Source organism: Dermacentor albipictus, chromosome 7 (genome assembly GCF_038994185.2).
Source record: "Dermacentor albipictus isolate Rhodes 1998 colony chromosome 7, USDA_Dalb.pri_finalv2, whole genome shotgun sequence".
In the NCBI taxonomy this organism is placed as follows: domain Eukaryota; kingdom Metazoa; phylum Arthropoda; class Arachnida; order Ixodida; family Ixodidae; genus Dermacentor; species Dermacentor albipictus.
In genome coordinates this window covers 60908949-61012285 of record NC_091827.1, presented here as the reverse complement: position 1 = coordinate 61012285, position 103337 = coordinate 60908949, and the positions used below count along the sequence as shown (strand labels likewise).

Sequence of the window (103337 nt, the reverse complement as noted above, 5' to 3'; positions counted from 1 at the left end):
AACTACGTTGTATAAATAACCAGTTTTGCTGATACGTTTTTTTTTTAAAGTTCGCGTACGTGAGTATACAAATCCGATGTTTCGAATAATTATTCAAACGTTTTCGACTGATTGGGTTAACACTTCGGGTCAATGCCCAGCCCCAGTTTGGAAAAAAAAAAAAGAAGAGCGACTGATGCACTATAATGAGATATTATGAAGGATAGCCAATAATCGATGAGTCATGCGCAGATACACACTCATAATGATTTACCGCCTGTATATTTGACCTATACTAGAGTTTGGCTGTGTGTTATTCTCCGGCGCCTCTGCTTACAAGCGACGTCCACTAGTTTTGGTAGGACGGGAAGCGCTTCGCTTATGTCTGGGGCTACCGAAGTTTGTAGCAAACGCTGTGCTCTGCAAGGAATCACGATTACTTTCCCTTGAAATGAGGTTTAAAATACTCACCGTTCGAACATTCAGAAGGCTCTATGAATCCCCACTGAGGAGGTCCCAGTCAATCTTTATCAATCAACGAGCCCAATTTTTTGGAGTCAGCAACAGAACGCAACAACAGCAACAGAACGAAACACAGAAAAGCAACAGAACGAAACACACTGTGCGTTTGAGCTGAGCTCAGAATCTATTCTTTTTCTGCGAAGTCACTAGCCGAGCACACGGAAGCGGGATTCGTCACTGTCATCGCAGGAACCATAATAGTGCGAGGAAAACATGGGTGTTGCTGCCTTGACAATATGATGCTACTATTTTGTTTAAAAAACTTAACTTCGTGCACCACTTTAGGTGTCACCCGAAGCGCAGTTCGAGAGCTTTAAACATATCCTGAAACAGCGAAAGGCCAAGTCACAGGAGATTGACGTGCATGGTTGAAGCGTCGAGTCCAGATCAAAAGAGAGAAAAGTTATATGGGATAGTGATGTGTAGGGTTAAACCGTTTTGTCCAGAAGGCAGGGGAGTTAATTACGACATGTTTGAAACAGCATTTGGCTGTTTCGCCAAATCGCAGGGAGACGCCTTCGTCCTGCAGTGGACATAAATAGGATGATGATGATGGCTATCCCAGACTTTGCGTTTAGGCTCCTACATCGGACGAGACCTTTTAATTTCTCACTTGCATACCTTCGGATCCACAGGTGCATGCCACGGTCAAAATTCCTGAAAAGAATGAGTGAAAACGAAAGTGGCGAATGTCTAGTTATAGCTGTGCGCATCAAACCAACAATAGTGCTGTGTCGCAGCGCTTACGCATGTGTTCCTAGCACAGCGGTTTGATGATCTGTTATTAAAAATTCTAAAGGACTTTTGTTTTTACCCTTTAGAAACAAGCAAGCTAACTTGTAAAAGAGTACACAACGAAATTAAGACGAATACAAGCGACGAAGGTAGCGTAAACTGCTATTGCCTGTAGATAAATAGGACCCTCGATCTGGTAGCAGTTTTCCTAGGCAATTGAAGCGTTGTTTGGCAAATTATTCTCTATACTGAATGCACCAGTATGCTAAACACATGAGCTCGACGCATGTAGCATATATCTTATATTTCAAAACATCAAGCACGCGTACCTATAGGTATCCAAGGCCGGTCAGGAGGCGCTAAAGCTGTTTGAACGTTCGGCTAATACGCCGATGCCGTCTGGTAGGGAGGCCACGAAAACGGCATGCGCCTTCAAGCAAGGACCGCTTGCATGTAGGCTCCCTCAACAGGTCATGTCATTGATGTGTAAATAATCTCCAGGCGCGACCATGCCGTCGTCACCGCCGTGCTGTCCTGGTATCGACAGCGCATGCGCGTCCCGCGCGTTGAGGGCTACTAGGCCTCAAGAGACGCTTCACCGCGTCCGTACTTGCAGGCAACTTTCTGTGGCTATGAAGGGAAAGCTCCCGAGGCGGAGATTCTGCACACGTGTTACCGCGCCAAGTAGTCCGACAGCGCTTGGCAGTGTTTTTGGTTACACGGAACGCACGCTGAATCGATGCTGTGCAACGGTTTCACGCTTGCCCAGGCGCGGAAGGTACAAGCTGCAAAATAAGCAAACTTTTACGTTCAGTGGTGTGTTTCGTCTTATTTAACTGATGCTCATAAGGTGTGTATGTTTTCTCTTCCCCAGCTTAAACCAACGTGGATGAAAACGCGGGACTCTTTTCAGAAGCGCCCTCACTTGTGCGCGCTTTGCCTCCGTATCTTTCCCTTCATAGCCACGGTATAAGTTGTCCACGTGCATAGGAGCAGTGAAGTGAAGTACTGCATCATGATATTAACGAGCGCCGAGAGTGAGCGCTTCGGTAGCCTCAGCGCTGCGTAAGCGCCAAAGCGGTGTAGCCTGGTGTAGTCGGTGTAGGCCTTCTGCTGAGGTGACGACGAAGTTTCCGCGCATGGTTTGTCTTTCGTGTCCGATTAGCATGGTGACGCCTCGTCGCCTACGGAGCGGAACATCAACATGCATCGGCAGTGCTTACACGCCGCCTACTGCTTCGCTTGCTATGGCACCGACTAAAAAAACTGCTCTGCTAAGGAGCGTACAAAGGCAACGACGTCGAAGGGCGAATCCAAAGCCACCTAGAAATATGGCTTTGGCGAATCTCGCTTTGGTCCGGGGAGGGACAGACCAGCGTGAAGCAGAACGCCTTTGCGCGTTCACGGCGGACGCTGCGAAACTCGCATTCCTGAAGCTGAGCGCCTCGCAACCCAATTGGCTGCGCAAGACACTACGGAGCAGCACCAGAATGCTCGTACCTTCGCCGAAGCGACTAGGCAGCAGGACGCAGTTCGCCAACAGGACGCCACGCGCTAATCGAACCTGCAACAAGGTCGCCGAACTACAAATCGTGCGCCTTTCGCTGCAACGGACCGTGAGTTCACGAAGCACACATGCAACAGTTGCTGTGGAGACACGTTTCACTTTCGTGTTCTAACGATTCCTATGAAAGAGCGATCAACCATTGACATTGAAGTTGCTTCATTTGTAGCGTTCCGCTGCTCTGGTTGACGCATATAGGTTTAGCTTGTCCACAACACGCAGTAGTAATTATGGAATTGAAAGCATCGGATCGAAAAGGTGCGTAGCAGCTCTGGTGGTGCACCATCTTGTGACACTTACATTGACCAGGGTAAACAGGGGCAACGCGGGAGATGGAAATTAAATACGACGAGGAAAACGAGAACAAGGTGAAAGCGGGAGCCAATGTTTCGTGTCCACTTGCCGAAACGTTGGCTCTCGCTTTCACCTTGTTCTCGTTTTGCTCATCGCCTTACATTAACCAGAGCACACCAAACCGCAACGACCATGTTCTACCTTTGTGATGGCGCAAAGGCGTCGGCAGCAACATTAATTGGTGAATGCTCCTCTTATTTTTTGAAATAACGTTTATTATAGGCGCTGTAATTGAAAACGTCCCATGGGGGGGCTATTGGCGCTGTCACTGCCGTAGACATCTCTGGTGTTCCGATATTCCGTGAACTATAGGGCAGACTAACCGTCTATTAGAGAGTTCGTATAAGCATAACTCTTCACGGAATTCTGCGTTACCGGAGACGTAAACGTGAACAGCCACGCTGGTGGTGCCATCTTGTGGCACACAGTTTATCAGCTTAATCGGAAACCTCACAAATTACGGCACAAAGGAGACAGGAACTTAGAGGGCGCTGTTTATTCGGCTGCTTCAGTCACCCCACAAAGAAGGAACCGAGCTGGTCCCGAAACATCGGCAACTTCTTAACCCTGGCTGGAGCAGTTTTCGCTTCCAAATCTATCGTTGTATCATTGAAGCAAGCGAGCACATTCTTCTTAGCTGCTTTTCTAAAACGTTTGACGTAATCGTCAAAATACAGTGTTTAACATTTCTTCGACGTGAATACTCACTCGTGGAAAAGCTAAAAAGGAAAACAAAAAAGAAACAGCGCTGAAGATGTCGCTACCAGAGTTACTGCTTTCCACCTCTTGTGTAACGCGGCATTCCATGAAGGACAGTGCGTACTCTGCCAAGCTAGAGCTCTCAGCCGTCTGGTACGTATTACCTAAAGTGAAAGGTAACGGAGAAGGTATTGTGCGCAGTCCGCCCGATGGTCCAACGAGCCGACGCTCCGCTTACCTCCAAAAGTGCGAGCACCGGTGCATAATGGCTATGCACGGAGAGCGTGGCGGGATCTCGAAGCCTTCGGCGTTGGCGACGGCGCCGGAGAAGCTGTAGGTAAACTGGTAACGCGCGTAGAAGACGAACAACAAGGACAGGGCGTAGCCCACCAGGCTGGGGAGGTCCATCTTCTCGCCCATCCAGGGCCACTCGGACATGGCCGAACTGCGAACCGAGAACATGAAAATGAAGAATGCCGAGATAATCGCATATTACGTGTTCTGAAGTACTTAATTAGCCGCATACTTACTCCTGAGTTCACGAAGTACACAACGCCTGCGGTCTAAAGGATGCTCCATGTCCGCCACCATGGTCTTGAGTGGCGCTAGTTAACTCTCCCAAGCAGGGAGCTTATACATGCAAGCGCTATCCTGAGGCGGTGTCAGTGCCAAAATTTGGACCCTTATTTACCGCCAAATCTGGTGAGCAGCCATTTTGGTCCCGAATCTCGCTAGTAGTTGCGGCGCATTCCTGCTTTTGTCTTGTCACGCTGTGATTTGCCCATGTTGGTACGCGATCTGTTAAATTTCTTTAGTTTTATACCAATGCGTACATGAAACCTACATGCACATCTTTATTACGCTAGTTGCCTTTTCTTTTTATTTTCACATATCAAACTTCTTTTCCGTTGCATGTCGTGTGACACCTATACAGCAACAAGTTATAAGGCACGCTGACGTGCTCGTGATAGCATTATTTCACGCCAAGGATATGAAGTGGGGTGCTACAACGTAAAACTATTCCAAACTTTTCTCTTACAATTCTGCAATCGGCCCTCCGCGATTGGTAAAAACTTTTTTGGGGCCACCCCCACTTCACCTGCCTGTGACGCGACGTCACGAAAACCACGATAGCTTCCCATCTGATATGACGCGCATCCACTGTTTATGCATGATTCAACTGAACGAATGAAAAATAGATATTTCTGATGCGACGCCTTTTCGTTATTAGCCCTCGACTATTGGTCGAAAGTTTTGGGGCTGAACCCACTTCACTTGCCTGTCACGCGATGTCAAAAAGCCGCGAAAACTCACCTCGTAAAAGTGACGCGTACGCGTTAAAAGTGCATTAATATGCCGAACAAAACTGAATTTTCTTCTGAATAGCCGTAGGCTGCCCCGTTCCGAAAGGAATAAAAGATGGCTGCCGCCGATCGCTGAGGCACTGGCTACTTGCACCTGCCGGAGAGCATAGGTTTATTTGCGCATAATAAAACTTCTTTCGTGGTCGAGTAACCTTTTCAAGCAGTTTCGGAACGTTTACGACCGCTTTATGCCAACTCTGCTTATGTCCGTTTTAATGTCATTCTTAAGCTTCCGTTGCATGCCGCCGCGATTTTCGACCGGCTACCCCAAGCTAAGTAAGGGAAAGTGGACCAATCGCAGACGCCGGCACCACCCTCTTCATCTGGTTATCGATATTCAGTGCAGTGGCTCGGCCCCATCGAAACCCTTGCCACTTGAGCGTGCTACTCGCCTCTTGTCAGCCAATTAGACGAGACAGGCCGCTCAGTGTAGGCAATGTTATTCGTTTTTCAAGCAAACAAAAGTGATCTCTTATGAACAAGGAGAGCATTTTATTGGTCTGTTCAGACAACTCTGCGGGTGACCGCCCGATGCTTGCGTCGGCGGTTACGGAAATCAGACGTCATTATATTGGAACAAAAACATATTGGAATAGTTTTACGTTATAGGGCCCCTGCGTTAAGCATTCTCGGTGCCTTTCACTTGTAACTAATATATAAAGGGTGTTTTTCGAAGCGTGCTGTGATAAAGATTGTGCTTACTAGCCTGCTTAACTAAAATGTAGACGTGCCATGTACTGCGCTCAGACGCGCTCTATGTCTCTGCAGCTGAGGCCAACGTTTATTTTAAAAAAATCAATTCGTTTCACGTCACTAAGGGTTGCGGGAAACGTGGTCTGTCGGCTGGTCTCTTGCCATTTTGTCTCACGCATCGTATCATTTGTCGGAAAGTTTAGCCCGCCAGTTTAGCTGGTGGCGGCAAGTATACCTTTACAAAGGCTGTCACCACTATGAAACAGCGCTTGCATGTAAGCTTCCTACTCCCACGGCTTCATCGATGGTGCATATACACTAGCACACACACACACCTCAGAAAGTGGAGGACAGCCTTCATGCATAGTAGCACAATGGCAGCGCATTGCACGCGTAATGCCGGTGATGTGGGTTTCGCTCCCTCTTGAGGCAAATTGTCCATTCGTCCCCTCTCGTATGTGGTTAACCACTGATTTTTTAATGCACGTTGCGTTGTTTTCTGTTTCTTGCTCCTTTTTTCGCTTTGCCATCTCTGTATTTGCTGGTCTCCGCGCATGGCTGCGATAGCCCTTGGGGTCTGAAGCATGTTGAAATAAATACATAAATGAATGAATAAATAAATAAATAAATAAATAAATAAATAAATAAATAAATAAATAAATAAATAAATAAATATGTTGCGGTGGTTTGGCAATCCCATGGCAATAGCGCGGGCCAGGCTTTGTGCGCGCATGTACCCCCAAGGGCAAAGGAAACGAAAAAATGAAAGGAAATAATTAAAAAATATATGGTTGGCATCGGCGCCATTGTGGCCGCCATCTTGGGGTACTAGCGCACTGAGAAGCTGTGCAAACAAAACGGGCGCGTCTTGCAGCGAACGCCAAATTTATAATAGCCATGATACCACGGAAAATTGTCCGACGATTACAATGCTCCCTAATGCGAAATTTTAGCGCAGCTGTATACATGTTTTCTTTTCGCGATATATTGAAGCAAAGAATTCAATAGCGAAACCACCGCACCGACTGGCAGTGGGCCAGCGCCGTCAGCGCCTTCGTAGAGTATGACAACACTGGCATGATAAGCGGCATCGGATGATGCGCTGATGTCATTGCGGCTTTCCTGGTAGGGTCGGCGACCAAGGTGAGAAGCTGCGTTCGTGCCGTCAAGTGAAACTATGTACGCCACTCTACAGTGGTTGCCATATCTGGGCAAACCATACGTGACCGGGGGAGCCATGGTCGCGTGGGGCCATGGTCCGGCATTTCTCATAGGCTATGAGAAATGCCGGAGCATGGAGTAGGGCAGCACGTTACCTTGTATCGCCTTGTTTTCCATGACGTGCACCCAAAGCCCGGCAGAAGTGTATTCTTCGCACTGCACTTCTATTGGAATGTGGAACTAGCGCGACGAAGAATCGAATTTGTGACCTCGTCAGTTGGCACCGAGTGTCATGGCCACATAGCCAGCACTGTTGATAAATGCGAAGTGTGGATACACATTGACGCCCGCTCACAACAACTGTTGATTTGCGTGCGGTTGCTGTCTCTAGATCATCATTCCAATCACTTTTTCGTGGCCAGTACCATAGAGCAGATGTTGGGTTATGTACGCCCCAGTGATGTTCCTAGTTAGCCATCTGTAAAGGATGGACGCGATTTTGCGTAAGGTGCACACAATTTTAATTATGCTTGCTCAGACAAGACCAGTTCAGGATTCATCTTGAGCTGGTCTCACCTAATGAGCACACTTAAAAATTTACACATTCAGTCGGGAGTGACAGACATGAAATGTGCCTGGAATGGAAACAAATGTTCCTTTGATCGATTTTCAACGAGCGGCCCCTGATAACGGCGTACTGTCGTCAGCAATATGAGCGGGAACGCCGGCATTGTTAAAAAAAAACTATTACTTATCATGCAGAAATTTGAATAGGACATTTTAACGTGCCGCAGGTAGCTCTTCCTCCCGTTGTGCGGCACTGGGTGATCTTGTGCTCAGAATTCGTGTTGAACCACTACAGCCTTTGAAAGCAACTTTTTGTTCGCTTTCTTATTACTCGAGGGGCTACACCCGTGAGAAAAGGTACGCCGACCTGAAGGTTGTCTATATATATAAATTTATTCCTAGTTCAGCCGGCCAAATTGACATTCATAAGTGCAGTGGAACGTTCGTAATGTCAGATACTAGCACTGCAGTCCTCAATTTCAATTTACATTCAAAGGTAGAGAAGAAAATTGGCTTTACCCCGGAATCCGTGTTCTGCATACTTTTGCTGAGGTGAGAGCATTGCGAACTCCAGCACAATGCAAAAGGCAACTGAAGAGTGATGTTCTCGGAAACCCTGACTTCACCAGGACAGAAAAATACATTCAGTGAACAGACCGATGCGAATGCCAGGTTAGGCACTTCTGAATATTGGAGTTAAATATTACTCCTGAGGTAGAATCTGAAGTTAGCCATACTATAGTACCAATATGCCCTGCAGTCCCAAAACGCGACAATAACATCATCTGAAACATATGGCGTGTTATGTAAAACCCTGTACGTTCTTATATGTCACATGGGATTATTGAATGTTGGTTCTGTTCAGTAGGGCACATTCTGGCTTTAAAGCCTACTGTGAGCATTATTTTACCCCTTCATCTTCTGCATCTGTATCATGACGCTGGCCATGTATGATCAACATGGCCAGCGTCATCGACTTCAGCGCATGACATGCGAATAAACCGTTGAGGCTTAACAGCTGTCTCGCAAGTAGTGGAGGCTGCTTTCTATATCTTGGTCCTCTTCGCCTTCGAGTTTCCCTGGGGGTTCGTTCAGGCCACCGCTTGCTCCGCCTTTCCGCCAGGATGCCCCCAAGAAGATCCTCCAGGAGCCTCCGGCGTCGCCGTCTCTGCCCCACCAGCCGTTCCTTCATGGACCGTCAGCACGCGGCAGCGCGATCCCACCATGTTAACTGGCCTTCGTAGTGACGACGTTGATGACTGGCTGGACAAAAAAACAAAAACAAAACAAATTTCGTGTTTTGAGAACAAAATGACGTCACTTCTGTTTTTAACGGATATGACATCACATTCTTTTTTCCCCGCCGGAAGTGTTCCCTAATCCTAAAGATGGCGCTAAGCCCCATGAACCGCCGATGAACAGCCATGTTTTGAACGTATGGGCTGCTATGGAAGCTTCGCTACCAGCTATATTACCTTGTACAACGCATCTAAGCAGCGTTTCCTTCTGTTTGGCAGTTTTTTTCACACGGATTCCGCGGGCCGGATGCGGTCTTCTATGGAGGCTGATGTAGCTCGCTATAGGTCTCAACGCTGCCGTGACTTGAATCTGGCCAGACGAGCAGGCCCATCAAGATAAACCGGACAGCTGCACTCTGTGCTCGATGGTTGGATGACCGCTATCGGCTGTCGACGACGTCATCACTTCCCACGAACTTTCGTCGGTGTTTGCTGGGCGTCTCTTTGACCCAGTCGCATTCGGCAGTAGCGGCAGCGTGGTCAACTTCACGTACAGCGCATCTAAGCAGCGCTTCTTCTGTTTCGTAGGTTGGTGCTTTCAAATTTGTTTCACTTACTACTGTTGCTGCCCCCGCGCGCCACTGTTTCCGCCCGCTTACTCAAAACGGCTGACGAATCTGACAACTGTCTTGCCTGTCACCAAAAAATTGCTACTGCTGCCTTGTCGGTGGTCTGCTCTGGATGTGGTTTTACTTAATACATTGGTAGCTATTCAGGCCTGAATGCTAGGACTTTCAACGCCAGAAAAACTGTTGGCAGTTTGATGCAGTGGGTGCGTTGAACTTGTAAGGCTGATCGGTATTTCCGCGAGCCCGTTATTGACGAAGGAGCCCCTTCAGGTGAACATAGTTACTTGGTTAGCGAAATGAAATCTATGAATGCAAAGTTATCTGCGAAAAGGCCTCTGGCAGAGAAAGCTGATTTCTTTAAAAGAGCTTAGCATTGGGCTAGTTGGACAGGCTTGATTCCTTTGTCCGGTTAAAAGACTTAGTAGTTGATTTAAAGGCATCACTGGAACACATGTTCATTCAATGTGACGAAGTAAATAATCATCTGGCCAACCAACCTAGTGAAATAACTGAGATTAAGGCATAGTTAAGTAAGGTTGAAAATTCCACTGCTGAAAACATTATCATTGACTGGCAAAACCAGCTGAATGACATTGAACAGTATGGACGGAGGCACGACCTTGAAATACGAATTCTTTTGCACATTGAGAATGAGGGCCAGTCGGACAAGGTAAATGAACTCATGAGGCCTTTTGGTTTGCCGCCTTTGATGGAACAGGCAACAGGGGGAACACACAGAATGCAGGCGAAAGGTGATTATTACCTGTCGTGCTGATATGGTATGTCTCACGCAAAGCGAAAGAAATCTCAGAAAAAAAACAAAGCTGATCCTACAGAGTAATGCTATGTTCACATTACGGTCGTAACGCGCGTAACAGCTCTTTTGGCGTATCGAACGTAACGGCTGTAAAAAAATGTTACGGCAGTTAAGCCGGCACCTTTGTTCACATTTACTGCTGCTTAAATTACGGCTTTTACAACACGCCAATCAAATTTGGAGCTGCAGAATCGACGTCACCAGCGGTCCAATATGGCTCCTGCCAACATGCGAGCGCTGGCCGAGATCGAAGAAATTCACGCTCAAAACAAACTTATAGTCATGTATTCAATCGTCCAAAGACTACGAAGGCGACGCAGAAGGGTTTGGGTGCGGCAAGTATTTCTCCACAGGGCCGTGGACGGCGATTTTCACAACCTTTTCGCCAAGCTCCGAGTTGGTGACGCTGCGATGTTTCATAACATCATGCGCATGTCGCCCCAGCAGTTCCGCTTCCTTGAAAACCTAATGAGACCACTCATCGAAGTTCGGAGCACGTATCTGCGGCCATCGATTTCCTCGGCGGATAAACCAGATGAACTGAAAACAGTCTCGCAAGGCGCACTGCAAAAATTTTCACGAACACAGCCAATCGTGCGCAGGGAATGGCGGAATGGCACTTCCCGCGCCCGGAGCTGTCTGCAGACGGGAGGACGGAAGTGTCGTCACCGGTTGTTGAAAGCCGAAAGCTTATCGGTCATTGGCTGTGTCACAACGGTCGTAACATAACAGTCGTAAATGTTGCCGACCCTTTAACACTCTCACCCACGATTTTTGCGAGAATTGCGCACGTTGGTACCTTTACGTTCGCAGTCTGAACTAGACGCATACGCTTGTTGCGCTTCCGCTTACGTATGTTACGAAAAATCGGCGCCTTACAAACGTAGTCTGAACACAGCATAAATAGCATATTCCTTTATACGATATCCTCACACCAAGAAATTAGCGTCTGCTGTGGTTGGCAGGTTTTAGGGCAGGAGAAACCGGGCATTGGTTTGCTTGTCAGAATGGAGGAAAAGTGTGCAGAACACGTGGTGAGCGGGACCTGCGTATTTAAAGTGAGGACATTTAGGCAAGATGACTGCTTCTAGTAACAATCAGCAGCCGTGCAGGGCTTCCAGTAGTCGCTCGTGAAGAGCTAGTGCATATGGCCATGCCAACTCAAATCGATCGCTGGTGAGTTGATATTTTTCCAAGAAGATTGTTACAGTGCTGAATTCTTTTGCTTACATATTGTAAAACTAATACAACCGGCGCATAAAATGACCTCGGTATTCTGTCCTAATACTAAAAGCCTAAGGTAAAAGAGTCATTACATTATTGTTCATCTACTTTCCCTTGGAATAACATATGATGTACTTGCGTTCATAGAAACTTGGTTTCGCGAGGCTCAGGGTGTAATTCAGTTTGACGGGTATTCTGATGTCACTTTTTAGAAAGCGTAGAGGTGACGGCATTTCTCTACTTTCATCGCAAAATTTTGTCTTGGAGCGGTATTCTGTTAATGAAAATTATGAAGTGTTATCTGTTGAATGATCTACTTTTATGTATATCTTAGTGTACCTACCACCTTCGGGGATGTGAACAATTTTGCATGATATATTGAACAAAAAAGCAACAAAATCCCAACAAAGAAGGGCGTATGACAGGGAGATACGATCGCTTCAATGCTATTCACAGCGTGCTTACAGGAGGTATTCAGAGAGCTGGATTAGGAAGAATTGGGGATAAGAGTTAATTGAGAATACCTTAGTAACTTGCGATTCGCTGATGATATTCGCTGCTTAGTAACTCAGGGGACCAATTGCAATGCGTGCTCACTGACCTGGACAGGCAAAGCAGAAGGGTAGGTGTAAAAGTTAATCTGCAGTAAACTAAAGTAATGTTTAACAGTCAAGGAAGAGAACAGCAGTGTAGGATAGGTAACGAGGCACTGGAAGTGGTAAGGGAATACATGTACTTAGGGCAGATAGTGACCGCGGATCCGGACCATGAGAATGAAATAATCAGAAGAATCTATGCCATGTTACCGACCGCAGCTTGAAGTGAGCTGTCAGTCAATAGCAGCCGTCTAAGGGAATGAGGAATTAAAGCATCCTGAAGAGAGTGAGGACAGGGCCGTGTGTTGAAAAGAGAGCGCTTGAGAGAAATGTGACTTCGTGATCCTCGCGCGAGCTTGACGGAGCGAGTACGACCGCAAAACTTGGCTGAGATGTTAGCAGCAGCGTATGCTACCGGCGCGATATGTTATTTCACCAAGCCCGAGGGGGGGGGGGGGGGGGTTCAGGGCTTCTTTAATGTTCGCTGTTAATCGCGGCGGGCATGTTGCTTCGCCTTGTAGCTGAGTCATGACAGTTTGCTCGTTACGACGAGAGTGTCGCTGCCGCTCTGCTTCGACGTGCTTGGAACGACGCAGTAAGTGTCGGCTGATTGGCGTGTGCAACGCGCATTGTGCTTTCTCGCATTTCTGTAGTTGTAGCAAGTTGCAAGGAGCAGAGCGTTTTAGCCCAGGCGTTTGATTAGGTAGCCCATTTGTAAAAAAAATATAATAAATAAAAAATGCGGACCGCAATGTGAAGCATCTGGACTCCACGACTAGGGTTGACAAGAGTAGCGCAGCAGTGGTTTGAATCGCTTTGGCAGTCTGTCGTTTTTTAACATCGGTGCAACACGAGGACTTTCGATTGCGATCAAGCCCGATGCGAATTAATATTTTCAGCCACCACCAAGAATGGTAGCTATTGCAGGGCCCAACAATGCAGATCGAGCTGGTTGAGCGCACTCGGCATTACGGTACAGATGACAACCTATGATGGGGATCTACTTGATCCTCGTCATGCAAAATTGTGGGAGAAAGTGCCCTTGTAGAAGCGCCAAATCTGGATTGGACTCGACAGCGCTCCAACGTAGTTGTCTAACAGGGGTATAAATTGATCTCAGGTTTCGCCACTTCGAGGACGTCACCGCCATTGTGCCGAAGGACGCGATGGTAAAATCGTCTCTTTCGGTACTTGTAAGTTTCTTCACGCTTTTTTAAAATTCTTTGGCGAATCATTCGCCTCTTCTTTCGTTTTGTTTTTAACATGCAGTGACATCGCGCACCTCGCAGTGCCTGCGTGACGCTGCCGCTCCTGCCGACGCTAAGCGTGGCACTCAGCGGAGGCTACGAGTCCCATTGTCCCTATACCTTCATTAACGGACCACATTCATATGTGAGAGCCCTCTCGACTGGCTGTGCGACATGGATAAATATTTTGCAACAGAAAACGTTACGTAAAATTCGCACGTGAATGCGGACAAGCGCGTCTTTGTTGATTCTGCCAACAACAGCAGTGGTGCGCGCTTGTCTCATCTCTTTTTTGCACTGCCTACTCGCAAACATGTAGAACTACTCCGGTGTTGTGCCACTGAACGGCAGGCTTGTGCGAATAAACGCCCGGGAGAGACAATGTCAGCCGCTCGTACTCATGGAGGAAGGAAGATACTGGGAGAGATCGTCGCGTGACAATTTCGAAGCCTAGTCATAAAAAATTTAGAGGAATGGGATGATGGGAAATAGGCCATCCCGTGATAGACAAGCGGTAGCTTTAGTCGCCTCGCTTTGATTGCGTCTGGTGCGGGGTTTTTATAATATGCACTCGTAGTCGGTGTGGCAAATGAACGCCGAGGTTGAGTGAAGGAATTCAGGTGCGTGAAGCAGTCGAGTCTGTATTATGTCAGTCAGGTAAAGCACCAACCACCACGCGGCTCGCCGCTTAAGCAAGCAGCAGACAGACGCCAATGCAGCAGTGAACGAAGGTGTCAACATCATGCCAAACAACCCCCGACGAGTACGTAAAAGACGAAGGGTCGCGTTTCGGAGCGTTTTCAGGGAAACGAGGAAATCTTTCGCCCTGCAAACTCGTGAGGACAACCAAGCCGCCCTTTTGACGGCGATTCGTCGCGTTTGGGACCATATTCTGGAAAACAATATGATGACTTTCGCCCCTGCAAATATGCGAAGGCGCTCAAGCGAGCGTGTAGGGTCCGCAGCGACTGCTTTACCGTGCGAAAAAAATTCGTCCCATCTTGTGCTTGACGATGGACTGCCGAGCCGCGGACCCCGACCATGTATGAGGCGTGCCCGCTCACTGTTACGGCAGATGGTTCCAGTCGACAATGTCGCTCTGCTCAATACCTTCTGCCTCTCAAAAGACCGGCGATAACTCAATAGGCACGTCTGAACAGTGTAAGGACGTCGCACCAAATAATCTTAAAAAATAGTGCACATAAATCTCAAGAAAAGGCGACGGCTTCGGCGTTTAGAGGGCAGGGCAATGCTATTTCTGTCACAACGAAAGACGCACAGCCAGTGGCGTAGCTAGGTCGTCTGGCACCCGGGGCCCATAGGTCTTCTGGCACCCCCACCCCCACCCCTCAGGGTGAAGTGGAGGAAGTCCAGGATAGCAATGATTTCCGGGTGTCTTCAGACGTATATGACACCCCCCCCCCCTCTGGCCCCTTGCACCCGGGGCCCAAGCCCCTCTCCCCCCCCTCCCATGTTGCTACACCACTGCGCAGAGCGGACCCTTTTACTCAGCAAGCACTTGGCAAATAACTATCCCGCGCAAGATCTCGCGTCATCCTATATAGGTGCTAGAGAGAGGAACAAAAAATTAGCAATACGCACCGGAATCTCAGCTACACAACAGCTGATTTGACGAAACAATAGACCACGCTCGGGCCGGCATACTCTGGACGGGTTTCGAGGCGAGATCGTCGACTAACGGCGGTGGTAAGCGCAAGTAATGCTTTGAAAATTATGTCGCCATGTGTCTGGCTCCTCAGCCTTTCGCCCCGTTTCAAGCCAACGCATTTAAAGCGAAGAACGACGCGCGCGGTAGCGGAAACCCACGCCTTGTACTTCCTATGTGCCTCCGTGCCTCTGACGGCAGGCGCCACTCAGCCACTAATCGTTACCGCATACCAAACAAACACGAATGGTCCGGCAACAATGTGGGTCTATTCCTACCCGAAAAGCATCGCGCACAAGGCCCCGGCGAGCGGGAGGGGCGGGGCGTCAGAGGAGGTTGGCTTGCCGAGGCTAGCGCAATCACGTGACGCTCCCTCCTACTGTTTTTTCTTCCTCCATGCCCCTACCCCTGTACGCAACACGGGCACGTGACCACGCTGCCTGGCGACATTTGCACTTGATCCAGTGAGCGGCGCTGCTTAGTTGCGTCCGTAGCGCCGCCTAACCAAGGTTAGCAGGTCTATAACGGTTATCATGAGATCGAAAAGAAAAATGCCCTCCCTTTTGCTAACTACCCGCAGCAGACGGAACAACTTGTTCATGGCTATAATTTGCTCCTCGATCTTCAAGGGCCATGACGTCCGTAGCTGTCGCCCTACAGTTGCACGACTGCATTTGCACGATGTGAACTCGAGACGCTGAGCCGCGCTCTCTGCAGGGAAACAGGAACAGCACCTCTTTCACTTGTGTAACTTGTCGCCCTGAATAGGTGCGTCCACCGCGCGCGGCACTCTGGATGACTAGTTTAAAGATTGCAAACAAATCGGAGAGACCTGCTGCCGATTCTTACCTGTGCAATCCAGTTTTAGAGCGCAGCTCTTTGGCGTCCGTTCCTGGGTTTCGCGTCGTCGTCGGCGTTGTCGTCGGCCTCGTAACCAGCTCCGCCCCCCTTTCATCCCCCCAGCGCTAGCAGCGACCGACTGATACCGCTGGATGCCGCTGACGCCGCTAGAGAGTCAAGATAACGTGACTGCATAGAACACCGTCGCCGCCATGCAGAAAGAGGAGGAAAGGGTCCCCCCCTGTTCTTGTGTGGCGGATAGGGTGCTCTTCAGTTGCCGACGCGCCGGTTATTTCACGTAGGCCCCGGCACGTCGACGAATACGTGACCACCTTCCCACGGCTAGACCTGGTTCTTAGCGCTGCGGAAGCGAGGGTATCATATTGTTTGTGTCGGCATCGGCGGCGTTGTCCCTGAAACCCACTCCGCAGCTGGGGTTGACTCACTATCTGCGTCAGCGGCATCAGTCAGTCGCTGCTATCTCTTCCCTCCTCCCTTTATCGTGTTGTCCGCTTGCTGCGCGCGCTTCTGCCCCCATCGTTTGCCGCTGGGTGTACACGCCGCCCCCCTCCCCCCTCTTCCTGCGAGTCTCCGGTTGTCAAAGCGCCGGCTCGAACTTAATTCCTTTCTTCGCTCCTCCTCCAATGCAACCCCTGTGCGGTGGCAATCAGAGAGCCAGATCGGTGGCGGCGGATCTGTATATGTGCACCGCCCGAGCCGAAATTGCCGCTGCCGTTCGCCCTGTGCGGTGGCAATCAGAGAGCCAGATCGGTGGCGGCGGATCTGTATATGTGCACCGCCCGAGCCGAAATCGCCGCTGCCGTTCGCCACTGCGAAATTATCTGCCAGTTCTTTCTGAGCCATGAGCGAGACGACCGATGGAAGTCCTCCGTCTGCTGCTGCTGCTGCTGCTGCTGCTGCTAAACGAGCTGCCAGAGCAGAGGCCCAGCGCCGTCGCCATCAGAATCCAGAGGTGCGTGCCGCCGAAGCAGAAGCTTACCGTCGCCGCCGTCGAGATGATCCAGGAGTACGCGTCGCCGAAGCAGAGGGTCCCGTTCCTCTCGCTCGTAACGCGTCCCACGGCTGTGACAACCTCGCGAGGCACTTGTATAGATCTCGTCTTTGAGAATCAAGCATTGGTGTACCAAGTCGAACATATATCAGTCTATTTCTCCGACCACAAAGCTTCCTTCATGACTGTCAAGAACTGTTAGTGGAGTCTTTGTTAAAGGAATACGTGTGAAAAATAAAAAAAAATTCTGTGATAGCGCATACATGTGTTGCTCGATTTCTTTGCCTCAATCTATCGAAAAGGTGAAACAGCTTATTTGCTGCGCTCAAATTTCGCATTAGGAAGTAACGTAATCGTCGGTAATTTTTTTGTATGTGGGACCATTCCTTCATGTCATTAATCTTCTCATGAGCCGAAACCGCCGTGCGCATTTCTAGCGTCGCATCTGGAACGTCTCCCATAGGTTATAGTTTATTCTAAAGCGCTTCTCACAGCTCTACCGAGCCTACGTGTCAGACACGAGGAAAACTCTTTCACCAAGTGCGTCAGAAAATGAAGGCGGACAACTATGAATAGGAGAAGAAAATAAGATGTTGACATTTCACTTTCTTAACACAGGTGAAGCTCAAGCGTATGGTTGATATAGCGCACATGACGCTATCGGCCCTCGGTTCGCCTTCACGCCTACCTTTTCCGCATCGCAGATCGCATTCAAGACAGGATTCGCGCGGCCGCGTCATACGCAGCAGCCGCTGGAGTAGAACGCGTCGTTGTAAACATTCGCTTACTATCTAAATTGCCTAGTACGCTGTCAGCGCGCACAGGCTAACAAGAACACTTCACACTCGATGACCGCGGACTCTCGCTGACAAAAACACTGATGTGAGCAATCGTGGCAGCAGCAGTCAGCGAAATGACCTTCGTCGTTTCCACGCAATCTGCGCGGTGAGAACAGAGCGCACTCAAACCTACGCGCCGTCGGCCCACACCTAGACTGTGACGCCAAAGCAGATGTTTTTCAAGATAAAGCGCGCGCAAACGGGCGCACCGAAGTACAATAGAGACGTTTAGCTTGTACGCTATTCCGGTAAACGGGAGTGGTTTGGGCGGATTACCGGATGGTCGGGGCGTAAACGTGAGCGGTGAAGCCGCCTGGTGTTGTAGAGCTCAACCAGACAAACGCATAGCTAAAACTGCAGTAACTCACCATATCCTGCTTCGCCACTCGTGCAAATTTTTGGCAGTGGCGTAATTGTGAACACGATTACGCCACTGTCGAATATTTACGCCAGCAGCTAAACAGAATACAGTAATTAGCTCTGTGGTTGTGTGGTTGAGCTTTGCGCCACCAGCTGGCGCCACCGATCAGGCCGCTCACCTTTACGCCCCCGCTAAACCGGAAAACCGCCCGCGCTTTCCCGGATACCGGACGCGCTAAAAGTCCCTATTAGAGACCTTTAGCGTGTCCGGTATCCGAACAAGCGCGGGCGGTTTTCCGGTTTAGCGGGGGCGTCAAGGTGAGCGGCCCGATCGGTGGCGCCAGCTGGTGGCGCAAAGCTCAACCACACAAACATAAAGCTAATTAAGCTGCTGGTGTAAATTTTCGACAGCGGCGTAATCATGTTCACAATTACGCCGCTGCCAATGATTTGCACCAGCAGCGAAGCAGAATATAGTGGGTTACTGCAGTTTTAGCTCTGTGTTTGTCTGGTTGAACTCTACGCCACCAGGCGGCTGAACCACTCTGGCCGCTCACGTTTACGCCCCCGCCAATCCGGCAACACGCCCAAACCGCCCCCGTCTGCCGGAATAGCGGGCAGGCTATACGTCTCTATTACCACGAGACGAGCCCTCTACGCATGCACCACAAAGAAAACCTGTGGCAACTGCCAAATGGTGAACCCAGCGCCCTTTCGCGAGGCTTCGCCTCGTTGCTCCATCCTCACTTCGCTCCAGCTCCAGCTCTCTGCATAAGACAACTCAGTAGTGCTGCACTCTGAAACCCTGAATTCACCAGGACAGAAAGATATCTGCAGTAAACAGGCCCAACTGAAGGCCAGCTTATACAGTTCTGACGTAAATAGTACTTCTGTGCGAAAATCCCAAGTTAACCATATTAAAGTACAAACATCTCCCATAACCCTCGTACGCAGTTCTGAATGTTAGAGGTAGATATTGTCACGTGGTCGTGGCGTCAAAGAACACAGTAGCAATACTGTGAAAGGCCAAACTAGCTTTTATTGGGCGAACCTGTGCCCACAAAACAGGCTACACTTAAAGCACAACGAGAGCGGCGAACACAGTCGGCGATCGTCGAAAATCTGATCAAGGGGTCAAGCACGTCGGCTTTTATGCATCAATCGTCGAATGTTCCAGACTAATCGCTGGGACACGCGTGCCTTCCACAAAGCTCTACATTATTCGCGTCGCGCACATATGCAATCAGATTACACAAGTTTCGGTCACAGATAGTGGATGCAACCATCGTTAACATTCCACAAACTTCCCACACATGCAAGCGCGTCCTGCGCTGTGCGATAACATTTGTTAGGCGGTGAAACGCGTGGCCATTAAAGACAAGTAGACGTGTCAATATTACTCCTGTGCGAAAATCCCAAGCTAAAAAAAATTTAAATTATGGGGTTTTACGTGCCAAAACCACTTTCTGATTATGAGGCACGCCGTAGTGGGGGACTCCGGAAATTTCGACCACCGGGGTTCTTTAACGTGCACCTAAATCTAAGTACACGGGTGTTTTCGCATTTCGCCCCCACCTAAATGCGGCCGCCGTGGCCGGGATTCGATCCCGCGACCTCGTGCTCAGCAGACTAACACCATAGCCACTGAGCAACTAAGGGGGGTTCCCAAGTTAACCATATTAAAGTACAAACACGCCCCGTAACCCTCGTACGCGGTACTCTCATATGAAACATCAGGGGTGCTATGTGAACAGCCGAATGTTCTTATATGTCATATGGGATTATTGGATATTAGCTCTGTTCACTGTGGTAGGTTCTCGCTTTAAAGCCTACATTTATGCCATTACGGCGACTGTCTGAAAACCTTGACTTTCGCTGCGGCACGCTGTGCATACTTAAGCTGCGCTTTCCCCACAAAGGTCAAGTGTTTTCGCAGGTCCGCTTACCGCGAAGTCAACGGCAGCAGTTGGCACAAGTGCAGTGTGGAAATCAATGACGAAAGCAAACTGTGCAAAAGCAGACGTTTCCTTCTAAGCCGTTCGCGATTTCGTTTCCAGGATGCGACCTATGAAACTTCGTGCCAGATGAAAAAGACAGCAAGCGGTGCTCCTTCACAGCACACGATCTCGCCGGCATGTTGAAGATCGCGTGCTTATGGCGTATTCGCAGTCAGCGCATCGCGACAGATGTTTCGTGCGACCTTTGTGCGTCTTGCGTTTCCTAGTAGCTGTTGTGATGGCGATAGCTCTCCTATTCGTCGGGCGCCTCCATTGCTACAGTCGTGCCAGAGGCGAATGCGCATCAAATGCGGCATCAACATTGCTCCCCCCGTCTGTTATGAGGGTGTTGTCGACAGTAATGCGTGTAAATTTTTATGTGAAGAAAAGAGCTTACGCAGTAGAGCAGCATTGTGTCTGCACATATACCGTCTCCGTTAATTCATTCCGCCAACAGCGAAGGTTTTGCGGCAAGTAGACGGCTACAGGCTACTACCGTGAAGCGCCTCAGCGTCGAGCATTAATTCCAACCAGCAGTTTGAACAGATGATCATATAGGCTTATGAAAATTTGCGGTAAAACGAACAGGTCATGCATTAAAGATATATATGCCAGTTCATGTCAGTATAGGTCAGTTCTCACACCCTTCGAAATTACTAGAGGTCTGGCTTGCCAGAGCCCGAAATCTACCCAAGACTTTGAAAATGCTTCGCTTTATCAGGTGCCATTCATTTGGCTATACCCAAGTTTATTAATTCTGCTTCTTATACTTCAGTGCTACACTCTGTGCTCTGTTCGATGCACGTTGCTTTATGCTGAGCCACCTCGGCAATGTGCAATGTACCTATGCCTGTTCAATACCAACCACGCCACGACACGCTAAATATTTTAGAACCATGATGGGTGTATAGGGAGTGCTTGGTGGGTTATCTAATGATTAACACCCTCATCTTCAAGGGTAAGATTGAATCGTTTATTGAGACAGGTGATGTTTTCGTTTTTTTAGCACTTCATGCGACATGTAAAGATGACGATTGCTGCCACAGGTGGCACGAAAACTGCATGCAATAAACTTTAACAGCTATTGCTGCAAATATTCGTACCAGACCTTTCGGTGTGCAACATGTGACCATAATTTGTACATTGTTTACAACTACTGTTGCCCTCATTGCAGGCGTAATTAGGGCTCTTTGTCTTGTACAATAAAATATCTTATAGACTTCAGAGTAAGGGTGTTAGCCATGGGTAAATTAGAACTGTTAAAGGGGTAAATATTTGTATGGTGTACATTTTGCTGGGCGTCGCAGCACGATAACCATCGTAAAATTCCCATGTATTGCTTCGGCGAGAAAAAATGAATCGACGCAGTTTTGTAACGTGGTGCGGTTAAGAAGTTCACAAAGAAACTAGATTTTTCTTGGAAATGGCCGATGCTTCCCAGTCCGCCACGTCCATGGATACATGGCAGAGGCTGTACATAACCACCAAGATGGGGACCAGAGGGAAAGGAAAGCCTGAAAGCAGACACAGAAAGCAATCATGTTAGAATAATGCCAATTTGCACACATTAAAAAAATAAAAACTCAGTGCCCTTCCTCGGCTCTGACATACGTTGAGCAGAACGACATCCTCCCAACAACTTGATCGGCTTTGATCACGGCTTGTCAACTTAGGATGCTCTACTACTGATGAAACACCAACTTATACAGCTCAGCCCAACGCACACGAAAGCTCGTTTGGGATTGGATGTGGAAAAAGCTTTAGATCGTGTAAAGCATACGGCAATACTTGACGTTCTTTCGGAGATGGGGTTATCTAAGAGACTTTTTAACATGATTAAGGACTTTCTTAGAAACAGAACTGCACAACTCATGCTGGGAGAGCTTAACTCAGAAGCTAAGAATTTGGGAAATAGGGGCATTCCAGAAGGGGCTGTGCTCTCGCCCATGCTATTCAATTTAGCAATGTTGAAGGTTGCAAGAAATTTGGAGGAAATTGAGGGTACACATTATGTGGTATGTGCCGACGACATAACCGTATGGAGTTCCTAGGGACCAGACAGAGGCCAGATTACAGGAAAGTTTATATGTTGCAGAGAACACTCTGAAATACATAGGGTCGAAATGCTTGTCAGCCAAATCAGAACTCTTGGTCATTAAACATCGCAGGAAAGGTCGTATATCAAGAGGTTACATTCCAGAAGATGAGCCAAGAGAGTGCTTTTACACTCATGAAGGATCCGCAATCAGTCTAAAAAAAAAAACATTCTTGGGTATTATATAGAAGGAAACAATGCTAACTTTAGAACAATAAAACATGTCTCGGATAAAACAGATGAAGTCATTAGGTTACTATGGAGAAATACCAACAGACAGAGAGGCTTAGGAGAAGAAAGTGCTTTGAGGCTAATACACGCCTTTGCCCTCTGTCACTTCAGTCATGTGACTGGATTATTCAAATGATAGCAGACAGAACTTAACAAACTTCATGTGATGCTCAGGGAGCTTGTAAAAGTAGCCCTAGGGATACCGAGTAACATTTAAACCGACAAACTCATGACTCTGGGGGTGTACAATTCAATGGAAGAAATTGCGGAGGCCCACTAGCTAGCGCTACAGGAAAGATTCACAAAAGCACGAGCTGGCAGGAACATATTACAGACAATAGGCGCAGAATTGAATAGATCAAGGAGCCCAAAAGAGGCTGAAGTACAATTATAGACTGGCGTTAGGAATAAGATCAGAAGCAACCTTCTCCCCAGAAAGATGCATCCAGAGTATAATATCAGACGGAGAAAGGCAAGAGATAAAGCACTCTTGCATGAAATAGAGCAGCAGAACCAACTGGAAGTAAGTTGATGCTGCCTGGCTAAAAGGTCAAGAAGCATATACGGACATTTTATCAAATTCTCAAGGGAAGGTGCAAGACGCTATCACTATTTTTACCAAGGACCCCATGGCAGCTGAACAAGCGGCAATTGCTCTAGCTGTCAGGAGTAATAAGTGGGCCTACATTTACAGTGATTCAAAAGCTGATATTACGGGTTTATATAAAGGCTGCGTAGCCTGAGTTGCAGCTAAACTTTTGGAGAGGATCGGGCTTATGAGAATTGATATCCGATGGTTTCCTGTGCATATGGGGAATCTGGACGAGACTCTGGTAAACCTCAACGAGGTTGCTCATGACTTGGCACGAAGGCTTGCTAACTGTGACAGTCACAACCGAGCCGGTCACCATCAACCCAGGGAATATAGAGATCATTTAATAACTTAGAATGACATTACCAAACATTATTATCTAAGACGCAGGCAATGCTTATTGCCAGATTCAAAACTGAACAGTGCTCAGGCAGTCTCCCTGCGCTTATGCGAACATGTACATATCCTACGCCCTACGACATTAATAAAATATATCCATAGAGGAACATTAAGATGGGCTGCAACGATAGTAATGGCATCGTTGGAATCAGACTTATGCTGGCGGGCTGTCCCGCGACATTTCCCAACGTCGTTGAAGAATGGACACAGTCGGAAAAGGGATTCAAAGCTCACTGTTTCAAGACCAACTAAGATCCGTACAGAGGGCCCATGATGTCGCTGAAAGGCTTAGCTTGACAATGCCAACGTGGGGGCGGCCTACTTTGGTTTAAATAGTCGAGCCTCCGGACTCCATTTCAATAAACGTTCTCACGCACACGTACGCACACGCGTGCATGCACACGGGCAGTGTTGATACATTAGCGTCGCCTGCATTTCACACACCGGCGTCTTACGCTGCTTATTGTCTTGATCACAATTCTTGCATCCGACCAGAGCACAGTCTCCCCCGGTAAATCTTCACATTGTGAAAAATGTTGTTTGATCTCGCCCGACCGCATACAGCGTTTAGCAGACACCGCTGGATACGCATTCGCGGCAGAGCAATGGTACATTCGTTTTCGCTCCCTAGGCCAGGGATGTCCAAAACGCCTGGAATGCCGGTGGCGCCGCTTGATTTCAGTTGCACAAACTGGCTGCTGCAAACCGTTTATAAACCGGTGGCCATTACATCGGTAATATACAGGTTAGCAATGCAGGCGAATAAATTAAAACTGCAAGCATCGACAGAGAATAATGGCATGTTGGGAGAACTTCAGAATGGTTTCGGAATCAGTAGGCGTCTGGATAACTTACTTATTCTTGCTCCGTGTATTGAAATGTCCAGAGAAGAAAGGAAACGGTTGTATGTGGCCTTCTTAGGCATAACCGCAGCGTACGACAACGTAGACCGCAACATTTTGCAGGATGTTCTTGAAGGAGAAGGATTAGGCAATGACTGTAAACAGCTTTTGAGGGAGATGTACCTATATATAGAGTTTACGTTGAATTTGAAACGACGAGGAGCGAGGAGAAAGTTGATATCAACAAGGGACTGAGACAGGTGTGCCCTTTATCCCCACTGCTGCTTATTATGTACATGGCAAGGACAGTATTAGTGAAGCAATATCGAGTTTAATCTCTCATACAATCAGGCAGGCACAATAGTAGAGCAGCAGCTTCCAAGTTTGTTTTATGTAGACAACATCGTGTAGCTAGCTAAGAAGCAAAGTCATATGCAACGTTTGGCTCATATCTGTGGACAGGAAGGTGAGAATTTAGGATTGAACTGCAGCGTTATGAAATCAGGTTTTTTGTTATTCAATGGAAACAGTGAACAGACCGTGTATATAGAGGGCCAGGAAATACTTCAGGTGAAAAAATACAAATACCTTGCTATATGGATATACGAAGGCAATAGATATGCGGAAGCACAGGAAAGAACAATAACAGTGAAGGGGAAGAGAAATGCCGCCATAATGAAACACAGAGTGCTATGGGGATACACTGCGAGGTGCTCCGGGTGATGTGGAAAGGCGAAATGGTTTCGGGACTGACATTTAGAAATGCAGTTGTTCGCTTGGAGTCACGGTACAGTAAGGACTCCGTGACAACCAAAGACCAGTGGACGCCACACGTTGGTCGCTCACCGGAATACGACAATTGAAGCTGTGCTGGACTGGACAGGCTTTGAAGTGAGGGAAGCTCAGAGTAAAATTGATAATGGAGAACGACTGAGGAATATGGAAGAAAGTAAATGGTTTGCAAGAGTGATCCAATATTCGTGCAGGAAGAACATTGATTCACACTGTAGGAAAAGAACTAGGAACCTTACCAGAAAATAGGCGACCTACCGGTCGCCTATTTTCTGGCACGCGCGTTATCAGCATAGAACAGTTTACACCCTTTGGAGTGCCCCTTCTGATAACGCGCGTGCCGTTCGTCACTGGAAAGTTCCGGGCTTGCAGCGATAAAGAAAGGAAACACATCAAGGCAGATGACGATTATTTTTGTGTGGCAGAAGGGGCAAGCCAAAGGGTGTAAACTGTTCTTAGAGTGAGGAACCCGTACGGGTCCCGAAACGTCTCTGTGCGTTTTTTCACCTTGACTTGGTCAGTGGCCGTAATTTCTACATCAGTCGTGGCGTAGGCTGCCTATACAAAATGTAAACACTGAGACCGTCTTCCGGAAACTCTCACGTCTCTTGCTTCTGCTTATCTCTAACATTGTCGGAAGTTGGTTCAGAAGCAAGAAAGAAACACGCGTCTTCGCAGCGCAATGATATGAAGTACACAGCCTCTATTGTAGATAGAAAGGTACGGCGAGAAGCGGGGAAAAAATCTGCCTCCATTCCGCCCTGTCAAAATTGACGTACAGCGAAGCTGGCGGGTACGTTAGACAACTGCTACCACCCCTACTGATGTTAGACGACGTTACACAAGCAGCACCACCACAAGCGACGTATGTAAATGTGCGGAAATGCAGTATACGTCCTCATTCGTGTAGGACCTCCGTCTAGCGCAAGTACTTTACGGAACTAATTGAATTTCTGAACGTAAAATGCGTGAGAAAATTTGTGAAGTAGGACTTACACGCAACCGATAGGCATTATAGCATCTGATAGTAATTCGAATATGAGAGAAAACATAACTCGGGTACGCGGAAACTCAAACATCAACCCCTCTTTGAGCTGCCGTTTTTTGGATGAGCACGCCACGAAAAATCCAACTAGAGGTTGACCGCTTTGCTGCAAAACCAAACGCGTTTCGGGAAAGCTAATGAAAAGGAAGGCGGTGAGATGAAGAGGCTGTTTTAGGGCCAGCAAGAGAGCAGAGTCTAGCTAAGCGCGATGTATTGCGGCCAAACTGTTGGGCCTACCTGATTACGTTGCTGCCGACCGCGAGCGCTCGTTACAAAGACGGGCGAAGGCCAACGGCCGCTATAGCAGATTGCACCTGTGTTCCATGATTAAGCAATAGAAGTGCACAATGCGGGCACTGAACTGTTAACACAGTATGCCAATGCGATAATCACTGCCCCCATTCCCCTGGTGCTTCTAATGTGGTGTGGCCGTGCGGCACAGTGGAATACATTTTGTGTTCTTATGCTTCTTTTAGTGGCGAGGGATTGTTTGATTAACTGATTGAGGAGGTTTAGCTGGGGCCACGAGAGGCACCGTAACGGAGGACTCCGGAATGATTTGTACCGCATGGGTTTCTTTAACGTGCTCCTAAATCTAAGTATGCGAGCTCCTTTGGCATTTCACCCGACGAAACTGCGGCAATCTTGAATCGAACCCGCTATCTCGTGCTCAGAAGCATAACGCCATAGTCCCTGCAGGAGCCACGTGGTGGGTGGCGACTAGAGTGATGCGCCGCACGGAATGGTGGAGTAGCTCGTAACATGGTAACAGGCTTACCGGTTAAGATCCTTCTGCAGATGACGAGGCATGTGTCCAGCTCTGCCAAGTGGAAGAGGCAGGCGCAAATGGTGAGCAGGAAGTGCGGGGATCCCAGCAAGGCCCTGGCCACTCGCATCCGCTCAGCCGAATCTAGGTAGCGGCCCTGGGACAGCAAACAAAGTAACAGCCGATCACTCGGGCTTAAAGTTAATTTCAGATGACCCCATCATTTGCCCATGCCATTCCGTATCAACGAAACCACGTTGACAGGCGTTTAGCGGTTTAGGTAATGCGTCGGATGGCAGTCGCGAGGTGCATATACGGCTTCGAAACTGAAACGTCCCTAAAGTCTTTCGCAGCCAAGTCTCACTTCTGTAGCAGTGACGGGCACTGCGGAGGTGAGCTTAAATCCGAAAAAAGAATAGCGAGGAACTTGTGTAAGAACCCTTGGAAATTTCATCTACTTTCCGACGAGTGACGCTACCTCCCAATGATGATGGCGGTTTATAGGCATCTCCTTAGAAACTCGGCAGCGACAAGCATTCACCTAGCCTGCTTGAGCTAATGAAGTAATTTAAGTAATCTACATATATTTATCAGTATAGCAGTACATCTGTCTCCTCAATTTTTTTATGTTCCTTAAAACACGTATATTTACCTTGTATAGCTACCCATGCGGATGCCGCCATACTAATTTCTTCGCTGCTTTGTTTCCACCAAAACTCGAAACGTCTGTTGCTTATCCCCATTGTTGACCTCGGTCAATGGCTTCATCCACTTTGAATTCCAGGTCTTCTGGAAGGTGGACATTTCCTACGGGTTTCGGTAAGTGAATGTCTTCGCATTCGACTAATATGTGCTGATTTTCTACGGTTATAACCTGCAGCACACTAATACTTCAACCTGCTGCGGATATTTGCTCCAGTATGTCTTTTTCCTTGGGAAGCCAGCTCGGGCCTCAAGTAGCAAGGCAATGGCCTTTGTGCTATCGTACAGATGTACAGCAGGCGTCGGTCATTGTCGTTATAAAGGGGTCGTCGTACGCTCGTCATCATCTCATTGTCATCATGCCGTCTTCGTCTTGCCACTTTCTTAGTACAGTCGCCCTATTCTTTAACTGGTGTGCGGGAGCGGCGACTTTTCCGGGCGTCAGCGCCGTATGACGCGGCAAGTCTGGAAACAGCCTAGTAGACGATAGGCCCAGCTGAGCGCGCTTTGTCCGCATGCGCTTAGCCTCAGACTGTTTCCAGCCTCGCCCCGTCAAACGGCGCTGACACACGGAAAAGTCGCCGCTCCCGCACACCAGTTAAAGATTTGGGCGACTGTACCTAGACGTGATTCCATCTTCATCGTTCCACTGTAGTCATGTTGTCATTTCAATCGTGATTATGCCTCCGTTCATCGCCATCACGTCGTAGTCCTGAAGTCGTCATCATGCACTCGGTGTCATATCGTGATTGTGACGCTATCGTGGTCTTTCCATCGTCATCTTCATTCCAGCTTCGTAATCCGATTGGCTTCATACCGTCGCCGGAAAAGCGAAATAACGTATAAGAGAAAGGGAGTCAATGAGAGCGGCGCGAATCGCTATAGCGCAGGAGGCAAGTACCATGCATCAGTACACAATGCATCGATATCACCAAAAGAAAAAAATGGCTGTGGCTTAGCTAAGGTTAAGCCCAGGATGCGAAGCATACTAGCCTTTATTTTAGTTGTTGAACCATGTTTAGCCTGGTGAACTGCTGTTGCTTGGCCATATTTGGTTCGGCTAGACGAAGAAACAACTCATGCGTTACTCTGCTTCGCCTTCAAGAGTGGAACGCGACAGCGTTCCCGTCGACCCGCCAAGGGGTGTAAGACAATGGGCTACGGCGCAGCGACTACGCGCCCCGCATTGGACGCGGTGAGCGTCGAGCAACGCAGCGTTCGGTGCGGCAACGAAATGTGCGCCTGAGCAAGCGACGCACACCTGAGCCTTAGAAACAGCTCGTTTCTAAGGCAACACCGCATTCACTAGAGGCGCTTTTGTACCGCTTTGAAGCATCGTACTCGTGGCTCAGTGGTAGCGTCTCCATCTCACACTCCGGAGACCCTGGTTCGATTCCCACCCAGCCCATCTTGCAAGAGTTGAGCCAAAGCCACCTAGAAACAAGCGCAGCTGCTTATATACCGCCGCGACGCCGCGAGCGACGGCGCGAGTTGGAGCCCCGTTTCTCCTCTGTCGTGACGTCACGGTGTCACGTGGTATGGCATGGGGTCAAAGGTCACTGAAGGCGACACCGCCGCGCCTGAGGAGCTGGGTTGAGCTCTCGTAATATGCTTCGCATAAATGGTCTGGTATCTGAACAAAGGGACTGAGCGATCGTTGCGAAAGGGATGCCAGTACCGGCTAAACTCAAGTTTGTCAGGAACCACTTTTCGACAGATGTGGCTTGCCTGTGTGACGTCACTCATGCTCCTTTTATGAGTCTGAGATAAGACTAGGTCTGTGAAATTCAGGGCTCATGGAACTTGCACGAGCTACAATATTAAGTTCAATACGTGGACCTTTCCATCGGATGGAGAGATAACAATCTTTCTTGACTGTTGCGGGTGAGTAGGAAGTCACGTGGTAGATCTTCTGCAGCGCTTTTGGAGATGGATAAACACGGGGGCAACGCGGCAGCCACGCTTGTTGACAGCAAACCGAACGGCGTCATGACGACACCCGAAGACTTCTCGTTGAAAGTATCTATACATACTTATCGCTTTTGAAATAAACGTTCGTTGCATGTTGAGCCATTCGTGCGTATTATTACCTAGCTATCGCTGCGTTGTCGTGCGCGAGGTGCGTAGCTACAGTAGAGCAAGATCGCGACATAATTTACGCCTTTCAATCTTTCGAGAAGCTCTACGACCGCTCGCGTGAGTTGTTGGAACGCAGCGTGCGCAGGTGCAGTACCTCGAACTTCTTGACGGGCGTCCACTTCCTCAATTCGATGGTGATCACTTCGAGCGCGATGCCGAGCGCACTGAGCGCGCACCAGACGGCGTTGTGCGAGTACAGGTTGTGCCAGGTGCAGGTGAAGGTGAAGGCCACCGCCGTGCTCAGCACCAGCCGGACCGCTGTGCGTTTGCCACCTAAGACCGGCTCGTAGATGTACCTGTGGTTACAAAATAGATAGATAGATAAATTGATAGATAGAGAAATAGATAGATAGATAAATAGATAGATAGATAAACAGATAGATAGATAGATAGATAGATAGATAGATAGATAGATAGATAGATAGATAGATAGATAAATAAATAAATAAATAAATAAATAAATAAATAAATACTTCGTAGTTTCACTTACTAGGACCTCGATCTTCTTATGAGGTATTCCGTACCATCCGTAGCCAGGCATTACCGATTAATTTCACTAACTCGGACTCTTTAACGTGCCCGTAAATGTAAGCAAACAAGTGTTTTCGCATTACGTCCTCACGGAAATGCAGCCGCTGCGGCCGGTATAGAACCGGAGACATCAAGCTCCGCACACCGCGCAACGTCATAGCTACAGAACCCATCGCTTCATGCGAATTGCGTCTTCAGATGGCACAGCACTCCGCATATCTGAGCCGATCCCGAAAATAGCGCAATGCCGGGCCGCCCTACGGCGGAAGTGAAGCAGGCGTTAAGCACTCCGCATATGTGAGCCGATCCCAAAAATAGCGCAATGCCGGGCCGCCCTACGGCGGAAGTAAAGCAGGCGTTAAACACTCCCCATGCGTGAGCCGATTCTAACGATAGTAGAATACCGGGCCGACCGACGTCGGGAGGGCAGCAGGAGCTAAGCACTCCCTATACGTGGGCCGATCCCAACGGTAGTAGAATACCAGGCCCACCCACGGCGGAGGTGAAGCAAGCGGTAAACACTCCCCATACGTGAGCCGATCCCAAAGATAGTGCAATGCCGGGCCGACACGCGGCGGAGGTGCAATTCGCCATTCAAGAGACCCAGATACACAGATTCGCTGGTCATCCTCCTTCGCAGAGTGGAAGGGCACTGAGTTTTTTTGGTGATATCAGCAACCCAAGTAAATGGGAATGCAGAACTTCGCTCTCATATGGGAGCCATAAAGGTGCAAGGATGGCATGAGGGTTGCCGCACTGACTGTAGAAGACTAATTTTTCTTTCGAATCTTATGTGACGGGTGCCACTGTTGCTTGTCCTAGCTAAATCGTTACACTGCTCCGTCTTATAATCTTATCCTTGCTGAGCACTCTCTGCGTCCAATTGGTGGTCTGCTTTAGCGATCCCTGCCTTCGGTATTTGAACTTCGAACAAACATTGAAACGATACAAATGACTTATAGCGATGAAGAGCACGTGTATATGCAGTTAGATATGCAGTTAAAATGTTCATCCGACATATCAGATGTACTGTGTTTCCAAGGTCCGCCAGAGGGGAGCGACGGAGAACTCCAGCAGCTTCAGCTATTCTTACGAAATTTGGTGGTGGGACGACCTTAGAACGACGGCAATGGTAACGATGAGACAGCGTGATGGCATCGTCTGGAACACCTGGATGGTGTTCGTGTCCTTCGTTACTGTTACAGTGCTCTTTTGGCTATGCTAGCTAGGTTGTCTGTCGGAACTACAACATCAAACATACCTTCGGATAAACAGGTGCATGCCACGGTCGAAGTACCTGAAAAGAGTAATGCACGAAATTAAGTACGGTGACCTTCTTGTCAAGGATAAACTCCATCAAACACGCAAAAGCGTTGCGATCAGTCTCCTGGGACCAGCCGTCGGGGTTAGTCGTGGCCCTTCCATGTAAATTCCTAGGCAGTTTTGTTTAGTAAAACATTTGTTTTGTTTAGTTCCTACATTAAATATTACTGTTTGAAAGCTTTCGGTTATGCCAGAATGGCCACCGGGCCGACAAAATTCGGTGATTCACAGATCACAATACCAAAGGCCCTACTTGGACAAACATGCGAATCTGTATTTGCAAGATTGTTTGCTCGCAAGCGCAAGACTAAACAGAAAAATATCTACGCTCTTGAGGTGCGAAAAGTGTGGCTGCTGCCCAACATTGTCATTCGGTAAGGTAAAACAGCACCACCTGGAGACAACTCTCTGCGGCAGCGCAAGCCCCAGGTGTGACGCGCAAAGCGCACTCTTTACTGTTCACTTGCATGCGGTCAGTCCGCGAATGCGAACTGTAGTCGCCGTATTCGAAAAAAAAAAAACGCACCAGTTTTAGAACGATTGCTTTCTTGCTCTTGCGCGAGATTTTACAGTCAGTTGTTTTATCGCGACGGCAAATATACGAACGCTCAAGGCGAATTCACGACCCGCCTCCCTTCCATCGCCGTTGTCGTGCTACCCCGCTATCAACTGAGCATTAGTCGGTTCGCGCGTTAAACGTTAAAGGGACTCCGGGGACGCGCTCTGGGTTTGGTGGCAAAAACGACGAAGCGAAGTGGACGCACTCGGTAGGGGAGGAACAGCTGTGTTCTTTCTTTCGCTGGTGGCACGAGCGTTGTGCGAAGGTACGCTAAAGCACACTAGTATGCCTGCTGAGCTGCTGTGTGTATGCCCTGGCGGCCTCAACAAGCTAGACGCAACGAGGAAAAGTTAATGTACACGCTGTGGAGTCAAACTGCTTCAGGCTGGTTACTGACCCCACCCGATCTTGTCGGGTTCATGTGTAAACTAAGTAGCTGTTCTCCTTTGTCCCACCTGATATGTAATGTTTGCTTCAGGTAACTTGTTCCAAGTCTAAAAAGAAATCCACATGCGCGCTGCGCAAATGCAGCAAACCTATGTATTCTTCACTGTCCTCTTGAGGTCACTCAAAATATTTTTACTCTATATGAGCGCCGGTCATTATGCACAATTATTTCAGCAGAAAGTATAGTTGGGCTTGAGACTGTCCGGTAAGTTCTAGAGCCTACTGAAGAAATACGGGAGTAATTTTTTTTTCCGCGAAGAGAGCTGCTATGGGTTCGATTTTTCCTGGGCTACAAATACGGGCGCTCGAGATCTGAAAAGGTATCAGGCCACTAGGCGCTGATGGATATTAGTGACCTCAGACATGCTACCAAGTAACGAATGATCGATACTGCCCGCAGACCAAACGCATGAACAGGCCTCAAGCAAGAACAATAGGCGATGGCCATACCCGTGATGAACGATGCATCGCCATCCGACGCCGAAAACTCTGCAAAAACGCTGTCGGAGCTTTGAGAAGTGCCACGAGACATTTATGATATATCATACAACTCCTGTTCGTTCATTGCTTCAGGGGAATGAGATAGAACGCCCTATACAGAAGCCAACGCCACCATCTTCAATCGATCTCCGCTGCTTAAGGCTTATTCATGCATTCGGTCTGCCCGCAGAAGCAATTATTCGTTTGGAGCGTGTTTGAGATCAACACTATTGTCGCTGCGCCAAATGGTTTTCTTTATGGCGTTCCGTTAGTTTGATTGATGACAAATATAGAGTTTCAGCTTCTCTGTAAACGTAGTGCAGCTTACGGAACCGCGGAACACCAGAGAGCCCAATGGGCAGTGCAACGTTGGTGGCGACAACGCGTCACAGTGACTCTAACCGCAGTGCTCAGCATTATAATTGCAACGACAATGTTCTTTATGGTTTGCAGATGCGTCGGCGGTAACAACTAGCAGTGAATAATGAATTCTTTGCGCATAGTTAACGTGTACTCGAACCTTGGCTTAGTGGGGCTGCTGAGCTCAAAAGTGCTTGTTCGATCCCGGGCCCGGATGCTGATTTTTATGACGGCGAAAGGAAAAAAAAACAAAGGACAGAAGAAAACTCGTATGTAGTTAGCTTCAGGTGCGCGTTAAAGAACCTCACGCGGTAAAATTAGTCCTGAGTTTCCCTACTCGCAGCGTTCCTCAAAATCAGATGGTGGTTTTGCCACGTAAAGCCACAAACTTTTTTCCCCCTTTCTGTGCAAACAACCATGTCCCATTACGATGCAACTCGCTACCAGCACTGTCGCTGTCATAGACGTCTCCAGTTATACATTAGCATATTCCGAAAACTGTAATGCCTATACAAACAGGCCGACACTCTTTAATGTAACCTTAAGGGAAAGTACCGCAGTGAAAAGGGTGGCAATAAAAAGTTTCGCTTACCTCCAGAAACGTGAGCACCGGTGCAGTCTGGCTATGCAGGGTGCAGTTTCCGGGACCTCGATGCCTTCAGCTTTGGCCAGGGCGCCGGCAAAGCCGTACGTAAATAGGTAGGACACGTAGTAACGAAATTCTAGGGATAGGGCGTAGCCTGCCAGGCTGGCGAGATCCAGTTTCTCCCCCATCCAGGCCAAGTTGGACATCGCCGAACTGCGAGGCCATATAAGGAAAAAGCAAGTATTATGTATCATGTTGCTCTCGAGCTTTTTTTTTTTTGTTATCCGCTAGACTACGCTCCTATACGTCCACCTAATATGTGACGCCTGTGGTTGAGAGGATGTTTCACATCTGCTGCCGTGGCCGTGTGTGGCACTGGCAAACAATGCCAGGACTTGATCTCGCACACATGCAAAAATAAAAATAAAAACACAAACATCAAGATGTCGACGGGAAGACAGCTGCCTCAGCAGATGAATTGTAAAGGATCGTACGCGTAAACCAGATGTTTGCTGGGCTCCCACTTACGGTTCATCGCGCCTTCCTTATCTTTTAAAGGAAACTAACTTAGGTTCCCGTTTGTAGCGCAGTTTTTCTTTATTAGCGAGCGACAAGACCTTGGTCACAATTTTTCGTATCTTTTACCTACCCTTGAGTAGCGCTACCTGCACTGAGTAATCATATTCCTTTTTGTAGTTGCATATTGCCGTACTTTTTTTTAGATTTGTCATTTTGTTCTTTCTTTTCTTTTCCCTTCCCTTCTTCCGATCCTCCATTTCTGGGTTTGTCTAATGCATTCGGAAGGGTAGGGAGGCGTTGTGTCCCTTCTGGTGGCAGTTGCCAGCCTGCTCCTCGCGTTCGTCTTTCTCTATATCAAGTGCATATATATTTTCATCTAAAACAGATGATGATGATGATAACAACAACAACAACGACGACGACAACGACAACAACAACAATAACACAACAATAACAATAACAACAACAATAATATAACATAACAATAGTATAACATAACAATAATATAATTATAATAATATAATTATAATAATATAATAATCTTCCGGCAAGTTGTCTTCTCGTCCACCTTTACTTTGGTCTTTTTCAATGATTTATTGACTCTGAATCGGTTTACGCCCCTGGCTTTAGGACCCTTGGGCCGCGGGGTATGTGCGACTGCTATTCCGCCGCTCCCGACTAAATACCTTCGGCGCCAACTTGTGTCACTGGTTATCTCAACGACAACAAACACCACACACGTAGCGACAGCTACGTAGTACCTTGCATTATGCAGATGTCAACTCGAGTTGAACGTGCGTGTCTTTTCACTTTTCGAAAAAGGCGAGGTTCTCGTTCGGCACCCGTCCCTATGACACAGGCCAGCCTCGCTTGCCTCGCAGGTCACTTCTTTTTCTCTTCAAACGACTTACAATTGGAGTATCGCGTTTGTGGCAAGAAAGGCCGCGAAGCGAGCAATGTGCGATATACCTAGCAATATGTGTGGGCTTTATTTCTTGAACAAATTGTTCTGCGCTTACGAGTCGAGTTTGTAAAGTTGGTGCGGCGGTCGAATTGCCGGTTTCGCATCTCGAGTGTCTTCTGGATGCTGGTCGCCTCGCGAAGAAACTCGTCGACGGTCTACGGTGGGCTTCGTACCATTCCGGCAAATAGTTCCTCCTTCACACCACGCATCAGTAGGCGGACTTTCTTCTCCTCGGGCATTTCAGGGTCGGCGTGGCGCAACAGACGGCTCATTTCTTCCGTAAAGATCGCGGTTGTCTCATTAGGTAGCTGCACCCGGGTTTCTAATAGGGCTTGGGCTCGTTCTCGGCGTACGACGCTGGCGAATGTCTGCAGGAAGGCGCTTCGGAACAGGTCCCAGGTCGTTAAGGTGGCTTCTCGGTTCTCGGACCACGTCCTGGCGGCGTCCTCCAATGCCAAATAGACATGTCACAGCTTGTCGCCGCTTTCCCAGCTGTTAAATGTAGCCACCCTCTCATATGTTTCCAGCCAGCTCTCCGGGTCCTTAAAGGTGGAACCGCGGAATGTCGGTGGTTCCCTGGGCTGCTGAAGAATTTTTGGGGCAGCTGCGGCTGCCATTGGGGATGTCTTCTTGGTCGTATCTGGTAGAAGACCGTGTTCCGGGGGCAGCTGCTGTAGCCGGCGGCTTGCTGGGTGTTCTTGGACGACGTTGGTGTTGTCGTTGCGGTCCGGGCTTGGATTACGGCTTGTCGGGGGCGTCCGGTACATGAACGTAAAGCACCTCCACCAGATGTCACGTGGTGGTGACGTTGAAGAACACAGTAGCAATACTGTGAACGACAAAACTAACTTTTATTGGGCGAACCTGTGCCCACAAAACAGGCTACACATACAGCACAACGATAGCGTTGAGCACGGTCGGCGATCGTCGAAAATCTGATCGGCGGGTCGAGCGCGTCGGCTTTTATAGATCGATCGTCGAATGTTCCAGATTAACCGCTGGGACCCGCGTGTCTTCCACAAAGTTCTACACCATTCGCGTCGTGCATAGATGCAATCAGATTACACAAGTTGCGGTGAAAGACAGTGGACAGAACCATCGATAACATTCCAGAAACTTCTTTTACATGCAGGCGCGTCTTGTGCTGTGCGATAACATTTGTTAAGCGGCAAAACGTGGTCGCCCGATAAAGTTAAGTACACGTGTCAATATGAACATAAAAGCATGAGGGTATATTAAATTGAGTAGTGGCATGAACAAAATTTTCGAAATGGAGGAATAGGTGAGGTTAAAAATTGAGGTTAGCTGGTGGCATAATGTGTTTTGTGCCTTGGTTAATGATAAGAGAATTTCAGATTTAAGTTACAGCTTTTAGAAATTCTAAGTTGCCACGTGCCAAATTAATGCCCGTCGGGTGTAGGCAATTAAACTTGTGTATGAGGTACGATTCCGTATATTTCCTTTCGAGAGATGAACGGAAATTTGTTTGTAGTTAATACATAGAGCCTTGCTTTGTTGAATATATGACCTTGTTCATTAAAGTGGCTGGCTGCTGCTTTAGGTAAATTGTGTTTTGTATCCACGCGGTGACCATTGAGTCTTGTATGAATTTACGGTCCAGTCTCAACTATGTATTGTTTGCTACAAGCGGCACATTCTAGACAGTAGGCTACGTTGCTTGATGTGCAGGTGAAACCCGAAGTTGCCTTGTGTGAGTAATTCGACGCTTTACTTTTTACTGTAGTAGTAGATTGAATATATTTGCATGTAGAGCACTTGGGGCGGCCCCAGGGGCCTGTTCCCAACTTCGTCTTTGTCGTTAGATTGGCATGCACAAGAATATCTTTATAATTAGTGTTGCATCTGTAGGCTCCTCTGGGCGGGTCGGGAAAAATCTTATTAAATTTCTGGTTGCTGGTGAGAATTACGTAGTATTTAATGAGCTTCTTCTTCAGCTTGTTCTTCACGAATTTAGTAGTGAGAAGAGGCGTTGTTCTTGTGATCCTCGGCAGGGCTTGGTGACCTCGGCTCGATCAAGTGTGGTTGCAGTGGTGTACGCTTTTTGAAGGTCACTGTTTGGTTGGTTCCTGTTTGATAGGGATTCTTTAAGGTGATCGAGTCTGTCTATATAGTCTTGGTTTTCAACGCAAAGGCGACGTAGTCGTGTGGCTATGCCTTTAAAGATGCCTTGTTTGCAATGTCTGGGATGGTGGCTCGTATATTCTAGGTACTGTTCTTTGTCGAAAGGTTTCCTATACGGCGTTGTATTGTCAATGTATATTGTTGTGTCCAGAAAGCTTATGCGCTCAGTTGAAGATTCTGATGTGAATTTTATTGTTGGTTGAAAAGAGTTTAGGAATGCTACATATTTTCTAGACTGTCTTGACCATGTCTCCATATTATGAATGTGTCGTCTATGTATCGTAAGTATGTGCGGGGCTTGTCAGTGCAGCGCGATAGGAAATCTGTTTCTAGAATCCTCATAAATAAGTTCGCGTAGGTTGGTGCAAAAGGCCTACCCATGCTTGTACCATGTGTCTGCAAGTAGTAACTCTCCTCAGGTAATACACGTAATGTACCTCGAGTTTTCAACACATTGGGCCGTCATATTGTCGAAATGCCTACTAGGAATTTCGAAACGACGTTGGTCAGAGCTAAGAAATATACTTAAATTTATTCCAACCCAGGCCCTTACCCGTAAAAAAAGTGGCTCATGAGTTCCATGAGGAGGTAGTGGGCCCCGCAATGAAGCAACCTGGCGATGGCAACCACAATCACCCGGGGCGTGCAGCTGGGTTTTGGCTTGTCCAACTGCGCAGAAGGGCACGAATATTTCTCGCAAACAGACTGAGAGAATGTTCTAGCGCCCAGGCCCGAGATTATTTGGAGAGTCGCTCCTAAAAGTGGGCGTTGTGTGGGAATCGTGCGAGCTGTAAAAAAAAAAACAACAACTTGGCAGACACTAAAGTTTGGTCTTTAAGAACAGAATGCGATAGCATTAAATTGTCCCTGACTGCCTCTCCTGCCGCTGCAGCTTTATGCAACCGCAAATTTTACTGGTGGAAACACTTGCCGTGAGTGCTGTGTACGAAGGCGATTATCTACTTGTTTTATTTTGATTGCATGAACGTGCACTACGACTGCTGTTTTTTTTGTCTCTCTGTGCATGCAGAAAAAAAGAAGCTAGAGCGCGTCCCATAAAAACAAAAGGGCATTTTTACCCACATTCAACCCTAAAATGCCTGAACAGCGTTTCGAATCAAGGAAATGTAGAAAATACGCGTTAACTTTTATTGCTGGCCATGGAGAGTACGTTTGTACACAGAAAACAATAAAACCAATTGTACTACACCAGGTATTACATTTGTAGCTTACTTACACAGTAATTTGTTATTTAGTATTTGGTGGGCTGATTTCTACACAACCGACAACTTTCTCCAGTATTTTTTCTTCCGGAATGGTTACGTCGTCTAATCAGTTCTGAAACTATGCATTCAAGTGTGTATAACTTTGACATACCTGGGTTATGTAGTCGTGGTACCTCTGTGGTGGCCCCAGGTAGACCATGGGCAGGTACAACAGGTAGCCCAGTGTCTTCCAGTACGGCGGCAATCTGCGCTGTCTGTCCCCGGTGTTCCTCTCGCGCTCGGCTTGAACGTAGTCCAGACTGAAGCTGAGGCCGCGCAAGATGTTCCAATGGAAGGTGACGTAGGCAGCCATGTAGGGCATCAGGCCGTACCTGGAGTACATGTACTATAGGACAAAAAGAAAGAAACCTTGTGATGGGGGTGGCACAATCTGTCATTACAATCACAAAGTCCTCTTTATCTTTGTGCTTACAGAGTGCACGATTTGCTACGTCTTGTGGAGTCACCCTAGACAGCAAGTGTGGGAACAGCTGAGCGTAGCGCAATAAAGCCCATGTGCAGATGGCACGCGATAAGAACGCCATTCTCGACATTCTGTTGCAGAATTGCTCTTTGCGTTGCTGAGAATAGTAAATACCATCTTTAGTTTTTTAGGCCCGAGGTTGTTTCGGAGATCTCACCCTTATCCAGGAACCTACATCCTCATGGAGCGACAAGTGTTGTGACAACCTTTACTGGGCTGCGCCCGACATCATCGCCAACATGTAGGCTGTAGGAGAAATGAAGCACGGCATGGGATGCTTTTTACTTAGAGCACAATTATATAACAAGGATCAATTGCAGGATTTACTTTCACCGTCGTTATCATCACCAGCCTAATTTATGTCCACTGCAGGACGAAAGCCTCTCTCTGCTATATTCAAATACCCCTGTCCTGCACCAACCGATTCAAACTAGCGCCCGCGAATTTCCTAATTTCGTCGCCCCACCTAGTCTTCTGCCATACTCGACTACACTTCCCTCTCCTTGGCACCCATTTTGTAAACCCAATGGTCCACCAGTTAGCTAACCTATACGCATTACACGACCTGCCCAGCTTCACATTTATTCTCTTAATGTCAATTAGCATATCAGCGGCTATGCCGGTTTGCTCTTTGTCCTCAAACTTCTTTGGCGGTCTCCAAGTTTCTGCCCCATATGTCAGCACCAGTAAAATGCACTGATTGTACGTCTTCCTTTTCAATGATAACGGTAAGCACCCATTCAGGAGCTCACAATGTCTGCCATATGCGATCCAACCCATTTTTATTCTTCTGTAAATTTCCTTCTCATGGTCCAGGTTTCTTGTGAGTAATTGACATAGGCAAGCTACTCCTTCAGACTGTAGAGGCTGACTGGTGATTCTGAACCCTTGTTACCTTGCCCGGCTATTCATCATTATCGTTGTCTTCTGCATATTAATCTTCAACCCCACTCTTACACTCTCTCTGGTAAGCTCGCAATCATTTGTTGTAACTCGTCTGCGTTGTTGCCGAATAGAACAATGTCATCGGCAAACCGAAAGTTCCTAAATTATTCGCCGTCGATCTTTACTCCTAAGCCTTCCCAGTTTAATAGCTTGAATACTTCTTCTAAGCGCGTAGTGAATAGCATTGGATAGATAGTGTCTCCCTCTCTGATTCCTTTCTTTATAGGTATCTTCTTGATTTTATTGAGTACAATTAAGGTAGCTGTAGGACCTCTGTAGATATTTTCCAGGGTATGTTCGTAAGCGTCCTGTACGCCTTGATTACGTAATCCTCTATGACTACTGGTATCTATGCTGCGTAAAATACTTTTCGTAATCTATGAAAGCCATATATAGAGGCTGATTGCACTCTGCGGATTTCTCGATTGCCTGAATCACATGGATGTGATCCATTGTAGAGCATCCCTTCCTGAAGCCAGCCTGTTCCCTTCGTTGACTAAAGTCCAGTGTTGCCCTTATTTTATTGGAAATTATATTGGGGAATATTTTATATAATGCCAGGACTAAGCTAATCGGTCTATAATGTTTGACTTCCTTAAAGTCTCCCTTTTTGTGAATTATGTTTGCATTCTTCCAGTTCTCTGGGACCCTTGAAGTCGATAGACAATTACTGTAGAGAGCGACCAGTTTTTCAATCATTACGTCTCCTCCATCTTTGAATAAATCGACTGTTATTCCATCGTCTCCTTCCGATTTTGTTTCCGTTTCATGTCTTGCAAGGCCGTTATAAACTCGTCGATAGTTATAGAAGAAACCTCTGCAGCCTGTTCATTATTGCTTCAAATGGAGGTTGCGTGTCTCCTTCGAGTGCTATACAGGTCAGCATAGAATTTCTCCTCTGCTTTTACTATACCTATGAGATTGCTGGTGATATTACCCTGCTTATCTTTCAGTGCATACATCTTGGTTTGTCCTATGCGAAATTTCCTTCTCACTGACTTCATGCTGCGTTCACTCGTAGGTAAACTTATTCATGGTTCATGAGGTTCACGTAAGTCAATGTAAGTTGCCAGATAATATGTAGTTGACTGACAAAAGTAAAACGATTTACGCAAGTGTCACTTTTTTCAGAGTGGCGAAGATTACGTAAAAGATCCCCCAAGTATATCCTTTAAAATCAACTACACTGACTGCGTATTGATGCTTTCAGAATCGCTCATTCAATTCATGCTAAGACCGTATATAAATTTATCTGTCATAGATCTGTCGTTTTTCTCGCACATATTGCAAAATTTCTTCTTCTCCATGCGTAGAGCAGTCAAACGAACATGGCCTTTCTTGACTTCCTTATCTACTGCGGAAGGGTATCTCCCTGTGGGCAATATGTTCTGATTGTTTGAAGGCATAGCAAAACGTGACAGTATCTCGCTTGTACGGTATCTGTTAGACCATTGCTGACCAGGTGCAACCACTATTTTCTGTAGTTTGCATTTGCTTCACAAGGAAAGTTTCTCAAGGTATATTCCTGATTCTACGGGGAGTGGAACCCAGCGGAGATAGGTGATACTTCTCCAAAGTATCTGTAGTGCGTTTTTACCAGGGAGAGGCGGACGAGTTGGTGGTTGATATTGGAATGCATTTTGTAACCGCGCAAACGACAACTGACGCATAAGGAAACACACAGGACAAGCGCGCACATCCGAGCTTGTCCTGTGTGTTTCCTTGGTTACATAAGAAATTCCAATGTGGTGCATTACGAGTTGCAACTCCGATTAAAACAAAACGTGGATATAAGATATATAACTGTGTGAAACAAGGTATTACTTACCATAATAATTCATCTTTCTATCCTAAAGAGGGCACGCGAAAACAGCCTGTCTGGGACACGTTGTGCATCAGTAAACTGCTTCTGAGGCATTGATAAAAAAATTAATACATTTTAGTTAATTCGTCTTTTGAGAGTTACTTTAAGCGGCGGCAAGTACTTTCGCTTCGCCGTACAGTTCGAAATGGAAAGATGACAGGTGTCTCAGGTTCATAGCATCTTTATAAATAATATGTATTGTCTAAAAAACACACTGTAGGTGTTAAATTTATTTAACTCAAATGAGCAATAAATGTATCAGTGAGAACGTTCTCACGATCCCGAAATGAGGCAATAGCTCTTGGTGGGCCTAGCTGGTTGCAATGACGCTGCATGGCGACATTGATGCAGCGAGAGGAAGCGTTTTCTATGGCCTTTGTAAGTTCCCTGCTGCATGCAGTGCGACAATATTTGGCCACGTGGTCACACGAGCCTGGATAACAGATCGGAAACGTTCAACCTAGCACGTTATGTAAACTTTCGCTGTTCTAAAATGGCCTAGTTACAGAAAAGATACTTTGTTTTAAAATACTTTGTTTTTAAAGATACTGGTTGTAAAGATATACAATATAAGATATATAAAAGATATCAGATATACCATGAAAAAAAACATTGACCTTTATTTTCTACAGTATTTGTCTACCGCTTTACTTTGCTGTAGAGCAGGTAAAGTTTTGAAAGAATATTTTGCCCGCGTAATATTTATGCTCTGGTAGGAATTTTTTGAAAATCTCACTTGAAAATCTCACTATAACATTTCGCTGTCATTGGCTCGTTAGGCGTTTTTCTGTGAAATCTTGCTTTCAGCATAAAACTACTCATGCGTGTTAGAAGTCATGTGGTGGCTCAACTTAACACTTAGATTGCGCATATTTCCAACTTTTTCTAATGTCTTTAAGCATAATATATTGTTGTTTTTCTTTCTTCTCAGATATTATGATTAGGTCTTGTATATTTCTGTGTTTGGTAATCAAGGTTTCTCTCGATTTTAGTGTATCGTCTTCAGATACACTATTTGGATGGCGGGCATTTCAGTAGTAAAACTTTTCTTCTTCTTGCAGTTAATAAAACATCGACAATACATCTTAATTGTTGTACTGCATGAGACAAAAATACAACAGTTACAAGGCTTATGCTGCAAACAGGTTAGTTGAGTGACTCACATCGTATGCATCGAAAGGAATGAAAAACTTTTGGAAGTGGATCAGGGCAGCAGCCACGTAGCACAGCGCTGGGCTGTGTAGCGTGGCCACGGCGTAGAACGCGGCGTGTTGTCCCACGAACAGCAGCGCCACCTCCCAGCCGAAGGTGAAGGTGACGAACAGGAAGGAGTAGGCCGCGTAGAAGACGGAAACCAGCTGCGAGAAGGTTAGCGACGAGGCAGTGAGGAGGGGAATTAGTTTACGTAGGCATGCTGGTTGGTCTTTCGGGCTTTTGGGATATTTGGATGCATATAAGACTTAAGTTAAACAAGGGTAAGGTAGAATATGCGAGTGATGAAGGTTACTTATTATTATAACTTAGACGGCGTACAGGACGGTGCAAAATTCACTAAAAATTAGAACCCGAAATATTACTTAAAGCACCTGATGTGAGGAGCAGTGCCATATAGGGGCTTCCAGGCTACGGACATAGTTATGCAGTACCCCCTGGCAACGCGTTCAATTCAAAAGCCGCAGCGCGACAGAGCCGGATACGAAGGAACACAATCCACGTGACAACCGCTAACAACTGGTTTTATTTGCACTGAAACTGGCCTGTTTATGCGCGAAGGCTTGCCATGTGACGCCACGCTTAACGCAGGTATAGTCACACGTGATCAACCGAAAGAAAGATACTGCAAACGATTAATAACATATTGCATAATCCACAAAAACAGTAACAAGATATGTGCATTGAACTTAGTTTTCTATCGCCAGGTCTCTCAATGCTGAATGCTAAGGCGAAGTGACTACGCAGAAAAAAGATAATAATGAAAACAGGGAACATGCGCACAGACCAAGGTATCTACACTCTTGGCTTGAGCCGGCGTCTGTGTCGAAAATGCAAAAAAAAAAATTAGAAGGGGTGAAACATTTGGGACCTAAACAAAACCTTGAAGAAAATCGATCTGAACGTCATTAAAAGAATGGATGGCTCGCTCATGGTCACTCGGTCCTATCTCTTGGTTTCCTTATAAATTTAGTGTCTTGAAATCTCGGCTCGCAGCCGCCCAGCTAGTAATGTTCAGCTAGAAAGTCACATGTCCTATTACGTACGCTAAGAGTACTACTCCCTGGCCCGCTCGTTGAAACATCTCCCCATTTGGCCTATATACTGGCGACCATAACCCCGAAGAAACTGCATAAACAACATTTAATAAATAGCATTTGCAATGTAGTGTCTGAATTTATTTCTGTTCTGAGTAGTGTATTGCGGCAACTTCTTTTTATTTGTCATTGGGCAAATTTTTCTACACCGTCAAGATGTGGAAGCATGATCTGTAGGGAAAATGTAACTAGGATTGGTTTCATAATTTACCCATTAAGAAAAGGGAGACATTTTCTTTGACCTCAATGTATCGATTTATATCATTTACGGCAAAGGGATAACGTTATGTGCAAGCTAAATTTAGAAATGATATGTTTGGCGACTCTGTTGTAGGAATAGGCATTCAAAGATAATAAAGGCTAAGATTGTATATGCTTAAAGGGTTCTTGTACTCTTTTTTTCTGTATATACCCTGCTGATCACTGATTGTGACAATGTTTGATGGTGACCTGCGTTGTTGTGTTCAATGTTTCCCCCCCTTATGTAATGCCCCTTCCAGGGGTCTTTAAGGACCAATAAATGATGATGATGATGAAAATGGCGAATGGGAGGTTGACTTAATAACGAAGTAACTAATTCAGTGAATTGCTTACAGACTGAGGAATGTATTGAGTAATTCACCAAGCAGAGTTAATAAAACGGTTGCTTGGTCATTCATTTATCGGCTTGTTTGACTTGCAGTAGAAACTGAACTCACACACACGCACGTAGTGACATAAAGTTTTGCCATAGTCATAAGCAATATTGTGGATAACAGCCGTGATGGGATTAGAGCACTGGCGATGTAAATTTTCCCAAAAGTCATAATTCACCCCATGCTCTGTATGAACATCAGCCATAACGTTTCCTGTATTTTCTACAATTTCATTGTTTGTGGTGATTCAGTTGAGCCAGTACAGTGGGATAGTCTATACGCTACTCGTAAAAGACATCGATAATGGTCTGGAGAGCTGGAATAAGCAATTTACTACAAATGGCGTAGATAGCCCAGAAGCCTCGAACTTTGCCGGCACATGGCCCATTACCACTTCCATAAAATCATTCATTCTCCGCAAAAACAGTTCCTCGAACAAGGGGTCTCTCTTATTGCACCGAATAGACCGGTGAAACATGATACGTGTCTTGTATTCCGCATAAAATAGGGTGAAAGCGAGTATTTCATAGTTGTAGGGCTCTTAATAAACACAAAACTTTGAAGTTTCACCACACATTGCACATACAGTGACCTGCATTACCAGCGAATATGAGCCAGACCTCAAGTACAGCTCTCTCAGACCACTAAGCGCTGTGCAGTATTGCTTTTTGAGACTCGCAATACTGGCAGTGCAAACGTGGAGGCAAACGAGATGTCCGACTAGGCCGTTATTGTCAGTAATGGTCTGTACAACAGTGTTCGTAAGTAACATGTTAGCGGTCCGGTAACAACAAGTCTGGAACAATTTTTTGGGCGTATCATCTTGCCCATTAGGAAGCTACGGTTGACCAGATGCCTGCAAAGTCGTGTACTACAAGGCACTATCTAGTAATTACGAGTCACATCATTGTTTGCGCTGACGCCATCTTTAGGTGGAGACATGTTTAAGCGCTGTTTCAATACTAGCTTGCTAGCATAGTGGTAAGTTTCAACGGGGCATTGCGGAAACCTCCCTGTTTCTCGGTTGACCAAAACCTAAAGACCTATGATTACGTATCACTGAATTACCAAAAAGTTCACCTGCGTTGCAATCTGTGTTTGAAATTGGTCGGTGTAGAACGCAGTGCTTACCGACGGTGCGACACAGGCTGTCACCCGACCTAGCACAGGATGCAGCAGATACCACTTCCACGCAGTGGCCATGACGTACTTTGTGGTCTGCCATTCCCAGTTGACAGCGTCCTACGGGGCCGGATAAAACACTGTTACTGAATATGAATTTTAATGAATAACGAAACGTGTCATCTATCGGTTATGGCGTAAACACATAGCACACGTGCATTTAAAAAAAACATTCAATAGATGTGCTTCTACACGGATGTCCTAGTGGTTGTACTAGTGGTGTCCGTCAGACTCTCATGGTGCCTGGCATTGCACACGTTCAGTTTAACAGCTAAATACCGCACCACTTTATGTTCTTGCCAAATTGGTTATCGAGCTACGCATACGAATGACTGCGTTTGCTTGATATCACTACTACCTGATCTGACTAATTTAATACCGCGGAATCTAATGCTTGTCAAGGTAAGCGAATGAGTGATAATATTGAACCTTATCTACGTAATGATCCTCAATGCTAAAAGGGCTGTAGGACAAAACTAGAATTTTTGCTATTACACTAGTTGGAAGCACATGTCGGCATAGCCACCTCAGACGCAAAGATGGCAACTTAGAACACAAGGCAACAACGCTTGGCAAAAATGTGTCTCCACAAGTGTACTCCGGCACGGAAACCTAGTGTCGTCATCGGCATGAAGGCATTGCACAGACTTCTATAGGCCAATCGCTGTTATACATGTCTACACAATGAAAATATGAGTATTTTCATGGAGTACGCATGGCTGGCAGCAGATTTAGCTTTGATGTTGGCCGAGAAATTTCTCTGAGAAAGCAATATTGTTACTTTTTCCTTGAACAGTGATACGTAAGTGTAACTGACAGGGTGAGCTTGACGATAGTTTCAGACACTGAGGAGCTGCCACAATCGTAGTGAATTATCTCTATCCTCAAATGGCACTCGCACAGGCACTCGTGCAGTCAGCCTTTTTTCGCGAGAGCTTCCATTTCCGCCGTTCTGTGGCGACAAGAATGCCACATGACCCACCGCGGTTGCTTAGTGTGCTGGGCTGGAAAGCACGAGGTCGCGGGATTGAGTCCAGGCCACAGCGACCGCATTTGGATGGGGGCGAATTGCGAAAATACCCGTGTACTTAGACTTACGTGCGCGTTAGCAAACCCCGGATCATCCAAATTTCCGGAGTTGCCTACTACTGCGTGCCATCAATTTAATTAATTAAGGAATGCCACATGAAATGAGCAGACACATTTTCTTTTGTGCTCATGGCGTCCGTTGAAGAACGATGACCTTTGCCAGGTCAGATAGCTAAGGATGCTGCGAGCTATCGCCAGATAATGATTGCAATGTGCCAAGCTTGTTTAATCATGTATGCATCGTTTTCCACAAGCTGGGTTACCTGCACAATATGTTTTTCAGGTTCCCTGTGGATCGAGGCTAGCACATGGTTAGAAGTAGATGCTTTGAACAAGCACACACGCCACCCAGGAAAGACAGGCAGGTTGTTTATCATATCAACGTGCAAAAAGGCTGTTTAATTTTCACTGTGCACGAATAATCCTTAATGAGGTGGGATATTCACATGGCGCCATATGAGTTCCATGGAATTGAAGATCACGGCACGAAACGCTGTATCAGCGTCACAAGCCTGTTTAGTGTATTTCCATGGCTCTCTGCGGAAAGGGAATGTTCTGCTTACGCAAACATGCATTTTCGAATGCGAGCTACGCGCAGAATACGGCGCGCATGGTAAGTAAGAGATTGCATTAGTTCAGCATGTATCTCGCGTGTCTAATTGTCTACTCCTTGAATTCAGGATCACTACCATAACGCCTAGTATCATGGAGAAACGAATAACTTACCTGCTTTTGCTTAAGACCGAAAGGACTGTCGTTGAAGTAACTCCAATGATGCTCCAGAAGAAAGTTTTCTAGGAAGCAGACATAATAGGTATGTCACCCTGAGCGATTAGAAAGGTCCGCTGAATCTCTGGTTTTACACAGAGCACTTTAGTGTGAGGCAAGTTTAAAGTTCTGCGACAATGAAGGATTATTTTGTAGCACCTGCAGTAACGCCTGCCCCTTAGCTCGCGTAGCCGAACTTTGCAGTGCCGAAACGTAAGGTTTGAAATTTGCAGTTCTTGATATGACGCTTCAGATGAGCAACATAACCGCACTTAACTTGTAAACAATAAAAGCAAATGCATTTGGGGGTGGGGAGAAGGGTAGCGCGATATTTCTGCAATGCTTTGATGCTATAGTCGTCGTTTTTGAGGCTAAGCATGCTGCTCACTTCTTTACGCAGACAACAACAGTCACTTCACTCAGAGTCCGACTTAAATACACCATTGTATTATGACATGTGCCGTACTTGCCCGTGCGTACCCCTCTCACTGCCATTCTTCGCTTGACAAGCATCGCACGTAGTCTTCATCATCGTGATGTTGCTGTATCAACGTCGCACAGTGTGCGACCAACTATTGTCGGCTTGGGAATGGTGCATTGCATAAACACAGTGAGGGCATGAGAAAAACGTTTCGTGCTGGGTGGTTTATAAATATATTCATTGCATCATGGCACACGTACCCCTCCCCTCCCACACCTCCTTTCCGTGTCCTCCTGAGGTAGTGAGGTGGTTAACATAGAGACCGACCAACCCGCGCCAAAATGCAAGCAGGTATTTGACTACGGTGAAGCGTAAGATAGACGGTACCAAAGGAACAGGAGACAGACGGGAAGGACGGGATGAACAGGTCTCGTCTTGCTTTGGTGCCATCTATTGTGCTTCACCGTTTCCAAATACGTATCGCAAACTGGGCCGAAATTATATTGTTTTTAAAGTACAGGAAGGCAGGCAAAAAAAAGGTTGGTTTTGCAATTCACAAAGGACGCTATTTCGCGCCTTATCAAGGGTGCAAGTGATGCAAAGGTAAACGAAAAGTCTCCATGTAATTTACTCACTCTGTTCGGTGGTCGCGAACCGCCAGAGGACATAGGCGAAAGCAGAGTAAGACAGCACCCAGTGGTACACCTTTTCCGGAGTCCACCTCCATCTTGAAAGTTGAAAATTAAGTATTGATGTTGTCGTTACGTCGCATATACGCCACAACACTTGCAATGCGAATGAAGGCACATACTCACATGCACCTACACACACAAGAACAGAGTAAAACTCATGAATGCACATATGTACGTGCGCAGAAACACCCTCACACATACGCAACGAATTACACGGACACCACGCAGAAACAAACGCAGAAACGCAGAAACGCAGAAACGCAGAAACACGCAGAAACAAACGCAGAAACACGCAGACAAACACAATCGCACCTGCCCTCGTTGTGCTCTCATGCCTTCGTTATATTTATGCAATGCACCGTTCCCAAGCTGACGGTGGTTTGTCGCATGCTGGCTTCGGCAAGGCGATATTCCAGAGGCCCCAACGTCTCCGGTTCCTTTTTGCTTCTCTTGTTCCTTTCACTCATTGTCAGCTGCGGTAATTCAAGAAAATACTAACAGAGAGGCACACATATAAGCTCACACACACGCAAAAGCATACGCGCTGATGTACAAACACATGCGTGAATATACAGACACAAATACAGGCCTCAACAAACAATCACGGGCACGCACAGACACATACAGCCCGCACACGTGTACGCACACACAAATACACGCACACATAGACAGATGTACGAGGAGATTTTATTGAAGAGAAGAGAGGTGAGGTCAGCAGGGAGAGCATGTCTCTATTCTGTTGGTGCTCACTTATGTAAGGGGTGAGACAGAACGCGAGAGGCAGAAGTCACGTGATTATGCTATATGGCAATGAGCTAATATATACACGCTGTTCGTTCAAAATGTGGATGTGCACTATGGACGCACTGAGCTCCACACATAGACACATAGAAAGACACAACAGGTGCAGAAGCATGCGCAGGAGCAGCAGCACTACCACACCCGTGCGGATGCGCATATTACAAACGTATATGCAGAGAGGGACACAGCCCAAACAGGAGCCCTAACACGCGCATGCACTCTGACACAACAACACAGGCACGCGCAACCACTGACAAATACACCGACTCACACCAAACACGCAAGCCCGCACACATGCTCACGCAGATGTAACACTCACTACAGGAGAAAACATACACGCACATATAAAGGCGGCCGCGCAGAAAACGGAACGACACCTGACTCGTATGTTAAGTCTCTTAAATTAGGCTGAACTTTCTGTACCAGTTCGAAGAGTGCACTACTTTTGTCCTTGCTTTGGTAGTGCATCGGGTGGCACCTTCACCACGCTCTTGAATTTTAGTTCATGTGAGGCCATTTCAGCGTGATTTCATGGTTCAAGGGCTCTCGCTACTCTGGAAGTGCAGATGTGCACGAGCTCTCGGTAGCAGACAACGTGGAGCAGCGCAAGGGGATTCACGGTTCGCGGACGTAAATATAACCATCTTTGATTACAACTGGAAAACACGGATAAGGTGGTAGACAGAAATTCAAGACGATGAGAAAAACGAGAACAAGGTAAAAGCAGGAGCCAACGTTTCGACAAGTGGACTTGTCTTTCTCAAGGCAACATGCGCTTTCTTTGGCACACTATATATAGGTAGGACTCTTTTAAAGGGGAGAGGGGGTAAGGCACGTGGGTGAGGTAACGATGGAGGGTGTGTTAGCGACGAGGATGTAGAACTGAAAAGAAAGGTGTGCTATTCAATGTCGGCAGAGGAATGTGAGGTAGCGCAGTGTGTCAGCCGGTTGACGTGTCACCGGCTCGCTCCACGGCTCGGAGTTTCACGTCCGGGCTAGTGCTAAGGAGCACTTCTTCCCACGATGAAGGCAGGAAGAGGTCAGGAGATCGGAGGGCAGGGGGGCCCTCCTCACAGTCCCAAAGGATGGGACTGAGCGTAGCTAGCTCGCCGCACAGGTGCCAGTACGCACTTACTCTGTCCGGGTTTATGTACGAGCATACGTAGGGGTTTGGGTATGAATGTGTCTGTAACCTGCGCCTGACACTTGTTTAGTTTATTTATTTTATCCTCAGGGCAAAGCATTACAGAGGGGAGTGGGTAATACATATTAACACTGAAAATACTAACAACAGCAGCGAACAATAAATTAGCAAAACATAGATAAGCTACAATAAGTGATAAACACAATATATCATTCCATAGAAGCGGTAACAGCAGTCCGAAACACTACAGGGTCAGGAATTATGGCAATAGAGGAAAGAAGCTGGTTCCAGTAATATGACGTGCGAGGAATAAAAGAATCCGAGAATGTTTTAGTTTTGCACGTAGAAATGCCTACCTTATGTATGTGATCTGTGCGGCGTGAAAGATAGGAAGGGGGAAGAAGTAACTCGTAGCAAATAGACCAATTATGAAATATTTTGTAAAAAAGGCACAGTCGTGCAATTTTACGTCGTGGTGCAAGTGAAGTTAGGCCCAGGGTAGTCTTCATAGTGGTTACGCTTGATGTACGCCGAAAGTCAAAGAGAATAAACCGCGCTGATTTGTGTTGTACCATCTCCAGTAGGTCGTTCAAACTCTTAACACCAGGGCCCCAGATTGATGAAGCACATTGTAGTTGTGAACGTACGAGTGTGGTATAGAGTAGAAATTTGATGCTAGTTGGGACTGCGTGAAAGTTACGTCTCAGATATCCGAGCATGGGATTACCTTTGTTGGTGGTGTGCTCAGTGTGCGCATGCCAGTTAAGGGTAGACGTAATATGAATTCTGACGTACTTATATCTTGTAACAGGATTAAGTAACACACCATTGAGAGTATATACGGGCAATTCACTATTAGCACGAGAGATGCGCATAAGTTTGCGCTTTTCAGCATTTAGTCATATTCTCAGTTTTGCCTCATGTTGAGGTAGCGTTAAGGTCAGACTGAATCATGTGTTGTCACTATAATTTGTTATTTTCCGAAAAAGAACGCGGTCATCGGCAAAAAGATGTACAGAAGAAGAAAGGTTACTGGGTAAATCGTCGATAAATACAAGAAAAAGCAGGGGCCCCAAGACGGTGCCTTGGGGCACACCGGAAAGAACAGGGTGAATGGTGGAATTAACATTGTTGACGGCAACAAATTGCTGACGGTGGTTAAGGAAAACTTCAAGCCATTTTAGAATGCTAGTGTCTAATCCTACCATGCGCAGTTTTAGTAACAAACGATGATGGGAAACCTTATAAATAGCCTTCGCGAAATCTAGCAAGATGCAGTCGGCGGTCGAGCAGCAGTCTAAAATTGCGTGAAGTTTGTGCGTGAATAAGAGTTGCTGTGTTTCGCATGAATAGGACTTCCTAAAACCGTGATGAGAAAGATGAAAAAACGAGTTTGATTCAAGGAAAGTGACAATATGTGAAAAGAGTATGTGCTCTAAGATTTTGCATAGGATGCTGGTAATAGATATGGGCTGGTAGTTAAAAGGCGAGTGTTTATTACCAAATTTATGCGCAGGAACCACCTTATGTATCTTCCAATCGGCTGGTAGTTCACCGTTTTCCAATGATGGCTGAAATATTTTAGTTAAGGTAAGCGATGAATACATTTTAGTACTTTTCAGAAACATTGTAGTTATGCAATCAACGCCAGCACTGGAAGATATCTTAAGATTATGAATTACTTTAGCTATATGGTCAGGATGGATGACTAAAGGGTACATTGGAAGGAAGTTGTTATGAGCCAGTTGAGGGAAATCCGTAGTTTCACCACTTGAAAAAAAGCTCCAATAAACATCATTCAGTACATTTGCACAGGCAGTATCAGATACAAGTTCGTCACTCGAACTCGTTAGTATTATTCTAGACGTTTCAGAGGGGTTATTGAAGCTCCAAAATTTTCTTGCGTTATTGAGCAACATACCCGGTAGAGTGCTATTCTGGTAATTTGCTTTAGCGTTCTTGACCGCAGAATTGTAACTGTAAGCAGCAGAGTGATAACGGGACCAATGATGTTCAGTGCGTGATTCTTTAGCTCAACGGAAGAAGCGCTTCTTATGGTTAGGTAAGCGCTTAAGATGCGCGTTATACCATGACACATGCAGGCGATAAGATATTACGTGAGTGGGTATGAAACGGCGGGTTAGATCTAAGATTTTGTTCTTGAATAAGAGCCAGTTTGTGTTCGCCCATCCCGAGTCGAATTCGTCGAAACGCCAGGAAAGAGCCTAGTTCCTTATCAACTTTGTTGAAATCAGCGCGATGATACATGTGTATTATTTTGGTGTGACTAGCAGATTTTTGTATGGGAATGTTCACAGAGAAATTTTGCAAAGTATGGTCGCTTAACTGGGGCATGTAGGTTATTTCTGAGCACAGTTCTGGGCATGTTGTTAGTACGTGGTCTAATGTACTTGTTTCAACTTCAGTAATTCTTGTAGGCTGAGTAATATTTTGGGTAAGATTAAACAGTGAGCATAAATTAGTGAATTCCTTGCATAGCGCCAAAGAGGAGGATGGTTGCACCGAGCACCAATAGAGGCCCCAGAAAATTAGAAACACCCAGTAGAAAGATAGATGACGAAGGGTAACGAGGTACTACGACATTATTGGTATCATGAAGCTCTGCAACAAATGTAGGAGAGGCATTAGACGGTCGATAACATGCGCCTAAGATTATTCTGCGGTCGCCTAGTTGAAGAGATATCCATATAATTTCGATCCTTGACGTTATGTGAAGAGAACATGACTCTATTTTTTACAGACTGCTATTAGTACGCCACCACCTTGCCTATCTTTCCTGTCACAACAGAAGTGGAACTGATCTGATGAATCGAATATCTCAGAATCGCGTATGTATTCATGCAGCCAAGTTTCAGTTAGGATGGCGATGTCAGTGGAGCACGCACTTATGGCTGAGGAGAGTTCAGTACGTCTTTCGATGACACTTCGGATATTAGCAAATAAAACGGATGTTCGAGCTGCGCTTAAACACCGGTCACTGCCCCTCAGTAACCGTTATGCAGATTTACAAGAGCTAGATGCAGCGGGGAGAGACGCGCGCGCTTGATTACCGGCTTGATGCGTTCTGTGGTATCTCAAATGTTTTATTGTTTACTGGGTCATAGATGTAAGATCTGTCGTTCACAACCAACTTATTGTATTTTAGCTTAAAATATGGGGAGCCGGGAAGTGATATGGCAAAGCCAATAAGCTTTTTGCGTGCTTGGCGCGTGGCAAACGAGTAACCTCCTGTCACTTGAATGTCTTCTTTGATATCCTTTTTACACTTCAGAATTTTTTCTCTAGTTTTGAAGTTGTGGAACTTCACAATCACCGGACGGCATCCAGAATCAGAATACCGCCCTAGTCGATGAGCCCTATCGATGTCATTCGGCAAGAGTTCGGGGTCAACGTATTTTGACAGGACGTTTAGTTTTTTTTTCTGTTACATCCCATATTTCATGGTCATTCTCATCGGCGATACCATGAAAAACTAAATTATTTTTACGTCTCTGGTCTTCTAATTCATGAATTCGTGCCTGCAGCAGTTGATTTGGTTTGCGAATATCAAGAGCAGTGCATTCGAGATCCTGCTTTACTTCGTCTGTTCTTTTTTCTCGAATCAATTTTCAAGTTTACTTTGTGGTGCGGGCCTGGTAGTATTGGTAGTATTGGGTTATGTCATGACATGAGTGCAGGAGTTCGTTTGAGGTCTCCGCGTCCGTCAGGCCCACCGCTCGACTGAAGAATCCTTGAGTATTTTGGTGGACCATTTCGTTCCCTGGATTCCCCGCATGAGGCGGCACCCATATCAACTGTATTAAGCAGGATTCTTCACTGTTGTATAGTGACTGTAGCATCTTTAGTGTGGTGTGTGCCACTATCCCTCGCGCAAAGTTTCTATGGCGGTTTTGGAGTCGCTTATAACTATACAGGTGTCTATTGAGGCCCCATCGAACGCAATGGTGGCTCCTTCTGCTTCGATGGGGGTGGCAGCGTGTAGGAAGCTCGAAGCTGTCGGTTCCTTGAGCCCTCGACCTTGAACGGAGAAAACGACGTAGGTGTAGGGTCGATCTGAGTTCTGGGCTGCGTCGACGTACGCCACGGCGGAGTTGGTCCCGTACGTGTTATGTAGGGCCTGGGTCCTCGCTCTTCTGCCGTCGTGGTGGCCGGCGAGTGTGTTTTTGGGTAGCGGTTTGATGAAGAACACGCCCATTATGTGTGGTGGAATGGTGGCGGTGTCACTGCTCGTCGTGGACGCTCTGAGGCTCATTCGAGTGAGGATCCAGGGGCTGGTTTCGCTACCTTGGAGACGGTGAACCTGCAATGTGCGGTTTGCTTCAATCAGTTCTTTGATGGTGTTGTGAACTCCCAGTTGAAAAAGTTTCTCGGTGGACGTGTTTCTTGGCAAGCCGAAGGCTGCTTTGCATGGTGTCGCACAATGCAGTCGATGCCAGCTCGCTCTGTCTTCTGTAACTGTAGGTATGGTAGTGCATAGGTGAGACGCTTGACGACAAAGGCCCGGTTGAGTTGTAGCAGGTCTTTCTCCTTCATACCTTGCTTGCGCGCGCTCACTCTCTTTAGGAGTCTCGTGGTCTGGTTCCACGTAATCTGGACCCAGTAGATGATGCGGTTCCGCCAGTTCTGCTGTAGTAACATGCCCGGTACTCACATGTGCTCGACGTGGGTGACGGGCTTCCGGTTAGCGCGCACCGTGATGTGAAGTGGGGGTGAGTTGTGCTTGCTCCGGTTGGATAGCCAGATCAGGAGGAGCTCCGACTTGTGCTGAGAGCACCGTAGTCCCTCTGCCTTCACGTGTTGCACGACGATGTCAGTTGCGTGTTGGAGCGTTTCTACAACTTCGCCGTCCAACCTTTCACACGTCCAGAGCGTGATTTCGTTAGCGTATAATGTGTGTCTGAGTCCTGGGACTTCATTCAGTTTCGGAGGCAGGGTGCGCATTGATAGGTTTAATAGGAATAGTGACAAGACGGCGCCTTGCAGCGTGCCTCTATTCCCGAGCCAGATTGCAGGTGAGCGCAAGTCCTCTACGGCAAGCTCGACTGCCCTGCCTGTGAGGAACGACCTGATATAGTTGTAGGTTCATTCGTCGGGATGTAAGTCGGCTAAGCTGTTGAGCACGGCAGCGTGGAACACGTTGTAAAAAAGTTTTATGGACGTCAAGACTCAGCAGAGCTGTCGTGCTCGAACCACTGTCTGCATGCAAGAGGTCGTGATATAATTGAAGCAGAACGTCTTGGGTAGACAAGTGTGCCCGGAAACGGAGCATCGTGGGTGGTGGGAGTTTGTGTTCCTCTGCAATGGTCTGCAAGCAGCAGAGTATTACATGCTCCATGAGCTTGTCTAGATAGAAGGTGAGTGAAATGGGGCGAATATTCTCTAGGTTCAGTTTCTTGCCTGGTTTTAGTATGAATGTAACCCGTGCGTGTTCCCACTCAGGAGCTAAACGGCCGGAGCACCAACACTCGTTCATATATTCGGTTATTGCTCCCACCGACTTCGGGTCGAGGTTATGCAGCGCCTTGTTCGTAAACCCCATCGGGGCTCGGAGCTAACGTCGTGCGCAGCTTGTGCAGCGCAGCGCAGACCTCTGCCTCCAAAATTTCAGCATCCAGCTGTTCATCGGGAGCTACGACGTAGTGTGGCATGTGCGCGTCGCTCTGTCTCAAGGTGTTAATGTGCCGGCTGGCGAGCTCCGCAAGCAGCTCCGCGTCGGTGCCTGGGTGTTGGGATATCACTTGCGTAAGCTTCTTGCGTGTCATCGACAATGTGTTTCCGGGATCCAGCAGGTGTCGCAGCAGGTGTAGCAGCAGGTGCCATGTCTTCTTGCAGCCCAGCTGGCCTTTGAGATTGTTGCAGATCTGGCTCCACTGCTGACGTTCCAGTGTAGAGGTTGGAGCCTCTATCTCCCGTACGAACTTCGATATGCGCCGTCGCAGCTTGCTCTTGTGACGTTGGCGCTTTCACCTGTGCGTGAGGCTTTCGCGCGCTTTCCACATGTGCAGGAGGCGGGAGTCCGTCGATGGCTGTTATTGAGGTGTCGCCATTTCATACGTCGTGGAGGTCAGATCGGGGCTCAGGGACCTGATCCATTCGTTGAGATCCGATGTGGAGTCGGGTGCCGTTTCTTCGCGTAGTTGACGGTAACGAGTTAATGTAATGATCGCTACCGACTGTGTGGCCTTCCAGCGGGCGCCTGGTATGTTCTTGAAAAGGGAGATGTCTGGCGGGGTGTTTCTACACACACTGTTGCCGACCCGTGTTGGTTGTTGTGGGTCGTTGACGATATTAAGACCTCGATTTTGTGTGGCCTCCCATAACCAGGTGCCCTTGTGGTGGGGTTTTGGGTAACCTCACTCCGTATGTTTGGCGTTGAAGTCGCCAAAAATCAGAAGTTGTGCTCCTTTGGCCAGCAGGGACGCTTTGCGGAGGACTAGTGGAATGTCAGTTCACTTGTCTCGTGGTGGGTTGTACAGGCTGAGGACGACGAGGGTGCTGTCTACCCTTCTCCTCGGCAGTATTTCAAGGAGTGTATGTTGAATGTTTGTGCCTTCCATTTCGTGTTGTGGGACTGTAAGGTTGCGGTATGCAAGGATGGCCGTGTTGTGGTGAGGACTGTCAGCCAGTACTAGCTCATTTTATGGGGTGTAACCTGGTTGTTTTACTTGAGTGTTCGTCTCTTGGAGAGCTATGATGTCTGGTGTGTCTTGTGTGTTGTGTTGGATGTGAAGCTGCAAGTGCCCCCACTTAGTGCGGTAGCTACAGTTCCACTGCCATACTGTCAGGGCTGTTCGTGGAGCCATGTTGCATTGGTGTCAGTGTCGGGGACTGCCTGGCGGGCTTGCGTGGGTTTGTGGCTGGTTTCTTATAGATTTCCTCCAGGATGTAGTTTTGGCTGGTGTCCATTCTTTCTTGTAGTTCGGCAAACTGTGTAGTGTGTTTGGATTATGTTGCCTCCTGAGAGCTCTTGAGTGTGTTGTACGTGTTTACCGTGTCCATGCAGAACGCGTGAAATTCGTGAAGATGTGTGTCTATGAGTTGATTGATCACGTTAAACGGACCTCCAGCTTAGTTTCTAGAGCGGAGATGGCCGCCGTTACGGTTCTGGCAATGTCTGCTTAGCTATCGAGCTAAGCAGTGGATATGGCTGTTTTGCGCTAGTTTGAGATTTGTGGCTGTGGTGCCACGTTAGTAGAGGGGTAGGCGGATTCCGGCGTTCGTAACTCGGGTGTGGATGTCGGGGTGGATGGGTGGGAGGCGAGGCCCTGTCTATCTTAGCTTGAAGAGATTGGATACAGCTAGTTAATTTAGCTATCTGCGATGGCTGAGCGGAGATTTGGGCTTGCTGAGCCGAAATCTGGGCTCTCAAGGCGGTATTCTCCTTGGCCATCTCCTTCACCTGTTAGCTGGATGCTAGTGGCGCTGGGTGTTCCTGGCGCTAGGCCACCATCTTGGGTGGATCTCAGGGATCTCGGCTGGACAACCGGTGCCGGCTTTGCGAGTGGGATCATTTAGTTTAGTGAGATCTCGGGCTGCTGGTCCTGGACCGAGACCTGCCGGCTCGGCGTTGACATTGGCCGTTGCAGTTTAGCGGCGGGAACGACGTCGACCGGGCTCGGAGGGACGGGGAACGGCTGTTGGAGGTGCGGAGGCGGATCGCGCTGCTCCGGGTAGCCTGGGAAGGTTCCCACGCTTCCTTCGTTTGTGAGGTGCGCGGCTTCGTCTTGACGAAGAGGTATTTGCAGTTGGAACTGCAGGTGTTTTGTGCCCTAGCGAAGACGATGCAGCGTGGCGCGAATGTTGGTGTTTCGCCCTCTTTGGGTGCAGTATGCTCTCCGCCATAACGGTGGCATCATTGCTTACGTAGGAAGGGATAGACGTCCGTTCGATGGTCGATTTTGAGGCAGTTGTAGCATGATTCCACGCAGTTGTACAAAGGGTAGTCTTATGTCCGTGCCGTGATAGAATATACACTTCCGGAGGTCCTTACTTGTGAGGTGCCCTGTGTGGCGCATGCGCCTGCCGCTCACAACAGGCACGTCGGGGTTGCTGGCTTGAAGGTCTACCAATATCTTTTTGTCCGAAAAATCGTCGAACGCGGGAAACATAATGTTTCGCACGGCATCGTCCTGAGGAGGAGCGTACACGTGGAGGTCGACGCTGCGGGTGCCGACGCTGATGGATTTGATGCGGAGGTAGGCTTGGGCACTGTGAGAGTCGACGACGCTCTGCGTGAAAGTGTTGTTGGTGGGCTGAGTCCGCAGGCGATCCCGGTTCGCTGGTGGTTGATCGCGCAATGATGCTGTCTTCAGCACGGCTTTGTGTAGCTTCCACGGTGGAACCTTCGTGAGGCCGATGGGTGACAGCGGGTGTCCCACGATGAGGATGACGTCCGCCGGCATTCTAGGAAGTGGTGCCGTGGTGGGTGCGGCTTGGCGTTCGATGTGCTCCGGCCGCTGCCATAGGAGCTCACTCTCGCACTCAAGTTGGTAACTTCGTTGTCTTGAGTCCTGAGCTCGCGGCGTCGTCGTTCTTGAGCGATGTAGCCAGGTGATTTCCAGGAGTCGTTCGACCATTCTTCCTCGGAGATAAGTTGCACTTTTACCACGTACTCTATGTCGGTGGGCGAGCGGTGCACGTCGAAGGAGCAGTTGCTGCGGCGCAGAGCCTACAGAGGGCCGTGCTCGCGCTCAGCCCGTTAGGCTTAGGGCGGCGAACCGCGTGATCCGGGAACTAAAACTTTCCTGGGGGAATCTCCGTAGGTTTAACGTGGAGAGGGGTGTCTGTGTGATGCTGATACCTTCCCGCACCTACTCGTGCAGGAATCATTCAAGTAAGTGAAGTTGGCGCGGGGAAAACACCGAAAATCGCCGGAGCCAACGTGGAGTGCGACCGCATTCTTCGAGCACTCGCAACGTCTCCTTGATCAGTAACACTTCTATAGTAGCAAGTTGCAAGCAGTTGAGCGCTTTAGCGAAGGCGTATGATTAGGTAGCCAATTCGTTGCAAGAATGGAGATCGCACTGTGCGGAATCTCGACTCCGCCAGTCGTACTGCGAGAGGAGGGAAGTGCTGGCATAAATGACTTTGCCTCTCTATTGTTCGTCGACACCGGTACAACACGGACCCTTTCGATCGCGAACAAGCCCGATACAGATAAAAATGTTCGGTAGTCATCAAGAATGCCAGCTGTTGCACGGCCCAACAATCCGGATCAGGGTGGTTGAGCTCACTCGACATTAAAGTACAGAGGACAGCCTACGATCACCATCTACGAAGTCCGGATCGTGAAAAATTGTGGTAGAAAGTGCTCGTGTAGAAGCACCCACTCTGCATTGGGCTAGGCAGCGCTTCAAAGTGCTTGAGTAGCAGGGGTATTATCTTCTCAGGTTTCGACAGCTCAAGGTTTCGACAAACAGTCGTTGTGTCGTCCGACGCGATAGTAAAATCTTATATAATGGTAATTGTGACAAGGCTTTTCACGCAAGCTTCCTCACGCTTTTCTTTATTTATTGACGAATTCTTCGCCTCTTTTTTCTTGTTTTCATTTCTAACATGCCGTCATGTTGCACATCACGTCACTCGCTGCACCTGCGCAAAGCTGCCTGCTCCGGCCGACGCTCAGCCTGGCACTCAGCGGAGGCCACGAGCCCCAGTGTCCCCTTTCATAATCGACACCAGTTGCATGCGAGAGCCCCCTTGACTGACTGCGAGACATGGACAAATATTTCGCACGCACAAATGTTAAAAAACATGGCATGCGAAAATGAACAAGAGCGACTTACCTGACTGCCATCAACAGCAGTGGTGCACAAGTGTCTCCTCTTTTCTTTTTTTTTTTGAACTACCTGCCCGGAAATACGTAGAATTTCCCGAGGAACGCGTCGGCCCTTCGTGTTTTCGAGGCTGTTGTGCCACTGAACCACAGGCTTGTGCGCACAAATGCACCGGAGCGAAAATCTTCGCAGCCCGTATACCCGGAGGCAACGCCCCAATACGCGACCGCGCTACCTGGAGGCGTCATCTTCAATTGTTTCCGCGAGCGGAGCAGCTCAGTTGCATCCGTAGCGCCACCTAACCCAGGTTCGGAAGTATATACCTATTATAGTGAGGTCGAAAACAAAGAGAAAAATATTGCCTCTCTTTAGCTATGGATGCGCATTAGTCGAAAAGGCCTAACTGCTCTGCGGCAGGCGGATGAACTCGTCCTTGGCTACGCTTTCCTCCTCGATTTGCGAAGGCCGTGGAGTCCGTAGCTTCCGCCCTACGACTGCATTTGCAAGACATGAACTCGAGGCGCTGAGCCGCGCTCTCTGTAGGGAAGCAGAAACAGCGCCTCTTTCCTCTTTCCGCAACCTCTCCCTCTAAACAGGTGCGCTAGTCTCGATGACTATAGTTTAAAGAACGCGAACAAATTGAAGAGACCTGCTGCCAGTTATTACCTGTGATGTCCAGTTTCCTGCATGTGCGATGATTCCTTCGTGTCATTAATCTTTTCATCAGCCGGAACTGCCGTGCGCATTTCTGGCGCCGCGACTGGAACCTCTCTCGTAGGTTCCACTTTTTTTTCTCAAGCGCGTCTCACAACAGTACCGACACAAGGCGTCAGACACGAAGGTATCTGATTGCTCACATACGTCAGAGAGTGAGGGAAGTGAACGATGAGCGGAAGAATGAAAAGAAAGATAAATTACAACGAGCAAAAGAAACTGGCTTTCACTTTGCAAAAGGCAGAAGCGCCGGGGGTCGAATTCACAAAGCTTTTCGTCGGTAAGCTCTGTTTGCCTTTGAGCAGGCACCTTTACCAACAATATGTCAAGCATGAAGATTCGCATTGTTTATTTTTTACGAACACTTGTAGCTTCTAACGTAACAGATATATGTGAAAATGGGCTCCGTTGTGAAAACCTTTTCTTTGCAAAACGACGGAGGCAAATAAGTGCGGGATATTGTACAACGTTATTTCTTCCGGTTTCTTTACCCTGTCTTTGAGCTCTGCAACAAGTAAAAACCTGAAAGGTGAACTTTTGAGATATCTTTTGCTTTATTTGAGTAAAAGGCAAACATAAGGAAAAGTTTAGTGATGACGTTTCTCACTTCGTTGATTGAATTTACAGTCTCGAATGCATATACTATATTATGTTTCATCATGCTGTCATGAAAAAAATGGCATCATAATTACATTTCACTCACGTTATCATGCGTACCTCACCTGTCGTGGTGGCTAGCTATGGGGTTGCGCTGCTAAGCACGAGGTGACGAGATCAAATACCGACCGCAGCGGCCGCATTTCGATGAGAGCGACACGCAAGAACGTCCGTTGTCCCGTGCATTGGGGGCACGTCCAATATCTCTTGGTGGTTCAAATTAACCCGGACTCCTCCACTACGGCGCGCCTCATAATCAAATCGTGGTTTTGGCATGTAAAATTTCCGAATTCAGTTCACCATACATATATCACACGTAGTTAAACTCGTCAGATTCGGAAGAATCTCAGTTACGAAATGCATATTCAGATCAGTTCTACTTGTTATTGTCAACCAGTCTTTTACGGACGTAGAAAAAAGAAACAAAAAACTGGGGACTCATAATTGGTGGTAGTCACGGGCTAGTCGCATTTGCTAATATGTCTAGCGTTAGGATTGGTGAGAAGTGCTCCTAAAGACGCTCCTGGTGAAGTGCATTTTGTGAACACAGGCCAGGCTTTCTTGATCAGATCGCAGGAATTTATTTCGCACGAGCACCTATACTTGTATGTTGGCAGGAGTTTGTTCTAATAAAAGCGTCCTCTGTTTACTTCAACATACATATACAGGTTTCCCAGCACATGATGGCTCCTCGCATACACCTTATTTATAGATTTTCACGTCGTGTGGTGGCAGTAGAAATTCACTACGGATTTGATTTTTTGCGCCATCGGGGAAGATGCAGTGGTACGGCTCACACAAAGTATCGATCTCCTTGAAAACCAGTGGCAACAAAACAATTACACGCTTGGCAAACTGTGTCGCTTACATCTAGCTTTTTCTTGTACCCGAATTATTGAGCTTGTAATTTTATATGAAGTTTTCCAAGGAATGAAAGCAGTTGACCACCGGTGTGGACACTGGTCCTGAGCAGGTTAAAGCTGTCCAGTCAGAACTCAAATGTGTAAACGTAGACAGCCAGCCATACTTTGTTTGCTTTGACAAGTGTTCTATGCTCATATTCAAAGGTAATGGAGCCCCTCAGCCTCCTTCCTATTCTAACCGTTTCAAAAGAAGAGTATAATTCCTCTCTTGTATGGCGACGTTGCAGTACGTTTATTTATGGAAGCTGCACTCTACACACTGAGTATTCCCGGGTTTCAAGAGCAAGGAACTTGGCTCATGTCATGGGCAGTACACCAAAGAGAGCATCGATACTATTTTAGAGAGCAGCCAGCGGATTGCAAATCTGTTAGAAATATATTATCGGCCCTTTGCTGCGAGCGCAGCTGTGGCAGAAATCCCAGTTGGGGTTGCGGCCTTCTTCAAGGCAGGTGTATCTTATCGACGCAGAATACCAAAAAGACGTCATTCGGCACATTTGCATTACTTTAAGTTATCGCGAGTACTCTCCTCTCTCTTTTGAGGTTCATGATATGACGCTGAAGTTCTTGGTCGCTGCTGACAAAACCCTACGAACTCCCACGAACACGAATCAACAAGTCCTTTGATATGTCTCTCTGGACTCGTTGGGGAGGTTGGCGATTTGATACTATTACGTGCCGCCTACCTTCCTCTAAGTTTTGTTGTGCGTCACTGTCTGCACTTCATGTCAGTGTAAGAGAAACAAGGTGAATTTAGCACCTGTTACAGTGGGTACTGTGTTACTGCTAAACGAAAGAACACACAAACACACCTGCTGACGCAGACACGTAGCGGGTTTCCGACATTTCTCTCACTTGCTGCTCTTCAACGCCTGCTGCGCAGAATATGTCGTCTCACTGTGACGATGCTCAGCCAGCCCACTATATTCTAAGCAGGAGTGAAAGGGAGCATCGACCTGGAATATAAGTTCGAAACTTCTTAGTAGAAGCGCCGTGATAACACTGTGTACAGGATAATATTAAAACCAAGTTACGAGTAACGAGACCTCGCGTTGCACGTTTGCAGCAAAAAGTTAGACACGTCATCTCCTTTGCTCCAGGTGGCGCCCTTAGACGATGAAGAGTGACCCGGATTGCGCAACTATGCTGGTATGAGAACAGAGGCCGTGCTCAGCTAATACATGAGAGCGGTAATACAGATCTCGGGTTACACGCAGCTGTCGAAGCACTTGAGCCATGTAACCTTAATTTCCTTTTTTTTGTCTGCCCCAACAATGAAGGCTGTGCTGAAGGTTGTGTTGACGGCTGTGGAAGCCGTTGGGGTAATGGGGTTTCATTTTTCGTAGGAACCTGCGGGCTACGAGAAACGCCAGAGTAGCAGGCGTGGGCGAGAGAGACGGCCTGGTGGTTACGGTCCACCCTTCTGCTTTTTTTTCTGACGTGAAACAAAGGTAGAACACACGGGCACTTTTACAATAACGTTCTTAGGTAAAACTAGGCCACTACGTTTGGGAATCGAGCCCATGACCTCGTTCTCATCAACAAATCAGGCATCACAGGCAGTGAGCATGGGGACGGGTTCGTGTAAGGTGTGCTACGCATGATGCCTGCGTACCCGCCGTGGTTGCTCAGTGGCTATGGTGTTGGGCTGCTGAGCACGAGGTCGCGGGATCGAATCCCAGCCACCGCGGCCGAATTTCGATGGAGGCGAAAACACCCGTGTACGTAGATTTAGGTGCACGCTAAAGAACCCCAGGTGGTCAAAATTTCCGGAGTCCTCCACTACGGCGTGCCTCATAATCAGAAAGTGTTTTTGGCACGTAAAACCCCTTAATTTAATTTTTAATGCCTGCGTAAGAAGCCCTATGTCTGTTCGTGGACGCATGGTCGCAGTCTTCGGTAATGGTTCCAGCAATATTTACGAAGCAGTCATCGGAAGGAAAATGTTAGGCGAGGTCAACAGTAGTTAGAACAATTTGCTATCTTCAAAATTTCTCCGCGACTTGAGGTGATCGCTTTTGAAGAAATTTATTGATACGCTGCAAGTTCTCTCGGGAGGAGCACAGATAAACAAATGAAGTGCTCAGTACGGAATCGAGTCATCTTTCAATCGGCCTACAAAACGCAGACACTAATCACGACGTACTTTTCCACCCCTCTGTGTGAAAGCCAACCCAAAACGTTTCCGTCGTCAACCTGATTTCAGCGACAGGAAAACATGCCTGAAGTAAAGAGGTCGATTTAACTTAGAATATACTGTTATGAACATTGGAGTCAAATAATAATAACGCAGCTCCAGAACCACGAAAGTAGTCTGTTTTACTAAAGTGTACATAAACGCTGCTTCGTCTGCCTGAAAACTGTGCCTGTCTGTGCGGCTTATTTTGCGTACACTACACTCAACAAGGCCCACAAAGGTTCCATAGTTTCCACTAGACAGATCACTGCAAATTCAGCAGCTGCATCTCTTATAAACGCAGCGTGAATGGCAGTGAGAATGGCCCAATGCAAACTATCTGAAAACATATGGTTGCTCCTAACATTTCTGTAATCTACCCACCATGTGTCTTCCAAAAATTGTCCAAAAACAAAATGAGACAAACGGTGTTTGTTCGTACGTAGTAGAGGAATTTGCAGACCTATATTAAAGGTTATAGGATAATGTCTCTTCGCAGCCAACGTACCATGACAGATGTTTCATGCGACCTTTTGTTTCAGGCGGCCTAACACAGCTGCGTAAATGCAGTTGCGGTAGGTCGATGTTTGACGCGTTTTCGTCGGGTGTCATCCTTGCTGCAGCTGTGACGGAGGTGAATGCGCGTCAAGTATGGAATTGGGATCAGAGAGGCTTACGGTCTCGGCTTATCAGGATAGTTTACGTATGTGCCTTTTTATGCGACAAAACGTCCTCGTACAGAACAGCATATGGGGTTTCAAATTACACGGTTGCCTAGAATGCACTTGGGTAACAGTGAAGCTGTAGTCGCAAGCAAACACTTATACGATCCCTTGGTAAACCGTGTCAGCGTCAGCTCTCGAGTATTCAAAGCAATTAGCAATGTGACCAGACACGTTCGGGCAAGTAAGCGTATGACCTTTTGAAAAGCAGCCCGTGTAAATCTAGTGCGAACAAGTGCGTTGAGAGAGAGAGAGGTGTTGCTTGACAGAAAAGAGGAAAGCGTGCTGACCGCGCCATAACTATACCAGGTGTCCCAGCTAACATTAGCCAGCTCTCGAAAATAAACAATAGAATATACAAGGACCGAGCCAATGGTACTCGGTCAGCAGGGTCGCACCACACCAGGACAATTTTTGTCATAATTGAAATATCGATATCGATATTTCAATCGATATATCGATATAATCGAAATATCGATATCGATATATTAACTAACGAACTCTTTAAATACTGAATGGAGGGCGGGAACATTGAGAGAAAAGTAATAATTGTGTTTTAAAACACAGCGATTCAGTTGTTTTCAGTGTGCTTTGTCATCGCCCATACTCATAACTACCTCCAGGGCTACTTCGTGAGGCTAACTGCGCGCAATTATTTTTTTTTTTGCGCGTTAAAAAGAAAACGCGCGCAATATGAAAAGAGCCACGTGATTACGCGTCCGCGCGCCTCGACACCAGCGGTCCCAGCCGGTACTTGGAGGAATTGACTCTACTTAATGCCTGGCTCGGCGGTCACGTGAAAGTGGCGAGGCATTGGTGTTGGCGTTGATCGCGGCGCGAACTGCGAGCTGCCTTTTCCGCCTCAAAGGGGAAGCCAACGCAGTGCGCTCCGGCATTGAGGAGGAAGTCAAATGCAATGAGCAGAGTTAATTCTTCCGAGTAACGCCTGGGACGCGTAATCGTTTGTCTATTTTCATATTTCGCATGCTTTGTTTATAACGCGGAAAAATTAAGTACACAAGACATAGCAGACTGAAAACAGCTGGATCGGATATTTTAAGACGTAATGATTACTTTTGAATCAGAACTCGCGGCCATCGTTCAGTAATCAAATTGGGTAATTAATCTCACCTTGTTATCCATAAATCAATTATGAAAGAAAAAAATGCCCCTGGTGCGGTACGCCAGTGCTGACAGAATACCATGGGATGCATGCTAGTATGTTGCATGTTTTATTTTTGAGAGCTTGACTAACGTTAGCTGGGACACCTTGTACAGCACCTTGCTAACACCTGATTACCGGTCAGCAGTACGATGCAGGAGGGGAAGGAACGTAACGACGATAGAAATAGAAAGAAAGACAGAGCTCGGAGCTGACAGCTCCTTTGGCATAAGCTAAACATGCTCTAGAGGACGTGCAGAGCAACACATGCCGCCGCAGCCGACACACCTTTTGGGCGCGAATCGCGCTAACTCGCGTACACCAGGCCCGTCCTCAGTGCTGACCAATAATCAAAGTTGACCAGGCTACGATATGCGTTATTTAAAGCGCGGATGGAACCACTCCTTCCACGCGGCCGGAGCAGGCATTGGACGCTGTCGAGGGAAAAGGTTAAAGGGCCGGTGCCTATCGAATAGCGCTCGACGGGCTGCTGAAAAAAAGTGGCACTGTGAAGCATCAGTGGCCTCAAGCACTGCCTCTTGTGCGCAGTGGTAACTCAAGTCCGATGGGGCGAGTCTGAGGCGAGCCTTTCACGCCGCAGTTCCCCACGCAACCTAACCATGTAGATGGGGCGGAACCGCAAGCGGTCTTCGCGTTAGTGAATGCGCGCATATTTTGAGAATTCGTTAACTCGCGCGCGACTTGAGGGTCCGGATGCCATGTGGTGAGATGTACACCTAATGAGCAGGCATGTGTCCTCCAGAGGAAAGTGGGCCATCACTTTGGGTAGTTACCGTGGAGCCTCGGCGGAGAGCTGGTCTGCTCGCAACTTACTGGGAATGCCGTAGTGCTTCGGCATCGGCTGGAGACGAAGCGACGTGGCTCTCCTAAAGATTGCTGCGACGCATGAGTCACGCACAAGTCACAATGTCGCGCTCACACACTGACACACGGCCACTCGCCGGCTGGCGACTCAACGCCGCGCGTGAGTCTCGCACGCAAGCCCATTTTACAGGTGACGGTGCCGCTGTGAGCAGCGTGGTACATGCCCCGACTTAGGCGTCGTAGCTCTGCAGTCGTCGAAGAGCCGAGCTGTGCAAAATACCGTTAGCCGATTCATTGAAACGGAGGAATTGCGGCGGCCAAGGTGAAAGTAGCGCTGCCGCCAGATTGCGAGCCATGAATGTAAGCTTTGATCTACTTCTATAGCTCTTCATATGGCATGGCTAAGATCAACTGCTGAATCGCCCATCGTAAACTACTGGGCATCGCTCTGATGCTCACTCATACCCGCCGTGGTTGCTCAGGGGCTATGGTGTTGGGCTGCTGAGCGCGAGCTTGCGGGATCAAATCCCGGCCATGGCGGCCGCATTTCGATGGGGGTGAAACGCGAAAGCACCCGTGTACTTTGCTTTAGGTGCACGTTAAAGAACCCCAGGTGGTCGAAATTCCCGGAGTCCTCCACTACGGCGTGCCTCATAATGAGAAAGTGGTTTTGGCTTGCAAAACCGCATAATTTAATTTTTTAATGCTCACGCATGCCTCTGCACCACAGCCCGTGGTAAAGCCATAAAAAGCCGAAGCTTGTGCGAAAAAATTGTATTTCAAAAGACGCCAACAATAAAATAAAACTTTCTCAGCAGATTTATAGAGCAGAGAAAAAATCACACATCAAAGGCAGTGAAGTTGTGTAGGAGAGTTCTCAAACCCTTCGTAAGTCCTGTAAGAGCCTGGCTTCTGCTTAAATGAAACCTACCTGGGACTTGACCAATGCTTCATTGTGTCGCGGGCAGGCACTTTGCTACACCCGTGTCTTTCGGCACGCTAGTTGACGTATGTAACGTCGGCTATACTAAAGCTGCTCCACTCTGTACAATGGGCGCATGTCTCATCAGTACCCAAAGCGCCGCCACAAATTATCACCCTGACGATCAGTGCAAAAGAGCGCTGAGGAACTCATTATGAATCTTTGCCGTAAAAATAAAAATAAATAAAAAAAACATTTCTAAGGAAATAGATTAAACAATAATTTAAAAGAAGGGGCTGATGCATTTCAAAACCATTCCGCAATTTGTTGCGGTACAGTAGCTCATGATGAAGCTTCTTTCTCTTTGGCAATGGCCGATGCTTCCCACTCGGCCACATCCAGGGCAACATTGCAGGCGCTGTAGAGGGTAACCAATATGGGCACCATGGGGAAAGGAAAGCCTGGAAGTACGCATGAAACACAACAAGGTTAGAACAATGGCTGTATGTATGACTTTTAAGCGGCAAGAAACATGCGAAAAAGGGACTAAAGCTTTGTGCTGAGAGAGAAAAGAGAAACGAATCGGGACAAGGGGCAAGAGTATTAATAAAATAGAAGTTTCTGGTTGGTTATCTTACACTGGGAAAGGAAAAAAAGAAAAGAAAGATGGGAGAAAGAACGGGGGAAGCAAGGACACAGTGAACTAGTAAAATAGGCGAGTTTCCATTAAGAACCTCAAATGTACCTTCAGTGCCTGGGGTGCCGATGGAGCGATGGAGACAATGTTAGAGTAGCGCTTTCGTAGGCTGCGGCCAGTCATCCAGTTGTCGAAATAGATCGGAGAGTAGGTGTTTTTGTGATTCAAATCGAGGACAGTGGCACAAGAAATGCTCGATGTTCTTTCATTTCATTTAATTTCATTTTCTTAAATCAAGATCCTGTAGTAACGCTGTTACCCAAGAGCTTCCCTAAGTTTACGTAAGGTTCATAGTTTTACACAAGTTTCTTTTCTTCACAGCACTGTAGGTCGTTGCATTTGGTGGGTTGTAAGTCTTCGTGAAGGCAACTTCCTACCCCAGCCGACACAGAAGGGACGATTTACGTCGATGAATTCCAGGTGTAGGTAGGAGTGGCAATGAAAAGTTCAATTTGTGTAGCCTGGTGCACCATACATTCGGGGTACATCAATTTGCTAATGAAAGTGTGCGTTCCAGGTGGCGAAGCGTCCTTGCAGCGTCTGTTCTGCAGACTGAAATGGGACTCATGTGGTCTCTTTGATGTGTCGCTCGAGCAGCCTTGTGTGTTAAATTAGTTCCACTAATCCCAAGTTGGAAATAAACTTTGGGTCCCTTTGACTTCATACGGTAGTGAAGTTTGGCGAATTTGTACGTCAGCTGTCCGTAAATCCGCGTGGGAGGATGAACTGCATAGACGGCAAAGCCGGTTCTGAGTCGGAAGCATGGCCCGTCAAGCAGAACTCTCTTTGTCGATCAAGTGCACTGCGAAGAGCTGTGAGTTCTGCAGCCGTATACAATGTAACATGTGCTGTCTTAAATGGAAGTGCTATTCTGTTTGTCGGGGTAACCGCAGCGCCGTAAGATCCGGTGGGCGTAGTGAAGCCATCGCGTTTGGTTGCAGTAGTTCTTGTACAAGAGGAGTAAACCAATTTTAGTGCAGGCGATGGTAGGTCAGACTTGTATGAATACTTGCAGTTGTGAAGTGCACTTCAAAAGCACTCAATCACCTTGAAGGAACGAACGACGAGCTATAATGTGCACGGGCTGCTACAGTTAACGCCATGCCGGGCATTTGTACGGTGAGACTGGTGATGTTGTATGGAGAAGCCTGAGCTCAAGTGCCTGACATGTTCACTCATTGTCGCAGCGGCAATGTGCAAAGGGATTGTGTAGTCTACACTTTACAGTAGTGGTAGTTTTATGCGTTGACGTGCTGCGCGGGATGACAAGGCGTATCTTAAGAGATTGGGCTTGTATACGCTGAATTGTATGCAAGTTATAGCTCTGCAGGTGTTCGAAATGACCGCTAGGCTGTAGCAAACGGATTCAAGAGACAACGTACCGTACAGCTGTAACATAACGTATGAATACCCTCCAGGTGTTTTCACCAAAGAACGTAAAGAAATGATAAATGCCAGCCAGCCACGTCTTCACGTAGTTTAGCTGATGAGTCCAAGACAGACCCTTGAGAGTACGAACTACCAATAACCTGAAAATTCTACTGGACGCGATCACTTGTTCATTGGCTGATATCTCGTATTCAGACATTGGCCTTCGGTTGAATGTCACCATTATGCATGTTTTGCATGACGTCACAAGTCCTTGCTTAAGAAGGTAGCATGATGCCAAAGTGGATGCCTACTGAAGTTGATCGCGAAGCTGAAGTTGTGCAACATTCGAAGTCCCGTAACAGATGTCCGCGGCGTAGCTAGATAGTCGACTGGAGCTTGGTAGGTTGTCGACGAGTCCGATGAGGGCTAGTCCGGAAAGCGATGGGCTCAGTACTCTGTCCTGACGTACTCCGCGGATAACTAATACTGGGTGTCGGGCCATCCTCGGCAAACACGGGGTATGATCGCACCTATATGTAGCTACAAATCAAGATATATATGCTGCCACCAGGGCTTACTACTCCTAACGCGTTAAGGATGATTTGTGGGTGACAGTAGCGTAAGCCCCGTTAATATTTAGGAACAAGGCCGCTCAGAATCGCTTACTGGCCTTCTGGTGCTGGATGTAAGCTGACAGTGTTGCATATGGATTACTGTCCGCGCCTGAATGGAGTCATTGCGTCTGAATAGACTCCGACGGGCTCTAGGTACCATTCAAACACGTTAAAACCATTATTTCCATTGTTTTTTCCACATAACTAGCAAGCGCAATCGTATGGTACAACGCAATGTTCAAAGGCGACTTGTCAGCATTTAGAAGCAGAATCAGGTGCCTTGAGCTCTACTCCTAGGCAACGATGCCTTTTGGCCAGAAGTCCTTGTACAGAAGAAAAACTTTGAGAGCTCGTTGAAGAGCCCGGTGAGTAAGGGGATGAGGTCCTGGTGCCGAGGAACGCCGGCATAAAGAAAGTGCAGCTTTTATTTCGTCCTTAAATATGACTGTCCATGCTGGATCAAGTAAGAACGCTGAGTGGTTCGGCGTCGTCATTCCAGAGGAACTTACTTCACCGGCAATCCTCCTGTAGAAGTCTGCGACGTTGATCTCTCTAGATTGAGGATAAAGAGCGAGGGAATTTGTGACGTGCAGGGGTCGTATCGAGACCACGAACAGTTCGATATAAAAGAGACAAAGGCTTTCGGGGATCCAATGATTCGCTGAAAGACATCCATCTATGTGCAACTAGTTTATACATATGACGCGATATTTGCTTTTGCATGCCTCTGGCCAATCATGATTGGACTAGATGCCACTATATGTTCGTCCCGCACAGTAAATTCACCCAATGCAGTACACTGTTGTGACCTGCTTAATTGGTTGATCCGTAGGGCTAAATGACTCGAACCAACAGTCATGTTACGAAACACGATGCAGTAGAGGACTGTGGAGCACTTCAGAGCACGTGACGTTCATTAAAGGGACACTAAAGTGAAACAGTAAGTCAGTTCAGAATAATGAAGCATTGTTTGAGAACCCTGCCGGCAGTAATTAAAAAAAGGGTAGTTTGATTATTAGATAAGAAAATGAAGGTCCGAGTATCAGTATTTGAATTTCGCGCCGAATCCTCAGCGCCGGTACCTCATCGTGACGTCAGGGATTCCAAAGTATGTTTTCGCATTTGGGCTGCGTTGGCTGAATAATGGCTCCCGAAAGTTGCGATGTTTAATATTTGGTTCCCTTAGAACACAGTGCAGTCAATCTGTACCGCTATATATAATTAGTAGGCCCGAGAAGATGCCATCAATATCCAAGGCATCACAGCCCCCAGGTGCGGGAACTTAAGTCGGTGTCGCAACCCTATTTCGTTCTTGCGCTTTTTCTGGCTTACCAAACGCCTTATCGTTCTAAGAGTGGTGTTTCTTGGTGTTGTAGAACGGTAATTTACTGATGCAGAAGAAATCATTTTTCACTTTAGTGTCCCTTTAACGCCCGCCTAAACCGAGCGAGCGTATTTCACATTTCGCGCCCGTCGGAATGCAGCCGCTGCAGCGGGCAATCGAACCGGCGACTTGCTGCTCAGCAGGAGAAACCCTTAGCCACTTCATGTTCCACCGCTGACAGGATGGTGAGAGCGATGCGCCGCAGGGGAGGAGAGACCACTAAGGACTTTGCGACAGGCTTACCGGTTAGGATCCTTCTGCAAATGACGAGGCATACGTCCAGTTCTGCCAAGTGGAAGAGGCAGGCGCACATGGTGAGCAGGAAGTGCGGGGATCCGAGCAAGGCCTTGGCCACTCGCATTCGCTCAGGTGACGCCAGGTAGCGGACCTGAGAGAGAGAGTGCAGTAAACACTTTAACATGTAGAGGAATGATGGAGCAGACAAGTTGTGCCAGAACAATATCTTTTTAATACGAGAGCATTACATGGCCTATTGAGCGAAACAGCCGGCGTCTGTCGTCTGGACAACAAACTAACAGCACGTAAATTCCCTTTGGCGGCGACGCCAGGTTACGAGCGCGACTCGACGGCGCAGAGAGGGCGAGAGGGATGCACTTACTGCGGTGATATTGCGCGAAGTGTTTCGTGAGGGGAGAGCGCATCGCCACGACGCCACGTCACCCTGGCTCTCGCAAGCCTGTGTCGTTCGCGCGTTCCTTGTGCACGCAAGCTCTCGCCTGCGTTCTGACTTCACCTCGTAAATGGCTATAACGAAATTAACTTACAATCTGGTGTTATAATTGATATGGTTTGGTATTTTCGGCCGAAGGACGAACCATTGAACGTGACAGCAAGGTGTTGGGTTTGCACCGAACCTCCTAGAAACGGTTCTCAAGAATACGCAGGGCCGAGGCACTGGCGATTACGAAGCACGTCGGGGCAACTGCTGCTGTCGGTGTTTGTCAACGTTCAGCGAAATGGTTAGAGAGACTCGGCTTTTCGCTCGCTACGAGTTACGCCCGGACCACGGTGTGGCATGTGCACAGCTGAGCGAAAACAATAATCTGTGCGCGCGCAATACAGCGTGTTGTTTGAGCAGTAGACGCCAGACCGCTTCCTTGGCTTTGAGAGAGCATATTGAGCGAAGAGTGACGTGGGGTGTCACTTGTACTCTGTCAGTTTGGCAGCTAAAACGTAATGTACGTTTCCGGCATCTTTGGAGACTCTAATTCTCTCCGTACTGGCCATGCATGCACTATCTATACCATCCCAGCAAGATGGATGCGGCGCCGACGGCACGAACGCTCCTCGAGTGTCCGTGTAATAACCGTCGCATTAAAAACTGGCGCGTTATAGAATGCTTGTTGACTTGCGACTAACATGCAATTGGCAACGTTAATAACTTCTAAGGTGACCACCACACTTTCTTTTCTTTAGCTTTACATAGCTCTCTGAGGCTTGTGCATAGCATGTGTCGCCGAAATTATGCGTGAGAGAGAGAGAGAGAGGGAGAGATAGATAGATAGATAGATAGAGAGAGAGACAGAGAGAGAGAGAGAGAGAGAGAGAGAAGCGCGGAGAATAACGAGCATGGTGAGCACTACAGTAGAGGAGAGAACGCGTAGAGGCAAAGTGGTGACAGAGGAGAGAGTATCGACGGCAAAGTTCGAAAATATGTGATGGGGGTTGGGGAGCTGTTAGTACAGATGAAGCGCTTGTTTCGCAAGCAATGCGTACCGGAACCTGGGCCACGGGTGACTTCGCTGACGCCAGCATTATAGAAGCACCGTGAATGGCGAACGTTTGGGGGGGGGGGGATTACGCGCACTCGAAATAAATCTTCAAATTGTCGCAGCTAAACGGTATCGCCGCCGCATCTGTCCCCCTTCATTCGCGCAGGTGTTGCGCGATTCAAACGCCACTGTTGCTTCCCTGTATAGCTCTATAATGCGGTGCTAAGGATGATGCATGTGACCTCGTTATACTAGATTAGTCTTCGAATTCTATATTTTCGTCTCAGCTATTCGAGAAAGAACATTGAGACTTATCGGATCAAACAAGGACCATAATTTCCTTTTTCAATATAAGGCCCGATCAAGCGGTGGCATAGGTGGCCGCTGGTCAAGAAGTTCACCGCGCTGTTGCCCGTTCGTGCTACATGTGTGCGAGAAATCTTTGTTCTGGCCACGCTGTCTCGCCATTACTTTCGAACGAATACTACCCGTTTCTTTCTGAATGACAACTCTGATAGCTGCCGAACAAACGCCGCTGAAATCGGAGGTGAGCGTGCCCAGTATGAGCGAGTAAGTGCAACAGTGAGGTGCCAAGGCAGGAGGCTGGACAAATTGGTTTGAACGTTCTAGTATACTTAAGAGCGCTGAACACACGAAGACTGCACGGGTGCCCGGCTACTCATTTTGAACACGTTTTTCGGTATTTTAGCATTGCGAGTACGTTGTAATAGTGAGGTGCTCGCCGACAGGCAATACAGTCGAAGCTGCTGAAGCAATAATTGCGGCCGAAACATGAATACCTCCGTACACCGTGCATCGACATTAGAAAAAGGTGTGTTGTATGACCCACGGTGCATGTGCACAGGTCGATGTGATATTGAGTGAACTCAAAATACTAAATTTCTTTAGAAATTATTTCTTTACCTGATCACGGTTTCCTGCAATTGAGTCATTTGTGCTTCCTTTGCATGTTTCTTAGGGGCGATCAGGTCTCGCTTAAGTGTTCGAGGCGCTTGCATGAACTACGCATAAATTATTCTTCAAACTGTGGGTATTACTTTTTAGTGAACTGAAGCAGGGTGTGAGACGAGGCTAGTTGGTATTCCATGCTGAAGTGACTGGCGTAAGAGTGGTTAAGGGACACTGAAAAGGTGACAAGGACGAGCGCGAACTTCCAACTGGTATTTGTTACAAAAAGGTATGCATATATACTCTCGCGCACTTGATCATAATCAGTTGCAATTAGTTGCATATTGCAAGTGATTACAATGAAGTGCGCGAGAGTATATATAGATACCGTTTTACAATAAACACAAGTTGGAAGTTCGCGTTCGTCCATGTCGCCTTTTCAGTGTCCCGTGTCCACTCTTGCGCCAGCCACTTCAGTTATAGTGAATGTTTCCCGAAAGTTAAGTGCTTCGTCCGTATCGGTTTCGGCGTTCCTTCGTTGCGGCGCGAATGGAGCGCTCCACGCGGGAACACCAACGCTGCCATATCGACACGTTTCGACCTTTCAAGAAGCTCTACGACCGCTCGCCTTGCGTCATTGCAACGCCGCGTACGCGCGCAGTACCTCGAATTTCTTGACGGGCGTCCACTTCCTCGTCTCCATGGTGACGACTTCGAGGCCGATGCCGAGCGCGCTGAGCGCGCACCAGACGGCGTTGTCCGCGTACAGGTTGTGCCAGGTGCAGGTGAAGGTGAAGGCCACCGCCGTGCCCAGCAGCATCCGGAAGGCCGTGCGAGTGTCGCCTAAGACGGGCTCGTAGATGTACCTGCGGGTGGTGCAGACAGCAGCAAGATGTTAAGGAGCAGAATAGGGGACCAAACGACGCCTTGCCGTTGCCAAGTCAAGCAATATGATAAGCGGTCGACTGCCTTCGCATTTGTTTCCCTCGCTTCCTACACGAATTTCATGTTTTTTTTATGTCTGCTGCTTGTGATGCACAATTTGTTTTCGAGGCTTACTCTACGTTTATGATATTTTTTTTCTTTGAACATGCACGCAGCCTGCGGAGCACGTAAAAATAAAGTTGCGTGTTTAGCCCGAAAAGCGATGCATTGATAGCAATAACAAAGTACTGGACAACTACACGAGGTAAGCTTTGCATCTTGATCAGCCGTACAAATTGCAGTATACATTCGCCTACCAATTAAATTAACAAACACGGTGTCGCACACTCACACACAATGACAAAAATCAGTCGATATCACTCGTGTATCGCTAGCAATCACTGTTACAATGCTGACGTGATGAAGAGCACTGGCACAGGGGAACAAGTGCTTCGTGCTGCCTCTTGCTTCACCACATCTTCGAACTACGGTTATGCGGCCAGAAACACTAGGCGTGCGGGAAGACAGTGCGCATGAAGCCACTAGTAATCGCGGCTCGCCCTTAACATTTGGACGCACTGCTGATTATCTTCAAGATACGGTGCACGAATCACGTGTGCGCTCAGCCGCACGGGCAGCCATGCGCAGCCACGGACGGGCTAGATCACGATAAAATCTTTAATACCAAACATCACGAAACGGACGTTCGTTTCGCCTTGTTTGACTCTCAAGATGTCAAACTATAAACTCGTCCAGCTTGCTGTATTGATCTAGACGAGGAGGTGCGTGCTCTCCTCCCTTGTCATGTGCTTGATCAATTTACCACCTGCTTTGGGTACAGGGGAACGCGGCTCTCGTCAAGCGTTCGTTGTTGCGAGCTCAGCCTCGCATGCTTTTCCATGCATCCGCAGCCCACAACGCGCGATGTGATATACGGAATGTCATGGCGATGGTGAAAATTCTCCTGGAGTGTCCACATAATTGTTATCGCAATAAAAATGTCTATGCGTGAATTAGCCACTCGCTATAAATGCTTGCGGAAGTCTTTTTGTTTGCCACAGTAACATACCTATGACGAGAAGCCCGCTTCAGTGGTTTCCTTTGTTTCAGGCGAAGTAATCTTGTGTAATGGCAACACTTGTGCGCCTCTCTACACGAGATGGTTACCTTGGTTGCAGGAAGCGAAATACCACTTAAAGTAACAAGCTAATAATGCATATGTACTTTTTGATTGAAATGGGCCAGTTGTGTTCTGAAAATGACATGTACTTATGTGAACATTTCATGGTCGCTAGAGTGAAGAAAGAAAACAAAACAAAGAGGAAATATAATTAGAATGTACTCCACAGACAAAGGACAAGTACAGTGTATCCAAGAGGCTCTGTCTATATTCCGTTGTGCAAGGTTTTGAAATGACTGTTTTTTGGATATCTCGGACAAAGGTCAAGTTCACCGAATGAAGCAGTCCTACTGGCTCACCCACTTCAATTTAAACCCTTCGGAGCTACTCCCGCTATCGTTTTCAGAAGCGAGATAAGCTCTTAACCGAGCCTGTGAAGGATTATTTAGCACTGCAAAGGACTGAAACTGTAGCGACGCAGCAACTTGACTGACAGTCAGCCGACCTCTGTTGAGTTGGCAGCATTCCAGCCAATCTCCGGGAGCACAAGAATGCCTTCTTGGGATTCACCAGGTTTACCAGTTTTAGGCGCCGTACTCCTGGGGCCGGGGTTAAGCTCAACGTCACCGCTCAGCATAAGACGACTGAGGTAACCGACGACATAAGAAAAATTTCACATGAGTCTACTACGCAAATAACTGTGAGAAATGACTCCCCAGTTTCCACAATAAAAGGAGTCTTTCACCTACCTCCCGTTGCGCATACTTCAGGAAGATACTGTTGTCTATTGCGCATGTCTTGAAATGATAGTGTCAGAAATTTCGGGGAACCTCTGTACGCTCTATACTACAGTTGCAAAGTCCTTTATTTTTGTAATTATTACGCTACAGACAGTCAGTGCGGTCTAGTGCGTGCAAATAGAATGTTTGCTCATTGTAGAGCTTACATGGCCAGGCACTGCACGCTTGTCTCGGACTACCTCGAAGTGCTTCAACATTTACAACAATCGTGCTTGCCAGAGATAATCTAGTTGCAGCATTGACCTCTGTTGATTGTCTCAGGGCACAGATTGGACATATTTCCCACATTCCCGATTACCACTTGACCCTCTTGATCTCGCAAGGAGCTCTAGGAATATTTCCCGAAGTTGTAGGCACTAATCAAGGCTTTATTTAACCAGGCATACGTCAGTAGCAAGACCAACTCCCTTGTGGCTTTTTCACCTCACCATAACTGAGGTGCCCGATAGCTCAATAGTTAAAAAAAAACGATGCTGCTATTGAAGGATGCACACGGGGACCGAATTGACATCTATACTGATGGGTGAGTCTCGTCCACCCAGCTCAACAGGTGCCTTTGTCATTCCGGCTATGCTAATCCAAATGAAATTGAAATTGCTTCATATGCCAGCATCTACTGCGGCAGAGCTTGCTGTGCTGCGGGGAACATGTCCTACAAAAGCGACCACGCAAATAGGTCATACTTTTCGACTCGGGGGCAGCTATTCAGAGTTTGCAGTTAGCGCTGCGCCACAGGAGTCATGAGCAACTCTAACAGCGGATAAGAAATGATCACCATCGAACTCATGCGAAAGTACGCGACTTAATGTTTCTATCGCTGCCAGGAGGCTCTAGTATTACTAGTAATGACTTCGCCAATGAGGCAGCCGGGTGCGCCCATCAAGGTGCCCGTGTGGCTCCTATTTCCCGTCTCGACATGACTCGACCCCTCAAAGGAGCGATAATTCAGCTGTTTTGCCAAATCCTTTTTTCCACGAACTGTGACAGACTGGAATTTGTTACCGGAGGAATGTGTTTCAATATCTGATGGTAGAAATTTTCATTCCCCTCTGTGTATGTGGCAGTGCACTACTATCTTAATTTTCTTTTAATTTTCTGTTACGCCTAAAAATGTTCACTTATTGTATACTCTCACCTTGATGTTACTTTAATTTACACATTCTTTACTTATTTCTGCGAAGGATTTATTACATCTTTTTGTAACTGTCCCCCCTGCGATAGTGCCTTCGAGGCGACGCAGGTATCCTGTAAATAAATGAATGAAACTTACTAGCAAATACAAAATTTTCAGGTGACGTAACATGGGCTTCCTGCTGTGGTAAAAAAAATAATTGAAAAAGAGATCCTACGATCATGAAAGATAATGGCAAGTTGCTAAGACGAGATGTCGACCATATAAATGGGTATAGCTTTAGACGGGATGACCAAAAGTCCACTGCGTTCTATACACCAAAGAAGCAAACTTCAATGGAAACATGTCTCACAGGAACTCAAGAAACAGAACTGCCAGCTGTCCTAGTTGGCACAATTGTCCTGCCCATGCCCATTTCTTTTTCTTGATTTCAACTAAGATGTCATTAACTCGCGTTTGTTCCCTCACCCACTATCCCCACCCAATAGCCACTTGCATAACAGTATCATGCAAATAATATTGCAATAAAAATTTCGCAATATTCCGGCCTAGTTATTGGTTTGAAACTCAGGCATCAAGTGACATTCTTGCTAATCAAAGTTCATTTACTCAGCTCTATTTTCCGCCAAGTAAATAAGCCTTGAATTTGCCTCAGGATAATTACCTTCAGAAACTCAGAAGTGGAACTTCTGCTTGGTCTGTCTTCGCGACGCCCACTTTGAGGTCTGGTTTATTGATAACTGTCTTATGTGTCACCAAGACCTTAGCTTCAGTTCAATCAGACGCTGAAACAGCCTATAGCGAAGACACAGAGTATTTATATATTTGGGTGAATTGTTTAGTTCAGATGTCATAGGAATCCATAGGGACATATCTGTAATAGTGTTCGTGTGGATATGGCAGGCCGTGCCCTTGAACGAAAATATCGGATGAAGAATGTTTAAATACTTGCGCTCATACCTTCGAATCCACAGGTGCATACCACGGTCGAAGTACCTGAAAAGAGTAATGCGTGAAAATAAATGTGGTGGCCTTTTTGATGTAACCGAACACATCAAACCGGCAAACGCGTCTTCGCGTCAACAACTTTCTGGTAGAAGGTCATGGCGCGGGCGGTGGTGCTTCCAGATAGGTTCCTCGCTCTATCCTTTGATACCATGTTCCTAGAATAAACGCTATGGTTTGTCTGACCATTCCAGAAGTAATAAGTCTAGCTTCAGAGAGAAAGAGAGAGAAGAGAGAGAGGAGGACAAGGAAGGAAAGGCAGGGATGTTAACTAAACTTCTGTCCAGTTCCCTACCCTACACGAAGGGAGGTGAAGGAGAGAGAAGACTCGAGCATTGACCACACTTTCACATGCACTAAGCCAGGTGCAGCGTATATCAATTAGGACACTGAAGTTTGCAGCCTTCCGGTAGTGTAAAGAAGCTCCAGTGGCTTTCTGAACTCATTAGCTGTGAGGCAAGGCTCCCAAAACCTTTGATTTTTGTAAATGACCGATATATTCAAAGCACATTGGCCAGTCTGGTGTTGTCTACCGAAGAGCGAACAGTGACACAGGAGTTGAGGTATGGCCCCTTCACAACTGCACTCGGCGCACATAGGTGAGTCGGCTATTCTAATGCGATAGCTCCAAGAGTTAGTGAAGGCTACTTATACCCACAGCCGACACGGGAGTTATTGTCCCTCGTGAACGGTTAGTTGGTAACTGAAATTTCATTGATGGGTAGAGGCTGTGGAGTAGTATTCCAGTGACTCAATGTGATGGTACGCGCGAGATGGCAAAGCTCTCTTGCCGCGTCTACTCTTAATAAATGTATAAGGCGTGTCGATGCTCCAGACTGGGCATGTCGGGCAGCGTCATTGTCGAGGTGGTTGCCAACGATGACTCAATGTTCCAGCAGCAGATTAAATCATATCCTTGTTCAGAAATGCAATGACAAATGTGGTTGATTGGGACACCAGTTGGACGTAATTTCCATGTCGTAAACTTGGCATGCTTTGGAAGGTTGCCTGAGAGTAATAAAATACTGTCCATTTGGAAGGCAGTTCTTTTAGTGTATTCCACAACAGTGCGAATAGCGGCGAGTTCGGAACACGTAGATATTGTGACCAGTGAAGTTTTAAATTTGATGAAGACCGATCGAGGTGGTATAACATCGAACTTTCCGAGACGAAAGCATCCGTGTAAACATGAGTTTGGTTAGCGTACGAAGAACGTAAAGGCTCCAGTGTAATCTGCTTTAGAACCACCGAGGATAGGTTAACCTTCTTTGCGATTCCTGGAACAGCAAGGTAGAAAGGAAGCTTTTTCCGATACCACCGAGGAGATGTCGTTCTTGTTACGGGTGAATATCTCAATGACATAGAGCGCTGGTTAGCCGCAACTGATCTGGAAAGCGCTGACTTGGGTCTCAGGTTGTGCAGAGAGCTCTTGCCTATGCCAAAACGCCCACGGATAGCAAATTTCTGGGAATCAGAGCCTCCAATACAAAGGCCCTGCTTGCGCAGAGATGCAAACATCAAATACAACAAAATTGGCTCATAAGGAGTGGACCTACCCCCTCCCCCCCACCCCCAAATAAAAATGCGTGTTCTAGCAAATGTGGGAAACAGCGGACGCGGTACAACATCGTTATTCTGTAGTGGAATATGCCCCAAACCCCCTCTCCACAACACGTTGTTGTGGTTGTGCAGCCTAGGTCATAGAGCCAATGCGCAATTTTAACTACGCACCTGCGTGGAGTTTGTGAACGTAAATATCTATACGTAACGTAACCTGTAAGAAAACTTGCCATTTCAAAGCCAACAGCTACATCTGGCTTTTTCAGGGTATTTCGTGGTCGTTCTTTCTAAAACAAATTTTCTTTAGCGAAGTCTCCTGGAATTTGGTGACCGTTAGCGACGGCTCTCTTGCAAAATAATTCCCGTAGTAATAAAAAGAAGTTAGGTGTTAAAAAATGTTATCGCGATATTCGAGCATAACAGCTCGATGCTCAAGCAATGAGGCAAAAACCGCAGTTTTAATGCGAAATCATTAAATGCTCCATTTAACGGAAATTTGGCGTAGTCGGCGTCACCAAAAGATGTTACCAAAAATGGCCGACGGCGCAAAGACTAAAGCCACATCAAAGAATGGCCAGATTGACGTCAAATTTCACAGCGAGGTTCCCGTCAACAAGGAAATTACTGGCGTTGAAAAAAAAAAGGGAGCATTTCGGTATGGGTGGGAGTCGGGCACGCTGCCCCGACGCCACGGCAGTTCCGCTGTTCTGGCTGACTAAGTTATGCCTAGTGTGTGCGTCATCGCACACATCACGTCGCAGCTATGGGGCTCACTAAACGGGTGGCCTTGTGCGTGCGTCATTGGGCACTTGACGGCGCAGCCAATGGGGATGAGGTGGCGCCACGTCATGAGCGTACAAGAGTAGCACGTTCATAACGTTCAGAGGTCGAAAAGGGTATAAAGCTTTTGCATTCCCATGCGTAAGCAGTCTTAAGTGTCTCTGCCGATTTTTGAATTTAAATACAGGGAAGAATGCCGCATTACTTATAGTGCTGCAAAACACAAGTTATTGGTCAGGCAAAATCCAACACAAATTAACGAACATAAAACAAGGAGAGGCCAGGCAGCCTGAGTGAACTGCCTCTATCCTGCTACCCCACGCAGGGGAAGGGGTTTAGGGGTGCAAGAGAGGCAGGACGTGAAGAGGAAGCATGATTCTTTAGTGATGCTGACAATTACGCGAGCTGCACAGTATACTGTTTCTGGGCAAAGGGTATCATGCGCAATGCACAGCATATGGATCATCACGGGTAGAGTAGCTGCAGCATAGCCAAGAGACTGACTGTAGCTTGTATAATTTTCGCAGTTGTTAGCGTCAGTGCGACGTGTTTAGGCCAGGGAGTACCAACTGCAGGGTGTCGATCATTCGCTGCAGCTGGGCCTTGATTAAAGAGCTCGATGAGAATGTCTCAGTGCACGGTCGTTGCTCGCGCTGACATTCCAAGCTCCGCATCGACTGCGGCACGTCTGGCCACGCATTCGCTTCTGCACTTGCACTGCTCGCCTGAAGCAATGACCGGGAAAGATAAATCGGTGCTGATTCAGCCACTGCTTGCTGAACCTTCACAAGTGCAGTCAGGGAGCTCTCGTTTGGACTTGCAGCTTGTCCACGTCGACGACTCGTTCACGTCCTTTGATGCTGCATTGACCCCGGTTTGAACAGACAGGCCAACATGAAACAATCAAGAGCAGCGTCGCTAGAGAGCTCTTATATACCGCCGGTTTGAGTTGTTTCTTGCTTGGAGATGGGGCTTCTGGCTATTCGCAGTGGTTCAGTGTTGGTTGCCGATGATTTTCGCCTTCCAGAAGCCGTGCGACCCAACGAAGAAAAATGAGGTTGTACAGTAGAGTTTTTTTTTGTTATATGTAGGCGTACCAGATTGCGACGCAAATAATTTCGAAGCATCTTTCTTTTTTTAAAATATTCGTTGAAGAACATCCTTAAAAACTGCATCCCGATAATCAATAAGACTATATTGAATAGTCTCTGGCACTTTATTTAAGGTGCGACTTCCCGCACAGCTATAAAGAGTCATTTAATCTTCTTGGTTAGTAACGCAAAGTGACACACACACCGACATAGGAGAAGGGTGAAGGTGGTGGTGGTGAAAAACGTTTATTGCTCTCACAAGAGAAGCACATGGAGGAGCGCTCGTCCCGTCTTCCTCTGATCTGTGTGAGAGGAAGACAGTTTCGAAGACAGACACTTTCGCGCTACAAACCAAGAATATGTTATTGTACCAACTCGCTCAACTTTATATCGTTTTGTATTATAATCCTTTAGCCTTTCGCACCTTGGTCATACGAAGCGCTGAATTGCGAAGTTTGAAGAAAAATGTGCTTGTTCCTGGTGACATACGCATTTTTTTAACGCGATTAAAATTCATAACACCAGACAAATTGGTGATTTCCGAATGTGGCGCAACATACTGGCATGGTGAAAGCATGCGTGAACATCATTCCTGACAAATGCCTTGCGACTTAGGCTGAGTAAACATAAGTTGAAAGCCTCGTCTGTTGAAATAAAACGGCATTTGATATTGGAGCACATCGTTCTTTGACAAAAGGTTATAAAACGACGAAAGGTCAATCAAGCGAAATGCAGGCGCTGAGACGCGTGGCATACGGGTAAACGAGCCAATTCGTAAATGATTAAGAATGTGACGATGAGAACATTATGAAGAAATGTACATGGCCACCATCACCCATGCCAAACGGGAGAAACAATTTGTCACGCGCCATTAGGACCCACCCTGAACACGAGACGAAGCAGGCAAAAATCGTGTGGAAGTTTGGCATGGAAAATTCTGTGGCGTACAGTAAAGGACCCTTCAGCAAACACGCCCGTTTTCATGCTTGAACAGGTTGCTTGCAGCGGCTCCAGAAAAAACAGAACAAAAAAAGGACAGTGTCCGGGTGGGAGAGTATGGTCCCTTTTTGCTAGGGCCACTGTATGCCTGCGCTGTATGCCGAAGTTTTGTGCTATAATGAGAACAATGTGCACTACTATTGCAAATTGGTGAAACTTTTATCGCTTCAGCAACGCAAACACGCCATGCTTGCATCTGCTGGCACGCTTTCACGTTGTCTAAGCTACGCATATCGAGCGTCATGTTGGATGTGTTTGGGAAGCAATTCGAACGCTGCAGAGAGTCGTGTTGGGTTTTCAGAGCCGCATCCCGATTATTAGTCCGGCAAAGATTGACGTGGCGCATTTGAAAGATTCTGTTCCCAAAGCGTTCTTCTGCATACCGGCTGGTCTTTCTCAATACACGATGTTTCTGGCGTCTTCACAGAGCATTTTATCTCCTAATTGGTGAAGGAAATAGCAGCGGCGCCGGATGCACCCACAAACTCCGTGAGGTCTACAAGAAGCTCAAGGGACAATTCTTCCTTTCTTGCAAGGCGTTTCTTACGGACACAGGTGGTGACACACACTTGATTGGCTTGACCTTACCTACCGCAGGGATAAAAACGCTGAGTTTAGCTCCTTCGCCGCGCACATGTCTGACCCTGTTCCTTTGCAAACCGAGAGGTGCCCTGCCCTGTATAACAAGCTAGTGAGGAGGTGGAGAAGGAGTTCATTTTTTTATCAAATCAAAAACTAGAAGTCAGTAAGAAGAGCTTCTCTAGTATGCTACTCGTCATCAGAGATAGGCGAAATAGGATAGATAAGGAAAGGCAGACACGGTTACCTTAGGAAGAAAGGAGGTGTCAGATTTCTTCTATAATTCTTCCGTCATCTAGCATGAGTGCCACGTGGCGGATTTCAGGGACCACGCGGTCCATGTCAAAGCATGGCACTTTATATTTCGAAATTAATCGCACCGTCACAAATCACCCGAAAGCTTCAACGATGCGACTGTTCTCTACATGTTTCGAAAGCAAGAGCAGTTTCAGCTTAAGATCTCTTCATGTTGGATTCACGATGAGACACTTTGTCGTTTAGCACAGGGTTCACCACGCCTTAGCACCATTCTTTAGTCACTTCATCAGCGCATGTCACCATGCTACCTGATGCTGTCCTAGCTGTCATCTCATACTGCCCTAAATACAGGACATCTTTTGTATTAGCCACTTGCTTCATAGCATCACGGAAACCAAGGGCCGAATACGGAAGACCTCAGAAGTCGTTATGAAGAAATGTGTTAAAAACAATGTTGTCTGGGTGCAGCCGCGGCAAAATGAGACGATAATTAATGTCCGCCATGCATAGGCTTTTCCGACACTCAGCTTGACTCGTTTTTAATGGACATCAGTGTTATTTACTTTGTATCATTCCTCTACTCATGTTAACTGCAATAAATAGTTTCATCCTGTTTGTTGGCTTACGAGTATTACAGTTTATGGAACGCCACGACAACTAAGACCCAAACATGCACAGCCCTGATGGCGATTCCATTTCTCGAAAATGACAGTACCAGAGCCCACGGAAATAGCATCGCAACGACCATGTTATTCTTATCGTGTAAAGGCGTCAGGTATAACAATCCTTAGGGAATACTAAATTTATCAAATTTTTCCTTTCGGTCGAGGAGAACGACGCAAACACAAAAAGATTTCTCTGGCGTTGTAGTTAACTCTATCGAACCAAGATGGGGCTACCAGTGCTGCCGCTACCGTACAGCTTTCTGACGTTACTGGATTTCGTAGATGTATTATGTATAAGGACAAGCTAAACCGCTCTTTTCTTACGTGACAGTGTCGCAATGGAGAGGGTATTCAGTGCTCTTTGTTCGCTGGCCGACGTGCTCAGATTCCACTTACCTCCAGAACCGCGAGCACCTGTGCAATCTGGCTATGCATGGTGCGGTTTCCGGGACTTGGATGCCTTCTGCCTTGGCCAAGGCACCGGCAAAGCCGTAGGAAAACAGGTAGCACACGTAGTAGTGGAATTCTAGGGATAGGGCGTAGCCCGCCAGGCTGGAGAGGTCCAGTCTCTCGCCCAACCAGGACAACTCGGACATGGCCGAACTGCGAGCCCAGAATATTGAAAAAAGAAACTGTAACTGATTGCGGTCATGATTATACTGCGTTTAGTGTTACGCTGACGATTTTAAGGGAAGGACAGGACGTGGACGTACGTAGCACAGGACGTGGACGTACTTGCGCTACGTACGTCCAAGTCCTGTCCACTTAAAATCGTGAGTGTAACACTAAGCGCAATATAATCCTGAACGTTCACCAACTAGCCCCCTTCATTGCTTTACTAACTGATTGCGTGTGACGTGCACAAGTGTGTAGTACATGTGCTGTCCAAATTCATGCTCCAGAAACAGCTCTCTGTGGGTCACCGACGGTAATGCGACGGCCAAGTGGGCTTTTGCTGACTGCACGCGCCGGAAGCGATTCCGAAGCCCGAAACACGTCATAGACGCCTTGTTTTGAAGGCATAGGTGGTGTCCAAAGCCGCGTTGCAGCGACGGCGTTCTCTGAGGAACACAAACTAATCTCGAAGGCTATGCTTTTACACATAGCTTTCGTTTGTTGGCATTTTAACCTGACCGTGTTAAGGGCCCCGTTTCGCAGAAAATTCGGTATAAGTGTCGGCATCGGCGGAGTTGTCAGTTAGTGATAATGAAAGTATATATTTAGGTTTATGTATACACCACGCCTTGCTAAATGACAGGCGGTGTATGCGGATTATACTGCCACACCATTCCATCACTAAAGTTGTTTATACCTTGTCTTAAATTTTGACAAAGTTATTTCTCGGAATCTTGAGAAAATGACTGCCCACAAACAATTGTCATGAAACAAAACACCGACAGCGCATGCCGCTTATGTTAAATCTTCCCGGACTTAAATGTTAAAAGTGCGAAACAATAACAGAAACCTGAAAATGATGCAATTTTATTTTTAGCACGGCTGTGCACTACCTCCTGGATCGACCTACGCAAGAAGCCGCATTTACAGCAGAAAGCCCGACTTCGTGCATAGCGTTCGCCGCCAGCGTTTACCGTTAAACGTTATGGTAGCATGAGCTGCTGTTGCCGGGAAGCGTGAAAAGCAGTCAGGAATCTTTGAATGTTATCGCGTTCCAGCCTTAAAGGAGAAGCTTAAGCGTCCTTGAATATTTTTTCGCGTCCATGTCCGCGGGTAAAAATGTAGGCCGATCCCGGAGGTTGTGCATTACTGGGCCGACCCGCGGCGCAACTGAAGCAGGCTTCAAGCACTCAGCAATGTGAAGAGAAAAAGACATACATTCTTTGAAATCACGTATACAGCATACAGAACTGCATTAATTTTAATTGAGAACAAGCATCCGAACCATATAATTGATGATAAGGCGTTCCTGAGAAGAATGCGAAGCACTTAGCGCATAGCGCTCCCCCGCATACGTTTCTTGGCAAAGGCTATTATTGAGCAAGCTGCCGTGGCGACGGCAGCTTGCGATGTGGGGAGTGACGTCACTGGTCTGTCGTATATGAAAGAATCAGCCTCGCAACTGATTTCATTGTTGCTGCAGCACCGCTATGGGTAGGCAACGCATAGTTGGGATTACCGAGGAGCAGCGTGAATACGAGGAGTGGCAACGGAAAAAAAAAGAAAAGGCAGTACGACCAGCGGCGGCGTGCTGTCGAAATTACCGTTACTTCAATTAGGACCATTACCCTAAAATAGCATTACTACCATTACACTAAAGCAATAGAGCATTGCATACCCCTCTCAGCAGTTGTAGTGGTGGTCTTCAACAGCTTCAGATTGGTTTATCATTAGAGGATAGTGAACTTGAAATTTTGCGTGGCCGTGTTACCAGGAGGCGAGTGTCTCTGCCAACGTAGACAACCTCCCTTTTGGCCTGTCCGTGAGTGACGCAGGGACAACGTCACCGTTTCGTGATAGTTCCCCGACTGGCGCCATGCTACACCAGTATTGACAGCGTGGTGTCTCTGTTATACCCATATAGGAAGGGTATCGTTTGTTTTACACCCTTGTATTAATGGGCGCTTTTTACTTAACACCCATAAGCAGGGTGTCGTAATTGTAACACTATTTCCTTTTTGGGGTGTTACTTATCACTGTTTTGCTTGGGATGTAGCAATACACCCAAAAAGGGCACCAAGTCATTTGCACCCCTAAGGGTGTTAAAAGTTTAGCGTGTAGGGCCTATTTCCCAAGAGTGAACGGGCAGATAGCTCCAGCAGGAAAGGAAGAATGGTGTTGGAGGAGACCGGCTTGCCGAGGATAGCTTCACGTCATGGTTCCTCACGAGCTTTTTTTTTTGTCCATGCTTTGGGATAAGTGGAGGTCACCACAATCTAGCAGTGTTGCAGAAAAGCAGGCTTCGCTCCCGTGAGTGCCGTTTCATTGTAATTGATAGAATGCCACAAAATTAAGGAGCCCTCCGGAAGCATGGTAAGTGAGAGGTACTGCAAAAGTGCGATTCATAGGCAAAAAAAAAAGATGCTTCGCGTTAAGATGAGAAGAAATATCACGAGATGTGACTCTAGAGAGCTTCTAGCGTCAAACACTGCGACCGAGTGGTCACTTAGAAATCTTAAGAAAAAACACTGCGGTTTTAGGATCTCCACAGGATGAAACCTCGGTTCAGTCCGTACACCTACCTGTAGAAGAAGTGGCACATGAGTTCCATGAGGAAGAAGTGGGCGCCGGAACGGAGCACCCCCGCGATCGCAGTAGCGATTACTCTCGGTGTGCAGCTGGGTTTCGGCTTGTCCAACTGGGCAGAAGCGTGCGCATATTTCTTAAGAACAGCCTGAAAAAGTTTTTTTCCAACAGTCTGCGCGCAAAATTGCGTTAAGGGTTGCTTTGAAGTATGCACGCTTTGTGGGAGCCGTGCGAGGCTCAAGAAAAGAAAATTAGCGTACTCGGCATGTGGGAGATAGGGAATAACTGATATCCAGGGCCGCACTTGCCTTTCTTCTTGGTGCTCAGAAGCAATGTTCGGCGATATTGAATTATCAGTTATTCCCTAATTTTATCGCTCTCACGTGCCCAACGACTCATCGGTTTCTTTTTTCTGCGCAAGCAGGAAGAAAAACAGCCGGTATACGTCGGGAATAAAAAAAAAGAAGCGGAGTGCAATTGAAAACACATTTAACGAAGCCTTAAGCGGGCTGGGCAGATGGAAAGGGTCGACTGCAACTTCTGAGCTGTTCTGAGTCTGTTCATTCCTTCAGCTCTCTATAGCTTCTCAAACCCAGTCCATCTTGCTCATTGTAAGGTAGGAGACCAGAAGTTTGTTCGGCCAATCTCCTAGAAACGTCTTGTCTACCTTCTCCCTACTCTTCCTTTTCTCACTCTCCCATTTTTCTTCCAAATCCGGCCCTCCGCCATCACAAATGTTTACATTTCTCGTGCAGCGGAATTTTGTGTTGTCGCTCGCAAAATTACCACGAAGTGTAGTGCCACCATTCGAGCTTCCACAAGCGAGTCATGTGCGATATTGTTATGCATGCGCATTTTGATGGGGCATTATGTGTGTGTGTGTGGGGGGGGGGGTGAGGCTGAGGGGCTGGTATGTCCAGCAACTAGCATCACCTACCTTTTCTTACTGTGATTTTAATGAGCTTTTTCATGTGCATTTTGATTGGGAAGTGGGTTGGGTGCCTCCAGGGGGGGAGGGGGGGAGAAGGGCAGGGGTGCTCAGTAAGCTAGCATCACCTGCTTGTTTAATGCCATAGTGCTATAGGCGGTGCTCCTTCATTTAGTAGGTATCCGTTTGGCTGAAAATGTGAGCTGATCCCGAAGGCAGAGGAGTGTAAGGCAGCATCTAGAAGCGCTAGCTGCCAAGGCCGAGTAAGGTGAAAAAATTGGAGGGCGCTTAAACTTCGCCGTTAAGAATGGAATGCGATAGCATCGAAAGAGTCCTGGCTGCTTCTCATGCCTCCCGGTACCTGCAGCTCATGTCACCGTAATGTTTACCGGCGAACACTTTCGCCGAATGCTACGCACGAAAGCGAGCTTTTTGGTTCTTTTTTTGATGGTCTTGCAAGAACCGAGCGGGCCGCGCCTCTCCTACTAAGACAGACGTCAATCGGCAGCTGGAAAACGCTATCGCGTAAAGGGGTTTCTGTTTGAGTTTCCACATAACGTAATTATGTTTTCCCATATATTCAAATTACAGTTCAACGCCATCATGTCTGTAGGCTGTGTGTACGTCGCACTTTACGATTTTTCTGCTGCATTTTCCTTTGACAAATTGAATTAGTTCAGTAACGCCTCTGCGCCACGCGGAGGGCCTGCGCAGTTGGATATGCGTGGTTCGGAATTATTTTTCGCTCACGATACAGCGTCGACAACGAGTTTTCTTTTTTTTTCGCGACACGGGTCCTTAACGCTATCGCGTTAAAATAGGAGCCATAGGAATGCATCCCCACTCGTGGACGAACTAACATAGTCGCCATGGAGTCCGGTCATCTCCAAGAAGAGGACTGAAAGCATCAGTGGCGTTTGCATGCAATATCTTGGGGGTCACGGTCCGAGGATATTTTTCTTCCGGGAGCTTTGTGTCCTCTAAGCGGACCTGAAGTTCTAGCGATGTATAGCTTCGACATACCTGGGCTATGTATTCGTCGTATCTTTGCGGTGGCCCCAGGTAAACCATAGGCAGGTATATCAGGTAGCCCAGCGTCTTCCAGTACGGCGGTGATCTGCGCCGACAGTCCCCGGCATTCTTCTGGCGCTCGGCTCGAACGAACTCCACGCTGAAACTCAGACCGCGCAGGATATTCCAGTGGAAGATGACGAAGGCTGCCCTGTAGGGCATTAGGCCGTACCGAGGGTACATGTACTGGAGGTTAAAAAAAGAGTAGAGATATTTGGTTCTGTGGGCAGCGCACTTTTCCACAGCCGCCATGGCTGAGAGATAGAAAACAACACAGGAAAAATCTCGTTTATCTTGGTGTTTTCACAGTCCTCCATGTGTTATGCATCTATTGCACTGTGCCCGTCGCCGAAAGGCACGGTCACTGCTAGTGGCAATGCGGAGCCCATAGCATCACTCCGCGGAGTGCCTTACCACCGGGGCCTCATGAAGTCTTGCGGTGCAGGCGCCATTAAAGCGATTGGCGAAAATCCTGGGGAGTCGTCTGCTATGGTGAGTCGTCTGCCAAGACTTCATGAGGCGTCGGCAGAGGCGTTTCAAGTAGCGCTGTCATGCGCTTTCCTGTTCCCGCTAGCAGTGGCCGCGTCTGTACATATTGCCGAGGGTGTTATTCATGGTTAAAGATGCTTCGTACCATGAAACTAACATAGAATATCAGTCGTGTGCTCGAAGCCTTTTGCTCGTTGACAACTTCGTCTCTGCCTGTCGAGGTTCGTGCAAGTCATTGCAAGTTGACCGACACTGCGTTGTCGCGCAGCAAAGATAAAATGGTTTTAGGCAAGTGTCGCCCCCCTTGCAGGGTTACGAACATTGAATCAGAAAATGCGCGAGTATAACCTTTAAAATCAGACGAAAGCCACAACTCGCGGATTCCAGAACATGTTCACAATATTGCCGCTACCATCGGGCATCGAATTCAACGGAATACAAATTATTTCCGCTGAACCCCATAACAAACTACTAAATCTTGCCGAAAACCTATTGCAATTTCGCAACTACGAGTCCAGGAGCTTAGGGCCATTAGCAAGCATCCTTTTAAGCGTGGATAAATGTAGTTCCCATATCCGGTCGATGTGACTTAATAAATTGTAGCAGCGTCCGTCTAGTTTTGTCGGTAAGAAAAGATTACCTGATGTTCTAAAGGAATCCGGTGCTCAACCTAAAAAAAGTTATGAGAAATTTGTGTGCCAAGATAGCCCTGATACGAAAAAAAAAAGAAGTAAAATACGCAACCCAGCATGAGAAACCGGTCATAAAGCCTGGAACAAAAGGAAAAAGAAATGTTTGACATTTGTTTTCTTTGGGATCATCCAACACAATTCCGCTCTGCGAATGGCAATAAGGTTTTCAGAGTAGTTTAGCCACATATTCTGCATGCTTTGATGTTGCGCTTTTTTCATGTCTCACTTTATTGGTATGACTTTTCTTGAGTGACTGTTTCTTTTAAGGCGTGAAATCAACACGATACCGATCACCCTTCTCATCATATGTGCTGCCTCCACATAAGAAGTCATATATATATATATATATATATATATATATATATATATATATATATATATATATATATATATATATATATATATATATATATATATGAGCAGAGGCCTTGTACGTTGTCAGCAGTGGACCCAAAGAAATAGGCCGATTATGATGATATGCATATTATGAAAAGTTTTGTCATGTTTTAGTGTAGAGTAATGGTTTCGTTTCCAATAAGGTACTGGGAAAATTTCACACTTATTACTTTTTAGTTGGACACATATTTCGATTTTTTTTTCTCTTTTCGTTTCTCTAGCTACGACATTGGGGCGCCAAAAGCCACAGGGGCCAAACTTGCCGTTTAGTCTCAGTTTATTACGCAACAACAGAAACGGTTGTTCGCCTTACTATATGGCACAAAAAAATAAATAAATAAGTAAGTAAGTAAATAAATAAATAAATAAATAAATAAATAAATAAATATATAAATAAATAAATAAATATATAAATAAATAAATAAATAAATATAACAAAAGTGATGCGCAATCTCTGCAAATAGGTTAGTTGGCTCACTCACGCCAAATGCATCGAAAGGAATGAAAAACTTTTGGAAGTGGATGAAGGCAGCAAGCACGTAGCAAAGTGCTGGGCTGTGTAGCGCGGCCACGGTGTAGAATGCGGCGTGTTGTCCCACGAACAGCAGCGCCACCTCCCAGCCGAAGGCGAAGGTCACGTACAGCAAGGAGTAGGCAGCGTAGAAGACAGGAACCAGCTGCGAGAGGATTAGCGACGAGGAGATTAGGAGGTGAATGAGCAGGGACGTAGGGGGGGGGGGGGTGATACTCGTTGCTTGCTTGGCCCACTGGGATTTTTCAGTGCCTATGCCACTTACGTTAAACAAGGGCAATGATGTCATATGGATGCAATGAAGGCGACTGTTGTGACCTAAATGGCGAAAAGCGCGGATCCCAGAGCGCAAGAATTGAAGCCTGAAATATTGCTTGGCGAACTCCTTGTGAAGAGCTGTATGTGGTAGGTGCTGCCAGGCTACGGACGATTTGCGGCATTCCTGCTGGCCCGACGTTACACCGTGAATTTGCAGGTGAAGTGGAAGTGAGCCCATTGAATCTTGCATGGAGAACGGATAATGCTATGTGAAAAGCAACTTGGAAAATAAACTATTGACGCGCATACCGTGAAGGACGCAAGAAGGTACATGAAAGAGGCAATGGCTATCTAGTTTCTTCGGTGCCGAAAAGACCACATTCATGTCAGCTCGCTCGTCAGTGTTCGTTCGTTTACGTGAAACGTCGTGAATGTACGGGACTGCAGCAACCTGTCTCTTGTCCATGTTGGCACCCCCTCTCGTAGAAGAAACCGTCATCCCTCAGCTGCACCTGTATGAGCAGGTTTAATTTTGCACCCCTGGACTTCTTTGTCGTGCAGCTAAATTTAACCGCGCGAACGTCCTAACATTTCGCCACCATCCAAATACGGCCACAGCGGGATCACATCCTCTATCTCGAAGAGAGCGGTCCACCGCCACAGCTAATCTAGATGATACCTCGGCGCGTGTGAACTGCCGTAGCACGGACGATGAGAACATACGCTGAAAGTATTTGTCCTTTTTTTATGGTCTTACAGGGCCGCTGACGCATTGGTATTACGCAATGCTCTATATACAGCCCGTTACTGAGTGGAGCAGCGCCGCAACGGGACCACTGGCTTGCATTCAGTTTTTTGAGCTGGAAGTAATCAGCGTCTCTGAAGGCGGGATTTCGTAACATTGTGTGTGTTGTCTTTTTATCGGTCGACTTTTGTCAGTAGCTTGGCCGTTGTCTTTGTAGTCAACGCTCTACATTTTCAGCCCACAGTAGAGCCCCTGCAAGTAATAGCATCGGTATGGTTACGTTTGTTTCAGCACATTCCACATCCCCTTCGCGTTATTATGCACGAAGAACACTGCAGCTGTTGTCCAGGTAGCTGCAATGATCTTACCGCAGACATCCGGGCGCGGCTGCAGGTTCACTGCATTCTGTATGGGTGAACAATAATGTTACAAATATGGGCAGAAACCGAAAGATGGCTGTCAAATGAAAAGTTATCGCTGCAGGGTAAACATGCTGAGCTACGTGGCTGGAGGACAATTATTGGTTAGCTGTGTTGGTTAAATGCTGGGAGGCATGTGGGCAATCATGAAGCTGCACTGGCCCCACAATGGATCCACCCTACAAAAGAAGCAAAACTTTTTATTGAACTAGTTGGTGCATGTTACTGAAGTACTAAAGCGCTAAACAGACGACACAAGTGTCCCCATGCATCTTCTTGTGTCGTCTGTTTGGCGCTTTAGTACTTCACTACAAAAGAAGACCGGCAGGCTAGCGCCAAAGGCGATCGACGTCTTTGTGGCAACGGCGAACGGCTGGTTGGGGCGGTGACCTCGTTATAGTGACGTGGTTCATAGCAGGGAAGAAAGCATAGAGGGCTGCCATCGGCAGGGCGGATACTTTGGTTGCTCCAACTGGACGGGAATGAGCAGCGGCTGCGGCGGCGGCATGCATGACGTGATCAACGCGAGAGTAGCTGAAACATAGGTCGGTCGCCCGCCATTCATTACCGACGACCTACCAAACACCTCACTCGGCCCCTTCACCACCCTTGCCTAAGGTGGGCCTCATAATCAATATATATGTCGTAGTTATAGCACATAAGACAAACGAATTTATTACGATGCATCTGGTTTTCGTAAAGCTGTTGACAGCACCTTGTTTAGAAGTAGTGGTAGGGCACCTTGCCGCTATGAAGAATGATGCGTGTAACGTTAAGGGACAAGAAAAGAGCAGATTGGGTAAGGCAACAAACACGAGTTAATGACATCTTAGTTGAAATAAAAAAAAATAAATGGGGCATGGACAGGACATGTAATGAGCAGGGAAGATAACCGATGGTCATTAAGGGTTACGGACTGGATTCCAAGGCAAGGGAAGCGTAGCAGGGGGCGGCAGAAAGTTAGGTGGGCGCATGAGATTGAGAAGTTTGCATGGACGACACGGCCACAATTAGTACATGACCGTGGTTGCTGGAGAAGCATGGGAGAGGCCTTTGCCCTGCAACGGGCGTAACCAGGCTGATGATGATGATGATGATGACCTTGCCGCTTACTGCGTCGTCGGCTTTCAAGTGGAGCATGTCGAACTGTCGCTCTGAAAATCATTTGGTAACATTAGCGGTGTGCTACAGCAGGAGGCTGAGAAAACTCTTTGTTTTTATCTATGACCGTGAATTAACGTTAGGCTGTTATGCATCTGCAGAGTTATAGAGGGCTCACGCGCACGGACTATGTGTGCGTGTGTGTAATTTGGCAATGCCGAGCGCAGGGCTTACCGACGGTGCGACGAAGGCTGTTGCTCGGCCCAGCACGGGATGAAAGAGGTACCACTTCCACGCGGTGGTCATGACATACCTCGTGGTCTCCCATTCCCAGTTGACGGCATCCTATAAGCAGCCGGGAGCAAGAAGTGTTTATTTATTTATTTATTTATTTATTTATTTATTTATTATTACCTCAAAGGCCCCAACGTGGGGTATTACATGAGGGATGGGTAACCACTTCAGTGGAATATGGACTCAATGGCAGCCTTGAAATGATGTGGATGTTGTGATGAAATGATGAAGTGTTGTTGGCCAGCATTAATTTGGATTAGCTACAACCGTGCAGTGGCGCGGGCACATAACGGACGCACATCTTTACTAAAAAATCTCGCGAATTATTCTGCTGCAGGGGTGTCGTAGACAGTGTTGTAACCTGCTCGTAATAATAAGCCTCTGTTCACCCTTTCCTTTACTGCCCCTGTAAGGTAACATACAGGACGCTCATCTGGTCGACCTCCCTGCCTGAATGGTTACTTTATTAACGAAAACAAGAAGAAATACCACCGTAATTCTTAATATGATCCGCTTTAGTGGCCGCAGGCCAACGCATAGTTGTACGTTGTTACTGCAAATTCGTTATAATGTGAAATAAACATTTGCACGTGATATTGAAGTTTTTGATCATGACCGGCGCGTGTGCAGGTCGCTGCTTCCGTCGCCGACGAACGTGACACTGGCCATGCACCGAACACGCCCTGCAAAGCGGCAAACCTGATGTTACGTGCATTTTACGTGCACGTAACATCAGGTGACTAAGTGCCCGTGTGGACGTAACCTGATGTTACGTGCACGCGGGCCAACCACCGACGACGAGAGACTGAAGCTTCTCTATAACAGATCCTGTGTCCGCCACTATGATCCCGTTTCGGACGGATGTTTAGGTGGCCGACGAAGCAAAGCGCCTCGTTCTCATTTTCATTTACGCAACGCCACATTTAGAGGTGCGCACCCGCCGCGCTGGCCTAGCGGGTATGGTGCACGCGCTGCTAAACGCGCTGTCACGGGATCGAGTACCGGCCGCGGCGGCCGCATTTCGATGGGGGGAAGCGGAAGGCGAAAACTCCCTCGTCCCGTCATCGGGACCACGTTAGAGGTTCCGTGGTGGTAAAAATTGAGCCGCAGTCAGCCACTATGGCGCGCCTCATATTCAAATAGTAGTTTTGGCATGTGACACATCTCAGAATTCAACATTTTGTGGCGAAACAGAGGCTAGGTTCCCTAGGGAAATGTCCCCACATTTCCCTCTGGGAACTTTTTAGGTCGGATTACTAGGGAAAAGAAGCTTTCGTCCCAAGGGTGCCGACACGCAGAAGCTGCGTCGCCTTTGACCGACCCTTGGGCGTAACCTAAAAATCTGGGGGACTGCGCCCAAGTACGGAGGAGGACATGCTTCCCTCCCTTCGTCCCTAGCCGATGAAAGTGCGCATCGCGAGAGAACCGGCGCTTCCGTACAAATGGAATCGCATCGGCCTATACAAAGCCCCTAGTGGCGAAGCACACAATACAGCAAGTTCGGAGTAAGAACGTGCCAATATTAATTGGTCTGCGGTTACCAAAGGACCATGTACCTACGCATCTACATGTCACGTGAGCTCCAACGTTGAGCGTGCAATAAGCCACCATCCTTATTGGTGCACCCCTGCGAGCTTTTTCCTTGCAACCAGAGCACACGGCGTGCGTTAAGTTATTGCCGCCTTTGCACTTTATACGAAACATCACAGCGGTGCCGACGCGAAGACCACGAAGGCGAGAATTGCGCTGGAGTATCCATATAATTGCTATTAGAATAAATCACAGTAAAAGTATACGTCACCTGCTTTTGCTTAAGACCGTAAGGACTGCTTCTGAAGGCACGCGGCATTTGCTCCAAAAGAAAGGCATCTAAGGAGAAGAGGAAATGGGCGTCTCAGAAATAACTGGGGATTGCTGGTTTTACGCAGCACGTTTTAGTGTGAGGTAAGCTGAAATTCACGCAATATGATATGACGATCAAATGACACCTGCCGCGACATGTCTCATTTAGCTGCAGCAGCTGAGGTTTGCAGTGGCAAAACATAAGGGCCTGAAGTACTTGTTCCGAAAAATCATGCACCACACCACAACCAGAATAACACGAGACGAGTCGAACAAAAAAAGAAGAAGAAAAGAAAACGAAAATTGAGAAAGCTGTGTCAGGGACGCCGCCAGAGTGGGGTATGTAAAACATCTTTCGTGTGCTGCAGACTGTGTATGGACACAAGGCATACCGAAATCACGTAATCAAATACTCGTGGTACATAAATACACGCCCTACAGAGGTGACATGCCTAATTCATGTTGCAGGTGTAGGGCGTCTTACAGTCGGATTTTGCAATCCTGCTCGCTCCTTAGTCGTAGTGGACCAGCGGGACCGTAGTGGGGGCTTTCTCTCTGTGTGTGCTTTGTTTTTCTGTTATTTCTTGATTTCATCCGCAACTTAAGAGTCTGTTCTTGTTCAACCATGTACCCTCCCCATTTGTAACGCCCCAGAGGCCCTGTGAGGGCAAATAAATAAATAAATAAATAAATAAATAAATAAATAAATAAATAAATAAATAAATAAATAAATAAATAAATAAATAAATAAATAAATACAGATAAATAAATAAATATATAAATAGATAAATATATAAATAAATAAATACGACTTGGCGGAAACTTCGCTTTATGTACATTCAAGGAAAGGCGTTGGGTCAGCAAAATGTTTCTTTTAACGTTCAGCCACAGTCTGTGTTAACATCCAGGTGTTCTCTTTGCGTTGACATGTTTATATGTTGAAGTTTAAGAACCATCCCACTTCGCCATTGAGGCCATAAACTAAGCGACCTACCCGAGCGAAACACCCCAGGAAGTAGGAACAAAAATATCGTTCATGAAGTTAGCGCACGATGCTCGTGCGTGACTGATCAAGGGCACACAAGCAATGGAAGTGCCTGAAAAAAAAAAACAGTCAAAGCGATTCACTTACTCTGTTCGTTAGTCGCAAACCTCCACAGGGCATACGCGGTGAGAGCGAAAGTAAAGCCCCAGTGGTACACCTTTTCAGGAGTCCAACTCCACCTTGAAAATGAGAAATCGCTTGCTTTTTTTTCTTGTTATTGTTGCACCGTCTCGACGCAGTTTGATGCGTAACGAAAATAACACACTCGTATGTATACGCGCGGCGCACGAAACCCGCATGCAGTCACAAACACACACAGCGACACAGACAGACGTGCGCAAACGGACGCAGGCAGAAGGCGCGCAGAAGCCGCATGCGCATGCGCACTAACACAAGCACGAGCGTGCGCGCCCACGCGTATCGAGAACAGACTCCGAGACGTGACATGCCTATGTAGAAGACCCCCGTAGACCCGTAAACCATAAGACAGGCGTGCCTGTACGCAAGACCACTCACAAATACAAGCAAGAACATTCGAGTGCAGGCACGGATTTGCCGACGCCGTGCAGTACAGAGCATTTCCTTTTTATGCGAAGCATATTACGAGGGCTCAACCCAGCTCCTCAGGCGCGGCGGTGACCATGAAATCACGTGACACCGTGACGTCACGACAGAGGAGAAGTGGCTTTGGCTCAACTCTTGCAAGACGGGCTGGGTGGGAATCGAACCAGGGTCTCCGGAGTGTGGGACGGAGACGCTACCACTGAGCCACGAGTACAACGCTTCAAAGCGGTACAAAAGCGCCTCTAGTGAATGCGGTGTTGCCTTAGAAACGCGCTGTTTCTAAGGCGTGCGTCTCTTGCTCAGGCGCACATTTCGTTGCCGCGCCGAACGCTGCTTTGCTCGACGCTCACCGCGTCCAATGCGGGGCGCGTAGTCGCTGCCCTGTAGCCCATTGTCTTACACCCCTTGGCGGGTCGACGGGAACGCTGTCGCTTTCCACTCTTGAAGGCGAAGAAGTAATGCATGAGTTGTTTCTTCGTCTAGCCGAACCAAATATAGCCAAGCAACAGCAGTTCACCAGGCTAAACAGTGGTTCAACAACTAAAATAAAGGCTAGTATGCTTCGCATCCTGGGCTTAACCTTACCTAAGCCACAGCCATTTTTTTTTATACACCGTACATAATTTATAAAAATCGCCTTGTTTCAGGTAGCGTAATTGTACTACTTGAGCTAGATTATTAGAGGCGGCTCTCATTACTTGCAAGGGAAATTAAAATGCTTAATCGAGGAATTAAAAAAATCGGTAAATGACCATTTAATTTACCTTACGGCCCACGTTCTCCAATATTTCACGTTAAATTTTGTGTCCTTTCTAAATGTTATTTCGCCGTTGCCTGCTGACGTGAATTGCCTATGTGCCACGCCCTGTACACTATATGCCTGGATTTGTTTTCCGGGCTTCAGATGTCTTTAGCTACCGTGTAACTTATCTTTTTTTTTAATCTGGGGTCGAGTGCCCCAATTGACTGAGAGGAATAAAACACTCGTATTGCAGTTGACGAGTTGAAGCCACTGAGTTTTCGACGCATGTCCACCTGAAGTGAATACTGAGGATGGCACCGGTTTTGAGGTGTGTGCAGTGAATGTTGCGGTAAGGCTGCACTTTTGCTCTAGGGTGCCTATGTATTTTGTCGCCAACTTCGGGAAATATTATATAAAAACTGGTGAAATGTTGAAAGTTAATTACAAGTGGATGCACCTTGCCAAGTCACCTGCTACAATTTGTACATTGCAGTTTTTGCCGTAAAGCAATTATTTAAAGAAATGGAGCAGTGACTTGTTATAAGTTGATTATGCTTGGTTATAAGTTCATTTCTGCAAGCAATGTCCGCCTCCTTGAGTAATTAGCCTCAGTGACTATAATTATGCTATCTGCCACAGGCGAAATTTGAAAATTCTGTGAGATCTAAAAAGAAAAAGGAAACGCCAGGTATAAGCCCACACCCATACAAATGTACGGAGTCGCACAAGAGAAAGCAGAACGAAATTTGTCTTATATCTTGGCATCTCCTACCTCTTAAGTTCGGTTTCCCGCTTGTGGGAGGCATCCTTCTTGTCATCCATTATTGAATTAGCCGCACCCAATGAGCCCTTTTTAGGTGTAGGGCTTATAGCATTTCTTTCGTTTTCAATGAAACTATAAGGCTGCACTCCTTTTCCAAGGTGCTTCCGACAATAATATACCGAGCCAACGCTTCAAGCACGAGGCGAACCGAATGCTCGAGTACGTCAGCGCATGGGATAGGTCAGAGGCAATGGAAGAAAAAAAATACAACGAACAAAAAGAACTGGCTTCGACTTTCTAAACGCTGGAGATGTCACATGCGGGTTAGAGCGCTAAACTGATGTTCTTTGAAAGAGATAACTGTGGGGTGCGCTACAAAAAAATGCGTACGATGTGCACAGTAGTACATGAACGGGGACGATAACTTGCGCGTAACGATTACTTTAGTGAATAAATACAGGATTTTAGCACAAATATCGTCTGGTTTTGCACTAGCAATCACGAAGCTGCGACCGTGTTCTACGCCTGAACAAGTTTATTGTGTGTTACTGTTCAGGCATTATTCCACGTGCTTTCGTTGTCTTGACTTCTCTTGGATGTCTGAAACCTCCTGAATATCTCGCACCAGGTAATCGCGCGTCCTGGTTCTCTTGGACGCAGCTACTGAGGGACAACCGCCTTCTTCGCAGCGGGTGTACGACTCTCGACGAATGCCCGTGTCAAGGTGAGGGTGTGTTTCGACGAGACCACACTGATGATGCCCTGCTTTTTTTTTGGAAATTACTGACTTGTCTTCCCAATTATGGAATAATTTTTAATGCGTTGGCATTAGGCGTGTCCATGTGGAAAAACAAGGCATGTATGTGCGTGAAATGTAGGAAGCCGGTCACGGGGCGGAGGTAGAGAACAGGTGGGAGATCTCGGAAGAGCGTGGGCATTCCGGAAGCCACTCGGAGCTGAGAAGGAGGGGGAGCGAGCAGTGTAGCGGCCAATAGGCGCTAGAGAGAGAGAGAGAGAGAAAGAGAGAGAGAAGAGGCAGGATGTGCGTCGAGTGAGTTAGGGAACAACACTTTGCAACGTGGTGAAGGCAGTATAAACATGGACCCGGGAAGTCAAATAGGCTCGACGTGAGGCTGACGCATTTCTCACACAGTTCCAGCTAAATCGCCGCTGAATATTTTTCTTTTGCGAGTGACGGAACCTCGGACGCTATTTTTCTATATTTAACATTATTTTATTAGCACCGCCAGACGTGAGTTCTTCTGCTCCTACTACTACACTCGATTCAATCGCATTGTTTTACTTTGATCATCGCGAGTCGTCGTCTCGCTCTCCTTTTTCAATTTTATTCCGTTCTTCCAATCTACAATTTCTATGCATCTTCTTATCGAGAAGAGCTGCCCTATGACAAAAAAAAGAAGAAAGAAACTAGAAAGAAGCTTGTGAATATGAGTCCTGTCCCGTTCTCCCAGCCCTTTCGGATGGCAGCTGCAATGCTTTTCTTTTTTTATTTTTTTTTG

The 103337-nt window shown here is 47.2% G+C and overlaps 2 protein-coding genes across 3 annotated transcripts; both read right to left on the bottom strand.

Annotated features, from left to right (window-relative positions):
• Positions 1 to 21062: 21062 nt before the first annotated feature.
• LOC135904781 (protein-cysteine N-palmitoyltransferase Rasp-like) lies at positions 21063 to 61815 on the bottom strand. Of its 2 annotated transcripts, none has more exons than XM_065435763.2 (12): positions 61680 to 61815; positions 49215 to 49306; positions 48117 to 48184; positions 46251 to 46361; positions 43339 to 43533; positions 38995 to 39228; positions 38171 to 38286; positions 33999 to 34205; positions 31499 to 31534; positions 29801 to 30002; positions 26878 to 27022; positions 21063 to 21617 (listed from the first exon to the last, which is right to left on the bottom strand). In XM_065435763.2, exons 1-12 carry the CDS (start codon positions 61757 to 61759, stop codon positions 21499 to 21501), a joined length of 1605 nt encoding a protein of 534 aa, XP_065291835.2. In that variant the 5' UTR covers positions 61760 to 61815; the 3' UTR covers positions 21063 to 21498. The 2 variants fall into 2 exon arrangements, with proteins under 2 accessions (XP_065291835.2, XP_065291836.2); XM_065435764.2 differs by lacking the exon at positions 61680 to 61815 and adding an exon at positions 61023 to 61462.
• Positions 61816 to 68993: 7178 nt separating this feature from the next.
• Positions 68994 to 101975, bottom strand: LOC135904780 (protein-cysteine N-palmitoyltransferase Rasp-like). The gene is made up of 12 exons (XM_065435762.2): positions 101827 to 101975; positions 99836 to 99927; positions 98663 to 98730; positions 96802 to 96912; positions 93995 to 94189; positions 91888 to 92121; positions 89933 to 90048; positions 87132 to 87338; positions 80759 to 80794; positions 76487 to 76688; positions 73424 to 73568; positions 68994 to 69575 (listed from the first exon to the last, which is right to left on the bottom strand). The coding sequence occupies exons 1-12, from the start codon at positions 101874 to 101876 to the stop codon at positions 69457 to 69459; spliced, it is 1575 nt and encodes a 524-aa protein (XP_065291834.2). The 5' UTR covers positions 101877 to 101975; the 3' UTR covers positions 68994 to 69456.
• Positions 101976 to 103337: the final 1362 nt, after the last annotated feature.

Excerpts from the sequence above, each read along its gene's own strand:
- LOC135904781 (XM_065435763.2), bottom strand. The coding sequence starts at position 61,759 with ATGCGCACGGCAGTTCCGGCTGATGAAAAGATTAATGACACGAAGGAA. Across the intron at positions 39,229-43,338 it reads TTCCTTTCGATGCATACGAT|TACATGTACTCCAGGTACGG; the intron begins GTGAGTCACTCA and ends TTTGTCCTATAG. Across the intron at positions 34,206-38,170 it reads ATGAGCCACTTTTTTTACGG|TTCGGCGATGTCCAACTTGG; the intron begins GTAAGGGCCTGG and ends ATGGCCTCGCAG.
- LOC135904780 (XM_065435762.2), bottom strand. The coding sequence starts at position 101,876 with ATGGATGACAAGAAGGATGCCTCCCACAAGCGGGAAACCGAACTTAAG. Across the intron at positions 98,731-99,835 it reads GTTTGCGACTAACGAACAGA|ATGCCTTTCTTTTGGAGCAA; the intron begins GTAAGTGAATCG and ends TCTTCTCCTTAG. Across the intron at positions 80,795-87,131 it reads AGGTGCTCGCGGTTCTGGAG|GTACTTCGACCGTGGTATGC; the intron begins GTAAGTGGAATC and ends TACTCTTTTCAG.